Raw genomic sequence first — 144,179 nt, 5'->3', positions numbered from 1 at the left:
AATAACTTGGAAATCTTAGCTCAAACAGCTGCAAAACCTGTTTGCCCAGCACGGAGACCTTGAGTTCTATAAGATAAAGCCATAAACATGTGTATCCGAGTCTTCTATCAAAAGTTACAGCTATTTATATGAAGTTGTACAAAAACGCTTTCTTTCGCCAAGACAGTGCGTTTCTCACTGTTACATGCATTTGAATGGGGAACTCGACCGAAACAAAGTATAGGTTTTCATTATGTGAATAACTTGGAAATCTTAGCTCAAACAGCTGCAAAACCTGTTTTCCCAGCACGGAGACCTTGAGTTCTATAATATAAGGCCATAAACATGTTTGTCTGAGTCTTCTATCAAAAGTTACAGCTATTTCTATGAAGTTGTACAAAAACGTTTTCTTTCGCCAAGACAGTGCGTTTCTCACTGTTACATGCATTTTGAATGGGGAACTCGACCGAAACAAAGTATAGGTTTTCATTATGTGAATAACTTGGAAATCTTAGCTCAAACAGCTGCAAAACCTGTTTTCCCAGCACGGAGACCTTGAGTTCTATAAGATAAAGCCATAAACATGTTTGTCTGAGTCTTCTATCAAAAGTTACAGCTATTTATATGAAGTTGTACAAAAACCCTTTCTTTCGCCAAGACAGTGCGTTTCTCACTGTTACATGCATTTGAATGGGGAACTCCACCGAAACAAAGTATAGGTTTTCATTATGTGAATAACTTGGAAATCTTAGCTCAAACAGCTGCAAAACCTGTTTTCCCAGCACGGGGACCTTGAGTTCTATAAGATAAGGCCATAAACATATTTGTCTGAGTCTTCTATCAAAAGTTACAGCTATTTCTATGAAGTTGTACAAAAACGTTTTCTTTCGCCAAGACAGTGCGTTTCTCACTGTTACATGCATTTTGAATGGGGAACTCGACCGAAACAAAGTATAGGTTTTCATTATGTGAATAACTTGGAAATCTTAGCTCAAACAGCTGCAAAACCTGTTTGCCCAGCACGGAGACCTTGAGTTCTATAAGATAAAGCCATAAACATGTTTGTCTGAGTCTTCTATCAAAAGTTACAGCTATTTATATGAAGTTGTACAAAAACGCTTTCTTTCGCCAAGACAGTGCGTTTCTCACTGTTACATGCATTTGAATGGGGAACTCGACCGAAACAAAGTATAAGTTTTCATTATGTGAATAACTTGGAAATCTTAGCTCAAACAGCTGCAAAACCTGTTTTCCCAGCACGGAGACCTTGAGTTCTATAATATAAGGCCATAAACATGTTTGTCTGAGTCTTCTATCAAAAGTTACAGCTATTTATATGAAGTTGTACAAAAACGCTTTCTTTCGCCAAGACAGTGCGTTTCTCACTGTTACATGCATTTGAATGGGGAACTCGACCGAAACAAAGTATAGGTTTTCATTATGTGAATAACTTGGAAATCTTAGCTCAAACAGCTGCAAAACCTGTTTGCCCAGCACGGAGACCTTGAGTTCTATAAGATAAAGCCATAAACATGTGTATCCGAGTCTTCTATCAAAAGTTACAGCTATTTCTATGAAGTTGTACAAAAACGCTTTCTTTCGCCAAGACAGTGCGTTTCTCACTGTTACATGCATTTGAATGGGGAACTCCACCGAAACAAAGTATAGGTTTTCATTATGTGAATAACTTGGAAATCTTAGCTCAAACAGCTGCAAAACCTGTTTGCCCAGCACGGAGACCTTGAGTTCTATAAGATAAAGCCATAAACATGTGTATCCGAGTCTTCTATCAAAAGTTACAGCTATTTATATGAAGTTGTACAAAAACGCTTTCTTTCGCCAAGACAGTGCGTTTCTCACTGTTACATGCATTTGAATGGGGAACTCGACCGAAACAAAGTATAGGTTTTCATTATGTGAATAACTTGGAAATCTTAGCTCAAACAGCTGCAAAACCTGTTTGCCCAGCACGGAGACCTTGAGTTCTATAAGATAAAGCCATAAACATGTGTATCCAAGTCTTCTATCAAAAGTTACAGCTATTTATATGAAGTTGTACAAAAACGCTTTCTTTCGCCAAGACAGTGCGTTTCTCACTGTTACATGCATTTGAATGGGGAACTCGACCGAAACAAAGTATAGGTTTTCATTATGTGAATAACTTGGAAATCTTAGCTCAAACAGCTGCAAAACCTGTTTTCCCAGCACGGAGACCTTGAGTTCTATAATATAAGGCCATAAACATGTTTGTCTGAGTCTTCTATCAAAAGTTACAGCTATTTCTATGAAGTTGTACAAAAACGTTTTCTTTCGCCAAGACAGTGCGTTTCTCACTGTTACATGCATTTTGAATGGGGAACTCGACCGAAACAAAGTATAGGTTTTCATTATGTGAATAACTTGGAAATCTTAGCTCAAACAGCTGCAAAACCTGTTTTCCCAGCACGGAGACCTTGAGTTCTATAAGATAAAGCCATAAACATGTTTGTCTGAGTCTTCTATCAAAAGTTACAGCTATTTATATGAAGTTGTACAAAAACCCTTTCTTTCGCCAAGACAGTGCGTTTCTCACTGTTACATGCATTTGAATGGGGAACTCCACCGAAACAAAGTATAGGTTTTCATTATGTGAATAACTTGGAAATCTTAGCTCAAACAGCTGCAAAACCTGTTTTCCCAGCACGGGGACCTTGAGTTCTATAAGATAAGGCCATAAACATGTTTGTCTGAGTCTTCTATCAAAAGTTACAGCTATTTCTATGAAGTTGTACAAAAACGTTTTCTTTCGCCAAGACAGTGCGTTTCTCACTGTTACATGCATTTTGAATGGGGAACTCGACCGAAACAAAGTATAGGTTTTCATTATGTGAATAACTTGGAAATCTTAGCTCAAACAGCTGCAAAACCTGTTTGCCCAGCACGGAGACCTTGAGTTCTATAAGATAAAGCCATAAACATGTTTGTCTGAGTCTTCTATCAAAAGTTACAGCTATTTATATGAAGTTGTACAAAAACGCTTTCTTTCGCCAAGACAGTGCGTTTCTCACTGTTACATGCATTTGAATGGGGAACTCGACCGAAACAAAGTATAGGTTTTCATTATGTGAATAACTTGGAAATCTTAGCTCAAACAGCTGCAAAACCTGTTTTCCCAGCACGGGAACCTTGAGCTCTATAAGATAAAGCCATAAACATGTGTATCCGAGTCTTCTATCAAAAGTTACAGCTATTCATATGAAGTTGTACAAAAACGCTTTCTTTCGCCAAGACAGTGCGTTTCTCACTGTTACATGCATTTGAATGGGGAACTCGACCGAAACAAAGTATAAGTTTTCATTATGTGAATAACTTGGAAATCTTAGCTCAAACAGCTGCAAAACCTGTTTTCCCAGCACGGAGACCTTGAGTTCTATAATATAAGGCCATAAACATGTTTGTCTGAGTCTTCTATCAAAAGTTACAGCTATTTATATGAAGTTGTACAAAAACGCTTTCTTTCGCCAAGACAGTGCGTTTCTCACTGTTACATGCATTTGAATGGGGAACTCGACCGAAACAAAGTATAGGTTTTCATTATGTGAATAACTTGGAAATCTTAGCTCAAACAGCTGCAAAACCTGTTTGCCCAGCACGGAGACCTTGAGTTCTATAAGATAAAGCCATAAACATGTGTATCCGAGTCTTCTATCAAAAGTTACAGCTATTTCTATGAAGTTGTACAAAAACGCTTTCTTTCGCCAAGACAGTGCGTTTCTCACTGTTACATGCATTTGAATGGGGAACTCCACCGAAACAAAGTATAGGTTTTCATTATGTGAATAACTTGGAAATCTTAGCTCAAACAGCTGCAAAACCTGTTTGCCCAGCACGGAGACCTTGAGTTCTATAAGATAAAGCCATAAACATGTGTATCCGAGTCTTCTATCAAAAGTTACAGCTATTTATATGAAGTTGTACAAAAACGCTTTCTTTCGCCAAGACAGTGCGTTTCTCACTGTTACATGCATTTGAATGGGGAACTCGACCGAAACAAAGTATAAGTTTTCATTATGTGAATAACTTGGAAATCTTAGCTCAAACAGCTGCAAAACCTGTTTTCCCAGCACGGAGACCTTGAGTTCTATAATATAAGGCCATAAACATGTTTGTCTGAGTCTTCTATCAAAAGTTACAGCTATTTATATGAAGTTGTACAAAAACGCTTTCTTTTGCCAAGACAGTGCGTTTCTCACTGTTACATGCATTTGAATGGGGAACTCGACCGAAACAAAGTATAGGTTTTCATTATGTGAATAACTTGGAAATCTTAGCTCAAACAGCTGCAAAACCTGTTTTCCCAGCACGGAGACCTTGAGTTCTATAATATAAGGCCATAAACATGTTTGTCTGAGTCTTCTATCAAAAGTTACAGCTATTTATATGAAGTTGTACAAAAACGCTTTCTTTCGCCAAGACAGTGCGTTTCTCACTGTTACATGCATTTGAATGGGGAACTCGACCGAAACAAAGTATAGGTTTTCATTATGTGAATAACTTGGAAATCTTAGCTCAAACAGCTGCAAAACCTGTTTGCCCAGCACGGAGACCTTGAGTTCTATAAGATAAAGCCATAAACATGTGTATCCGAGTCTTCTATCAAAAGTTACAGCTATTTATATGAAGTTGTACAAAAACGCTTTCTTTCGCCAAGACAGTGCGTTTCTCACTGTTACATGCATTTGAATGGGGAACTCGACCGAAACAAAGTATAAGTTTTCATTATGTGAATAACTTGGAAATCTTAGCTCAAACAGCTGCAAAACCTGTTTTCCCAGCACGGAGACCTTGAGTTCTATAATATAAGGCCATAAACATGTTTGTCTGAGTCTTCTATCAAAAGTTACAGCTATTTATATGAAGTTGTACAAAAACGCTTTCTTTCGCCAAGACAGTGCGTTTCTCACTGTTACATGCATTTGAATGGGGAACTCGACCGAAACAAAGTATAGGTTTTCATTATGTGAATAACTTGGAAATCTTAGCTCAAACAGCTGCAAAACCTGTTTGCCCAGCACGGAGACCTTGAGTTCTATAAGATAAAGCCATAAACATGTGTATCCGAGTCTTCTATCAAAAGTTACAGCTATTTATATGAAGTTGTACAAAAACGCTTTCTTTCGCCAAGACAGTGCGTTTCTCACTGTTACATGCATTTGAATGGGGAACTCGACCGAAACAAAGTATAGGTTTTCATTATGTGAATAGCTTGGAAATCTTAGCTCAAACAGCTGCAAAACCTGTTTGCCCAGCACGGAGACCTTGAGTTCTATAAGATAAAGCCATAAACATGTGTATCCGAGTCTTCTATCAAAAGTTACAGCTATTTATATGAAGTTGTACAAAAACGCTTTCTTTCGCCAAGACAGTGCGTTTCTCACTGTTACATGCATTTGAATGGGGAACTCGACCGAAACAAAGTATAAGTTTTCATTATGTGAATAACTTGGAAATCTTAGCTCAAACAGCTGCAAAACCTGTTTTCCCAGCACGGAGACCTTGAGTTCTATAATATAAGGCCATAAACATGTTTGTCTGAGTCTTCTATCAAAAGTTACAGCTATTTATATGAAGTTGTACAAAAACGCTTTCTTTCGCCAAGACAGTGCGTTTCTCACTGTTACATGCATTTGAATGGGGAACTCGACCGAAACAAAGTATAGGTTTTCATTATGTGAATAACTTGGAAATCTTAGCTCAAACAGCTGCAAAACCTGTTTGCCCAGCACGGAGACCTTGAGTTCTATAAGATAAAGCCATAAACATGTGTATCCGAGTCTTCTATCAAAAGTTACAGCTATTTATATGAAGTTGTACAAAAACGCTTTCTTTCGCCAAGACAGTGCGTTTCTCACTGTTACATGCATTTGAATGGGGAACTCCACCGAAACAAAGTATAGGTTTTCATTATGTGAATAACTTGGAAATCTTAGCTCAAACAGCTGCAAAACCTGTTTTCCCAGCACGGAGACCTTGAGTTCTATAATATAAGGCCATAAACATGTTTGTCTGAGTCTTCTATCAAAAGTTACAGCTATTTATATGAAGTTGTACAAAAACGCTTTCTTTCGCCAAGACAGTGCGTTTCTCACTGTTACATGCATTTGAATGGGGAACTCGACCGAAACAAAGTATAGGTTTTCATTATGTGAATAACTTGGAAATCTTAGCTCAAACAGCTGCAAAACCTGTTTTCCCAGCACGGAGACCTTGAGTTCTATAATATAAGGCCATAAACATGTTTGTCTGAGTCTTCTATCAAAAGTTACAGCTATTTATATGAAGTTGTACAAAAACGCTTTCTTTCGCCAAGACAGTGCGTTTCTCACTGTTACATGCATTTGAATGGGGAACTCGACCGAAACAAAGTATAAGTTTTCATTATGTGAATAACTTGGAAATCTTAGCTCAAACAGCTGCAAAACCTGTTTGCCCAGCACGGAGACCTTGAGTTCTATAAGATAAAGCCATAAACATGTGTATCCGAGTCTTCTATCAAAAGTTACAGCTATTTATATGAAGTTGTACAAAAACGCTTTCTTTCGCCAAGACAGTGCGTTTCTCACTGTTACATGCATTTGAATGGGGAACTCGACCGAAACAAAGTATAAGTTTTCATTATGTGAATAACTTGGAAATCTTAGCTCAAACAGCTGCAAAACCTGTTTTCCCAGCACGGAGACCTTGAGTTCTATAATATAAGGCCATAAACATGTTTGTCTGAGTCTTCTATCAAAAGTTACAGCTATTTATATGAAGTTGTACAAAAACGCTTTCTTTCGCCAAGACAGTGCGTTTCTCACTGTTACATGCATTTGAATGGGGAACTCGACCGAAACAAAGTATAGGTTTTCATTATGTGAATAACTTGGAAATCTTAGCTCAAACAGCTGCAAAACCTGTTTGCCCAGCACGGAGACCTTGAGTTCTATAAGATAAAGCCATAAACATGTGTATCCGAGTCTTCTATCAAAAGTTACAGCTATTCATATGAAGTTGTACAAAAACGCTTTCTTTCGCCAAGACAGTGCGTTTCTCACTGTTACATGCATTTGAATGGGGAACTCGACCGAAACAAAGTATAGGTTTTCATTATGTGAATAACTTGGAAATCTTAGCTCAAACAGCTGCAAAACCTGTTTTCCCAGCACGGAGACCTTGAGTTCTATAATATAAGGCCATAAACATGTTTGTCTGAGTCTTCTATCAAAAGTTACAGCTATTTCTATGAAGTTGTACAAAAACGTTTTCTTTCGCCAAGACAGTGCGTTTCTCACTGTTACATGCATTTTGAATGGGGAACTCGACCGAAACAAAGTATAGGTTTTCATTATGTGAATAACTTGGAAATCTTAGCTCAAACAGCTGCAAAACCTGTTTTCCCAGCACGGAGACCTTGAGTTCTATAAGATAAAGCCATAAACATGTTTGTCTGAGTCTTCTATCAAAAGTTACAGCTATTTATATGAAGTTGTACAAAAACCCTTTCTTTCGCCAAGACAGTGCGTTTCTCACTGTTACATGCATTTGAATGGGGAACTCCACCGAAACAAAGTATAGGTTTTCATTATGTGAATAACTTGGAAATCTTAGCTCAAACAGCTGCAAAACCTGTTTTCCCAGCACGGGGACCTTGAGTTCTATAAGATAAGGCCATAAACATGTTTGTCTGAGTCTTCTATCAAAAGTTACAGCTATTTCTATGAAGTTGTACAAAAACGTTTTCTTTCGCCAAGACAGTGCGTTTCTCACTGTTACATGCATTTTGAATGGGGAACTCGACCGAAACAAAGTATAGGTTTTCATTATGTGAATAACTTGGAAATCTTAGCTCAAACAGCTGCAAAACCTGTTTTCCCAGCACGGAGACCTTGAGTTCTATAATATAAGGCCATAAACATGTTTGTCTGAGTCTTCTATCAAAAGTTACAGCTATTTATATGAAGTTGTACAAAAACGCTTTCTTTCGCCAAGACAGTGCGTTTCTCACTGTTACATGCATTTGAATGGGGAACTCGACCGAAACAAAGTATAAGTTTTCATTATGTGAATAACTTGGAAATCTTAGCTCAAACAGCTGCAAAACCTGTTTGCCCAGCACGGAGACCTTGAGTTCTATAAGATAAAGCCATAAACATGTGTATCCGAGTCTTCTATCAAAAGTTACAGCTATTTATATGAAGTTGTACAAAAACGCTTTCTTTCGCCAAGACAGTGCGTTTCTCACTGTTACATGCATTTGAATGGGGAACTCGACCGAAACAAAGTATAAGTTTTCATTATGTGAATAACTTGGAAATCTTAGCTCAAACAGCTGCAAAACCTGTTTTCCCAGCACGGAGACCTTGAGTTCTATAATATAAGGCCATAAACATGTTTGTCTGAGTCTTCTATCAAAAGTTACAGCTATTTATATGAAGTTGTACAAAAACGCTTTCTTTCGCCAAGACAGTGCGTTTCTCACTGTTACATGCATTTGAATGGGGAACTCGACCGAAACAAAGTATAGGTTTTCATTATGTGAATAACTTGGAAATCTTAGCTCAAACAGCTGCAAAACCTGTTTGCCCAGCACGGAGACCTTGAGTTCTATAAGATAAAGCCATAAACATGTGTATCCGAGTCTTCTATCAAAAGTTACAGCTATTCATATGAAGTTGTACAAAAACGCTTTCTTTCGCCAAGACAGTGCGTTTCTCACTGTTACATGCATTTGAATGGGGAACTCGACCGAAACAAAGTATAGGTTTTCATTATGTGAATAACTTGGAAATCTTAGCTCAAACAGCTGCAAAACCTGTTTTCCCAGCACGGAGACCTTGAGTTCTATAATATAAGGCCATAAACATGTTTGTCTGAGTCTTCTATCAAAAGTTACAGCTATTTCTATGAAGTTGTACAAAAACGTTTTCTTTCGCCAAGACAGTGCGTTTCTCACTGTTACATGCATTTTGAATGGGGAACTCGACCGAAACAAAGTATAGGTTTTCATTATGTGAATAACTTGGAAATCTTAGCTCAAACAGCTGCAAAACCTGTTTTCCCAGCACGGAGACCTTGAGTTCTATAAGATAAAGCCATAAACATGTTTGTCTGAGTCTTCTATCAAAAGTTACAGCTATTTATATGAAGTTGTACAAAAACCCTTTCTTTCGCCAAGACAGTGCGTTTCTCACTGTTACATGCATTTGAATGGGGAACTCCACCGAAACAAAGTATAGGTTTTCATTATGTGAATAACTTGGAAATCTTAGCTCAAACAGCTGCAAAACCTGTTTTCCCAGCACGGGGACCTTGAGTTCTATAAGATAAGGCCATAAACATGTTTGTCTGAGTCTTCTATCAAAAGTTACAGCTATTTCTATGAAGTTGTACAAAAACCCTTTCTTTCGCCAAGACAGTGCGTTTCTCACTGTTACATGCATTTTGAATGGGGAACTCGACCGAAACAAAGTATAGGTTTTCATTATGTGAATAACTTGGAAATCTTAGCTCAAACAGCTGCAAAACCTGTTTGCCCAGCACGGAGACCTTGAGTTCTATAAGATAAAGCCATAAACATGTTTGTCTGAGTCTTCTATCAAAAGTTACAGCTATTTATATGAAGTTGTACAAAAACGCTTTCTTTCGCCAAGACAGTGCGTTTCTCACTGTTACATGCATTTGAATGGGGAACTCGACCGAAACAAAGTATAGGTTTTCATTATGTGAATAACTTGGAAATCTTAGCTCAAACAGCTGCAAAACCTGTTTTCCCAGCACGGGAACCTTGAGCTCTATAAGATAAAGCCATAAACATGTGTATCCGAGTCTTCTATCAAAAGTTACAGCTATTCATATGAAGTTGTACAAAAACGCTTTCTTTCGCCAAGACAGTGCGTTTCTCACTGTTACATGCATTTGAATGGGGAACTCGACCGAAACAAAGTATAGGTTTTCATTATGTGAATAACTTGGAAATCTTAGCTCAAACAGCTGCAAAACCTGTTTGCCCAGCACGGAGACCTTGAGTTCTATAAGATAAAGCCATAAACATGTGTATCCGAGTCTTCTATCAAAAGTTACAGCTATTTCTATGAAGTTGTACAAAAACGCTTTCTTTCGCCAAGACAGTGCGTTTCTCACTGTTACATGCATTTGAATGGGGAACTCCACCGAAACAAAGTATAGGTTTTCATTATGTGAATAACTTGGAAATCTTAGCTCAAACAGCTGCAAAACCTGTTTGCCCAGCACGGAGACCTTGAGTTCTATAAGATAAAGCCATAAACATGTGTATCCGAGTCTTCTATCAAAAGTTACAGCTATTTATATGAAGTTGTACAAAAACGCTTTCTTTCGCCAAGACAGTGCGTTTCTCACTGTTACATGCATTTGAATGGGGAACTCGACCGAAACAAAGTATAAGTTTTCATTATGTGAATAACTTGGAAATCTTAGCTCAAACAGCTGCAAAACCTGTTTTCCCAGCACGGAGACCTTGAGTTCTATAATATAAGGCCATAAACATGTTTGTCTGAGTCTTGTATCAAAAGTTACAGCTATTTATATGAAGTTGTACAAAAACGCTTTCTTTTGCCAAGACAGTGCGTTTCTCACTGTTACATGCATTTGAATGGGGAACTCGACCGAAACAAAGTATAGGTTTTCATTATGTGAATAACTTGGAAATCTTAGCTCAAACAGCTGCAAAACCTGTTTTCCCAGCACGGAGACCTTGAGTTCTATAATATAAGGCCATAAACATGTTTGTCTGAGTCTTCTATCAAAAGTTACAGCTATTTATATGAAGTTGTACAAAAACGCTTTCTTTCGCCAAGACAGTGCGTTTCTCACTGTTACATGCATTTGAATGGGGAACTCGACCGAAACAAAGTATAGGTTTTCATTATGTGAATAACTTGGAAATCTTAGCTCAAACAGCTGCAAAACCTGTTTGCCCAGCACGGAGACCTTGAGTTCTATAAGATAAAGCCATAAACATGTGTATCCGAGTCTTCTATCAAAAGTTACAGCTATTTATATGAAGTTGTACAAAAACGCTTTCTTTCGCCAAGACAGTGCGTTTCTCACTGTTACATGCATTTGAATGGGGAACTCGACCGAAACAAAGTATAAGTTTTCATTATGTGAATAACTTGGAAATCTTAGCTCAAACAGCTGCAAAACCTGTTTTCCCAGCACGGAGACCTTGAGTTCTATAATATAAGGCCATAAACATGTTTGTCTGAGTCTTCTATCAAAAGTTACAGCTATTTCTATGAAGTTGTACAAAAACGTTTTCTTTCGCCAAGACAGTGCGTTTCTCACTGTTACATGCATTTGAATGGGGAACTCGACCGAAACAAAGTATAAGTTTTCATTATGTGAATAACTTGGAAATCTTAGCTCAAACAGCTGCAAAACCTGTTTTCCCAGCACGGAGACCTTGAGTTCTATAATATAAGGCCATAAACATGTTTGTCTGAGTCTTCTATCAAAAGTTACAGCTATTTATATGAAGTTGTACAAAAACGCTTTCTTTCGCCAAGACAGTGCGTTTCTCACTGTTACATGCATTTGAATGGGGAACTCGACCGAAACAAAGTATAGGTTTTCATTATGTGAATAACTTGGAAATCTTAGCTCAAACAGCTGCAAAACCTGTTTGCCCAGCACGGAGACCTTGAGTTCTATAAGATAAAGCCATAAACATGTGTATCCGAGTCTTCTATCAAAAGTTACAGCTATTTATATGAAGTTGTACAAAAACGCTTTCTTTCGCCAAGACAGTGCGTTTCTCACTGTTACATGCATTTGAATGGGGAACTCCACCGAAACAAAGTATAGGTTTTCATTATGTGAATAACTTGGAAATCTTAGCTCAAACAGCTGCAAAACCTGTTTTCCCAGCACGGAGACCTTGAGTTCTATAATATAAGGCCATAAACATGTTTGTCTGAGTCTTCTATCAAAAGTTACAGCTATTTATATGAAGTTGTACAAAAACGCTTTCTTTCGCCAAGACAGTGCGTTTCTCACTGTTACATGCATTTGAATGGGGAACTCGACCGAAACAAAGTATAGGTTTTCATTATGTGAATAACTTGGAAATCTTAGCTCAAACAGCTGCAAAACCTGTTTTCCCAGCACGGAGACCTTGAGTTCTATAATATAAGGCCATAAACATGTTTGTCTGAGTCTTCTATCAAAAGTTACAGCTATTTATATGAAGTTGTACAAAAACGCTTTCTTTCGCCAAGACAGTGCGTTTCTCACTGTTACATGCATTTGAATGGGGAACTCGACCGAAACAAAGTATAGGTTTTCATTATGTGAATAGCTTGGAAATCTTAGCTCAAACAGCTGCAAAACCTGTTTGCCCAGCACGGAGACCTTGAGTTCTATAAGATAAAGCCATAAACATGTGTATCCGAGTCTTCTATCAAAAGTTACAGCTATTTATATGAAGTTGTACAAAAACGCTTTCTTTCGCCAAGACAGTGCGTTTCTCACTGTTACATGCATTTGAATGGGGAACTCGACCGAAACAAAGTATAAGTTTTCATTATGTGAATAACTTGGAAATCTTAGCTCAAACAGCTGCAAAACCTGTTTTCCCAGCACGGAGACCTTGAGTTCTATAATATAAGGCCATAAACATGTTTGTCTGAGTCTTCTATCAAAAGTTACAGCTATTTATATGAAGTTGTACAAAAACGCTTTCTTTCGCCAAGACAGTGCGTTTCTCACTGTTACATGCATTTGAATGGGGAACTCGACCGAAACAAAGTATAGGTTTTCATTATGTGAATAACTTGGAAATCTTAGCTCAAACAGCTGCAAAACCTGTTTGCCCAGCACGGAGACCTTGAGTTCTATAAGATAAAGCCATAAACATGTGTATCCGAGTCTTCTATCAAAAGTTACAGCTATTTATATGAAGTTGTACAAAAACGCTTTCTTTCGCCAAGACAGTGCGTTTCTCACTGTTACATGCATTTGAATGGGGAACTCCACCGAAACAAAGTATAGGTTTTCATTATGTGAATAACTTGGAAATCTTAGCTCAAACAGCTGCAAAACCTGTTTGCCCAGCACGGAGACCTTGAGTTCTATAAGATAAAGCCATAAACATGTGTATCCGAGTCTTCTATCAAAAGTTACAGCTATTTATATGAAGTTGTACAAAAACGCTTTCTTTCGCCAAGACAGTGCGTTTCTCACTGTTACATGCATTTGAATGGGGAACTCGACCGAAACAAAGTATAAGTTTTCATTATGTGAATAACTTGGAAATCTTAGCTCAAACAGCTGCAAAACCTGTTTTCCCAGTACGGAGACCTTGAGTTCTATAATATAAGGCCATAAACATGTTTGTCTGAGTCTTGTATCAAAAGTTACAGCTATTTATATGAAGTTGTACAAAAACGCTTTCTTTTGCCAAGACAGTGCGTTTCTCACTGTTACATGCATTTGAATGGGGAACTCGACCGAAACAAAGTATAGGTTTTCATTATGTGAATAACTTGGAAATCTTAGCTCAAACAGCTGCAAAACCTGTTTTCCCAGCACGGAGACCTTGAGTTCTATAAGATAAAGCCATAAACATGTGTATCCGAGTCTTCTATCAAAAGTTACAGCTATTTATATGAAGTTGTACAAAAACGCTTTCTTTCGCCAAGACAGTGCGTTTCTCACTGTTACATGCATTTGAATGGGGAACTCGACCGAAACAAAGTATAAGTTTTCATTATGTGAATAACTTGGAAATCTTAGCTCAAACAGCTGCAAAACCTGTTTTCCCAGCACGGAGACCTTGAGTTCTATAATATAAGGCCATAAACATGTTTGTCTGAGTCTTCTATCAAAAGTTACAGCTATTTATATGAAGTTGTACAAAAACGCTTTCTTTCGCCAAGACAGTGCGTTTCTCACTGTTACATGCATTTGAATGGGGAACTCGACCGAAACAAAGTATAGGTTTTCATTATGTGAATAGCTTGGAAATCTTAGCTCAAACAGCTGCAAAACCTGTTTGCCCAGCACGGAGACCTTGAGTTCTATAATATAAGGCCATAAACATGTGTATCCGAGTCTTCTATCAAAAGTTACAGCTATTTATATGAAGTTGTACAAAAACGCTTTCTTTCGCCAAGACAGTGCGTTTCTCACTGTTACATGCATTTGAATGGGGAACTCGACCGAAACAAAGTATAGGTTTTCATTATGTGAATAGCTTGGAAATCTTAGCTCAAACAGCTGCAAAACCTGTTTGCCCAGCACGGAGACCTTGAGTTCTATAAGATAAAGCCATAAACATGTGTATCCGAGTCTTCTATCAAAAGTTACAGCTATTTATATGAAGTTGTACAAAAACGCTTTCTTTCGCCAAGACAGTGCGTTTCTCACTGTTACATGCATTTGAATGGGGAACTCGACCGAAACAAAGTATAAGTTTTCATTATGTGAATAACTTGGAAATCTTAGCTCAAACAGCTGCAAAACCTGTTTGCCCAGCACGGAGACCTTGAGTTCTATAAGATAAAGCCATAAACATGTGTATCCGAGTCTTCTATCAAAAGTTACAGCTATTTATATGAAGTTGTACAAAAACGCTTTCTTTCGCCAAGACAGTGCGTTTCTCACTGTTACATGCATTTGAATGGGGAACTCCACCGAAACAAAGTATAGGTTTTCATTATGTGAATAACTTGGAAATCTTAGCTCAAACAGCTGCAAAACCTGTTTTCCCAGCACGGAGACCTTGAGTTCTATAATATAAGGCCATAAACATGTTTGTCTGAGTCTTCTATCAAAAGTTACAGCTATTTATATGAAGTTGTACAAAAACGCTTTCTTTCGCCAAGACAGTGCGTTTCTCACTGTTACATGCATTTGAATGGGGAACTCGACCGAAACAAAGTATAGGTTTTCATTATGTGAATAACTTGGAAATCTTAGCTCAAACAGCTGCAAAACCTGTTTTCCCAGCACGGGAACCTTGAGCTCTATAAGATAAAGCCATAAACATGTGTATCCGAGTCTTCTATCAAAAGTTACAGCTATTCATATGAAGTTGTACAAAAACGCTTTCTTTCGCCAAGACAGTGCGTTTCTCACTGTTACATGCATTTGAATGGGGAACTCGACCGAAACAAAGTATAAGTTTTCATTATGTGAATAACTTGGAAATCTTAGCTCAAACAGCTGCAAAACCTGTTTTCCCAGCACGGAGACCTTGAGTTCTATAATATAAGGCCATAAACATGTTTGTCTGAGTCTTCTATCAAAAGTTACAGCTATTTATATGAAGTTGTACAAAAACGCTTTCTTTCGCCAAGACAGTGCGTTTCTCACTGTTACATGCATTTGAATGGGGAACTCGACCGAAACAAAGTATAGGTTTTCATTATGTGAATAACTTGGAAATCTTAGCTCAAACAGCTGCAAAACCTGTTTGCCCAGCACGGAGACCTTGAGTTCTATAAGATAAAGCCATAAACATGTGTATCCGAGTCTTCTATCAAAAGTTACAGCTATTTCTATGAAGTTGTACAAAAACGCTTTCTTTCGCCAAGACAGTGCGTTTCTCACTGTTACATGCATTTGAATGGGGAACTCCACCGAAACAAAGTATAGGTTTTCATTATGTGAATAACTTGGAAATCTTAGCTCAAACAGCTGCAAAACCTGTTTGCCCAGCACGGAGACCTTGAGTTCTATAAGATAAAGCCATAAACATGTGTATCCGAGTCTTCTATCAAAAGTTACAGCTATTTATATGAAGTTGTACAAAAACGCTTTCTTTCGCCAAGACAGTGCGTTTCTCACTGTTACATGCATTTGAATGGGGAACTCGACCGAAACAAAGTATAAGTTTTCATTATGTGAATAACTTGGAAATCTTAGCTCAAACAGCTGCAAAACCTGTTTTCCCAGCACGGAGACCTTGAGTTCTATAATATAAGGCCATAAACATGTTTGTCTGAGTCTTCTATCAAAAGTTACAGCTATTTATATGAAGTTGTACAAAAACGCTTTCTTTTGCCAAGACAGTGCGTTTCTCACTGTTACATGCATTTGAATGGGGAACTCGACCGAAACAAAGTATAGGTTTTCATTATGTGAATAACTTGGAAATCTTAGCTCAAACAGCTGCAAAACCTGTTTTCCCAGCACGGAGACCTTGAGTTCTATAATATAAGGCCATAAACATGTTTGTCTGAGTCTTCTATCAAAAGTTACAGCTATTTATATGAAGTTGTACAAAAACGCTTTCTTTCGCCAAGACAGTGCGTTTCTCACTGTTACATGCATTTGAATGGGGAACTCGACCGAAACAAAGTATAGGTTTTCATTATGTGAATAACTTGGAAATCTTAGCTCAAACAGCTGCAAAACCTGTTTGCCCAGCACGGAGACCTTGAGTTCTATAAGATAAAGCCATAAACATGTGTATCCGAGTCTTCTATCAAAAGTTACAGCTATTTATATGAAGTTGTACAAAAACGCTTTCTTTCGCCAAGACAGTGCGTTTCTCACTGTTACATGCATTTGAATGGGGAACTCGACCGAAACAAAGTATAAGTTTTCATTATGTGAATAACTTGGAAATCTTAGCTCAAACAGCTGCAAAACCTGTTTTCCCAGCACGGAGACCTTGAGTTCTATAATATAAGGCCATAAACATGTTTGTCTGAGTCTTCTATCAAAAGTTACAGCTATTTATATGAAGTTGTACAAAAACGCTTTCTTTCGCCAAGACAGTGCGTTTCTCACTGTTACATGCATTTGAATGGGGAACTCGACCGAAACAAAGTATAGGTTTTCATTATGTGAATAACTTGGAAATCTTAGCTCAAACAGCTGCAAAACCTGTTTGCCCAGCACGGAGACCTTGAGTTCTATAAGATAAAGCCATAAACATGTGTATCCGAGTCTTCTATCAAAAGTTACAGCTATTTATATGAAGTTGTACAAAAACGCTTTCTTTCGCCAAGACAGTGCGTTTCTCACTGTTACATGCATTTGAATGGGGAACTCGACCGAAACAAAGTATAGGTTTTCATTATGTGAATAGCTTGGAAATCTTAGCTCAAACAGCTGCAAAACCTGTTTGCCCAGCACGGAGACCTTGAGTTCTATAAGATAAAGCCATAAACATGTGTATCCGAGTCTTCTATCAAAAGTTACAGCTATTTATATGAAGTTGTACAAAAACGCTTTCTTTCGCCAAGACAGTGCGTTTCTCACTGTTACATGCATTTGAATGGGGAACTCGACCGAAACAAAGTATAAGTTTTCATTATGTGAATAACTTGGAAATCTTAGCTCAAACAGCTGCAAAACCTGTTTTCCCAGCACGGAGACCTTGAGTTCTATAATATAAGGCCATAAACATGTTTGTCTGAGTCTTCTATCAAAAGTTACAGCTATTTATATGAAGTTGTACAAAAACGCTTTCTTTCGCCAAGACAGTGCGTTTCTCACTGTTACATGCATTTGAATGGGGAACTCGACCGAAACAAAGTATAGGTTTTCATTATGTGAATAACTTGGAAATCTTAGCTCAAACAGCTGCAAAACCTGTTTTCCCAGCACGGAGACCTTGAGTTCTATAATATAAGGCCATAAACATGTTTGTCTGAGTCTTCTATCAAAAGTTACAGCTATTTATATGAAGTTGTACAAAAACGCTTTCTTTCGCCAAGACAGTGCGTTTCTCACTGTTACATGCATTTGAATGGGGAACTCGACCGAAACAAAGTATAAGTTTTCATTATGTGAATAACTTGGAAATCTTAGCTCAAACAGCTGCAAAACCTGTTTGCCCAGCACGGAGACCTTGAGTTCTATAAGATAAAGCCATAAACATGTGTATCCGAGTCTTCTATCAAAAGTTACAGCTATTTATATGAAGTTGTACAAAAACGCTTTCTTTCGCCAAGACAGTGCGTTTCTCACTGTTACATGCATTTGAATGGGGAACTCGACCGAAACAAAGTATAAGTTTTCATTATGTGAATAACTTGGAAATCTTAGCTCAAACAGCTGCAAAACCTGTTTTCCCAGCACGGAGACCTTGAGTTCTATAATATAAGGCCATAAACATGTTTGTCTGAGTCTTCTATCAAAAGTTACAGCTATTTATATGAAGTTGTACAAAAACGCTTTCTTTCGCCAAGACAGTGCGTTTCTCACTGTTACATGCATTTGAATGGGGAACTCGACCGAAACAAAGTATAGGTTTTCATTATGTGAATAACTTGGAAATCTTAGCTCAAACAGCTGCAAAACCTGTTTGCCCAGCACGGAGACCTTGAGTTCTATAAGATAAAGCCATAAACATGTGTATCCGAGTCTTCTATCAAAAGTTACAGCTATTCATATGAAGTTGTACAAAAACGCTTTCTTTCGCCAAGACAGTGCGTTTCTCACTGTTACATGCATTTGAATGGGGAACTCGACCGAAACAAAGTATAGGTTTTCATTATGTGAATAACTTGGAAATCTTAGCTCAAACAGCTGCAAAACCTGTTTTCCCAGCACGGAGACCTTGAGTTCTATAATATAAGGCCATAAACATGTTTGTCTGAGTCTTCTATCAAAAGTTACAGCTATTTCTATGAAGTTGTACAAAAACGTTTTCTTTCGCCAAGACAGTGCGTTTCTCACTGTTACATGCATTTTGAATGGGGAACTCGACCGAAACAAAGTATAGGTTTTCATTATGTGAATAACTTGGAAATCTTAGCTCAAACAGCTGCAAAACCTGTTTTCCCAGCACGGAGACCTTGAGTTCTATAAGATAAAGCCATAAACATGTTTGTCTGAGTCTTCTATCAAAAGTTACAGCTATTTATATGAAGTTGTACAAAAACCCTTTCTTTCGCCAAGACAGTGCGTTTCTCACTGTTACATGCATTTGAATGGGGAACTCCACCGAAACAAAGTATAGGTTTTCATTATGTGAATAACTTGGAAATCTTAGCTCAAACAGCTGCAAAACCTGTTTTCCCAGCACGGGGACCTTGAGTTCTATAAGATAAGGCCATAAACATGTTTGTCTGAGTCTTCTATCAAAAGTTACAGCTATTTCTATGAAGTTGTACAAAAACGTTTTCTTTCGCCAAGACAGTGCGTTTCTCACTGTTACATGCATTTTGAATGGGGAACTCGACCGAAACAAAGTATAGGTTTTCATTATGTGAATAACTTGGAAATCTTAGCTCAAACAGCTGCAAAACCTGTTTTCCCAGCACGGAGACCTTGAGTTCTATAATATAAGGCCATAAACATGTTTGTCTGAGTCTTCTATCAAAAGTTACAGCTATTTATATGAAGTTGTACAAAAACGCTTTCTTTCGCCAAGACAGTGCGTTTCTCACTGTTACATGCATTTGAATGGGGAACTCGACCGAAACAAAGTATAAGTTTTCATTATGTGAATAACTTGGAAATCTTAGCTCAAACAGCTGCAAAACCTGTTTGCCCAGCACGGAGACCTTGAGTTCTATAAGATAAAGCCATAAACATGTGTATCCGAGTCTTCTATCAAAAGTTACAGCTATTTATATGAAGTTGTACAAAAACGCTTTCTTTCGCCAAGACAGTGCGTTTCTCACTGTTACATGCATTTGAATGGGGAACTCGACCGAAACAAAGTATAAGTTTTCATTATGTGAATAACTTGGAAATCTTAGCTCAAACAGCTGCAAAACCTGTTTTCCCAGCACGGAGACCTTGAGTTCTATAATATAAGGCCATAAACATGTTTGTCTGAGTCTTCTATCAAAAGTTACAGCTATTTATATGAAGTTGTACAAAAACGCTTTCTTTCGCCAAGACAGTGCGTTTCTCACTGTTACATGCATTTGAATGGGGAACTCGACCGAAACAAAGTATAGGTTTTCATTATGTGAATAACTTGGAAATCTTAGCTCAAACAGCTGCAAAACCTGTTTGCCCAGCACGGAGACCTTGAGTTCTATAAGATAAAGCCATAAACATGTGTATCCGAGTCTTCTATCAAAAGTTACAGCTATTCATATGAAGTTGTACAAAAACGCTTTCTTTCGCCAAGACAGTGCGTTTCTCACTGTTACATGCATTTGAATGGGGAACTCGACCGAAACAAAGTATAGGTTTTCATTATGTGAATAACTTGGAAATCTTAGCTCAAACAGCTGCAAAACCTGTTTTCCCAGCACGGAGACCTTGAGTTCTATAATATAAGGCCATAAACATGTTTGTCTGAGTCTTCTATCAAAAGTTACAGCTATTTCTATGAAGTTGTACAAAAACGTTTTCTTTCGCCAAGACAGTGCGTTTCTCACTGTTACATGCATTTTGAATGGGGAACTCGACCGAAACAAAGTATAGGTTTTCATTATGTGAATAACTTGGAAATCTTAGCTCAAACAGCTGCAAAACCTGTTTTCCCAGCACGGAGACCTTGAGTTCTATAAGATAAAGCCATAAACATGTTTGTCTGAGTCTTCTATCAAAAGTTACAGCTATTTATATGAAGTTGTACAAAAACCCTTTCTTTCGCCAAGACAGTGCGTTTCTCACTGTTACATGCATTTGAATGGGGAACTCCACCGAAACAAAGTATAGGTTTTCATTATGTGAATAACTTGGAAATCTTAGCTCAAACAGCTGCAAAACCTGTTTTCCCAGCACGGGGACCTTGAGTTCTATAAGATAAGGCCATAAACATGTTTGTCTGAGTCTTCTATCAAAAGTTACAGCTATTTCTATGAAGTTGTACAAAAACCCTTTCTTTCGCCAAGACAGTGCGTTTCTCACTGTTACATGCATTTTGAATGGGGAACTCGACCGAAACAAAGTATAGGTTTTCATTATGTGAATAACTTGGAAATCTTAGCTCAAACAGCTGCAAAACCTGTTTGCCCAGCACGGAGACCTTGAGTTCTATAAGATAAAGCCATAAACATGTTTGTCTGAGTCTTCTATCAAAAGTTACAGCTATTTATATGAAGTTGTACAAAAACGCTTTCTTTCGCCAAGACAGTGCGTTTCTCACTGTTACATGCATTTGAATGGGGAACTCGACCGAAACAAAGTATAGGTTTTCATTATGTGAATAACTTGGAAATCTTAGCTCAAACAGCTGCAAAACCTGTTTTCCCAGCACGGGAACCTTGAGCTCTATAAGATAAAGCCATAAACATGTGTATCCGAGTCTTCTATCAAAAGTTACAGCTATTCATATGAAGTTGTACAAAAACGCTTTCTTTCGCCAAGACAGTGCGTTTCTCACTGTTACATGCATTTGAATGGGGAACTCGACCGAAACAAAGTATAGGTTTTCATTATGTGAATAACTTGGAAATCTTAGCTCAAACAGCTGCAAAACCTGTTTGCCCAGCACGGAGACCTTGAGTTCTATAAGATAAAGCCATAAACATGTGTATCCGAGTCTTCTATCAAAAGTTACAGCTATTTCTATGAAGTTGTACAAAAACGCTTTCTTTCGCCAAGACAGTGCGTTTCTCACTGTTACATGCATTTGAATGGGGAACTCCACCGAAACAAAGTATAGGTTTTCATTATGTGAATAACTTGGAAATCTTAGCTCAAACAGCTGCAAAACCTGTTTGCCCAGCACGGAGACCTTGAGTTCTATAAGATAAAGCCATAAACATGTGTATCCGAGTCTTCTATCAAAAGTTACAGCTATTTATATGAAGTTGTACAAAAACGCTTTCTTTCGCCAAGACAGTGCGTTTCTCACTGTTACATGCATTTGAATGGGGAACTCGACCGAAACAAAGTATAAGTTTTCATTATGTGAATAACTTGGAAATCTTAGCTCAAACAGCTGCAAAACCTGTTTTCCCAGCACGGAGACCTTGAGTTCTATAATATAAGGCCATAAACATGTTTGTCTGAGTCTTGTATCAAAAGTTACAGCTATTTATATGAAGTTGTACAAAAACGCTTTCTTTTGCCAAGACAGTGCGTTTCTCACTGTTACATGCATTTGAATGGGGAACTCGACCGAAACAAAGTATAGGTTTTCATTATGTGAATAACTTGGAAATCTTAGCTCAAACAGCTGCAAAACCTGTTTTCCCAGCACGGAGACCTTGAGTTCTATAATATAAGGCCATAAACATGTTTGTCTGAGTCTTCTATCAAAAGTTACAGCTATTTATATGAAGTTGTACAAAAACGCTTTCTTTCGCCAAGACAGTGCGTTTCTCACTGTTACATGCATTTGAATGGGGAACTCGACCGAAACAAAGTATAGGTTTTCATTATGTGAATAACTTGGAAATCTTAGCTCAAACAGCTGCAAAACCTGTTTGCCCAGCACGGAGACCTTGAGTTCTATAAGATAAAGCCATAAACATGTGTATCCGAGTCTTCTATCAAAAGTTACAGCTATTTATATGAAGTTGTACAAAAACGCTTTCTTTCGCCAAGACAGTGCGTTTCTCACTGTTACATGCATTTGAATGGGGAACTCGACCGAAACAAAGTATAAGTTTTCATTATGTGAATAACTTGGAAATCTTAGCTCAAACAGCTGCAAAACCTGTTTTCCCAGCACGGAGACCTTGAGTTCTATAATATAAGGCCATAAACATGTTTGTCTGAGTCTTCTATCAAAAGTTACAGCTATTTCTATGAAGTTGTACAAAAACGTTTTCTTTCGCCAAGACAGTGCGTTTCTCACTGTTACATGCATTTGAATGGGGAACTCGACCGAAACAAAGTATAAGTTTTCATTATGTGAATAACTTGGAAATCTTAGCTCAAACAGCTGCAAAACCTGTTTTCCCAGCACGGAGACCTTGAGTTCTATAATATAAGGCCATAAACATGTTTGTCTGAGTCTTCTATCAAAAGTTACAGCTATTTATATGAAGTTGTACAAAAACGCTTTCTTTCGCCAAGACAGTGCGTTTCTCACTGTTACATGCATTTGAATGGGGAACTCGACCGAAACAAAGTATAGGTTTTCATTATGTGAATAACTTGGAAATCTTAGCTCAAACAGCTGCAAAACCTGTTTGCCCAGCACGGAGACCTTGAGTTCTATAAGATAAAGCCATAAACATGTGTATCCGAGTCTTCTATCAAAAGTTACAGCTATTTATATGAAGTTGTACAAAAACGCTTTCTTTCGCCAAGACAGTGCGTTTCTCACTGTTACATGCATTTGAATGGGGAACTCCACCGAAACAAAGTATAGGTTTTCATTATGTGAATAACTTGGAAATCTTAGCTCAAACAGCTGCAAAACCTGTTTTCCCAGCACGGAGACCTTGAGTTCTATAATATAAGGCCATAAACATGTTTGTCTGAGTCTTCTATCAAAAGTTACAGCTATTTATATGAAGTTGTACAAAAACGCTTTCTTTCGCCAAGACAGTGCGTTTCTCACTGTTACATGCATTTGAATGGGGAACTCGACCGAAACAAAGTATAGGTTTTCATTATGTGAATAACTTGGAAATCTTAGCTCAAACAGCTGCAAAACCTGTTTTCCCAGCACGGAGACCTTGAGTTCTATAATATAAGGCCATAAACATGTTTGTCTGAGTCTTCTATCAAAAGTTACAGCTATTTATATGAAGTTGTACAAAAACGCTTTCTTTCGCCAAGACAGTGCGTTTCTCACTGTTACATGCATTTGAATGGGGAACTCGACCGAAACAAAGTATAGGTTTTCATTATGTGAATAGCTTGGAAATCTTAGCTCAAACAGCTGCAAAACCTGTTTGCCCAGCACGGAGACCTTGAGTTCTATAAGATAAAGCCATAAACATGTGTATCCGAGTCTTCTATCAAAAGTTACAGCTATTTATATGAAGTTGTACAAAAACGCTTTCTTTCGCCAAGACAGTGCGTTTCTCACTGTTACATGCATTTGAATGGGGAACTCGACCGAAACAAAGTATAAGTTTTCATTATGTGAATAACTTGGAAATCTTAGCTCAAACAGCTGCAAAACCTGTTTTCCCAGCACGGAGACCTTGAGTTCTATAATATAAGGCCATAAACATGTTTGTCTGAGTCTTCTATCAAAAGTTACAGCTATTTATATGAAGTTGTACAAAAACGCTTTCTTTCGCCAAGACAGTGCGTTTCTCACTGTTACATGCATTTGAATGGGGAACTCGACCGAAACAAAGTATAGGTTTTCATTATGTGAATAACTTGGAAATCTTAGCTCAAACAGCTGCAAAACCTGTTTGCCCAGCACGGAGACCTTGAGTTCTATAAGATAAAGCCATAAACATGTGTATCCGAGTCTTCTATCAAAAGTTACAGCTATTTATATGAAGTTGTACAAAAACGCTTTCTTTCGCCAAGACAGTGCGTTTCTCACTGTTACATGCATTTGAATGGGGAACTCCACCGAAACAAAGTATAGGTTTTCATTATGTGAATAACTTGGAAATCTTAGCTCAAACAGCTGCAAAACCTGTTTGCCCAGCACGGAGACCTTGAGTTCTATAAGATAAAGCCATAAACATGTGTATCCGAGTCTTCTATCAAAAGTTACAGCTATTTATATGAAGTTGTACAAAAACGCTTTCTTTCGCCAAGACAGTGCGTTTCTCACTGTTACATGCATTTGAATGGGGAACTCGACCGAAACAAAGTATAAGTTTTCATTATGTGAATAACTTGGAAATCTTAGCTCAAACAGCTGCAAAACCTGTTTTCCCAGTACGGAGACCTTGAGTTCTATAATATAAGGCCATAAACATGTTTGTCTGAGTCTTGTATCAAAAGTTACAGCTATTTATATGAAGTTGTACAAAAACGCTTTCTTTTGCCAAGACAGTGCGTTTCTCACTGTTACATGCATTTGAATGGGGAACTCGACCGAAACAAAGTATAGGTTTTCATTATGTGAATAACTTGGAAATCTTAGCTCAAACAGCTGCAAAACCTGTTTTCCCAGCACGGAGACCTTGAGTTCTATAAGATAAAGCCATAAACATGTGTATCCGAGTCTTCTATCAAAAGTTACAGCTATTTATATGAAGTTGTACAAAAACGCTTTCTTTCGCCAAGACAGTGCGTTTCTCACTGTTACATGCATTTGAATGGGGAACTCGACCGAAACAAAGTATAAGTTTTCATTATGTGAATAACTTGGAAATCTTAGCTCAAACAGCTGCAAAACCTGTTTTCCCAGCACGGAGACCTTGAGTTCTATAATATAAGGCCATAAACATGTTTGTCTGAGTCTTCTATCAAAAGTTACAGCTATTTATATGAAGTTGTACAAAAACGCTTTCTTTCGCCAAGACAGTGCGTTTCTCACTGTTACATGCATTTGAATGGGGAACTCGACCGAAACAAAGTATAGGTTTTCATTATGTGAATAGCTTGGAAATCTTAGCTCAAACAGCTGCAAAACCTGTTTGCCCAGCACGGAGACCTTGAGTTCTATAATATAAGGCCATAAACATGTGTATCCGAGTCTTCTATCAAAAGTTACAGCTATTTATATGAAGTTGTACAAAAACGCTTTCTTTCGCCAAGACAGTGCGTTTCTCACTGTTACATGCATTTGAATGGGGAACTCGACCGAAACAAAGTATAGGTTTTCATTATGTGAATAGCTTGGAAATCTTAGCTCAAACAGCTGCAAAACCTGTTTGCCCAGCACGGAGACCTTGAGTTCTATAAGATAAAGCCATAAACATGTGTATCCGAGTCTTCTATCAAAAGTTACAGCTATTTATATGAAGTTGTACAAAAACGCTTTCTTTCGCCAAGACAGTGCGTTTCTCACTGTTACATGCATTTGAATGGGGAACTCGACCGAAACAAAGTATAAGTTTTCATTATGTGAATAACTTGGAAATCTTAGCTCAAACAGCTGCAAAACCTGTTTGCCCAGCACGGAGACCTTGAGTTCTATAAGATAAAGCCATAAACATGTGTATCCGAGTCTTCTATCAAAAGTTACAGCTATTTATATGAAGTTGTACAAAAACGCTTTCTTTCGCCAAGACAGTGCGTTTCTCACTGTTACATGCATTTGAATGGGGAACTCCACCGAAACAAAGTATAGGTTTTCATTATGTGAATAACTTGGAAATCTTAGCTCAAACAGCTGCAAAACCTGTTTTCCCAGCACGGAGACCTTGAGTTCTATAATATAAGGCCATAAACATGTTTGTCTGAGTCTTCTATCAAAAGTTACAGCTATTTATATGAAGTTGTACAAAAACGCTTTCTTTCGCCAAGACAGTGCGTTTCTCACTGTTACATGCATTTGAATGGGGAACTCGACCGAAACAAAGTATAGGTTTTCATTATGTGAATAACTTGGAAATCTTAGCTCAAACAGCTGCAAAACCTGTTTGCCCAGCACGGAGACCTTGAGTTCTATAAGATAAAGCCATAAACATGTTTGTCTGAGTCTTCTATCAAAAGTTACAGCTATTTATATGAAGTTGTACAAAAACGCTTTCTTTCGCCAAGACAGTGCGTTTCTCACTGTTACATGCATTTGAATGGGGAACTCGACCGAAACAAAGTATAGGTTTTCATTATGTGAATAGCTTGGAAATCTTAGCTCAAACAGCTGCAAAACCTGTTTGCCCAGCACGGAGACCTTGAGTTCTATAAGATAAAGCCATAAACATGTGTATCCGAGTCTTCTATCAAAAGTTACAGCTATTTATATGAAGTTGTACAAAAACGCTTTCTTTCGCCAAGACAGTGCGTTTCTCACTGTTACATGCATTTGAATGGGGAACTCGACCGAAACAAAGTATAAGTTTTCATTATGTGAATAACTTGGAAATCTTAGCTCAAACAGCTGCAAAACCTGTTTTCCCAGCACGGAGACCTTGAGTTCTATAATATAAGGCCATAAACATGTTTGTCTGAGTCTTCTATCAAAAGTTACAGCTATTTATATGAAGTTGTACAAAAACGCTTTCTTTCGCCAAGACAGTGCGTTTCTCACTGTTACATGCATTTGAATGGGGAACTCGACCGAAACAAAGTATAGGTTTTCATTATGTGAATAACTTGGAAATCTTAGCTCAAACAGCTGCAAAACCTGTTTGCCCAGCACGGAGACCTTGAGTTCTATAAGATAAAGCCATAAACATGTGTATCCGAGTCTTCTATCAAAAGTTACAGCTATTTATATGAAGTTGTACAAAAACGCTTTCTTTCGCCAAGACAGTGCGTTTCTCACTGTTACATGCATTTGAATGGGGAACTCCACCGAAACAAAGTATAGGTTTTCATTATGTGAATAACTTGGAAATCTTAGCTCAAACAGCTGCAAAACCTGTTTGCCCAGCACGGAGACCTTGAGTTCTATAAGATAAAGCCATAAACATGTGTATCCGAGTCTTCTATCAAAAGTTACAGCTATTTATATGAAGTTGTACAAAAACGCTTTCTTTCGCCAAGACAGTGCGTTTCTCACTGTTACATGCATTTGAATGGGGAACTCGACCGAAACAAAGTATAAGTTTTCATTATGTGAATAACTTGGAAATCTTAGCTCAAACAGCTGCAAAACCTGTTTTCCCAGTACGGAGACCTTGAGTTCTATAATATAAGGCCATAAACATGTTTGTCTGAGTCTTGTATCAAAAGTTACAGCTATTTATATGAAGTTGTACAAAAACGCTTTCTTTTGCCAAGACAGTGCGTTTCTCACTGTTACATGCATTTGAATGGGGAACTCGACCGAAACAAAGTATAGGTTTTCATTATGTGAATAACTTGGAAATCTTAGCTCAAACAGCTGCAAAACCTGTTTTCCCAGCACGGAGACCTTGAGTTCTATAAGATAAAGCCATAAACATGTGTATCCGAGTCTTCTATCAAAAGTTACAGCTATTTATATGAAGTTGTACAAAAACGCTTTCTTTCGCCAAGACAGTGCGTTTCTCACTGTTACATGCATTTGAATGGGGAACTCGACCGAAACAAAGTATAAGTTTTCATTATGTGAATAACTTGGAAATCTTAGCTCAAACAGCTGCAAAACCTGTTTTCCCAGCACGGAGACCTTGAGTTCTATAATATAAGGCCATAAACATGTTTGTCTGAGTCTTCTATCAAAAGTTACAGCTATTTATATGAAGTTGTACAAAAACGCTTTCTTTCGCCAAGACAGTGCGTTTCTCACTGTTACATGCATTTGAATGGGGAACTCGACCGAAACAAAGTATAGGTTTTCATTATGTGAATAGCTTGGAAATCTTAGCTCAAACAGCTGCAAAACCTGTTTGCCCAGCACGGAGACCTTGAGTTCTATAATATAAGGCCATAAACATGTGTATCCGAGTCTTCTATCAAAAGTTACAGCTATTTATATGAAGTTGTACAAAAACGCTTTCTTTCGCCAAGACAGTGCGTTTCTCACTGTTACATGCATTTGAATGGGGAACTCGACCGAAACAAAGTATAGGTTTTCATTATGTGAATAGCTTGGAAATCTTAGCTCAAACAGCTGCAAAACCTGTTTGCCCAGCACGGAGACCTTGAGTTCTATAAGATAAAGCCATAAACATGTGTATCCGAGTCTTCTATCAAAAGTTACAGCTATTTATATGAAGTTGTACAAAAACGCTTTCTTTCGCCAAGACAGTGCGTTTCTCACTGTTACATGCATTTGAATGGGGAACTCGACCGAAACAAAGTATAAGTTTTCATTATGTGAATAACTTGGAAATCTTAGCTCAAACAGCTGCAAAACCTGTTTTCCCAGCACGGAGACCTTGAGTTCTATAATATAAGGCCATAAACATGTTTGTCTGAGTCTTCTATCAAAAGTTACAGCTATTTATATGAAGTTGTACAAAAACGCTTTCTTTCGCCAAGACAGTGCGTTTCTCACTGTTACATGCATTTGAATGGGGAACTCGACCGAAACAAAGTATAGGTTTTCATTATGTGAATAACTTGGAAATCTTAGCTCAAACAGCTGCAAAACCTGTTTGCCCAGCACGGAGACCTTGAGTTCTATAAGATAAAGCCATAAACATGTGTATCCGAGTCTTCTATCAAAAGTTACAGCTATTTATATGAAGTTGTACAAAAACGCTTTCTTTCGCCAAGACAGTGCGTTTCTCACTGTTACATGCATTTGAATGGGGAACTCGACCGAAACAAAGTATAGGTTTTCATTATGTGAATAACTTGGAAATCTTAGCTCAAACAGCTGCAAAACCTGTTTTCCCAGCACGGAGACCTTGAGTTCTATAATATAAGGCCATAAACATGTTTGTCTGAGTCTTCTATCAAAAGTTACAGCTATTTATATGAAGTTGTACAAAAACGCTTTCTTTCGCCAAGACAGTGCGTTTCTCACTGTTACATGCATTTGAATGGGGAACTCGACCGAAACAAAGTATAGGTTTTCATTATGTGAATAACTTGGAAATCTTAGCTCAAACAGCTGCAAAACCTGTTTGCCCAGCACGGAGACCTTGAGTTCTATAAGATAAAGCCATAAACATGTTTGTCTGAGTCTTCTATCAAAAGTTACAGCTATTTATATGAAGTTGTACAAAAACGCTTTCTTTCGCCAAGACAGTGCGTTTCTCACTGTTACATGCATTTGAATGGGGAACTCGACCGAAACAAAGTATAGGTTTTCATTATGTGAATAGCTTGGAAATCTTAGCTCAAACAGCTGCAAAACCTGTTTGCCCAGCACGGAGACCTTGAGTTCTATAAGATAAAGCCATAAACATGTGTATCCGAGTCTTCTATCAAAAGTTACAGCTATTTATATGAAGTTGTACAAAAACGCTTTCTTTCGCCAAGACAGTGCGTTTCTCACTGTTACATGCATTTGAATGGGGAACTCGACCGAAACAAAGTATAAGTTTTCATTATGTGAATAACTTGGAAATCTTAGCTCAAACAGCTGCAAAACCTGTTTTCCCAGCACGGAGACCTTGAGTTCTATAATATAAGGCCATAAACATGTTTGTCTGAGTCTTCTATCAAAAGTTACAGCTATTTATATGAAGTTGTACAAAAACGCTTTCTTTCGCCAAGACAGTGCGTTTCTCACTGTTACATGCATTTGAATGGGGAACTCGACCGAAACAAAGTATAGGTTTTCATTATGTGAATAACTTGGAAATCTTAGCTCAAACAGCTGCAAAACCTGTTTGCCCAGCACGGAGACCTTGAGTTCTATAAGATAAAGCCATAAACATGTGTATCCGAGTCTTCTATCAAAAGTTACAGCTATTTATATGAAGTTGTACAAAAACGCTTTCTTTCGCCAAGACAGTGCGTTTCTCACTGTTACATGCATTTGAATGGGGAACTCGACCGAAACAAAGTATAGGTTTTCATTATGTGAATAACTTGGAAATCTTAGCTCAAACAGCTGCAAAACCTGTTTTCCCAGCACGGAGACCTTGAGTTCTATAATATAAGGCCATAAACATGTTTGTCTGAGTCTTCTATCAAAAGTTACAGCTATTTATATGAAGTTGTACAAAAACGCTTTCTTTCGCCAAGACAGTGCGTTTCTCACTGTTACATGCATTTGAATGGGGAACTCAACCGAAACAAAGTATAGGTTTTCATTATGTGAATAACTTGGAAATCTTAGCTCAAACAGCTGCAAAACCTGTTTGCCCAGCACGGAGACCTTGAGTTCTATAAGATAAAGCCATAAACATGTGTATCCGAGTCTTCTATCAAAAGTTACAGCTATTTATATGAAGTTGTACAAAAACGCTTTCTTTCGCCAAGACAGTGCGTTTCTCACTGTTACATGCATTTGAATGGGGAACTCGACCGAAACAAAGTATAGGTTTTCATTATGTGAATAGCTTGGAAATCTTAGCTCAAACAGCTGCAAAACCTGTTTGCCCAGCACGGAGACCTTGAGTTCTATAAGATAAAGCCATAAACATGTGTATCCGAGTCTTCTATCAAAAGTTACAGCTATTTATATGAAGTTGTACAAAAACGCTTTCTTTCGCCAAGACAGTGCGTTTCTCACTGTTACATGCATTTGAATGGGGAACTCGACCGAAACAAAGTATAAGTTTTCATTATGTGAATAACTTGGAAATCTTAGCTCAAACAGCTGCAAAACCTGTTTTCCCAGCACGGAGACCTTGAGTTCTATAATATAAGGCCATAAACATGTTTGTCTGAGTCTTCTATCAAAAGTTACAGCTATTTATATGAAGTTGTACAAAAACGCTTTCTTTCGCCAAGACAGTGCGTTTCTCACTGTTACATGCATTTGAATGGGGAACTCGACCGAAACAAAGTATAGGTTTTCATTATGTGAATAACTTGGAAATCTTAGCTCAAACAGCTGCAAAACCTGTTTGCCCAGCACGGAGACCTTGAGTTCTATAAGATAAAGCCATAAACATGTGTATCCGAGTCTTCTATCAAAAGTTACAGCTATTTATATGAAGTTGTACAAAAACGCTTTCTTTCGCCAAGACAGTGCGTTTCTCACTGTTACATGCATTTGAATGGGGAACTCCACCGAAACAAAGTATAGGTTTTCATTATGTGAATAACTTGGAAATCTTAGCTCAAACAGCTGCAAAACCTGTTTTCCCAGCACGGAGACCTTGAGTTCTATAATATAAGGCCATAAACATGTTTGTCTGAGTCTTCTATCAAAAGTTACAGCTATTTATATGAAGTTGTACAAAAACGCTTTCTTTCGCCAAGACAGTGCGTTTCTCACTGTTACATGCATTTGAATGGGGAACTCGACCGAAACAAAGTATAGGTTTTCATTATGTGAATAACTTGGAAATCTTAGCTCAAACAGCTGCAAAACCTGTTTTCCCAGCACGGAGACCTTGAGTTCTATAATATAAGGCCATAAACATGTTTGTCTGAGTCTTCTATCAAAAGTTACAGCTATTTATATGAAGTTGTACAAAAACGCTTTCTTTCGCCAAGACAGTGCGTTTCTCACTGTTACATGCATTTGAATGGGGAACTCGACCGAAACAAAGTATAAGTTTTCATTATGTGAATAACTTGGAAATCTTAGCTCAAACAGCTGCAAAACCTGTTTGCCCAGCACGGAGACCTTGAGTTCTATAAGATAAAGCCATAAACATGTGTATCCGAGTCTTCTATCAAAAGTTACAGCTATTTATATGAAGTTGTACAAAAACGCTTTCTTTCGCCAAGACAGTGCGTTTCTCACTGTTACATGCATTTGAATGGGGAACTCGACCGAAACAAAGTATAAGTTTTCATTATGTGAATAACTTGGAAATCTTAGCTCAAACAGCTGCAAAACCTGTTTTCCCAGCACGGAGACCTTGAGTTCTATAATATAAGGCCATAAACATGTTTGTCTGAGTCTTCTATCAAAAGTTACAGCTATTTATATGAAGTTGTACAAAAACGCTTTCTTTCGCCAAGACAGTGCGTTTCTCACTGTTACATGCATTTGAATGGGGAACTCGACCGAAACAAAGTATAGGTTTTCATTATGTGAATAACTTGGAAATCTTAGCTCAAACAGCTGCAAAACCTGTTTGCCCAGCACGGAGACCTTGAGTTCTATAAGATAAAGCCATAAACATGTGTATCCGAGTCTTCTATCAAAAGTTACAGCTATTTATATGAAGTTGTACAAAAACGCTTTCTTTCGCCAAGACAGTGCGTTTCTCACTGTTACATGCATTTGAATGGGGAACTCGACCGAAACAAAGTATAGGTTTTCATTATGTGAATAACTTGGAAATCTTAGCTCAAACAGCTGCAAAACCTGTTTTCCCAGCACGGAGACCTTGAGTTCTATAATATAAGGCCATAAACATGTTTGTCTGAGTCTTCTATCAAAAGTTACAGCTATTTATATGAAGTTGTACAAAAACGCTTTCTTTCGCCAAGACAGTGCGTTTCTCACTGTTACATGCATTTGAATGGGGAACTCAACCGAAACAAAGTATAGGTTTTCATTATGTGAATAACTTGGAAATCTTAGCTCAAACAGCTGCAAAACCTGTTTGCCCAGCACGGAGACCTTGAGTTCTATAAGATAAAGCCATAAACATGTGTATCCGAGTCTTCTATCAAAAGTTACAGCTATTTATATGAAGTTGTACAAAAACGCTTTCTTTCGCCAAGACAGTGCGTTTCTCACTGTTACATGCATTTGAATGGGGAACTCGACCGAAACAAAGTATAGGTTTTCATTATGTGAATAGCTTGGAAATCTTAGCTCAAACAGCTGCAAAACCTGTTTGCCCAGCACGGAGACCTTGAGTTCTATAAGATAAAGCCATAAACATGTGTATCCGAGTCTTCTATCAAAAGTTACAGCTATTTATATGAAGTTGTACAAAAACGCTTTCTTTCGCCAAGACAGTGCGTTTCTCACTGTTACATGCATTTGAATGGGGAACTCGACCGAAACAAAGTATAAGTTTTCATTATGTGAATAACTTGGAAATCTTAGCTCAAACAGCTGCAAAACCTGTTTTCCCAGCACGGAGACCTTGAGTTCTATAATATAAGGCCATAAACATGTTTGTCTGAGTCTTCTATCAAAAGTTACAGCTATTTATATGAAGTTGTACAAAAACGCTTTCTTTCGCCAAGACAGTGCGTTTCTCACTGTTACATGCATTTGAATGGGGAACTCGACCGAAACAAAGTATAGGTTTTCATTATGTGAATAACTTGGAAATCTTAGCTCAAACAGCTGCAAAACCTGTTTGCCCAGCACGGAGACCTTGAGTTCTATAAGATAAAGCCATAAACATGTGTATCCGAGTCTTCTATCAAAAGTTACAGCTATTTATATGAAGTTGTACAAAAACGCTTTCTTTCGCCAAGACAGTGCGTTTCTCACTGTTACATGCATTTGAATGGGGAACTCGACCGAAACAAAGTATAAGTTTTCATTATGTGAATAACTTGGAAATCTTAGCTCAAACAGCTGCAAAACCTGTTTTCCCAGCACGGAGACCTTGAGTTCTATAATATAAGGCCATAAACATGTTTGTCTGAGTCTTCTATCAAAAGTTACAGCTATTTATATGAAGTTGTACAAAAACGCTTTCTTTCGCCAAGACAGTGCGTTTCTCACTGTTACATGCATTTGAATGGGGAACTCGACCGAAACAAAGTATAGGTTTTCATTATGTGAATAACTTGGAAATCTTAGCTCAAACAGCTGCAAAACCTGTTTGCCCAGCACGGAGACCTTGAGTTCTATAAGATAAAGCCATAAACATGTGTATCCGAGTCTTCTATCAAAAGTTACAGCTATTTATATGAAGTTGTACAAAAACGCTTTCTTTCGCCAAGACAGTGCGTTTCTCACTGTTACATGCATTTGAATGGGGAACTCGACCGAAACAAAGTATAGGTTTTCATTATGTGAATAACTTGGAAATCTTAGCTCAAACAGCTGCAAAACCTGTTTTCCCAGCACGGAGACCTTGAGTTCTATAATATAAGGCCATAAACATGTTTGTCTGAGTCTTCTATCAAAAGTTACAGCTATTTATATGAAGTTGTACAAAAACGCTTTCTTTCGCCAAGACAGTGCGTTTCTCACTGTTACATGCATTTGAATGGGGAACTCGACCGAAACAAAGTATAGGTTTTCATTATGTGAATAGCTTGGAAATCTTAGCTCAAACAGCTGCAAAACCTGTTTGCCCAGCACGGAGACCTTGAGTTCTATAAGATAAAGCCATAAACATGTGTATCCGAGTCTTCTATCAAAAGTTACAGCTATTTATATGAAGTTGTACAAAAACGCTTTCTTTCGCCAAGACAGTGCGTTTCTCACTGTTACATGCATTTGAATGGGGAACTCGACCGAAACAAAGTATAAGTTTTCATTATGTGAATAACTTGGAAATCTTAGCTCAAACAGCTGCAAAACCTGTTTTCCCAGCACGGAGACCTTGAGTTCTATAATATAAGGCCATAAACATGTTTGTCTGAGTCTTCTATCAAAAGTTACAGCTATTTATATGAAGTTGTACAAAAACGCTTTCTTTCGCCAAGACAGTGCGTTTCTCACTGTTACATGCATTTGAATGGGGAACTCGACCGAAACAAAGTATAGGTTTTCATTATGTGAATAACTTGGAAATCTTAGCTCAAACAGCTGCAAAACCTGTTTGCCCAGCACGGAGACCTTGAGTTCTATAAGATAAAGCCATAAACATGTGTATCCGAGTCTTCTATCAAAAGTTACAGCTATTTATATGAAGTTGTACAAAAACGCTTTCTTTCGCCAAGACAGTGCGTTTCTCACTGTTACATGCATTTGAATGGGGAACTCGACCGAAACAAAGTATAAGTTTTCATTATGTGAATAACTTGGAAATCTTAGCTCAAACAGCTGCAAAACCTGTTTTCCCAGCACGGAGACCTTGAGTTCTATAATATAAGGCCATAAACATGTTTGTCTGAGTCTTCTATCAAAAGTTACAGCTATTTATATGAAGTTGTACAAAAACGCTTTCTTTCGCCAAGACAGTGCGTTTCTCACTGTTACATGCATTTGAATGGGGAACTCGACCGAAACAAAGTATAGGTTTTCATTATGTGAATAACTTGGAAATCTTAGCTCAAACAGCTGCAAAACCTGTTTGCCCAGCACGGAGACCTTGAGTTCTATAAGATAAAGCCATAAACATGTGTATCCGAGTCTTCTATCAAAGGTTACAGCTATTTATATGAAGTTGTACAAAAACGCTTTCTTTCGCCAAGACAGTGCGTTTCTCACTGTTACATGCATTTGAATGGGGAACTCGACCGAAACAAAGTATAAGTTTTCATTATGTGAATAACTTGGAAATCTTAGCTCAAACAGCTGCAAAACATGTTTTCCCAGCACGGAGACCTTGAGTTCTATAATATAAGGCCATAAACATGTTTGTCTGAGTCTTCTATCAAAAGTTACAGCTATTTCTATGAAGTTGTACAAAAACGTTTTCTTTCGCCAAGACAGTGCGTTTCTCACTGTTACATGCATTTTGAATGGGGAACTCGACCGAAACAAAGTATAGGTTTTCATTATGTGAATAACTTGGAAATCTTAGCTCAAACAGCTGCAAAACCTGTTTTCCCAGCACGGAGACCTTGAGTTCTATAATATAAGGCCATAAACATGTTTGTCTGAGTCTTCTATCAAAAGTTACAGCTATTTCTATGAAGTTGTACAAAAACGTTTTCTTTCGCCAAGACAGTGCGTTTCTCACTGTTACATGCATTTGAATGGGGAACTCGACCGAAACAAAGTATAGGTTTTCATTATGTGAATAACTTGGAAATCTTAGCTCAAACAGCTGCAAAACCTGTTTTCCCAGCACGGGAACCTTGAGTTCTATAAGATAAAGCCATAAACATGTTTGTCTAAGTCTTCTATCAAAAGTTACAGCTATTTATATGAAGTTGTACAAAAACGCTTTCTTTCGCCAAGACAGTGCGTTTCTCACTGTTACATGCATTTGAATGGGGAACTCGACCGAAACAAAGTATAGGTTTTCATTATGTGAATAACTTGGAAATCTTAGCTCAAACAGCTGCAAAACCTGTTTGCCCAGCACGGAGACCTTGAGTTCTATAAGATAAAGCCATAAACATGTGTATCCGAGTCTTCTATCAAAAGTTACAGCTATTTATATGAAGTTGTACAAAAACGCTTTCTTTCGCCAAGACAGTGCGTTTCTCACTGTTACATGCATTTGAATGGGGAACTCGACCGAAACAAAGTATAAGTTTTCATTATGTGAATAACTTGGAAATCTTAGCTCAAACAGCTGCAAAACCTGTTTTCCCAGCACGGAGACCTTGAGTTCTATAATATAAGGCCATAAACATGTTTGTCTGAGTCTTCTATCAAAAGTTACAGCTATTTATATGAAGTTGTACAAAAACGCTTTCTTTCGCCAAGACAGTGCGTTTCTCACTGTTACATGCATTTGAATGGGGAACTCGACCGAAACAAAGTATAGGTTTTCATTATGTGAATAGCTTGGAAATCTTAGCTCAAACAGCTGCAAAACCTGTTTGCCCAGCACGGAGACCTTGAGTTCTATAAGATAAAGCCATAAACATGTGTATCCGAGTCTTCTATCAAAAGTTACAGCTATTTATATGAAGTTGTACAAAAACGCTTTCTTTCGCCAAGACAGTGCGTTTCTCACTGTTACATGCATTTGAATGGGGAACTCGACCGAAACAAAGTATAAGTTTTCATTATGTGAATAACTTGGAAATCTTAGCTCAAACAGCTGCAAAACCTGTTTTCCCAGCACGGAGACCTTGAGTTCTATAATATAAGGCCATAAACATGTTTGTCTGAGTCTTCTATCAAAAGTTACAGCTATTTATATGAAGTTGTACAAAAACGCTTTCTTTCGCCAAGACAGTGCGTTTCTCACTGTTACATGCATTTGAATGGGGAACTCGACCGAAACAAAGTATAGGTTTTCATTATGTGAATAACTTGGAAATCTTAGCTCAAACAGCTGCAAAACCTGTTTGCCCAGCACGGAGACCTTGAGTTCTATAAGATAAAGCCATAAACATGTGTATCCGAGTCTTCTATCAAAAGTTACAGCTATTTATATGAAGTTGTACAAAAACGCTTTCTTTCGCCAAGACAGTGCGTTTCTCACTGTTACATGCATTTGAATGGGGAACTCGACCGAAACAAAGTATAAGTTTTCATTATGTGAATAACTTGGAAATCTTAGCTCAAACAGCTGCAAAACCTGTTTTCCCAGCACGGAGACCTTGAGTTCTATAATATAAGGCCATAAACATGTTTGTCTGAGTCTTCTATCAAAAGTTACAGCTATTTATATGAAGTTGTACAAAAACGCTTTCTTTCGCCAAGACAGTGCGTTTCTCACTGTTACATGCATTTGAATGGGGAACTCGACCGAAACAAAGTATAGGTTTTCATTATGTGAATAACTTGGAAATCTTAGCTCAAACAGCTGCAAAACCTGTTTGCCCAGCACGGAGACCTTGAGTTCTATAAGATAAAGCCATAAACATGTGTATCCGAGTCTTCTATCAAAGGTTACAGCTATTTATATGAAGTTGTACAAAAACGCTTTCTTTCGCCAAGACAGTGCGTTTCTCACTGTTACATGCATTTGAATGGGGAACTCGACCGAAACAAAGTATAAGTTTTCATTATGTGAATAACTTGGAAATCTTAGCTCAAACAGCTGCAAAACATGTTTTCCCAGCACGGAGACCTTGAGTTCTATAATATAAGGCCATAAACATGTTTGTCTGAGTCTTCTATCAAAAGTTACAGCTATTTCTATGAAGTTGTACAAAAACGTTTTCTTTCGCCAAGACAGTGCGTTTCTCACTGTTACATGCATTTTGAATGGGGAACTCGACCGAAACAAAGTATAGGTTTTCATTATGTGAATAACTTGGAAATCTTAGCTCAAACAGCTGCAAAACCTGTTTTCCCAGCACGGAGACCTTGAGTTCTATAATATAAGGCCATAAACATGTTTGTCTGAGTCTTCTATCAAAAGTTACAGCTATTTCTATGAAGTTGTACAAAAACGTTTTCTTTCGCCAAGACAGTGCGTTTCTCACTGTTACATGCATTTGAATGGGGAACTCGACCGAAACAAAGTATAGGTTTTCATTATGTGAATAACTTGGAAATCTTAGCTCAAACAGCTGCAAAACCTGTTTTCCCAGCACGGGAACCTTGAGTTCTATAAGATAAAGCCATAAACATGTTTGTCTAAGTCTTCTATCAAAAGTTACAGCTATTTATATGAAGTTGTACAAAAACGCTTTCTTTCGCCAAGACAGTGCGTTTCTCACTGTTACATGCATTTGAATGGGGAACTCGACCGAAACAAAGTATAGGTTTTCATTATGTGAATAACTTGGAAATCTTAGCTCAAACAGCTGCAAAACCTGTTTGCCCAGCACGGAGACCTTGAGTTCTATAAGATAAAGCCATAAACATGTGTATCCGAGTCTTCTATCAAAAGTTACAGCTATTTATATGAAGTTGTACAAAAACGCTTTCTTTCGCCAAGACAGTGCGTTTCTCACTGTTACATGCATTTGAATGGGGAACTCGACCGAAACAAAGTATAAGTTTTCATTATGTGAATAACTTGGAAATCTTAGCTCAAACAGCTGCAAAACCTGTTTTCCCAGCACGGAGACCTTGAGTTCTATAATATAAGGCCATAAACATGTTTGTCTGAGTCTTCTATCAAAAGTTACAGCTATTTATATGAAGTTGTACAAAAACGCTTTCTTTCGCCAAGACAGTGCGTTTCTCACTGTTACATGCATTTGAATGGGGAACTCGACCGAAACAAAGTATAGGTTTTCATTATGTGAATAACTTGGAAATCTTAGCTCAAACAGCTGCAAAACCTGTTTTCCCAGCACGGAGACCTTGAGTTCTATAATATAAGGCCATAAACATGTTTGTCTGAGTCTTCTATCAAAAGTTACAGCTATTTATATGAAGTTGTACAAAAACGCTTTCTTTCGCCAAGACAGTGCGTTTCTCACTGTTACATGCATTTGAATGGGGAACTCGACCGAAACAAAGTATAGGTTTTCATTATGTGAATAACTTGGAAATCTTAGCTCAAACAGCTGCAAAACCTGTTTGCCCAGCACGGAGACCTTGAGTTCTATAAGATAAAGCCATAAACATGTGTATCCGAGTCTTCTATCAAAAGTTACAGCTATTTATATGAAGTTGTACAAAAACGCTTTCTTTCGCCAAGACAGTGCGTTTCTCACTGTTACATGCATTTGAATGGGGAACTCGACCGAAACAAAGTATAAGTTTTCATTATGTGAATAACTTGGAAATCTTAGCTCAAACAGCTGCAAAACCTGTTTTCCCAGCACGGAGACCTTGAGTTCTATAATATAAGGCCATAAACATGTTTGTCTGAGTCTTCTATCAAAAGTTACAGCTATTTATATGAAGTTGTACAAAAACGCTTTCTTTCGCCAAGACAGTGCGTTTCTCACTGTTACATGCATTTGAATGGGGAACTCGACCGAAACAAAGTATAGGTTTTCATTATGTGAATAACTTGGAAATCTTAGCTCAAACAGCTGCAAAACCTGTTTGCCCAGCACGGAGACCTTGAGTTCTATAAGATAAAGCCATAAACATGTGTATCCGAGTCTTCTATCAAAAGTTACAGCTATTTATATGAAGTTGTACAAAAACGCTTTCTTTCGCCAAGACAGTGCGTTTCTCACTGTTACATGCATTTGAATGGGGAACTCGACCGAAACAAAGTATAGGTTTTCATTATGTGAATAGCTTGGAAATCTTAGCTCAAACAGCTGCAAAACCTGTTTGCCCAGCACGGAGACCTTGAGTTCTATAAGATAAAGCCATAAACATGTGTATCCGAGTCTTCTATCAAAAGTTACAGCTATTTATATGAAGTTGTACAAAAACGCTTTCTTTCGCCAAGACAGTGCGTTTCTCACTGTTACATGCATTTGAATGGGGAACTCGACCGAAACAAAGTATAAGTTTTCATTATGTGAATAACTTGGAAATCTTAGCTCAAACAGCTGCAAAACCTGTTTTCCCAGCACGGAGACCTTGAGTTCTATAATATAAGGCCATAAACATGTTTGTCTGAGTCTTCTATCAAAAGTTACAGCTATTTATATGAAGTTGTACAAAAACGCTTTCTTTCGCCAAGACAGTGCGTTTCTCACTGTTACATGCATTTGAATGGGGAACTCCACCGAAACAAAGTATAGGTTTTCATTATGTGAATAACTTGGAAATCTTAGCTCAAACAGCTGCAAAACCTGTTTTCCCAGCACGGAGACCTTGAGTTCTATAATATAAGGCCATAAACATGTTTGTCTGAGTCTTCTATCAAAAGTTACAGCTATTTATATGAAGTTGTACAAAAACGCTTTCTTTCGCCAAGACAGTGCGTTTCTCACTGTTACATGCATTTGAATGGGGAACTCGACCGAAACAAAGTATAGGTTTTCATTATGTGAATAACTTGGAAATCTTAGCTCAAACAGCTGCAAAACCTGTTTGCCCAGCACGGAGACCTTGAGTTCTATAATATAAGGCCATAAACATGTTTGTCTGAGTCTTCTATCAAAAGTTACAGCTATTTATATGAAGTTGTACAAAAACGCTTTCTTTCGCCAAGACAGTGCGTTTCTCACTGTTACATGCATTTGAATGGGGAACTCGACCGAAACAAAGTATAGGTTTTCATTATGTGAATAGCTTGGAAATCTTAGCTCAAACAGCTGCAAAACCTGTTTGCCCAGCACGGAGACCTTGAGTTCTATAAGATAAAGCCATAAACATGTGTATCCGAGTCTTCTATCAAAAGTTACAGCTATTTATATGAAGTTGTACAAAAACGCTTTCTTTCGCCAAGACAGTGCGTTTCTCACTGTTACATGCATTTGAATGGGGAACTCGACCGAAACAAAGTATAGGTTTTCATTATGTGAATAACTTGGAAATCTTAGCTCAAACAGCTGCAAAACCTGTTTGACCAGCACGGAGACCTTGAGTTCTATAAGATAAAGCCATAAACATGTGTATCCGAGTCTTCTATCAAAAGTTACAGCTATTTATATGAAGTTGTACAAAAACGCTTTCTTTCGCCAAGACAGTGCGTTTCTCACTGTTACATGCATTTGAATGGGGAACTCGACCGAAACAAAGTATAGGTTTTCATTATGTGAATAGCTTGGAAATCTTAGCTCAAACAGCTGCAAAACCTGTTTGCCCAGCACGGAGACCTTGAGTTCTATAAGATAAAGCCATAAACATGTGTATCCGAGTCTTCTATCAAAAGTTACAGCTATTTATATGAAGTTGTACAAAAACGCTTTCTTTCGCCAAGACAGTGCGTTTCTCACTGTTACATGCATTTGAATGGGGAACTCGACCGAAACAAAGTATAAGTTTTCATTATGTGAATAACTTGGAAATCTTAGCTCAAACAGCTGCAAAACCTGTTTTCCCAGCACGGAGACCTTGAGTTCTATAATATAAGGCCATAAACATGTTTGTCTGAGTCTTCTATCAAAAGTTACAGCTATTTATATGAAGTTGTACAAAAACGCTTTCTTTCGCCAAGACAGTGCGTTTCTCACTGTTACATGCATTTGAATGGGGAACTCGACCGAAACAAAGTATAGGTTTTCATTATGTAAATAGCTTGGAAATCTTAGCTCAAACAGCTGCAAAACCTGTTTGCCCAGCACGGAGACCTTGAGTTCTATAAGATAAAGCCATAAACATGTGTATCCGAGTCTTCTATCAAAAGTTACAGCTATTTATATGAAGTTGTACAAAAACGCTTTCTTTCGCCAAGACAGTGCGTTTCTCACTGTTACATGCATTTGAATGGGGAACTCGACCGAAACAAAGTATAAGTTTTCATTATGTGAATAACTTGGAAATCTTAGCTCAAACAGCTGCAAAACCTGTTTTCCCAGCACGGAGACCTTGAGTTCTATAATATAAGGCCATAAACATGTTTGTCTGAGTCTTCTATCAAAAGTTACAGCTATTTATATGAAGTTGTACAAAAACGCTTTCTTTCGCCAAGACAGTGCGTTTCTCACTGTTACATGCATTTGAATGGGGAACTCGACCGAAACAAAGTATAGGTTTTCATTATGTGAATAACTTGGAAATCTTAGCTCAAACAGCTGCAAAACCTGTTTGCCCAGCACGGAGACCTTGAGTTCTATAAGATAGATAAAGCCATAAACATGTTTGTCTGAGTCTTCTATCAAAAGTTACGGCTATTTATATGAAGTTGTACAAAAACGCTTTCTTTCGCCAAGACAGTGCGTTTCTCACTGTTACATGCATTTGAATGGGGAACTCGACCGAAACAAAGTATAGGTTTTCATTATGTGAATAACTTGGAAATCTTAGCTCAAACAGCTGCAAAACCTGTTTGCCCAGCACGGAGACCTTGAGTTCTATAAGATAAAGCCATAAACATGTTTGTCTGAGTCTTCTATCAAAAGTTACGGCTATTTATATGAAGTTGTACAAAAACGCTTTCTTTCGCCAAGACAGTGCGTTTCTCACTGTTACATGCATTTGAATGGGGAACTCGACCGAAACAAAGTATAGGTTTTCATTATGTGAATAACTTGGAAATCTTAGCTCAAACAGCTGCAAAACCTGTTTGCCCAGCACGGGAACCTTGAGTTCTATAAGATAAAGCCATAAACATGTGTATCCGAGTCTTCTATCAAAAGTTACGGCTATTTATATGAAGTTGTACAAAAACGCTTTCTTTCGCCAAGACAGTGCGTTTCTCACTGTTACATGCATTTGAATGGGGAACTCGACCGAAACAAAGTATAGGTTTTCATTATGTGAATAACTTGGAAATCTTAGCTCAAACAGCTGCAAAACCTGTTTGCCCAGCACGGAGACCTTGAGTTCTATAAGATAAAGCCATAAACATGTTTGTCTGAGTCTTCTATCAAAAGTTACAGCTATTTATATGAAGTTGTACAAAATAGCTTTCTTTCGCCAAGACAGTGCGTTTCTCACTGTTACATGCATTTGAATGGGGAACTCGACCGAAACAAAGTATAGGTTTTCATTATGTGAATAACTTGGAAATCTTAGCTCAAACAGCTGCAAAACCTGTTTGCCCAGCACGGAGACCTTGAGTTCTATAAGATAAAGCCATAAACATGTGTATCCGAGTCTTCTATCAAAAGTTACAGCTATTTATATGAAGTTGTACAAAAACGCTTTCTTTCGCCAAGACAGTGCGTTTCTCACTGTTACATGCATTTGAATGGGGAACTCGACCGAAACAAAGTATAAGTTTTCATTATGTGAATAACTTGGAAATCTTAGCTCAAACAGCTGCAAAACCTGTTTTCCCAGCACGGAGACCTTGAGTTCTATAATATAAGGCCATAAACATGTTTGTCTGAGTCTTCTATCAAAAGTTACAGCTATTTATATGAAGTTGTACAAAAACGCTTTCTTTCGCCAAGACAGTGCGTTTCTCACTGTTACATGCATTTGAATGGGGAACTCGACCGAAACAAAGTATAGGTTTTCATTATGTGAATAACTTGGAAATCTTAGCTCAAACAGCTGCAAAACCTGTTTGCCCAGCACGGAGACCTTGAGTTCTATAAGATAAAGCCATAAACATGTGTATCCGAGTCTTCTATCAAAAGTTACAGCTATTTATATGAAGTTGTACAAAAACGCTTTCTTTCGCCAAGACAGTGCGTTTCTCACTGTTACATGCATTTGAATGGGGAACTCGACCGAAACAAAGTATAAGTTTTCATTATGTGAATAACTTGGAAATCTTAGCTCAAACAGCTGCAAAACCTGTTTTCCCAGCACGGAGACCTTGAGTTCTATAATATAAGGCCATAAACATGTTTGTCTGAGTCTTCTATCAAAAGTTACAGCTATTTATATGAAGTTGTACAAAAACGCTTTCTTTCGCCAAGACAGTGCGTTTCTCACTGTTACATGCATTTGAATGGGGAACTCGACCGAAACAAAGTATAGGTTTTCATTATGTGAATAACTTGGAAATCTTAGCTCAAACAGCTGCAAAACCTGTTTGCCCAGCACGGAGACCTTGAGTTCTATAAGATAAAGCCATAAACATGTGTATCCGAGTCTTCTATCAAAAGTTACAGCTATTTATATGAAGTTGTACAAAAACGCTTTCTTTCGCCAAGACAGTGCGTTTCTCACTGTTACATGCATTTGAATGGGGAACTCGACCGAAACAAAGTATAAGTTTTCATTATGTGAATAACTTGGAAATCTTAGCTCAAACAGCTGCAAAACCTGTTTTCCCAGCACGGAGACCTTGAGTTCTATAATATAAGGCCATAAACATGTTTGTCTGAGTCTTCTATCAAAAGTTACAGCTATTTATATGAAGTTGTACAAAAACGCTTTCTTTCGCCAAGACAGTGCGTTTCTCACTGTTACATGCATTTGAATGGGGAACTCGACCGAAACAAAGTATAGGTTTTCATTATGTGAATAACTTGGAAATCTTAGCTCAAACAGCTGCAAAACCTGTTTGCCCAGCACGGAGACCTTGAGTTCTATAAGATAAAGCCATAAACATGTTTGTCTGAGTCTTCTATCAAAAGTTACGGCTATTTATATGAAGTTGTACAAAAACGCTTTCTTTCGCCAAGACAGTGCGTTTCTCACTGTTACATGCATTTGAATGGGGAACTCGACCGAAACAAAGTATAGGTTTTCATTATGTGAATAACTTGGAAATCTTAGCTCAAACAGCTGCAAAACCTGTTTGCCCAGCACGGGAACCTTGAGTTCTATAAGATAAAGCCATAAACATGTGTATCCGAGTCTTCTATCAAAAGTTACGGCTATTTATATGAAGTTGTACAAAAACGCTTTCTTTCGCCAAGACAGTGCGTTTCTCACTGTTACATGCATTTGAATGGGGAACTCGACCGAAACAAAGTATAGGTTTTCATTATGTGAATAACTTGGAAATCTTAGCTCAAACAGCTGCAAAACCTGTTTGCCCAGCACGGAGACCTTGAGTTCTATAAGATAAAGCCATAAACATGTTTGTCTGAGTCTTCTATCAAAAGTTACAGCTATTTATATGAAGTTGTACAAAATAGCTTTCTTTCGCCAAGACAGTGCGTTTCTCACTGTTACATGCATTTGAATGGGGAACTCGACCGAAACAAAGTATAGGTTTTCATTATGTGAATAACTTGGAAATCTTAGCTCAAACAGCTGCAAAACCTGTTTGCCCAGCACGGAGACCTTGAGTTCTATAAGATAAAGCCATAAACATGTGTATCCGAGTCTTCTATCAAAGGTTACAGCTATTTATATGAAGTTGTACAAAAACGCTTTCTTTCGCCAAGACAGTGCGTTTCTCACTGTTACATGCATTTGAATGGGGAACTCGACCGAAACAAAGTATAAGTTTTCATTATGTGAATAACTTGGAAATCTTAGCTCAAACAGCTGCAAAACCTGTTTTCCCAGCACGGAGACCTTGAGTTCTATAATATAAGGCCATAAACATGTTTGTCTGAGTCTTCTATCAAAAGTTACAGCTATTTATATGAAGTTGTACAAAAACGCTTTCTTTCGCCAAGACAGTGCGTTTCTCACTGTTACATGCATTTGAATGGGGAACTCGACCGAAACAAAGTATAGGTTTTCATTATGTGAATAACTTGGAAATCTTAGCTCAAACAGCTGCAAAACCTGTTTGCCCAGCACGGAGACCTTGAGTTCTATAAGATAAAGCCATAAACATGTGTATCCGAGTCTTCTATCAAAAGTTACAGCTATTTATATGAAGTTGTACAAAAACGCTTTCTTTCGCCAAGACAGTGCGTTTCTCACTGTTACATGCATTTGAATGGGGAACTCGACCGAAACAAAGTATAAGTTTTCATTATGTGAATAACTTGGAAATCTTAGCTCAAACAGCTGCAAAACCTGTTTTCCCAGCACGGAGACCTTGAGTTCTATAATATAAGGCCATAAACATGTTTGTCTGAGTCTTCTATCAAAAGTTACAGCTATTTATATGAAGTTGTACAAAAACGCTTTCTTTCGCCAAGACAGTGCGTTTCTCACTGTTACATGCATTTGAATGGGGAACTCGACCGAAACAAAGTATAGGTTTTCATTATGTGAATAACTTGGAAATCTTAGCTCAAACAGCTGCAAAACCTGTTTGCCCAGCACGGAGACCTTGAGTTCTATAAGATAAAGCCATAAACATGTGTATCCGAGTCTTCTATCAAAAGTTACAGCTATTTATATGAAGTTGTACAAAAACGCTTTCTTTCGCCAAGACAGTGCGTTTCTCACTGTTACATGCATTTGAATGGGGAACTCGACCGAAACAAAGTATAAGTTTTCATTATGTGAATAACTTGGAAATCTTAGCTCAAACAGCTGCAAAACCTGTTTTCCCAGCACGGAGACCTTGAGTTCTATAATATAAGGCCATAAACATGTTTGTCTGAGTCTTCTATCAAAAGTTACAGCTATTTATATGAAGTTGTACAAAAACGCTTTCTTTCGCCAAGACAGTGCGTTTCTCACTGTTACATGCATTTGAATGGGGAACTCGACCGAAACAAAGTATAGGTTTTCATTATGTGAATAACTTGGAAATCTTAGCTCAAACAGCTGCAAAACCTGTTTGCCCAGCACGGAGACCTTGAGTTCTATAAGATAAAGCCATAAACATGTTTGTCTGAGTCTTCTATCAAAAGTTACGGCTATTTATATGAAGTTGTACAAAAACGCTTTCTTTCGCCAAGACAGTGCGTTTCTCACTGTTACATGCATTTGAATGGGGAACTCGACCGAAACAAAGTATAGGTTTTCATTATGTGAATAACTTGGAAATCTTAGCTCAAACAGCTGCAAAACCTGTTTGCCCAGCACGGGAACCTTGAGTTCTATAAGATAAAGCCATAAACATGTGTATCCGAGTCTTCTATCAAAAGTTACGGCTATTTATATGAAGTTGTACAAAAACGCTTTCTTTCGCCAAGACAGTGCGTTTCTCACTGTTACATGCATTTGAATGGGGAACTCGACCGAAACAAAGTATAGGTTTTCATTATGTGAATAACTTGGAAATCTTAGCTCAAACAGCTGCAAAACCTGTTTGCCCAGCACGGAGACCTTGAGTTCTATAAGATAAAGCCATAAACATGTTTGTCTGAGTCTTCTATCAAAAGTTACAGCTATTTATATGAAGTTGTACAAAATAGCTTTCTTTCGCCAAGACAGTGCGTTTCTCACTGTTACATGCATTTGAATGGGGAACTCGACCGAAACAAAGTATAGGTTTTCATTATGTGAATAACTTGGAAATCTTAGCTCAAACAGCTGCAAAACCTGTTTGCCCAGCACGGAGACCTTGAGTTCTATAAGATAAAGCCATAAACATGTGTATCCGAGTCTTCTATCAAAGGTTACAGCTATTTATATGAAGTTGTACAAAAACGCTTTCTTTCGCCAAGACAGTGCGTTTCTCACTGTTACATGCATTTGAATGGGGAACTCGACCGAAACAAAGTATAAGTTTTCATTATGTGAATAACTTGGAAATCTTAGCTCAAACAGCTGCAAAACCTGTTTTCCCAGCACGGAGACCTTGAGTTCTATAATATAAGGCCATAAACATGTTTGTCTGAGTCTTCTATCAAAAGTTACAGCTATTTCTATGAAGTTGTACAAAAACGTTTTCTTTCGCCAAGACAGTGCGTTTCTCACTGTTACATGCATTTGAATGGGGAACTCGACCGAAACAAAGTATAGGTTTTCATTATGTGAATAACTTGGAAATCTTAGCTCAAACAGCTGCAAAACCTGTTTGCCCAGCACGGAGACCTTGAGTTCTATAAGATAAAGCCATAAACATGTGTATCCGAGTCTTCTATCAAAAGTTACAGCTATTTATATGAAGTTGTACAAAAACGCTTTCTTTCGCCAAGACAGTGCGTTTCTCACTGTTACATGCATTTGAATGGGGAACTCGACCGAAACAAAGTATAAGTTTTCATTATGTGAATAACTTGGAAATCTTAGCTCAAACAGCTGCAAAACCTGTTTTCCCAGCACGGAGACCTTGAGTTCTATAATATAAGGCCATAAACATGTTTGTCTGAGTCTTCTATCAAAAGTTACAGCTATTTATATGAAGTTGTACAAAAACGCTTTCTTTCGCCAAGACAGTGCGTTTCTCACTGTTACATGCATTTGAATGGGGAACTCGACCGAAACAAAGTATAGGTTTTCATTATGTGAATAACTTGGAAATCTTAGCTCAAACAGCTGCAAAACCTGTTTTCCCAGCACGGAGACCTTGAGTTCTATAATATAAGGCCATAAACATGTTTGTCTGAGTCTTCTATCAAAAGTTACAGCTATTTATATGAAGTTGTACAAAAACGCTTTCTTTCGCCAAGACAGTGCGTTTCTCACTGTTACATGCATTTGAATGGGGAACTCGACCGAAACAAAGTATAGGTTTTCATTATGTGAATAACTTGGAAATCTTAGCTCAAACAGCTGCAAAACCTGTTTGCCCAGCACGGAGACCTTGAGTTCTATAAGATAAAGCCATAAACATGTGTATCCGAGTCTTCTATCAAAAGTTACAGCTATTTATATGAAGTTGTACAAAAACGCTTTCTTTCGCCAAGACAGTGCGTTTCTCACTGTTACATGCATTTGAATGGGGAACTCGACCGAAACAAAGTATAAGTTTTCATTATGTGAATAACTTGGAAATCTTAGCTCAAACAGCTGCAAAACCTGTTTTCCCAGCACGGAGACCTTGAGTTCTATAATATAAGGCCATAAACATGTTTGTCTGAGTCTTCTATCAAAAGTTACAGCTATTTATATGAAGTTGTACAAAAACGCTTTCTTTCGCCAAGACAGTGCGTTTCTCACTGTTACATGCATTTGAATGGGGAACTCGACCGAAACAAAGTATAGGTTTTCATTATGTGAATAACTTGGAAATCTTAGCTCAAACAGCTGCAAAACCTGTTTTCCCAGCACGGAGACCTTGAGTTCTATAATATAAGGCCATAAACATGTTTGTCTGAGTCTTCTATCAAAAGTTACAGCTATTTATATGAAGTTGTACAAAAACGCTTTCTTTCGCCAAGACAGTGCGTTTCTCACTGTTACATGCATTTGAATGGGGAACTCGACCGAAACAAAGTATAGGTTTTCATTATGTGAATAACTTGGAAATCTTAGCTCAAACAGCTGCAAAACCTGTTTTCCCAGCACGGGAACCTTGAGTTCTATAAGATAGAGCCATAAACATGTTTGTCTAAGTCTTCTATCAAAAGTTACAGCTATTTATATGAAGTTGTACAAAAACGCTTTCTTTCGCCAAGACAGTGCGTTTCTCACTGTTACATGCATTTGAATGGGGAACTCGACCGAAACAAAGTATAGGTTTTCATTATGTGAATAACTTGGAAATCTTAGCTCAAACAGCTGCAAAACCTGTTTGCCCAGCACGGAGACCTTGAGTTCTATAAGATAAAGCCATAAACATGTGTATCCGAGTCTTCTATCAAAAGTTACAGCTATTTATATGAAGTTGTACAAAAACGCTTTCTTTCGCCAAGACAGTGCGTTTCTCACTGTTACATGCATTTGAATGGGGAACTCGACCGAAACAAAGTATAAGTTTTCATTATGTGAATAACTTGGAAATCTTAGCTCAAACAGCTGCAAAACCTGTTTTCCCAGCACGGAGACCTTGAGTTCTATAATATAAGGCCATAAACATGTTTGTCTGAGTCTTCTATCAAAAGTTACAGCTATTTATATGAAGTTGTACAAAAACGCTTTCTTTCGCCAAGACAGTGCGTTTCTCACTGTTACATGCATTTGAATGGGGAACTCGACCGAAACAAAGTATAGGTTTTCATTATGTGAATAACTTGGAAATCTTAGCTCAAACAGCTGCAAAACCTGTTTTCCCAGCACGGAGACCTTGAGTTCTATAATATAAGGCCATAAACATGTTTGTCTGAGTCTTCTATCAAAAGTTACAGCTATTTATATGAAGTTGTACAAAAACGCTTTCTTTCGCCAAGACAGTGCGTTTCTCACTGTTACATGCATTTGAATGGGGAACTCGACCGAAACAAAGTATAGGTTTTCATTATGTGAATAACTTGGAAATCTTAGCTCAAACAGCTGCAAAACCTGTTTGCCCAGCACGGAGACCTTGAGTTCTATAAGATAAAGCCATAAACATGTGTATCCGAGTCTTCTATCAAAAGTTACAGCTATTTATATGAAGTTGTACAAAAACGCTTTCTTTCGCCAAGACAGTGCGTTTCTCACTGTTACATGCATTTGAATGGGGAACTCGACCGAAACAAAGTATAAGTTTTCATTATGTGAATAACTTGGAAATCTTAGCTCAAACAGCTGCAAAACCTGTTTTCCCAGCACGGAGACCTTGAGTTCTATAATATAAGGCCATAAACATGTTTGTCTGAGTCTTCTATCAAAAGTTACAGCTATTTATATGAAGTTGTACAAAAACGCTTTCTTTCGCCAAGACAGTGCGTTTCTCACTGTTACATGCATTTGAATGGGGAACTCGACCGAAACAAAGTATAGGTTTTCATTATGTGAATAACTTGGAAATCTTAGCTCAAACAGCTGCAAAACCTGTTTGCCCAGCACGGAGACCTTGAGTTCTATAAGATAAAGCCATAAACATGTGTATCCGAGTCTTCTATCAAAAGTTACAGCTATTTATATGAAGTTGTACAAAAACGCTTTCTTTCGCCAAGACAGTGCGTTTCTCACTGTTACATGCATTTGAATGGGGAACTCGACCGAAACAAAGTATAGGTTTTCATTATGTGAATAGCTTGGAAATCTTAGCTCAAACAGCTGCAAAACCTGTTTTCCCAGCACGGAGACCTTGAGTTCTATAATATAAGGCCATAAACATGTTTGTCTGAGTCTTCTATCAAAAGTTACAGCTATTTATATGAAGTTGTACAAAAACGCTTTCTTTCGCCAAGACAGTGCGTTTCTCACTGTTACATGCATTTGAATGGGGAACTCGACCGAAACAAAGTATAGGTTTTCATTATGTGAATAACTTGGAAATCTTAGCTCAAACAGCTGCAAAACCTGTTTTCCCAGCACGGAGACCTTGAGTTCTATAATATAAGGCCATAAACATGTTTGTCTGAGTCTTCTATCAAAAGTTACAGCTATTTATATGAAGTTGTACAAAAACGCTTTCTTTCGCCAAGACAGTGCGTTTCTCACTGTTACATGCATTTGAATGGGGAACTCGACCGAAACAAAGTATAGGTTTTCATTATGTGAATAACTTGGAAATCTTAGCTCAAACAGCTGCAAAACCTGTTTGCCCAGCACGGAGACCTTGAGTTCTATAATATAAGGCCATAAACATGTTTGTCTGAGTCTTCTATCAAAAGTTACAGCTATTTATATGAAGTTGTACAAAAACGCTTTCTTTCGCCAAGACAGTGCGTTTCTCACTGTTACATGCATTTGAATGGGGAACTCGACCGAAACAAAGTATAGGTTTTCATTATGTGAATAGCTTGGAAATCTTAGCTCAAACAGCTGCAAAACCTGTTTGCCCAGCACGGAGACCTTGAGTTCTATAAGATAAAGCCATAAACATGTGTATCCGAGTCTTCTATCAAAAGTTACAGCTATTTATATGAAGTTGTACAAAAACGCTTTCTTTCGCCAAGACAGTGCGTTTCTCACTGTTACATGCATTTGAATGGGGAACTCGACCGAAACAAAGTATAGGTTTTCATTATGTGAATAACTTGGAAATCTTAGCTCAAACAGCTGCAAAACCTGTTTGCCCAGCACGGAGACCTTGAGTTCTATAAGATAAAGCCATAAACATGTGTATCCGAGTCTTCTATCAAAAGTTACAGCTATTTATATGAAGTTGTACAAAAACGCTTTCTTTCGCCAAGACAGTGCGTTTCTCACTGTTACATGCATTTGAATGGGGAACTCGACCGAAACAAAGTATAGGTTTTCATTATGTGAATAGCTTGGAAATCTTAGCTCAAACAGCTGCAAAACCTGTTTGCCCAGCACGGAGACCTTGAGTTCTATAAGATAAAGCCATAAACATGTGTATCCGAGTCTTCTATCAAAAGTTACAGCTATTTATATGAAGTTGTACAAAAACGCTTTCTTTCGCCAAGACAGTGCGTTTCTCACTGTTACATGCATTTGAATGGGGAACTCGACCGAAACAAAGTATAAGTTTTCATTATGTGAATAACTTGGAAATCTTAGCTCAAACAGCTGCAAAACCTGTTTTCCCAGCACGGAGACCTTGAGTTCTATAATATAAGGCCATAAACATGTTTGTCTGAGTCTTCTATCAAAAGTTACAGCTATTTATATGAAGTTGTACAAAAACGCTTTCTTTCGCCAAGACAGTGCGTTTCTCACTGTTACATGCATTTGAATGGGGAACTCGACCGAAACAAAGTATAGGTTTTCATTATGTGAATAACTTGGAAATCTTAGCTCAAACAGCTGCAAAACCTGTTTGCCCAGCACGGAGACCTTGAGTTCTATAAGATAAAGCCATAAACATGTGTATCCGAGTCTTCTATCAAAAGTTACAGCTATTTATATGAAGTTGTACAAAAACGCTTTCTTTCGCCAAGACAGTGCGTTTCTCACTGTTACATGCATTTGAATGGGGAACTCGACCGAAACAAAGTATAGGTTTTCATTATGTGAATAACTTGGAAATCTTAGCTCAAACAGCTGCAAAACCTGTTTGCCCAGCACGGAGACCTTGAGTTCTATAAGATAAAGCCATAAACATGTGTATCCGAGTCTTCTATCAAAAGTTACAGCTATTTATATGAAGTTGTACAAAAACGCTTTCTTTCGCCAAGACAGTGCGTTTCTCACTGTTACATGCATTTGAATGGGGAACTCGACCGAAACAAAGTATAGGTTTTCATTATGTGAATAACTTGGAAATCTTAGCTCAAACAGCTGCAAAACCTGTTTGCCCAGCACGGAGACCTTGAGTTCTATAAGATAAAGCCATAAACATGTGTATCCGAGTCTTCTATCAAAAGTTACAGCTATTTATATGAAGTTGTACAAAAACGCTTTCTTTCGCCAAGACAGTGCGTTTCTCACTGTTACATGCATTTGAATGGGGAACTCGACCGAAACAAAGTATAGGTTTTCATTATGTGAATAGCTTGGAAATCTTAGCTCAAACAGCTGCAAAACCTGTTTGCCCAGCACGGAGACCTTGAGTTCTATAAGATAAAGCCATAAACATGTGTATCCGAGTCTTCTATCAAAAGTTACAGCTATTTATATGAAGTTGTACAAAAACGCTTTCTTTCGCCAAGACAGTGCGTTTCTCACTGTTACATGCATTTGAATGGGGAACTCGACCGAAACAAAGTATAAGTTTTCATTATGTGAATAACTTGGAAATCTTAGCTCAAACAGCTGCAAAACCTGTTTTCCCAGCACGGAGACCTTGAGTTCTATAATATAAGGCCATAAACATGTTTGTCTGAGTCTTCTATCAAAAGTTACAGCTATTTATATGAAGTTGTACAAAAACGCTTTCTTTCGCCAAGACAGTGCGTTTCTCACTGTTACATGCATTTGAATGGGGAACTCGACCGAAACAAAGTATAGGTTTTCATTATGTGAATAACTTGGAAATCTTAGCTCAAACAGCTGCAAAACCTGTTTGCCCAGCACGGAGACCTTGAGTTCTATAAGATAAAGCCATAAACATGTGTATCCGAGTCTTCTATCAAAAGTTACAGCTATTTATATGAAGTTGTACAAAAACGCTTTCTTTCGCCAAGACAGTGCGTTTCTCACTGTTACATGCATTTGAATGGGGAACTCGACCGAAACAAAGTATAGGTTTTCATTATGTGAATAACTTGGAAATCTTAGCTCAAACAGCTGCAAAACCTGTTTGCCCAGCACGGAGACCTTGAGTTCTATAAGATAAAGCCATAAACATGTGTATCCGAGTCTTCTATCAAAAGTTACAGCTATTTATATGAAGTTGTACAAAAACGCTTTCTTTCGCCAAGACAGTGCGTTTCTCACTGTTACATGCATTTGAATGGGGAACTCGACCGAAACAAAGTATAGGTTTTCATTATGTGAATAACTTGGAAATCTTAGCTCAAACAGCTGCAAAACCTGTTTGCCCAGCACGGAGACCTTGAGTTCTATAAGATAAAGCCATAAACATGTGTATCCGAGTCTTCTATCAAAAGTTACAGCTATTTATATGAAGTTGTACAAAAACGCTTTCTTTCGCCAAGACAGTGCGTTTCTCACTGTTACATGCATTTGAATGGGGAACTCGACCGAAACAAAGTATAGGTTTTCATTATGTGAATAGCTTGGAAATCTTAGCTCAAACAGCTGCAAAACCTGTTTGCCCAGCACGGAGACCTTGAGTTCTATAAGATAAAGCCATAAACATGTGTATCCGAGTCTTCTATCAAAAGTTACAGCTATTTATATGAAGTTGTACAAAAACGCTTTCTTTCGCCAAGACAGTGCGTTTCTCACTGTTACATGCATTTGAATGGGGAACTCGACCGAAACAAAGTATAAGTTTTCATTATGTGAATAACTTGGAAATCTTAGCTCAAACAGCTGCAAAACCTGTTTGCCCAGCACGGAGACCTTGAGTTCTATAAGATAAAGCCATAAACATGTTTGTCTGAGTCTTCTATCAAAAGTTACAGCTATTTATATGAAGTTGTACAAAAACGCTTTCTTTCGCCAAGACAGTGCGTTTCTCACTGTTACATGCATTTGAATGGGGAACTCGACCGAAACAAAGTATAGGTTTTCATTATGTGAATAACTTGGAAATCTTAGCTCAAACAGCTGCAAAACCTGTTTTCCCAGCACGGAGACCTTGAGTTCTATAATATAAGGCCATAAACATGTTTGTCTGAGTCTTCTATCAAAAGTTACAGCTATTTCTATGAAGTTGTACAAAAACGCTTTCTTTCGCCAAGACAGTGCGTTTCTCACTGTTACATGCATTTGAATGGGGAACTCGACCGAAACAAAGTATAGGTTTTCATTATGTGAATAACTTGGAAATCTTAGCTCAAACAGCTGCAAAACCTGTTTGCCCAGCACGGAGACCTTGAGTTCTATAAGATAAAGCCATAAACATGTGTATCCGAGTCTTCTATCAAAAGTTACAGCTATTTATATGAAGTTGTACAAAAACGCTTTCTTTCGCCAAGACAGTGCGTTTCTCACTGTTACATGCATTTGAATGGGGAACTCGACCGAAACAAAGTATAGGTTTTCATTATGTGAATAACTTGGAAATCTTAGCTCAAACAGCTGCAAAACCTGTTTTCCCAGCACGGAGACCTTGAGTTCTATAATATAAGGCCATAAACATGTTTGTCTGAGTCTTCTATCAAAAGTTACAGCTATTTATATGAAGTTGTACAAAAACGCTTTCTTTCGCCAAGACAGTGCGTTTCTCACTGTTACATGCATTTGAATGGGGAACTCGACCGAAACAAAGTATAGGTTTTCATTATGTGAATAACTTGGAAATCTTAGCTCAAACAGCTGCAAAACCTGTTTGCCCAGCACGGAGACCTTGAGTTCTATAAGATAAAGCCATAAACATGTGTATCCGAGTCTTCTATCAAAAGTTACAGCTATTTATATGAAGTTGTACAAAAACGCTTTCTTTCGCCAAGACAGTGCGTTTCTCACTGTTACATGCATTTGAATGGGGAACTCGACCGAAACAAAGTATAGGTTTTCATTATGTGAATAGCTTGGAAATCTTAGCTCAAACAGCTGCAAAACCTGTTTGCCCAGCACGGAGACCTTGAGTTCTATAAGATAAAGCCATAAACATGTGTATCCGAGTCTTCTATCAAAAGTTACAGCTATTTATATGAAGTTGTACAAAAACGCTTTCTTTCGCCAAGACAGTGCGTTTCTCACTGTTACATGCATTTGAATGGGGAACTCGACCGAAACAAAGTATAAGTTTTCATTATGTGAATAACTTGGAAATCTTAGCTCAAACAGCTGCAAAACCTGTTTTCCCAGCACGGAGACCTTGAGTTCTATAATATAAGGCCATAAACATGTTTGTCTGAGTCTTCTATCAAAAGTTACAGCTATTTATATGAAGTTGTACAAAAACGCTTTCTTTCGCCAAGACAGTGCGTTTCTCACTGTTACATGCATTTGAATGGGGAACTCGACCGAAACAAAGTATAGGTTTTCATTATGTGAATAACTTGGAAATCTTAGCTCAAACAGCTGCAAAACCTGTTTGCCCAGCACGGAGACCTTGAGTTCTATAAGATAAAGCCATAAACATGTGTATCCGAGTCTTCTATCAAAAGTTACAGCTATTTATATGAAGTTGTACAAAAACGCTTTCTTTCGCCAAGACAGTGCGTTTCTCACTGTTACATGCATTTGAATGGGGAACTCGACCGAAACAAAGTATAGGTTTTCATTATGTGAATAACTTGGAAATCTTAGCTCAAACAGCTGCAAAACCTGTTTTCCCAGCACGGAGACCTTGAGTTCTATAATATAAGGCCATAAACATGTTTGTCTGAGTCTTCTATCAAAAGTTACAGCTATTTATATGAAGTTGTACAAAAACGCTTTCTTTCGCCAAGACAGTGCGTTTCTCACTGTTACATGCATTTGAATGGGGAACTCGACCGAAACAAAGTATAGGTTTTCATTATGTGAATAACTTGGAAATCTTAGCTCAAACAGCTGCAAAACCTGTTTGCCCAGCACGGAGACCTTGAGTTCTATAATATAAGGCCATAAACATGTTTGTCTGAGTCTTCTATCAAAAGTTACAGCTATTTATATGAAGTTGTACAAAAACGCTTTCTTTCGCCAAGACAGTGCGTTTCTCACTGTTACATGCATTTGAATGGGGAACTCGACCGAAACAAAGTATAGGTTTTCATTATGTGAATAACTTGGAAATCTTAGCTCAAACAGCTGCAAAACCTGTTTTCCCAGCACGGAGACCTTGAGTTCTATAATATAAGGCCATAAACATGTTTGTCTGAGTCTTCTATCAAAAGTTACAGCTATTTATATGAAGTTGTACAAAAACGCTTTCTTTCGCCAAGACAGTGCGTTTCTCACTGTTACATGCATTTGAATGGGGAACTCGACCGAAACAAAGTATAGGTTTTCATTATGTGAATAACTTGGAAATCTTAGCTCAAACAGCTGCAAAACCTGTTTGCCCAGCACGGAGACCTTGAGTTCTATAATATAAGGCCATAAACATGTTTGTCTGAGTCTTCTATCAAAAGTTACAGCTATTTATATGAAGTTGTACAAAAACGCTTTCTTTCGCCAAGACAGTGCGTTTCTCACTGTTACATGCATTTGAATGGGGAACTCGACCGAAACAAAGTATAGGTTTTCATTATGTAAATAGCTTGGAAATCTTAGCTCAAACAGCTGCAAAACCTGTTTGCCCAGCACGGAGACCTTGAGTTCTATAAGATAAAGCCATAAACATGTGTATCCGAGTCTTCTATCAAAAGTTACAGCTATTTATATGAAGTTGTACAAAAACGCTTTCTTTCGCCAAGACAGTGCGTTTCTCACTGTTACATGCATTTGAATGGGGAACTCGACCGAAACAAAGTATAGGTTTTCATTATGTGAATAGCTTGGAAATCTTAGCTCAAACAGCTGCAAAACCTGTTTGCCCAGCACGGGGACCTTGAGTTCTATAAGATAAAGCCATAAACATGTGTATCCGAGTCTTCTATCAAAAGTTACAGCTATTTATATGAAGTTGTACAAAAACGCTTTCTTTCGCCAAGACAGTGCGTTTCTCACTGTTACATGCATTTGAATGGGGAACTCGACCGAAACAAAGTATAAGTTTTCATTATGTGAATAACTTGGAAATCTTAGCTCAAACAGCTGCAAAACCTGTTTTCCCAGCACGGAGACCTTGAGTTCTATAATATAAGGCCATAAACATGTTTGTCTGAGTCTTCTATCAAAAGTTACAGCTATTTATATGAAGTTGTACAAAAACGCTTTCTTTCGCCAAGACAGTGCGTTTCTCACTGTTACATGCATTTGAATGGGGAACTCGACCGAAACAAAGTATAGGTTTTCATTATGTGAATAACTTGGAAATCTTAGCTCAAACAGCTGCAAAACCTGTTTGCCCAGCACGGAGACCTTGAGTTCTATAAGATAAAGCCATAAACATGTGTATCCGAGTCTTCTATCAAAAGTTACAGCTATTTATATGAAGTTGTACAAAAACGCTTTCTTTCGCCAAGACAGTGCGTTTCTCACTGTTACATGCATTTGAATGGGGAACTCGACCGGAACAAAGTATAGGTTTTCATTATGTGAATAACTTGGAAATCTTAGCTCAAACAGCTGCAAAACCTGTTTTCCCAGCACGGAGACCTTGAGTTCTATAATATAAGGCCATAAACATGTTTGTCTGAGTCTTCTATCAAAAGTTACAGCTATTTATATGAAGTTGTACAAAAACGCTTTCTTTCGCCAAGACAGTGCGTTTCTCACTGTTACATGCATTTGAATGGGGAACTCGACCGAAACAAAGTATAGGTTTTCATTATGTGAATAACTTGGAAATCTTAGCTCAAACAGCTGCAAAACCTGTTTGCCCAGCACGGAGACCTTGAGTTCTATAATATAAGGCCATAAACATGTTTGTCTGAGTCTTCTATCAAAAGTTACAGCTATTTATATGAAGTTGTACAAAAACGCTTTCTTTCGCCAAGACAGTGCGTTTCTCACTGTTACATGCATTTGAATGGGGAACTCCACCGAAACAAAGTATAGGTTTTCATTATGTGAATAACTTGGAAATCTTAGCTCAAACAGCTGCAAAACCTGTTTGCCCAGCACGGAGACCTTGAGTTCTATAAGATAAAGCCATAAACATGTGTATCCGAGTCTTCTATCAAAAGTTACAGCTATTTATATGAAGTTGTACAAAAACGCTTTCTTTCGCCAAGACAGTGCGTTTCTCACTGTTACATGCATTTGAATGGGGAACTCAACCGAAACAAAGTATAAGTTTTCATTATGTGAATAACTTGGAAATCTTAGCTCAAACAGCTGCAAAACCTGTTTGCCCAGCACGGAGACCTTGAGTTCTATAAGATAAAGCCATAAACATGTTTGTCTGAGTCTTCTATCAAAAGTTACAGCTATTTATATGAAGTTGTACAAAATAGCTTTCTTTCGCCAAGACAGTGCGTTTCTCACTGTTACATGCATTTGAATGGGGAACTCGACCGAAACAAAGTATAGGTTTTCATTATGTGAATAACTTGGAAATCTTAGCTCAAACAGCTGCAAAACCTGTTTGCCCAGCACGGAGACCTTGAGTTCTATAAGATAAAGCCATAAACATGTGTATCCGAGTCTTCTATCAAAAGTTACAGCTATTTATATGAAGTTGTACAAAAACGCTTTCTTTCGCCAAGACAGTGCGTTTCTCACTGTTACATGCATTTGAATGGGGAACTCGACCGAAACAAAGTATAAGTTTTCATTATGTGAATAACTTGGAAATCTTAGCTCAAACAGCTGCAAAACCTGTTTTCCCAGCACGGAGACCTTGAGTTCTATAATATAAGGCCATAAACATGTTTGTCTGAGTCTTCTATCAAAAGTTACAGCTATTTATATGAAGTTGTACAAAAACGCTTTCTTTCGCCAAGACAGTGCGTTTCTCACTGTTACATGCATTTGAATGGGGAACTCGACCGAAACAAAGTATAGGTTTTCATTATGTGAATAACTTGGAAATCTTAGCTCAAACAGCTGCAAAACCTGTTTGCCCAGCACGGAGACCTTGAGTTCTATAAGATAAAGCCATAAACATGTGTATCCGAGTCTTCTATCAAAAGTTACAGCTATTTATATGAAGTTGTACAAAAACGCTTTCTTTCGCCAAGACAGTGCGTTTCTCACTGTTACATGCATTTGAATGGGGAACTCGACCGAAACAAAGTATAAGTTTTCATTATGTGAATAACTTGGAAATCTTAGCTCAAACAGCTGCAAAACCTGTTTTCCCAGCACGGAGACCTTGAGTTCTATAATATAAGGCCATAAACATGTTTGTCTGAGTCTTCTATCAAAAGTTACAGCTATTTATATGAAGTTGTACAAAAACGCTTTCTTTCGCCAAGACAGTGCGTTTCTCACTGTTACATGCATTTGAATGGGGAACTCGACCGAAACAAAGTATAGGTTTTCATTATGTGAATAACTTGGAAATCTTAGCTCAAACAGCTGCAAAACCTGTTTGCCCAGCACGGAGACCTTGAGTTCTATAAGATAAAGCCATAAACATGTGTATCCGAGTCTTCTATCAAAAGTTACAGCTATTTATATGAAGTTGTACAAAAACGCTTTCTTTCGCCAAGACAGTGCGTTTCTCACTGTTACATGCATTTGAATGGGGAACTCGACCGAAACAAAGTATAAGTTTTCATTATGTGAATAACTTGGAAATCTTAGCTCAAACAGCTGCAAAACCTGTTTTCCCAGCACGGAGACCTTGAGTTCTATAATATAAGGCCATAAACATGTTTGTCTGAGTCTTCTATCAAAAGTTACAGCTATTTATATGAAGTTGTACAAAAACGCTTTCTTTCGCCAAGACAGTGCGTTTCTCACTGTTACATGCATTTGAATGGGGAACTCGACCGAAACAAAGTATAGGTTTTCATTATGTGAATAACTTGGAAATCTTAGCTCAAACAGCTGCAAAACCTGTTTGCCCAGCACGGAGACCTTGAGTTCTATAAGATAAAGCCATAAACATGTGTATCCGAGTCTTCTATCAAAAGTTACAGCTATTTATATGAAGTTGTACAAAAACGCTTTCTTTCGCCAAGACAGTGCGTTTCTCACTGTTACATGCATTTGAATGGGGAACTCGACCGAAACAAAGTATAGGTTTTCATTATGTGAATAGCTTGGAAATCTTAGCTCAAACAGCTGCAAAACCTGTTTGCCCAGCACGGAGACCTTGAGTTCTATAAGATAAAGCCATAAACATGTGTATCCGAGTCTTCTATCAAAAGTTACAGCTATTTCTATGAAGTTGTACAAAAACGCTTTCTTTCGCCAAGACAGTGCGTTTCTCACTGTTACATGCATTTTGAATGGGGAACTCGACCGAAACAAAGTATAAGTTTTCATTATGTGAATAACTTGGAAATCTTAGCTCAAACAGCTGCAAAACCTGTTTGCCCAGCACGGAGACCTTGAGTTCTATAAGATAAAGCCATAAACATGTTTGTCTGAGTCTTCTATCAAAAGTTACGGCTATTTATATGAAGTTGTACAAAAACGCTTTCTTTCGCCAAGACAGTGCGTTTCTCACTGTTACATGCATTTGAATGGGGAACTCGACCGAAACAAAGTATAGGTTTTCATTATGTGAATAACTTGGAAATCTTAGCTCAAACAGCTGCAAAACCTGTTTTCCCAGCACGGAGACCTTGAGTTCTATAATATAAGGCCATAAACATGTTTGTCAGAGTCTTCTATCAAAAGTTACAGCTATTTATATGAAGTTGTACAAAAACGCTTTCTTTCGCCAAGACAGTGCGTTTCTCACTGTTACATGCATTTGAATGGGGAACTCGACCGAAACAAAGTATAGGTTTTCATTATGTGAATAACTTGGAAATCTTAGCTCAAACAGCTGCAAAACCTGTTTGCCCAGCACGGAGACCTTGAGTTCTATAAGATAAAGCCATAAACATGTGTATCCGAGTCTTCTATCAAAAGTTACAGCTATTTATATGAAGTTGTACAAAAACGCTTTCTTTCGCCAAGACAGTGCGTTTCTCACTGTTACATGCATTTGAATGGGGAACTCGACCGAAACAAAGTATAAGTTTTCATTATGTGAATAACTTGGAAATCTTAGCTCAAACAGCTGCAAAACCTGTTTTCCCAGCACGGAGACCTTGAGTTCTATAATATAAGGCCATAAACATGTTTGTCTGAGTCTTCTATCAAAAGTTACAGCTATTTATATGAAGTTGTACAAAAACGCTTTCTTTCGCCAAGACAGTGCGTTTCTCACTGTTACATGCATTTGAATGGGGAACTCGACCGAAACAAAGTATAGGTTTTCATTATGTGAATAACTTGGAAATCTTAGCTCAAACAGCTGCAAAACCTGTTTGCCCAGCACGGAGACCTTGAGTTCTATAAGATAAAGCCATAAACATGTGTATCCGAGTCTTCTATCAAAAGTTACAGCTATTTATATGAAGTTGTACAAAAACGCTTTCTTTCGCCAAGACAGTGCGTTTCTCACTGTTACATGCATTTGAATGGGGAACTCGACCGAAACAAAGTATAGGTTTTCATTATGTGAATAGCTTGGAAATCTTAGCTCAAACAGCTGCAAAACCTGTTTGCCCAGCACGGAGACCTTGAGTTCTATAAGATAAAGCCATAAACATGTGTATCCGAGTCTTCTATCAAAAGTTACAGCTATTTCTATGAAGTTGTACAAAAACGCTTTCTTTCGCCAAGACAGTGCGTTTCTCACTGTTACATGCATTTTGAATGGGGAACTCCACCGAAACAAAGTATAAGTTTTCATTATGTGAATAACTTGGAAATCTTAGCTCAAACAGCTGCAAAACCTGTTTTCCCAGCACGGAGACCTTGAGTTCTATAATATAAGGCCATAAACATGTTTGTCTGAGTCTTCTATCAAAAGTTACAGCTATTTATATGAAGTTGTACAAAAACGCTTTCTTTCGCCAAGACAGTGCGTTTCTCACTGTTACATGCATTTGAATGGGGAACTCGACCGAAACAAAGTATAGGTTTTCATTATGTGAATAACTTGGAAATCTTAGCTCAAACAGCTGCAAAACCTGTTTGCCCAGCACGGAGACCTTGAGTTCTATAAGATAAAGCCATAAACATGTGTATCCGAGTCTTCTATCAAAAGTTACAGCTATTTATATGAAGTTGTACAAAAACGCTTTCTTTCGCCAAGACAGTGCGTTTCTCACTGTTACATGCATTTGAATGGGGAACTCGACCGAAACAAAGTATAAGTTTTCATTATGTGAATAACTTGGAAATCTTAGCTCAAACAGCTGCAAAACCTGTTTTCCCAGCACGGAGACCTTGAGTTCTATAATATACGGCCATAAACATGTTTGTCTGAGTCTTCTATCAAAAGTTACAGCTATTTATATGAAGTTGTACAAAAACGCTTTCTTTCGCCAAGACAGTGCGTTTCTCACTGTTACATGCATTTGAATGGGGAACTCGACCGAAACAAAGTATAGGTTTTCATTATGTGAATAGCTTGGAAATCTTAGCTCAAACAGCTGCAAAACCTGTTTGCCCAGCACGGAGACCTTGAGTTCTATAAGATAAAGCCATAAACATGTGTATCCGAGTCTTCTATCAAAAGTTACAGCTATTTATATGAAGTTGTACAAAAACGCTTTCTTTCGCCAAGACAGTGCGTTTCTCACTGTTACATGCATTTTGAATGGGGAACTCGACCGAAACAAAGTATAGGTTTTCATTATGTGAATAACTTGGAAATCTTAGCTCAAACAGCTGCAAAACCTGTTTTCCCAGCACGGAGACCTTGAGTTCTATAAGATAAAGCCATAAACATGTTTGTCTGAGTCTTCTATCAAAAGTTACAGCTATTTATATGAAGTTGTACAAAAACGCTTTCTTTCGCCAAGACAGTGCGTTTCTCACTGTTACATGCATTTGAATGGGGAACTCCACTGAAACAAAGTATAGGTTTTCATTATGTGAATAACTTGGAAATCTTAGCTCAAACAGCTGCAAAACCTGTTTGCCCAGCACGGAGACCTTGAGTTCTATAAGATAAAGCCATAAACATGTTTGTCTGAGTCTTCTATCAAAAGTTACAGCTATTTCTATGAAGTTGTACAAAAACGCTTTCTTTCGCCAAGACAGTGCGTTTCTCACTGTTACATGCATTTGAATGGGGAACTCCACCGAAACAAAATATAGGTTTTCATTATGTGAATAGCTTGGAAATCTTAGCTCAAACAGCTGCAAAACCTGTTTGCCCAGCACGGAGACCTTGAGTTCTATAAGATAAAGCCATAAACATGTTTGTCTGAGTCTTCTATCAAAAGTTACAGCTATTTATATGAAGTTGTACAAAATAGCTTTCTTTCGCCAAGACAGTGCGTTTCTCACTGTTACATGCATTTGAATGGGGAACTCGACCGAAACAAAGTATAGGTTTTCATTATGTGAATAACTTGGAAATCTTAGCTCAAACAGCTGCAAAACCTGTTTTCCCAGCACGGGAACCTTGAGTTCTATAAGATAAAGCCATAAACATGTTTGTCTAAGTCTTCTATCAAAAGTTACAGCTATTTATATGAAGTTGTACAAAAACGCTTTCTTTCGCCAAGACAGTGCGTTTCTCACTGTTACATGCATTTGAATGGGGAACTCCACCGAAACAAAGTATAGGTTTTCATTATGTGAATAACTTGGAAATCTTAGCTCAAACAGCTGCAAAACCTGTTTGCCCAGCACGGAGACCTTGAGTTCTATAAGATAAAGCCATAAACATGTTTGTCTGAGTCTTCTATCAAAAGTTACGGCTATTTATATGAAGTTGTACAAAAACGCTTTCTTTCGCCAAGACAGTGCGTTTCTCACTGTTACATGCATTTGAATGGGGAACTCCACCGAAACAAAGTATAAGTTTTCATTATGTGAATAACTTGGAAATCTTAGCTCAAACAGCTGCAAAACCTGTTTTTCCAGCACGGAGACCTTGAGTTCTATAAGATAAAGCCATAAACATGTTTGTCTGAGTCTTCTATCAAAAGTTACAGCTATTTATATGAAGTTGTACAAAAACGCTTTCTTTCGCCAAGACAGTGCGTTTCTCACTGTTACATGCATTTTGAATGGGGAACTCGACCGAAACAAAGTATAGGTTTTCATTATGTGAATAACTTGGAAATCTTAGCTCAAACAGCTGCAAAACCTGTTTTCCCAGCACGGGAACCTTGAGTTCTATAAGATAAAGCCATAAACATGTGTATCCGAGTCTTCTATCAAAAGTTACAGCTATTCATATGAAGTTGTACAAAAACGCTTTCTTTCGCCAAGACAGTGCGTTTCTCACTGTTACATGCATTTGAATGGGGAACTCCACCGAAACAAAGTATAAGTTTTCACTATGTGAATAACTTGGAAATCTTAGCTCAAACAGCTGCAAAATCTGTTTTTCCAGCACGGAGACCTTGAGTTCTATAAGATAAAGCCATAAACATGTTTGTCTGAGTCTTCTATCAAAAGTTACAGCTATTTATATGAAGTTGTACAAAAACGCTTTCTTTCGCCAAGACAGTGCGTTTCTCACTGTTACATGCATTTGAATGGGGAACTCCACCGAAACAAAGTATAGGTTTTCATTATGTGAATAACTTGGAAATCTTAGCTCAAACAGCTGCAAAACCTGTTTGCCCAGCACGGAGACCTTGAGTTCTATAAGATAAAGCCATAAACATGTGTATCCGAGTCTTCTATCAAAAGTTACGGCTATTTATATGAAGTTGTACAAAAACGCTTTCTTTCGCCAAGACAGTGCGTTTCTCACTGTTACATGCATTTGAATGGGGAACTCCACCGAAACAAAGTATAGGTTTTCATTATGTGAATAACTTGGAAATCTTAGCTCAAACAGCTGCAAAACCTGTTTTCCCAGCACGGAGACCTTGAGTTCTATAAGATAAAGCCATAAACATGTTTGTCTGAGTCTTCTATCAAAAGTTACAGCTATTTATATGAAGTTGTACAAAAACGCTTTCTTTCGCCAAGACAGTGCGTTTCTCACTGTTACATGCATTTGAATGGGGAACTCGACCGAAACAAAGTATAGGTTTTCATTATGTGAATAACTTGGAAATCTTAGCTCAAACAGCTGCAAAACCTGTTTGCCCAGCACGGAGACCTTGAGTTCTATAAGATAAAGCCATAAACATGTTTGTCTGAGTCTTCTATCAAAAGTTACAGCTATTTATATGAAGTTGTACAAAAACGCTTTCTTTCGCCAAGACAGTGCGTTTCTCACTGTTACATGCATTTGAATGGGGAACTCCACCGAAACAAAGTATAGGTTTTCATTATGTGAATAGCTTGGAAATCTTAGCTCAAACAGCTGCAAAACCTGTTTGCCCAGCACGGAGACCTTGAGTTCTATAAGATAAAGCCATAAACATGTTTGTCTGAGTCTTCTATCAAAAGTTACAGCTATTTATATGAAGTTGTACAAAATAGCTTTCTTTCGCCAAGACAGTGCGTTTCTCACTGTTACATGCATTTGAATGGGGAACTCCACCGAAACAAAGTATAGGTTTTCATTATGTGAATAACTTGGAAATCTTAGCTCAAACAGCTGCAAAACCTGTTTTCCCAGCACGGAGACCTTGAGTTCTATAAGATAAAGCCATAAACATGTTTGTCTGAGTCTTCTATCAAAAGTTACAGCTATTTATATGAAGTTGTACAAAAACGCTTTCTTTCGCCAAGACAGTGCGTTTCTCACTGTTACATGCATTTGAATGGGGAACTCGACCGAAACAAAGTATAGGTTTTCATTATGTGAATAGCTTGGAAATCTTAGCTCAAACAGCTGCAAAACCTGTTTGCCCAGCACGGAGACCTTGAGTTCTATAAGATAAAGCCATAAACATGTGTATCCGAGTCTTCTATCAAAAGTTACAGCTATTTATATGAAGTTGTACAAAAACGCTTTCTTTCGCCAAGACAGTGCGTTTCTCACTGTTACATGCATTTGAATGGGGAACTCGACCGAAACAAAGTATAAGTTTTCATTATGTGAATAACTTGGAAATCTTAGCTCAAACAGCTGCAAAACCTGTTTTCCCAGCACGGAGACCTTGAGTTCTATAATATAAGGCCATAAACATGTTTGTCTGAGTCTTCTATCAAAAGTTACAGCTATTTATATGAAGTTGTACAAAAACGCTTTCTTTCGCCAAGACAGTGCGTTTCTCACTGTTACATGCATTTGAATGGGGAACTCGACCGAAACAAAGTATAGGTTTTCATTATGTGAATAACTTGGAAATCTTAGCTCAAACAGCTGCAAAACCTGTTTTCCCAGCACGGAGACCTTGAGTTCTATAATATAAGGCCATAAACATGTTTGTCTGAGTCTTCTATCAAAAGTTACAGCTATTTATATGAAGTTGTACAAAAACGCTTTCTTTCGCCAAGACAGTGCGTTTCTCACTGTTACATGCATTTGAATGGGGAACTCGACCGAAACAAAGTATAGGTTTTCATTATGTGAATAACTTGGAAATCTTAGCTCAAACAGCTGCAAAACCTGTTTGCCCAGCACGGAGACCTTGAGTTCTATAAGATAAAGCCATAAACATGTGTATCCGAGTCTTCTATCAAAAGTTACAGCTATTTATATGAAGTTGTACAAAAACGCTTTCTTTCGCCAAGACAGTGCGTTTCTCACTGTTACATGCATTTGAATGGGGAACTCGACCGAAACAAAGTATAGGTTTTCATTATGTGAATAGCTTGGAAATCTTAGCTCAAACAGCTGCAAAACCTGTTTGCCCAGCACGGAGACCTTGAGTTCTATAAGATAAAGCCATAAACATGTGTATCCGAGTCTTCTATCAAAAGTTACAGCTATTTCTATGAAGTTGTACAAAAACGCTTTCTTTCGCCAAGACAGTGCGTTTCTCACTGTTACATGCATTTTGAATGGGGAACTCGACCGAAACAAAGTATAAGTTTTCATTATGTGAATAACTTGGAAATCTTAGCTCAAACAGCTGCAAAACCTGTTTGCCCAGCACGGAGACCTTGAGTTCTATAAGATAAAGCCATAAACATGTTTGTCTGAGTCTTCTATCAAAAGTTACGGCTATTTATATGAAGTTGTACAAAAACGCTTTCTTTCGCCAAGACAGTGCGTTTCTCACTGTTACATGCATTTGAATGGGGAACTCCACCGAAACAAAGTATAGGTTTTCATTATGTGAATAACTTGGAAATCTTAGCTCAAACAGCTGCAAAACCTGTTTGCCCAGCACGGGAACCTTGAGTTCTATAAGATAAAGCCATAAACATGTGTATCCGAGTCTTCTATCAAAAGTTACGGCTATTTATATGAAGTTGTACAAAAACGCTTTCTTTCGCCAAGACAGTGCGTTTCTCACTGTTACATGCATTTGAATGGGGAACTCGACCGAAACAAAGTATAGGTTTTCATTATGTGAATAACTTGGAAATCTTAGCTCAAACAGCTGCAAAACCTGTTTTCCCAGCACGGAGACCTTGAGTTCTATAATATAAGGCCATAAACATGTTTGTCAGAGTCTTCTATCAAAAGTTACAGCTATTTATATGAAGTTGTACAAAAACGCTTTCTTTCGCCAAGACAGTGCGTTTCTCACTGTTACATGCATTTGAATGGGGAACTCGACCGAAACAAAGTATAGGTTTTCATTATGTGAATAACTTGGAAATCTTAGCTCAAACAGCTGCAAAACCTGTTTGCCCAGCACGGAGACCTTGAGTTCTATAAGATAAAGCCATAAACATGTTTGTCTGAGTCTTCTATCAAAAGTTACGGCTATTTATATGAAGTTGTACAAAAACGCTTTCTTTCGCCAAGACAGTGCGTTTCTCACTGTTACATGCATTTGAATGGGGAACTCCACCGAAACAAAGTATAGGTTTTCATTATGTGAATAACTTGGAAATCTTAGCTCAAACAGCTGCAAAACCTGTTTGCCCAGCACGGGAACCTTGAGTTCTATAAGATAAAGCCATAAACATGTGTATCCGAGTCTTCTATCAAAAGTTACGGCTATTTATATGAAGTTGTACAAAAACGCTTTCTTTCGCCAAGACAGTGCGTTTCTCACTGTTACATGCATTTGAATGGGGAACTCGACCGAAACAAAGTATAGGTTTTCATTATGTGAATAACTTGGAAATCTTAGCTCAAACAGCTGCAAAACCTGTTTTCCCAGCACGGAGACCTTGAGTTCTATAATATAAGGCCATAAACATGTTTGTCAGAGTCTTCTATCAAAAGTTACAGCTATTTATATGAAGTTGTACAAAAACGCTTTCTTTCGCCAAGACAGTGCGTTTCTCACTGTTACATGCATTTGAATGGGGAACTCGACCGAAACAAAGTATAGGTTTTCATTATGTGAATAACTTGGAAATCTTAGCTCAAACAGCTGCAAAACCTGTTTGCCCAGCACGGAGACCTTGAGTTCTATAAGATAAAGCCATAAACATGTTTGTCTGAGTCTTCTATCAAAAGTTACGGCTATTTATATGAAGTTGTACAAAAACGCTTTCTTTCGCCAAGACAGTGCGTTTCTCACTGTTACATGCATTTGAATGGGGAACTCCACCGAAACAAAGTATAGGTTTTCATTATGTGAATAACTTGGAAATCTTAGCTCAAACAGCTGCAAAACCTGTTTGCCCAGCACGGGAACCTTGAGTTCTATAAGATAAAGCCATAAACATGTGTATCCGAGTCTTCTATCAAAAGTTACGGCTATTTATATGAAGTTGTACAAAAACGCTTTCTTTCGCCAAGACAGTGCGTTTCTCACTGTTACATGCATTTGAATGGGGAACTCGACCGAAACAAAGTATAGGTTTTCATTATGTGAATAACTTGGAAATCTTAGCTCAAACAGCTGCAAAACCTGTTTTCCCAGCACGGAGACCTTGAGTTCTATAATATAAGGCCATAAACATGTTTGTCAGAGTCTTCTATCAAAAGTTACAGCTATTTATATGAAGTTGTACAAAAACGCTTTCTTTCGCCAAGACAGTGCGTTTCTCACTGTTACATGCATTTGAATGGGGAACTCGACCGAAACAAAGTATAGGTTTTCATTATGTGAATAACTTGGAAATCTTAGCTCAAACAGCTGCAAAACCTGTTTGCCCAGCACGGAGACCTTGAGTTCTATAAGATAAAGCCATAAACATGTGTATCCGAGTCTTCTATCAAAAGTTACAGCTATTTATATGAAGTTGTACAAAAACGCTTTCTTTCGCCAAGACAGTGCGTTTCTCACTGTTACATGCATTTGAATGGGGAACTCGACCGAAACAAAGTATAGGTTTTCATTATGTGAATAGCTTGGAAATCTTAGCTCAAACAGCTGCAAAACCTGTTTGCCCAGCACGGAGACCTTGAGTTCTATAAGATAAAGCCATAAACATGTGTATCCGAGTCTTCTATCAAAAGTTACAGCTATTTCTATGAAGTTGTACAAAAACGCTTTCTTTCGCCAAGACAGTGCGTTTCTCACTGTTACATGCATTTTGAATGGGGAACTCCACCGAAACAAAGTATAAGTTTTCATTATGTGAATAACTTGGAAATCTTAGCTCAAACAGCTGCAAAACCTGTTTTCCCAGCACGGAGACCTTGAGTTCTATAATATAAGGCCATAAACATGTTTGTCTGAGTCTTCTATCAAAAGTTACAGCTATTTATATGAAGTTGTACAAAAACGCTTTCTTTCGCCAAGACAGTGCGTTTCTCACTGTTACATGCATTTGAATGGGGAACTCGACCGAAACAAAGTATAGGTTTTCATTATGTGAATAACTTGGAAATCTTAGCTCAAACAGCTGCAAAACCTATTTGCCCAGCACGGAGACCTTGAGTTCTATAAGATAAAGCCATAAACATGTGTATCCGAGTCTTCTATCAAAAGTTACAGCTATTTATATGAAGTTGTACAAAAACGCTTTCTTTCGCCAAGACAGTGCGTTTCTCACTGTTACATGCATTTGAATGGGGAACTCGACCGAAACAAAGTATAGGTTTTCATTATGTGAATAGCTTGGAAATCTTAGCTCAAACAGCTGCAAAACCTGTTTGCCCAGCACGGAGACCTTGAGTTCTATAAGATAAAGCCATAAACATGTTTGTCTGAGTCTTCTATCAAAAGTTACAGCTATTTATATGAAGTTGTACAAAAACGCTTTCTTTCGCCAAGACAGTGCGTTTCTCACTGTTACATGCATTTGAATGGGGAACTCGACCGAAACAAAGTATAGGTTTTCATTATGTGAATAACTTGGAAATCTTAGCTCAAACAGCTGCAAAACCTGTTTGCCCAGCACGGAGACCTTGAGTTCTATAAGATAAAGCCATAAACATGTGTATCCGAGTCTTCTATCAAAAGTTACAGCTATTTATATGAAGTTGTACAAAAACGCTTTCTTTCGCCAAGACAGTGCGTTTCTCACTGTTACATGCATTTGAATGGGGAACTCCACCGAAACAAAGTATAAGTTTTCATTATGTGAATAACTTGGAAATCTTAGCTCAAACAGCTGCAAAACCTGTTTTCCCAGCACGGAGACCTTGAGTTCTATAATATACGGCCATAAACATGTTTGTCTGAGTCTTCTATCAAAAGTTACAGCTATTTATATGAAGTTGTACAAAAACGCTTTCTTTCGCCAAGACAGTGCGTTTCTCACTGTTACATGCATTTGAATGGGGAACTCGACCGAAACAAAGTATAGGTTTTCATTATGTGAATAACTTGGAAATCTTAGCTCAAACAGCTGCAAAACCTGTTTGCCCAGCACGGAGACCTTGAGTTCTATAAGATAAAGCCATAAACATGTGTATCCGAGTCTTCTATCAAAAGTTACAGCTATTTATATGAAGTTGTACAAAAACGCTTTCTTTCGCCAAGACAGTGCGTTTCTCACTGTTACATGCATTTGAATGGGGAACTCCACCGAAACAAAGTATAAGTTTTCATTATGTGAATAACTTGGAAATCTTAGCTCAAACAGCTGCAAAACCTGTTTTCCCAGCACGGAGACCTTGAGTTCTATAATATACGGCCATAAACATGTTTGTCTGAGTCTTCTATCAAAAGTTACAGCTATTTATATGAAGTTGTACAAAAACGCTTTCTTTCGCCAAGACAGTGCGTTTCTCACTGTTACATGCATTTGAATGGGGAACTCGACCGAAACAAAGTATAGGTTTTCATTATGTGAATAACTTGGAAATCTTAGCTCAAACAGCTGCAAAACCTGTTTGCCCAGCACGGAGACCTTGAGTTCTATAAGCTAAAGCCATAAACATGTGTATCCGAGTCTTCTATCAAAAGTTACAGCTATTTATATGAAGTTGTACAAAAACGCTTTCTTTCGCCAAGACAGTGCGTTTCTCACTGTTACATGCATTTGAATGGGGAACTCGACCGAAACAAAGTATAGGTTTTCATTATGTGAATAGCTTGGAAATCTTAGCTCAAACAGCTGCAAAACCTGTTTGCCCAGCACGGAGACCTTGAGTTCTATAAGATAAAGCCATAAACATGTGTATCCGAGTCTTCTATCAAAAGTTACAGCTATTTCTATGAAGTTGTACAAAAACGCTTTCTTTCGCCAAGACAGTGCGTTTCTCACTGTTACATGCATTTTGAACGGGGAACTCGACCGAAACAAAGTATAAGTTTTCATTATGTGAATAACTTGGAAATCTTAGCTCAAACAGCTGCAAAACCTGTTTTCCCAGCACGGAGACCTTGAGTTCTATAATATAAGGCCATAAACATGTTTGTCTGAGTCTTCTATCAAAAGTTACAGCTATTTATATGAAGTTGTACAAAAACGCTTTCTTTCGCCAAGACAGTGCGTTTCTCACTGTTACATGCATTTGAATGGGGAACTCCACCGAAACAAAGTATAGGTTTTCATTATGTGAATAACTTGGAAATCTTAGCTCAAACAGCTGCAAAACCTGTTTGCCCAGCACGGAGACCTTGAGTTCTATAAGATAAAGCCATAAACATGTTTGTCTGAGTCTTCTATCAAAAGTTACGGCTATTTATATGAAGTTGTACAAAAACGCTTTCTTTCGCCAAGACAGTGCGTTTCTCACTGTTACATGCATTTGAATGGGGAACTCGACCGAAACAAAGTATAGGTTTTCATTATGTGAATAACTTGGAAATCTTAGCTCAAACAGCTGCAAAACCTGTTTGCCCAGCACGGAGACCTTGAGTTCTATAATATAAGGCCATAAACATGTTTGTCTGAGTCTTCTATCAAAAGTTACAGCTATTTATATGAAGTTGTACAAAAACGCTTTCTTTCGCCAAGACAGTGCGTTTCTCACTGTTACATGCATTTGAATGGGGAACTCGACCGAAACAAAGTATAGGTTTTCATTATGTGAATAGCTTGGAAATCTTAGCTCAAACAGCTGCAAAACCTGTTTTCCCAGCACGGAGACCTTGAGTTCTATAATATAAGGCCATAAACATGTTTGTCTGAGTCTTCTATCAAAAGTTACAGCTATTTATATGAAGTTGTACAAAAACGCTTTCTTTCGCCAAGACAGTGCGTTTCTCACTGTTACATGCATTTGAATGGGGAACTCGACCGAAACAAAGTATAGGTTTTCATTATGTGAATAACTTGGAAATCTTAGCTCAAACAGCTGCAAAACCTGTTTGCCCAGCACGGAGACCTTGAGTTCTATAAGATAAAGCCATAAACATGTGTATCCGAGTCTTCTATCAAAAGTTACAGCTATTTATATGAAGTTGTACAAAAACGCTTTCTTTCGCCAAGACAGTGCGTTTCTCACTGTTACATGCATTTGAATGGGGAACTCGACCGAAACAAAGTATAAGTTTTCATTATGTGAATAACTTGGAAATCTTAGCTCAAACAGCTGCAAAACCTGTTTTCCCAGCACGGAGACCTTGAGTTCTATAATATACGGCCATAAACATGTTTGTCTGAGTCTTCTATCAAAAGTTACAGCTATTTATATGAAGTTGTACAAAAACGCTTTCTTTCGCCAAGACAGTGCGTTTCTCACTGTTACATGCATTTGAATGGGGAACTCGACCGAAACAAAGTATAGGTTTTCATTATGTGAATAACTTGGAAATCTTAGCTCAAACAGCTGCAAAACCTGTTTGCCCAGCACGGAGACCTTGAGTTCTATAAGATAAAGCCATAAACATGTGTATCCGAGTCTTCTATCAAAAGTTACAGCTATTTATATGAAGTTGTACAAAAACGCTTTCTTTCGCCAAGACAGTGCGTTTCTCACTGTTACATGCATTTGAATGGGGAACTCGACCGAAACAAAGTATAGGTTTTCATTATGTGAATAGCTTGGAAATCTTAGCTCAAACAGCTGCAAAACCTGTTTGCCCAGCACGGAGACCTTGAGTTCTATAAGATAAAGCCATAAACATGTGTATCCGAGTCTTCTATCAAAAGTTACAGCTATTTCTATGAAGTTGTACAAAAACGCTTTCTTTCGCCAAGACAGTGCGTTTCTCACTGTTACATGCATTTTGAACGGGGAACTCGACCGAAACAAAGTATAAGTTTTCATTATGTGAATAACTTGGAAATCTTAGCTCAAACAGCTGCAAAACCTGTTTTCCCAGCACGGAGACCTTGAGTTCTATAATATAAGGCCATAAACATGTTTGTCTGAGTCTTCTATCAAAAGTTACAGCTATTTATATGAAGTTGTACAAAAACGCTTTCTTTCGCCAAGACAGTGCGTTTCTCACTGTTACATGCATTTGAATGGGGAACTCCACCGAAACAAAGTATAGGTTTTCATTATGTGAATAACTTGGAAATCTTAGCTCAAACAGCTGCAAAACCTGTTTGCCCAGCACGGAGACCTTGAGTTCTATAAGATAAAGCCATAAACATGTTTGTCTGAGTCTTCTATCAAAAGTTACGGCTATTTATATGAAGTTGTACAAAAACGCTTTCTTTCGCCAAGACAGTGCGTTTCTCACTGTTACATGCATTTGAATGGGGAACTCGACCGAAACAAAGTATAGGTTTTCATTATGTGAATAACTTGGAAATCTTAGCTCAAACAGCTGCAAAACCTGTTTGCCCAGCACGGGAACCTTGAGTTCTATAAGATAAAGCCATAAACATGTGTATCCGAGTCTTCTATCAAAAGTTACGGCTATTTATATGAAGTTGTACAAAAACGCTTTCTTTCGCCAAGACAGTGCGTTTCTCACTGTTACATGCATTTGAATGGGGAACTCGACCGAAACAAAGTATAGGTTTTCATTATGTGAATAACTTGGAAATCTTAGCTCAAACAGCTGCAAAACCTGTTTGCCCAGCACGGAGACCTTGAGTTCTATAATATAAGGCCATAAACATGTTTGTCTGAGTCTTCTATCAAAAGTTACAGCTATTTATATGAAGTTGTACAAAAACGCTTTCTTTCGCCAAGACAGTGCGTTTCTCACTGTTACATGCATTTGAATGGGGAACTCGACCGAAACAAAGTATAGGTTTTCATTATGTGAATAACTTGGAAATCTTAGCTCAAACAGCTGCAAAACCTGTTTGCCCAGCACGGAGACCTTGAGTTCTATAAGATAAAGCCATAAACATGTGTATCCGAGTCTTCTATCAAAGGTTACAGCTATTCATATGAAGTTGTACAAAAACGCTTTCTTTCGCCAAGACAGTGCGTTTCTCACTGTTACATGCATTTGAATGGGGAACTCGACCGAAACAAAGTATAGGTTTTCATTATGTGAATAGCTTGGAAATCTTAGCTCAAACAGCTGCAAAACCTGTTTGCCCAGCACGGAGACCTTGAGTTCTATAAGATAAAGCCATAAACATGTGTATCCGAGTCTTCTATCAAAAGTTACAGCTATTTATATGAAGTTGTACAAAAACGCTTTCTTTCGCCAAGACAGTGCGTTTCTCACTGTTACATGCATTTTGAATGGGGAACTCCACCGAAACAAAGTATAGGTTTTCATTATGTGAATAACTTGGAAATCTTAGCTCAAACAGCTGCAAAACCTGTTTGCCCAGCACGGGAACCTTGAGTTCTATAAGATAAAGCCATAAACATGTGTATCCGAGTCTTCTATCAAAAGTTACGGCTATTTATATGAAGTTGTACAAAAACGCTTTCTTTCGCCAAGACAGTGCGTTTCTCACTGTTACATGCATTTGAATGGGGAACTCGACCGAAACAAAGTATAGGTTTTCATTATGTGAATAACTTGGAAATCTTAGCTCAAACAGCTGCAAAACCTGTTTGCCCAGCACGGAGACCTTGAGTTCTATAATATAAGGCCATAAACATGTTTGTCTGAGTCTTCTATCAAAAGTTACAGCTATTTATATGAAGTTGTACAAAAACGCTTTCTTTCGCCAAGACAGTGCGTTTCTCACTGTTACATGCATTTGAATGGGGAACTCGACCGAAACAAAGTATAGGTTTTCATTATGTGAATAACTTGGAAATCTTAGCTCAAACAGCTGCAAAACCTGTTTGCCCAGCACGGAGACCTTGAGTTCTATAAGATAAAGCCATAAACATGTGTATCCGAGTCTTCTATCAAAGGTTACAGCTATTCATATGAAGTTGTACAAAAACGCTTTCTTTCGCCAAGACAGTGCGTTTCTCACTGTTACATGCATTTGAATGGGGAACTCGACCGAAACAAAGTATAGGTTTTCATTATGTGAATAGCTTGGAAATCTTAGCTCAAACAGCTGCAAAACCTGTTTGCCCAGCACGGAGACCTTGAGTTCTATAAGATAAAGCCATAAACATGTTTGTCTGAGTCTTCTATCAAAAGTTACAGCTATTTATATGAAGTTGTACAAAAACGCTTTCTTTCGCCAAGACAGTGCGTTTCTCACTGTTACATGCATTTGAATGGGGAACTCCACCGAAACAAAGTATAGGTTTTCATTATGTGAATAGCTTGGAAATCTTAGCTCAAACAGCTGCAAAACCTGTTTGCCCAGCACGGAGACCTTGAGTTCTATAAGATAAAGCCATAAACATGTTTGTCTGAGTCTTCTATCAAAAGTTACAGCTATTTATATGAAGTTGTACAAAATAGCTTTCTTTCGCCAAGACAGTGCGTTTCTCACTGTTACATGCATTTGAATGGGGAACTCCACCGAAACAAAGTATAGGTTTTCATTATGTGAATAACTTGGAAATCTTAGCTCAAACAGCTGCAAAACCTGTTTTCCCAGCACGGGAACCTTGAGTTCTATAAGATAAAGCCATAAACATGTTTGTCTAAGTCTTCTATCAAAAGTTACAGCTATTTATATGAAGTTGTACAAAAACGCTTTCTTTCGCCAAGACAGTGCGTTTCTCACTGTTACATGCATTTGAATGGGGAACTCGACCGAAACAAAGTATAGGTTTTCATTATGTGAATAACTTGGAAATCTTAGCTCAAACAGCTGCAAAACCTGTTTGCCCAGCACGGAGACCTTGAGTTCTATAAGATAAAGCCATAAACATGTTTGTCTGAGTCTTCTATCAAAAGTTACGGCTATTTATATGAAGTTGTACAAAAACGCTTTCTTTCGCCAAGACAGTGCGTTTCTCACTGTTACATGCATTTGAATGGGGAACTCCACCGAAACAAAGTATAGGTTTTCATTATGTGAATAACTTGGAAATCTTTGCTCAAACAGCTGCAAAACCTGTTTTCCCAGCACGGGAACCTTGAGTTCTATAAGATAAAGCCATAAACATGTGCATCCGAGTCTTCTATCAAAAGTTACAGCTATTTATATGAAGTTGTACAAAAACGCTTTCTTTCGCCAAGACAGTGCGTTTCTCACTGTTACATGCATTTGAATGGGGAACTCGACCGAAACAAAGTATAGGTTTTCATTATGTGAATAACTTGGAAATCTTAGCTCAAACAGCTGCAAAACCTGTTTGCCCAGCACGGAGACCTTGAGTTCTATAAGATAAAGCCATAAACATGTTTGTCTGAGTCTTCTATCAAAAGTTACGGCTATTTATATGAAGTTGTACAAAAACGCTTTCTTTCGCCAAGACAGTGCGTTTCTCACTGTTACATGCATTTGAATGGGGAACTCCACCGAAACAAAGTATAAGTTTTCATTATGTGAATAACTTGGAAATCTTAGCTCAAACAGCTGCAAAACCTGTTTTTCCAGCACGGAGACCTTGAGTTCTATAAGATAAAGCCATAAACATGTTTGTCTGAGTCTTCTATCAAAAGTTACAGCTATTTATATGAAGTTGTACAAAAACGCTTTCTTTCGCCAAGACAGTGCGTTTCTCACTGTTACATGCATTTGAATGGGGAACTCGACCGAAACAAAGTATAGGTTTTCATTATGTGAATAACTTGGAAATCTTAGCTCAAACAGCTGCAAAACCTGTTTGCCCAGCACGGAGACCTTGAGTTCTATAAGATAAAGCCATAAACATGTGCATCCGAGTCTTCTATCAAAAGTTACAGCTATTTATATGAAGTTGTACAAAAACGCTTTCTTTCGCCAAGACAGTGCGTTTCTCACTGTTACATGCATTTGAATGGGGAACTCCACCGAAACAAAGTATAGGTTTTCATTATGTGAATAACTTGGAAATCTTAGCTCAAACAGCTGCAAAACCTGTTTTCCCAGCACGGAGACCTTGAGTTCTATAAGATAAAGCCATAAACATGTTTGTCTGAGTCTTCTATCAAAAGTTACGGCTATTTATATGAAGTTGTACAAAAACGCTTTCTTTCGCCAAGACAGTGCGTTTCTCACTGTTACATGCATTTGAATGGGGAACTCCACCGAAACAAAGTATAAGTTTTCATTATGTGAATAACTTGGAAATCTTAGCTCAAACAGCTGCAAAACCTGTTTTTCCAGCACGGAGACCTTGAGTTCTATAAGATAAAGCCATAAACATGTTTGTCTGAGTCTTCTATCAAAAGTTACAGCTATTTATATGAAGTTGTACAAAAACGCTTTCTTTCGCCAAGACAGTGCGTTTCTCACTGTTACATGCATTTGAATGGGGAACTCGACCGAAACAAAGTATAGGTTTTCATTATGTGAATAGCTTGGAAATCTTAGCTCAAACAGCTGCAAAACCTGTTTGCCCAGCACGGAGACCTTGAGTTCTATAAGATAAAGCCATAAACATGTGTATCCGAGTCTTCTATCAAAAGTTACAGCTATTTCTATGAAGTTGTACAAAAACGCTTTCTTTCGCCAAGACAGTGCGTTTCTCACTGTTACATGCATTTGAATGGGGAACTCGACCGAAACAAAGTATAGGTTTTCATTATGTGAATAACTTGGAAATCTTAGCTCAAACAGCTGCAAAACCTGTTTTCCCAGCACGGGAACCTTGAGTTCTATAAGATAAAGCCATAAACATGTGCATCCGAGTCTTCTATCAAAAGTTACAGCTATTTATATGAAGTTGTACAAAAACGCTTTCTTTCGCCAAGACAGTGCGTTTCTCACTGTTACATGCATTTGAATGGGGAACTCCACCGAAACAAAGTATAGGTTTTCATTATGTGAATAACTTGGAAATCTTAGCTCAAACAGCTGCAAAACCTGTTTGCCCAGCACGGAGACCTTGAGTTCTATAAGATAAAGCCATAAACATGTTTGTCTGAGTCTTCTATCAAAAGTTACGGCTATTTATATGAAGTTGTACAAAAACGCTTTCTTTCGCCAAGACAGTGCGTTTCTCACTGTTACATGCATTTGAATGGGGAACTCCACCGAAACAAAGTATAAGTTTTCATTATGTGAATAACTTGGAAATCTTAGCTCAAACAGCTGCAAAACCTGTTTTTCCAGCACGGAGACCTTGAGTTCTATAAGATAAAGCCATAAACATGTTTGTCTGAGTCTTCTATCAAAAGTTACAGCTATTTATATGAAGTTGTACAAAAACGCTTTCTTTCGCCAAGACAGTGCGTTTCTCACTGTTACATGCATTTGAATGGGGAACTCAACCGAAACAAAGTATAGGTTTTCATTATGTGAATAGCTTGGAAATCTTAGCTCAAACAGCTGCAAAACCTGTTTGCCCAGCACGGAGACCTTGAGTTCTATAAGATAAAGCCATAAACATGTGTATCCGAGTCTTCTATCAAAAGTTACAGCTATTTCTATGAAGTTGTACAAAAACGCTTTCTTTCGCCAAGACAGTGCGTTTCTCACTGTTACATGCATTTGAATGGGGAACTCCACCGAAACAAAGTATAGGTTTTCATTATGTGAATAACTTGGAAATCTTAGCTCAAACAGCTGCAAAACCTGTTTTCCCAGCACGGGAACCTTGAGTTCTATAAGATAAAGCCATAAACATGTTTGTCTAAGTCTTCTATCAAAAGTTACAGCTATTTATATGAAGTTGTACAAAAACGCTTTCTTTCGCCAAGACAGTGCGTTTCTCACTGTTACATGCATTTGAATGGGGAACTCGACCGAAACAAAGTATAGGTTTTCATTATGTGAATAACTTGGAAATCTTAGCTCAAACAGCTGCAAAACCTGTTTGCCCAGCACGGAGACCTTGAGTTCTATAAGATAAAGCCATAAACATGTGTATCCGAGTCTTCTATCAAAAGTTACAGCTATTTATATGAAGTTGTACAAAAACGCTTTCTTTCGCCAAGACAGTGCGTTTCTCACTGTTACATGCATTTGAATGGGGAACTCGACCGAAACAAAGTATAAGTTTTCATTATGTGAATAACTTGGAAATCTTAGCTCAAACAGCTGCAAAACCAGTTTTCCCAGCACGGAGACCTTGAGTTCTATAATATAAGGCCATAAACATGTTTGTCTGAGTCTTCTATCAAAAGTTACAGCTATTTATATGAAGTTGTACAAAAACGCTTTCTTTCGCCAAGACAGTGCGTTTCTCACTGTTACATGCATTTGAATGGGGAACTCGACCGAAACAAAGTATAGGTTTTCATTATGTGAATAACTTGGAAATCTTAGCTCAAACAGCTGCAAAACCTGTTTTCCCAGCACGGAGACCTTGAGTTCTATAAGATAAAGCCATAAACATGTGTATCCGAGTCTTCTATCAAAAGTTACAGCTATTTATATGAAGTTGTACAAAAACGCTTTCTTTCGCCAAGACAGTGCGTTTCTCACTGTTACATGCATTTGAATGGGGAACTCGACCGAAACAAAGTATAAGTTTTCATTATGTGAATAACTTGGAAATCTTAGCTCAAACAGCTGCAAAACCTGTTTTCCCAGCACGGAGACCTTGAGTTCTATAATATAAGGCCATAAACATGTTTGTCTGAGTCTTGTATCAAAAGTTACAGCTATTTATATGAAGTTGTACAAAAACGCTTTCTTTCGCCAAGACAGTGCGTTTCTCACTGTTACATGCATTTGAATGGGGAACTCGACCGAAACAAAGTATAGGTTTTCATTATGTGAATAGCTTGGAAATCTTAGCTCAAACAGCTGCAAAACCTGTTTGCCCAGCACGGAGACCTTGAGTTCTATAAGATAAAGCCATAAACATGTGTATCCGAGTCTTCTATCAAAAGTTACAGCTATTTCTATGAAGTTGTACAAAAACGCTTTCTTTCGCCAAGACAGTGCGTTTCTCACTGTTACATGCATTTTGAATGGGGAACTCGACCGAAACAAAGTATAAGTTTTCATTATGTGAATAACTTGGAAATCTTAGCTCAAACAGCTGCAAAACCTGTTTGCCCAGCACGGGAACCTTGAGTTCTATAAGATAAAGCCATAAACATGTTTGTCTAAGTCTTCTATCAAAAGTTACAGCTATTTATATGAAGTTGTACAAAAACGCTTTCTTTCGCCAAGACAGTGCGTTTCTCACTGTTACATGCATTTGAATGGGGAACTCGACCGAAACAAAGTATAGGTTTTCATTATGTGAATAACTTGGAAATCTTAGCTCAAACAGCTGCAAAACCTGTTTGCCCAGCACGGAGACCTTGAGTTCTATAATATAAGGCCATAAACATGTTTGTCTGAGTCTTCTATCAAAAGTTACAGCTATTTCTATGAAGTTGTACAAAATAGCTTTCTTTCGCCAAGACAGTGCGTTTCTCACTGTTACATGCATTTGAATGGGGAACTCGACCGAAACAAAGTATAGGTTTTCATTATGTGAATAACTTGGAAATCTTAGCTCAAACAGCTGCAAAACCTGTTTTCCCAGCACGGGAACCTTGAGTTCTATAAGATAAAGCCATAAACATGTGTATCCGAGTCTTCTATCAAAAGTTACAGCTATTCATATGAAGTTGTACAAAAACGCTTTCTTTCGCCAAGACAGTGCGTTTCTCACTGTTACATGCATTTGAATGGGGAACTCCACCGAAACAAAGTATAGGTTTTCATTATGTGAATAGCTTGGAAATCTTAGCTCAAACAGCTGCAAAACCTGTTTGCCCAGCACGGAGACCTTGAGTTCTATAAGATAAAGCCATAAACATGTTTGTCTGAGTCTTCTATCAAAAGTTACAGCTATTTATATGAAGTTGTACAAAATAGCTTTCTTTCGCCAAGACAGTGCGTTTCTCACTGTTACATGCATTTGAATGGGGAACTCGACCGAAACAAAGTATAGGTTTTCATTATGTGAATAACTTGGAAATCTTAGCTCAAACAGCTGCAAAACCTGTTTTCCCAGCACGGGAACCTTGAGTTCTATAAGATAAAGCCATAAACATGTTTGTCTAAGTCTTCTATCAAAAGTTACAGCTATTTATATGAAGTTGTACAAAAACGCTTTCTTTCGCCAAGACAGTGCGTTTCTCACTGTTACATGCATTTGAATGGGGAACTCCACCGAAACAAAGTATAAGTTTTCATTATGTGAATAACTTGGAAATCTTAGCTCAAACAGCTGCAAAACCTGTTTGCCCAGCACGGAGACCTTGAGTTCTATAAGATAAAGCCATAAACATGTTTGTCTGAGTCTTCTATCAAAAGTTACGGCTATTTATATGAAGTTGTACAAAAACGCTTTCTTTCGCCAAGACAGTGCGTTTCTCACTGTTACATGCATTTGAATGGGGAACTCCACCGAAACAAAGTATAGGTTTTCATTATGTGAATAACTTGGAAATCTTAGCTCAAACAGCTGCAAAACCTGTTTTCCCAGCACGGGAACCTTGAGTTCTATAAGATAAAGCCATAAACATGTGTATCCGAGTCTTCTATCAAAAGTTACAGCTATTCATATGAAGTTGTACAAAAACGCTTTCTTTCGCCAAGACAGTGCGTTTCTCACTGTTACATGCATTTGAATGGGGAACTCCACCGAAACAAAGTATAGGTTTTCATTATGTGAATAGCTTGGAAATCTTAGCTCAAACAGCTGCAAAACCTGTTTGCCCAGCACGGAGACCTTGAGTTCTATAAGATAAAGCCATAAACATGTTTGTCTGAGTCTTCTATCAAAAGTTACAGCTATTTATATGAAGTTGTACAAAATAGCTTTCTTTCGCCAAGACAGTGCGTTTCTCACTGTTACATGCATTTGAATGGGGAACTCGACCGAAACAAAGTATAGGTTTTCATTATGTGAATAACTTGGAAATCTTAGCTCAAACAGCTGCAAAACCTGTTTTCCCAGCACGGGAACCTTGAGTTCTATAAGATAAAGCCATAAACATGTTTGTCTAAGTCTTCTATCAAAAGTTACAGCTATTTATATGAAGTTGTACAAAAACGCTTTCTTTCGCCAAGACAGTGCGTTTCTCACTGTTACATGCATTTGAATGGGGAACTCCACCGAAACAAAGTATAAGTTTTCATTATGTGAATAACTTGGAAATCTTAGCTCAAACAGCTGCAAAACCTGTTTGCCCAGCACGGAGACCTTGAGTTCTATAAGATAAAGCCATAAACATGTTTGTCTGAGTCTTCTATCAAAAGTTACGGCTATTTATATGAAGTTGTACAAAAACGCTTTCTTTCGCCAAGACAGTGCGTTTCTCACTGTTACATGCATTTGAATGGGGAACTCCACCGAAACAAAGTATAAGTTTTCATTATGTGAATAACTTGGAAATCTTAGCTCAAACAGCTGCAAAACCTGTTTGCCCAGCACGGAGACCTTGAGTTCTATAAGATAAAGCCATAAACATGTGTATCCGAGTCTTCTATCAAAAGTTACAGCTATTTCTATGAAGTTGTACAAAAACGCTTTCTTTCGCCAAGACAGTGCGTTTCTCACTGTTACATGCATTTGAATGGGGAACTCGACCGAAACAAAGTATAGGTTTTCATTATGTGAATAGCTTGGAAATCTTAGCTCAAACAGCTGCAAAACCTGTTTGCCCAGCACGGAGACCTTGAGTTCTATAAGATAAAGCCATAAACATGTGTATCCGAGTCTTCTATCAAAAGTTACAGCTATTTCTATGAAGTTGTACAAAAACGCTTTCTTTCGCCAAGACAGTGCGTTTCTCACTGTTACATGCATTTTGAATGGGGAACTCGACCGAAACAAAGTATAAGTTTTCATTATGTGAATAACTTGGAAATCTTAGCTCAAACAGCTGCAAAACCTGTTTTTCCAGCACGGAGACCTTGAGTTCTATAAGATAAAGCCATAAACATGTTTGTCTGAGTCTTCTATCAAAAGTTACAGCTATTTATATGAAGTTGTACAAAATAGCTTTCTTTCGCCAAGACAGTGCGTTTCTCACTGTTACATGCATTTGAATGGGGAACTCCACCGAAACAAAGTATAGGTTTTCATTATGTGAATAACTTGGAAATCTTAGCTCAAACAGCTGCAAAACCTGTTTTCCCAGCACGGGAACCTTGAGTTCTATAAGATAAAGCCATAAACATGTTTGTCTAAGTCTTCTATCAAAAGTTACAGCTATTTATATGAAGTTGTACAAAAACGCTTTCTTTCGCCAAGACAGTGCGTTTCTCACTGTTACATGCATTTGAATGGGGAACTCGACCGAAACAAAGTATAGGTTTTCATTATGTGAATAACTTGGAAATCTTAGCTCAAACAGCTGCAAAACCTGTTTGCCCAGCACGGAGACCTTGAGTTCTATAAGATAAAGCCATAAACATGTGTATCCGAGTCTTCTATCAAAAGTTACAGCTATTTATATGAAGTTGTACAAAAACGCTTTCTTTCGCCAAGACAGTGCGTTTCTCACTGTTACATGCATTTTGAATGGGGAACTCGACCGAAACAAAGTATAAGTTTTCATTATGTGAATAACTTGGAAATCTTAGCTCAAACAGCTGCAAAACCTGTTTGCCCAGCACGGAGACCTTGAGTTCTATAAGATAAAGCCATAAACATGTGTATCCGAGTCTTCTATCAAAAGTTACAGCTATTTCTATGAAGTTGTACAAAAACGCTTTCTTTCGCCAAGACAGTGCGTTTCTCACTGTTACATGCATTTTGAATGGGGAACTCGACCGAAACAAAGTATAAGTTTTCATTATGTGAATAACTTGGAAATCTTAGCTCAAACAGCTGCAAAACCTGTTTTCCCAGCACGGAGACCTTGAGTTCTATAAGATAAAGCCATAAACATGTTTGTCTGAGTCTTCTATCAAAAGTTACAGCTATTTATATGAAGTTGTACAAAATAGCTTTCTTTCGCCAAGACAGTGCGTTTCTCACTGTTACATGCATTTGAATGGGGAACTCCACCGAAACAAAGTATAGGTTTTCATTATGTGAATAACTTGGAAATCTTAGCTCAAACAGCTGCAAAACCTGTTTTCCCAGCACGGGAACCTTGAGTTCTATAAGATAAAGCCATAAACATGTTTGTCTAAGTCTTCTATCAAAAGTTACAGCTATTTATATGAAGTTGTACAAAAACGCTTTCTTTCGCCAAGACAGTGCGTTTCTCACTGTTACATGCATTTGAATGGGGAACTCGACCGAAACAAAGTATAGGTTTTCATTATGTGAATAACTTGGAAATCTTAGCTCAAACAGCTGCAAAACCTGTTTGCCCAGCACGGAGACCTTGAGTTCTATAAGATAAAGCCATAAACATGTTTGTCTGAGTCTTCTATCAAAAGTTACAGCTATTTATATGAAGTTGTACAAAAACGCTTTCTTTCGCCAAGACAGTGCGTTTCTCACTGTTACATGCATTTGAATGGGGAACTCGACCGAAACAAAGTATAGGTTTTCATTATGTGAATAGCTTGGAAATCTTAGCTCAAACAGCTGCAAAACCTGTTTGCCCAGCACGGAGACCTTGAGTTCTATAAGATAAAGCCATAAACATGTGTATCCGAGTCTTCTATCAAAAGTTACAGCTATTTCTATGAAGTTGTACAAAAACGCTTTCTTTCGCCAAGACAGTGCGTTTCTCACTGTTACATGCATTTTGAATGGGGAACTCGACCGAAACAAAGTATAAGTTTTCATTATGTGAATAACTTGGAAATCTTAGCTCAAACAGCTGCAAAACCTGTTTTCCCAGCACGGAGACCTTGAGTTCTATAAGATAAAGCCATAAACATGTTTGTCTGAGTCTTCTATCAAAAGTTACAGCTATTTATATGAAGTTGTACAAAATAGCTTTCTTTCGCCAAGACAGTGCGTTTCTCACTGTTACATGCATTTGAATGGGGAACTCCACCGAAACAAAGTATAGGTTTTCATTATGTGAATAACTTGGAAATCTTAGCTCAAACAGCTGCAAAACCTGTTTTCCCAGCACGGGAACCTTGAGTTCTATAAGATAAAGCCATAAACATGTTTGTCTAAGTCTTCTATCAAAAGTTACAGCTATTTATATGAAGTTGTACAAAAACGCTTTCTTTCGCCAAGACAGTGCGTTTCTCACTGTTACATGCATTTGAATGGGGAACTCGACCGAAACAAAGTATAGGTTTTCATTATGTGAATAGCTTGGAAATCTTAGCTCAAACAGCTGCAAAACCTGTTTGCCCAGCACGGAGACCTTGAGTTCTATAAGATAAAGCCATAAACATGTGTATCCGAGTCTTCTATCAAAAGTTACAGCTATTTATATGAAGTTGTACAAAAACGCTTTCTTTCGCCAAGACAGTGCGTTTCTCACTGTTACATGCATTTTGAATGGGGAACTCGACCGAAACAAAGTATAAGTTTTCATTATGTGAATAACTTGGAAATCTTAGCTCAAACAGCTGCAAAACCTGTTTGCCCAGCACGGAGACCTTGAGTTCTATAAGATAAAGCCATAAACATGTGTATCCGAGTCTTCTATCAAAAGTTACAGCTATTTCTATGAAGTTGTACAAAAACGCTTTCTTTCGCCAAGACAGTGCGTTTCTCACTGTTACATGCATTTGAATGGGGAACTCCACCGAAACAAAGTATAGGTTTTCATTATGTGAATAACTTGGAAATCTTAGCTCAAACAGCTGCAAAACCTGTTTTCCCAGCACGGAGACCTTGAGTTCTATAAGATAAAGCCATAAACATGTTTGTCTGAGTCTTCTATCAAAAGTTACAGCTATTTATATGAAGTTGTACAAAATAGCTTTCTTTCGCCAAGACAGTGCGTTTCTCACTGTTACATGCATTTGAATGGGGAACTCCACCGAAACAAAGTATAGGTTTTCATTATGTGAATAACTTGGAAATCTTAGCTCAAACAGCTGCAAAACCTGTTTTCCCAGCACGGGAACCTTGAGTTCTATAAGATAAAGCCATAAACATGTTTGTCTAAGTCTTCTATCAAAAGTTACAGCTATTTATATGAAGTTGTACAAAAACGCTTTCTTTCGCCAAGACAGTGCGTTTCTCACTGTTACATGCATTTGAATGGGGAACTCGACCGAAACAAAGTATAGGTTTTCATTATGTGAATAACTTGGAAATCTTAGCTCAAACAGCTGCAAAACCTGTTTGCCCAGCACGGAGACCTTGAGTTCTATAAGATAAAGCCATAAACATGTGTATCCGAGTCTTCTATCAAAAGTTACAGCTATTTATATGAAGTTGTACAAAAACGCTTTCTTTCGCCAAGACAGTGCGTTTCTCACTGTTACATGCATTTGAATGGGGAACTCGACCGAAACAAAGTATAGGTTTTCATTATGTGAATAGCTTGGAAATCTTAGCTCAAACAGCTGCAAAACCTGTTTGCCCAGCACGGAGACCTTGAGTTCTATAAGATAAAGCCATAAACATGTGTATCCGAGTCTTCTATCAAAAGTTACAGCTATTTCTATGAAGTTGTACAAAAACGCTTTCTTTCGCCAAGACAGTGCGTTTCTCACTGTTACATGCATTTTGAATGGGGAACTCGACCGAAACAAAGTATAGGTTTTCATTATGTGAATAGCTTGGAAATCTTAGCTCAAACAGCTGCAAAACCTGTTTGCCCAGCACGGAGACCTTGAGTTCTATAAGATAAAGCCATAAACATGTGTATCCGAGTCTTCTATCAAAAGTTACAGCTATTTCTATGAAGTTGTACAAAAACGCTTTCTTTCGCCAAGACAGTGCGTTTCTCACTGTTACATGCATTTTGAATGGGGAACTCGACCGAAACAAAGTATAAGTTTTCATTATGTGAATAACTTGGAAATCTTAGCTCAAACAGCTGCAAAACCTGTTTTCCCAGCACGGAGACCTTGAGTTCTATAAGATAAAGCCATAAACATGTTTGTCTGAGTCTTCTATCAAAAGTTACAGCTATTTATATGAAGTTGTACAAAATAGCTTTCTTTCGCCAAGACAGTGCGTTTCTCACTGTTACATGCATTTGAATGGGGAACTCCACCGAAACAAAGTATAGGTTTTCATTATGTGAATAACTTGGAAATCTTAGCTCAAACAGCTGCAAAACCTGTTTTCCCAGCACGGGAACCTTGAGTTCTATAAGATAAAGCCATAAACATGTTTGTCTAAGTCTTCTATCAAAAGTTACAGCTATTTATATGAAGTTGTACAAAAACGCTTTCTTTCGCCAAGACAGTGCGTTTCTCACTGTTACATGCATTTGAATGGGGAACTCGACCGAAACAAAGTATAGGTTTTCATTATGTGAATAGCTTGGAAATCTTAGCTCAAACAGCTGCAAAACCTGTTTGCCCAGCACGGAGACCTTGAGTTCTATAAGATAAAGCCATAAACATGTGTATCCGAGTCTTCTATCAAAAGTTACAGCTATTTCTATGAAGTTGTACAAAAACGCTTTCTTTCGCCAAGACAGTGCGTTTCTCACTGTTACATGCATTTTGAATGGGGAACTCGACCGAAACAAAGTATAAGTTTTCATTATGTGAATAACTTGGAAATCTTAGCTCAAACAGCTGCAAAACCTGTTTTCCCAGCACGGAGACCTTGAGTTCTATAATATAAGGCCATAAACATGTTTGTCTGAGTCTTCTATCAAAAGTTACAGCTATTTATATGAAGTTGTACAAAAACGTTTTCTTTCGCCAAGACAGTGCGTTTCTCACTGTTACATGCATTTGAATGGGGAACTCCACCGAAACAAAGTATAGGTTTTCATTATGTGAATAACTTGGAAATCTTAGCTCAAACAGCTGCAAAACCTGTTTGCCCAGCACGGAGACCTTGAGTTCTATAAGATAAAGCCATAAACATGTGTATCCGAGTCTTCTATCAAAGGTTACAGCTATTCATATGAAGTTGTACAAAAACGCTTTCTTTCGCCAAGACAGTGCGTTTCTCACTGTTACATGCATTTGAATGGGGAACTCGACCGAAACAAAGTATAGGTTTTCATTATGTGAATAGCTTGGAAATCTTAGCTCAAACAGCTGCAAAACCTGTTTGCCCAGCACGGAGACCTTGAGTTCTATAAGATAAAGCCATAAACATGTGTATCCGAGTCTTCTATCAAAAGTTACAGCTATTTATATGAAGTTGTACAAAAACGCTTTCTTTCGCCAAGACAGTGCGTTTCTCACTGTTACATGCATTTTGAATGGGGAACTCCACCGAAACAAAGTATAGGTTTTCATTATGTGAATAACTTGGAAATCTTAGCTCAAACAGCTGCAAAACCTGTTTGCCCAGCACGGGAACCTTGAGTTCTATAAGATAAAGCCATAAACATGTGTATCCGAGTCTTCTATCAAAAGTTACGGCTATTTATATGAAGTTGTACAAAAACGCTTTCTTTCGCCAAGACAGTGCGTTTCTCACTGTTACATGCATTTGAATGGGGAACTCGACCGAAACAAAGTATAGGTTTTCATTATGTGAATAACTTGGAAATCTTAGCTCAAACAGCTGCAAAACCTGTTTGCCCAGCACGGAGACCTTGAGTTCTATAATATAAGGCCATAAACATGTTTGTCTGAGTCTTCTATCAAAAGTTACAGCTATTTATATGAAGTTGTACAAAAACGCTTTCTTTCGCCAAGACAGTGCGTTTCTCACTGTTACATGCATTTGAATGGGGAACTCGACCGAAACAAAGTATAGGTTTTCATTATGTGAATAACTTGGAAATCTTAGCTCAAACAGCTGCAAAACCTGTTTGCCCAGCACGGAGACCTTGAGTTCTATAAGATAAAGCCATAAACATGTGTATCCGAGTCTTCTATCAAAGGTTACAGCTATTCATATGAAGTTGTACAAAAACGCTTTCTTTCGCCAAGACAGTGCGTTTCTCACTGTTACATGCATTTGAATGGGGAACTCGACCGAAACAAAGTATAGGTTTTCATTATGTGAATAGCTTGGAAATCTTAGCTCAAACAGCTGCAAAACCTGTTTGCCCAGCACGGAGACCTTGAGTTCTATAAGATAAAGCCATAAACATGTTTGTCTGAGTCTTCTATCAAAAGTTACAGCTATTTATATGAAGTTGTACAAAAACGCTTTCTTTCGCCAAGACAGTGCGTTTCTCACTGTTACATGCATTTGAATGGGGAACTCCACCGAAACAAAGTATAGGTTTTCATTATGTGAATAGCTTGGAAATCTTAGCTCAAACAGCTGCAAAACCTGTTTGCCCAGCACGGAGACCTTGAGTTCTATAAGATAAAGCCATAAACATGTTTGTCTGAGTCTTCTATCAAAAGTTACAGCTATTTATATGAAGTTGTACAAAATAGCTTTCTTTCGCCAAGACAGTGCGTTTCTCACTGTTACATGCATTTGAATGGGGAACTCCACCGAAACAAAGTATAGGTTTTCATTATGTGAATAACTTGGAAATCTTAGCTCAAACAGCTGCAAAACCTGTTTTCCCAGCACGGGAACCTTGAGTTCTATAAGATAAAGCCATAAACATGTTTGTCTAAGTCTTCTATCAAAAGTTACAGCTATTTATATGAAGTTGTACAAAAACGCTTTCTTTCGCCAAGACAGTGCGTTTCTCACTGTTACATGCATTTGAATGGGGAACTCGACCGAAACAAAGTATAGGTTTTCATTATGTGAATAACTTGGAAATCTTAGCTCAAACAGCTGCAAAACCTGTTTGCCCAGCACGGAGACCTTGAGTTCTATAAGATAAAGCCATAAACATGTTTGTCTGAGTCTTCTATCAAAAGTTACGGCTATTTATATGAAGTTGTACAAAAACGCTTTCTTTCGCCAAGACAGTGCGTTTCTCACTGTTACATGCATTTGAATGGGGAACTCCACCGAAACAAAGTATAGGTTTTCATTATGTGAATAACTTGGAAATCTTTGCTCAAACAGCTGCAAAACCTGTTTTCCCAGCACGGGAACCTTGAGTTCTATAAGATAAAGCCATAAACATGTGCATCCGAGTCTTCTATCAAAAGTTACAGCTATTTATATGAAGTTGTACAAAAACGCTTTCTTTCGCCAAGACAGTGCGTTTCTCACTGTTACATGCATTTGAATGGGGAACTCGACCGAAACAAAGTATAGGTTTTCATTATGTGAATAACTTGGAAATCTTAGCTCAAACAGCTGCAAAACCTGTTTGCCCAGCACGGAGACCTTGAGTTCTATAAGATAAAGCCATAAACATGTTTGTCTGAGTCTTCTATCAAAAGTTACGGCTATTTATATGAAGTTGTACAAAAACGCTTTCTTTCGCCAAGACAGTGCGTTTCTCACTGTTACATGCATTTGAATGGGGAACTCCACCGAAACAAAGTATAAGTTTTCATTATGTGAATAACTTGGAAATCTTAGCTCAAACAGCTGCAAAACCTGTTTTTCCAGCACGGAGACCTTGAGTTCTATAAGATAAAGCCATAAACATGTTTGTCTGAGTCTTCTATCAAAAGTTACAGCTATTTATATGAAGTTGTACAAAAACGCTTTCTTTCGCCAAGACAGTGCGTTTCTCACTGTTACATGCATTTGAATGGGGAACTCGACCGAAACAAAGTATAGGTTTTCATTATGTGAATAACTTGGAAATCTTAGCTCAAACAGCTGCAAAACCTGTTTGCCCAGCACGGAGACCTTGAGTTCTATAAGATAAAGCCATAAACATGTGCATCCGAGTCTTCTATCAAAAGTTACAGCTATTTATATGAAGTTGTACAAAAACGCTTTCTTTCGCCAAGACAGTGCGTTTCTCACTGTTACATGCATTTGAATGGGGAACTCCACCGAAACAAAGTATAGGTTTTCATTATGTGAATAACTTGGAAATCTTAGCTCAAACAGCTGCAAAACCTGTTTTCCCAGCACGGAGACCTTGAGTTCTATAAGATAAAGCCATAAACATGTGTATCCGAGTCTTCTATCAAAAGTTACGGCTATTTATATGAAGTTGTACAAAAACGCTTTCTTTCGCCAAGACAGTGCGTTTCTCACTGTTACATGCATTTGAATGGGGAACTCCACCGAAACAAAGTATAAGTTTTCATTATGTGAATAACTTGGAAATCTTAGCTCAAACAGCTGCAAAACCTGTTTTTCCAGCACGGAGACCTTGAGTTCTATAAGATAAAGCCATAAACATGTTTGTCTGAGTCTTCTATCAAAAGTTACAGCTATTTATATGAAGTTGTACAAAAACGCTTTCTTTCGCCAAGACAGTGCGTTTCTCACTGTTACATGCATTTGAATGGGGAACTCGACCGAAACAAAGTATAGGTTTTCATTATGTGAATAGCTTGGAAATCTTAGCTCAAACAGCTGCAAAACCTGTTTGCCCAGCACGGAGACCTTGAGTTCTATAAGATAAAGCCATAAACATGTGTATCCGAGTCTTCTATCAAAAGTTACAGCTATTTCTATGAAGTTGTACAAAAACGCTTTCTTTCGCCAAGACAGTGCGTTTCTCACTGTTACATGCATTTGAATGGGGAACTCGACCGAAACAAAGTATAGGTTTTCATTATGTGAATAACTTGGAAATCTTAGCTCAAACAGCTGCAAAACCTGTTTTCCCAGCACGGGAACCTTGAGTTCTATAAGATAAAGCCATAAACATGTGCATCCGAGTCTTCTATCAAAAGTTACAGCTATTTATATGAAGTTGTACAAAAACGCTTTCTTTCGCCAAGACAGTGCGTTTCTCACTGTTACATGCATTTGAATGGGGAACTCCACCGAAACAAAGTATAGGTTTTCATTATGTGAATAACTTGGAAATCTTAGCTCAAACAGCTGCAAAACCTGTTTGCCCAGCACGGAGACCTTGAGTTCTATAAGATAAAGCCATAAACATGTTTGTCTGAGTCTTCTATCAAAAGTTACGGCTATTTATATGAAGTTGTACAAAAACGCTTTCTTTCGCCAAGACAGTGCGTTTCTCACTGTTACATGCATTTGAATGGGGAACTCCACCGAAACAAAGTATAAGTTTTCATTATGTGAATAACTTGGAAATCTTAGCTCAAACAGCTGCAAAACCTGTTTTTCCAGCACGGAGACCTTGAGTTCTATAAGATAAAGCCATAAACATGTTTGTCTGAGTCTTCTATCAAAAGTTACAGCTATTTATATGAAGTTGTACAAAAACGCTTTCTTTCGCCAAGACAGTGCGTTTCTCACTGTTACATGCATTTGAATGGGGAACTCAACCGAAACAAAGTATAGGTTTTCATTATGTGAATAGCTTGGAAATCTTAGCTCAAACAGCTGCAAAACCTGTTTGCCCAGCACGGAGACCTTGAGTTCTATAAGATAAAGCCATAAACATGTGTATCCGAGTCTTCTATCAAAAGTTACAGCTATTTCTATGAAGTTGTACAAAAACGCTTTCTTTCGCCAAGACAGTGCGTTTCTCACTGTTACATGCATTTGAATGGGGAACTCCACCGAAACAAAGTATAGGTTTTCATTATGTGAATAACTTGGAAATCTTAGCTCAAACAGCTGCAAAACCTGTTTTCCCAGCACGGGAACCTTGAGTTCTATAAGATAAAGCCATAAACATGTTTGTCTAAGTCTTCTATCAAAAGTTACAGCTATTTATATGAAGTTGTACAAAAACGCTTTCTTTCGCCAAGACAGTGCGTTTCTCACTGTTACATGCATTTGAATGGGGAACTCGACCGAAACAAAGTATAGGTTTTCATTATGTGAATAACTTGGAAATCTTAGCTCAAACAGCTGCAAAACCTGTTTGCCCAGCACGGAGACCTTGAGTTCTATAAGATAAAGCCATAAACATGTGTATCCGAGTCTTCTATCAAAAGTTACAGCTATTTATATGAAGTTGTACAAAAACGCTTTCTTTCGCCAAGACAGTGCGTTTCTCACTGTTACATGCATTTGAATGGGGAACTCGACCGAAACAAAGTATAAGTTTTCATTATGTGAATAACTTGGAAATCTTAGCTCAAACAGCTGCAAAACCAGTTTTCCCAGCACGGAGACCTTGAGTTCTATAATATAAGGCCATAAACATGTTTGTCTGAGTCTTCTATCAAAAGTTACAGCTATTTATATGAAGTTGTACAAAAACGCTTTCTTTCGCCAAGACAGTGCGTTTCTCACTGTTACATGCATTTGAATGGGGAACTCGACCGAAACAAAGTATAGGTTTTCATTATGTGAATAACTTGGAAATCTTAGCTCAAACAGCTGCAAAACCTGTTTTCCCAGCACGGAGACCTTGAGTTCTATAAGATAAAGCCATAAACATGTGTATCCGAGTCTTCTATCAAAAGTTACAGCTATTTATATGAAGTTGTACAAAAACGCTTTCTTTCGCCAAGACAGTGCGTTTCTCACTGTTACATGCATTTGAATGGGGAACTCGACCGAAACAAAGTATAAGTTTTCATTATGTGAATAACTTGGAAATCTTAGCTCAAACAGCTGCAAAACCTGTTTTCCCAGCACGGAGACCTTGAGTTCTATAATATAAGGCCATAAACATGTTTGTCTGAGTCTTGTATCAAAAGTTACAGCTATTTATATGAAGTTGTACAAAAACGCTTTCTTTCGCCAAGACAGTGCGTTTCTCACTGTTACATGCATTTGAATGGGGAACTCGACCGAAACAAAGTATAGGTTTTCATTATGTGAATAGCTTGGAAATCTTAGCTCAAACAGCTGCAAAACCTGTTTGCCCAGCACGGAGACCTTGAGTTCTATAAGATAAAGCCATAAACATGTGTATCCGAGTCTTCTATCAAAAGTTACAGCTATTTCTATGAAGTTGTACAAAAACGCTTTCTTTCGCCAAGACAGTGCGTTTCTCACTGTTACATGCATTTTGAATGGGGAACTCGACCGAAACAAAGTATAAGTTTTCATTATGTGAATAACTTGGAAATCTTAGCTCAAACAGCTGCAAAACCTGTTTGCCCAGCACGGGAACCTTGAGTTCTATAAGATAAAGCCATAAACATGTTTGTCTAAGTCTTCTATCAAAAGTTACAGCTATTTATATGAAGTTGTACAAAAACGCTTTCTTTCGCCAAGACAGTGCGTTTCTCACTGTTACATGCATTTGAATGGGGAACTCGACCGAAACAAAGTATAGGTTTTCATTATGTGAATAACTTGGAAATCTTAGCTCAAACAGCTGCAAAACCTGTTTGCCCAGCACGGAGACCTTGAGTTCTATAATATAAGGCCATAAACATGTTTGTCTGAGTCTTCTATCAAAAGTTACAGCTATTTCTATGAAGTTGTACAAAATAGCTTTCTTTCGCCAAGACAGTGCGTTTCTCACTGTTACATGCATTTGAATGGGGAACTCGACCGAAACAAAGTATAGGTTTTCATTATGTGAATAACTTGGAAATCTTAGCTCAAACAGCTGCAAAACCTGTTTTCCCAGCACGGGAACCTTGAGTTCTATAAGATAAAGCCATAAACATGTGTATCCGAGTCTTCTATCAAAAGTTACAGCTATTCATATGAAGTTGTACAAAAACGCTTTCTAATGGGGAACTCCACCGAAACAAAGTATAGGTTTTCATTATGTGAATAGCTTGGAAATCTTAGCTCAAACAGCTGCAAAACCTGTTTGCCCAGCACGGAGACCTTGAGTTCTATAAGATAAAGCCATAAACATGTTTGTCTGAGTCTTCTATCAAAAGTTACAGCTATTTATATGAAGTTGTACAAAAATAGCTTTCTTTCGCCAAGACAGTGCGTTTCTCACTGTTACATGCATTTGAATGGGGAACTCGACCGAAACAAAGTATAGGTTTTCATTATGTGAATAACTTGGAAATCTTAGCTCAAACAGCTGCAAACCTGTTTTCCCAGCACGGGAACCTTGCAAACAGCTGCAAAACCTGTTTTCCCAGCACGGGAACCTTGAGTTCTATAAGATAAAGCCATAAACATGTTTGTCTAAGTCTTCTATCAAAAGTTACAGCTATTTATATGAAGTTGTACAAAAACGCTTTCTTTCGCCAAGACAGTGCGTTTCTCACTGTTACATGCATTTGAATGGGGAACTCCACCGAAACAAAGTATAAGTTTTCATTATGTGAATAACTTGGAAATCTTAGCTCAAACAGCTGCAAAACCTGTTTGCCCAGCACGGAGACCTTGAGTTCTATAAGATAAAGCCATAAACATGTTTGTCTGAGTCTTCTATCAAAAGTTACGGCTATTTATATGAAGTTGTACAAAAACGCTTTCTTTCGCCAAGACAGTGCGTTTCTCACTGTTACATGCATTTGAATGGGGAACTCCACCGAAACAAAGTATAGGTTTTCATTATGTGAATAACTTGGAAATCTTAGCTCAAACAGCTGCAAAACCTGTTTTCCCAGCACGGGAACCTTGAGTTCTATAAGATAAAGCCATAAACATGTGTATCCGAGTCTTCTATCAAAAGTTACAGCTATTCATATGAAGTTGTACAAAAACGCTTTCTTTCGCCAAGACAGTGCGTTTCTCACTGTTACATGCATTTGAATGGGGAACTCCACCGAAACAAAGTATAGGTTTTCATTATGTGAATAGCTTGGAAATCTTAGCTCAAACAGCTGCAAAACCTGTTTGCCCAGCACGGAGACCTTGAGTTCTATAAGATAAAGCCATAAACATGTTTGTCTGAGTCTTCTATCAAAAGTTACAGCTATTTATATGAAGTTGTACAAAATAGCTTTCTTTCGCCAAGACAGTGCGTTTCTCACTGTTACATGCATTTGAATGGGGAACTCGACCGAAACAAAGTATAGGTTTTCATTATGTGAATAACTTGGAAATCTTAGCTCAAACAGCTGCAAAACCTGTTTTCCCAGCACGGGAACCTTGAGTTCTATAAGATAAAGCCATAAACATGTTTGTCTAAGTCTTCTATCAAAAGTTACAGCTATTTATATGAAGTTGTACAAAAACGCTTTCTTTCGCCAAGACAGTGCGTTTCTCACTGTTACATGCATTTGAATGGGGAACTCCACCGAAACAAAGTATAAGTTTTCATTATGTGAATAACTTGGAAATCTTAGCTCAAACAGCTGCAAAACCTGTTTGCCCAGCACGGAGACCTTGAGTTCTATAAGATAAAGCCATAAACATGTTTGTCTGAGTCTTCTATCAAAAGTTACGGCTATTTATATGAAGTTGTACAAAAACGCTTTCTTTCGCCAAGACAGTGCGTTTCTCACTGTTACATGCATTTGAATGGGGAACTCCACCGAAACAAAGTATAAGTTTTCATTATGTGAATAACTTGGAAATCTTAGCTCAAACAGCTGCAAAACCTGTTTGCCCAGCACGGAGACCTTGAGTTCTATAAGATAAAGCCATAAACATGTGTATCCGAGTCTTCTATCAAAAGTTACAGCTATTTCTATGAAGTTGTACAAAAACGCTTTCTTTCGCCAAGACAGTGCGTTTCTCACTGTTACATGCATTTGAATGGGGAACTCGACCGAAACAAAGTATAGGTTTTCATTATGTGAATAGCTTGGAAATCTTAGCTCAAACAGCTGCAAAACCTGTTTGCCCAGCACGGAGACCTTGAGTTCTATAAGATAAAGCCATAAACATGTGTATCCGAGTCTTCTATCAAAAGTTACAGCTATTTCTATGAAGTTGTACAAAAACGCTTTCTTTCGCCAAGACAGTGCGTTTCTCACTGTTACATGCATTTTGAATGGGGAACTCGACCGAAACAAAGTATAAGTTTTCATTATGTGAATAACTTGGAAATCTTAGCTCAAACAGCTGCAAAACCTGTTTTTCCAGCACGGAGACCTTGAGTTCTATAAGATAAAGCCATAAACATGTTTGTCTGAGTCTTCTATCAAAAGTTACAGCTATTTATATGAAGTTGTACAAAATAGCTTTCTTTCGCCAAGACAGTGCGTTTCTCACTGTTACATGCATTTGAATGGGGAACTCCACCGAAACAAAGTATAGGTTTTCATTATGTGAATAACTTGGAAATCTTAGCTCAAACAGCTGCAAAACCTGTTTTCCCAGCACGGGAACCTTGAGTTCTATAAGATAAAGCCATAAACATGTTTGTCTAAGTCTTCTATCAAAAGTTACAGCTATTTATATGAAGTTGTACAAAAACGCTTTCTTTCGCCAAGACAGTGCGTTTCTCACTGTTACATGCATTTGAATGGGGAACTCGACCGAAACAAAGTATAGGTTTTCATTATGTGAATAACTTGGAAATCTTAGCTCAAACAGCTGCAAAACCTGTTTGCCCAGCACGGAGACCTTGAGTTCTATAAGATAAAGCCATAAACATGTGTATCCGAGTCTTCTATCAAAAGTTACAGCTATTTATATGAAGTTGTACAAAAACGCTTTCTTTCGCCAAGACAGTGCGTTTCTCACTGTTACATGCATTTTGAATGGGGAACTCGACCGAAACAAAGTATAAGTTTTCATTATGTGAATAACTTGGAAATCTTAGCTCAAACAGCTGCAAAACCTGTTTGCCCAGCACGGAGACCTTGAGTTCTATAAGATAAAGCCATAAACATGTGTATCCGAGTCTTCTATCAAAAGTTACAGCTATTTCTATGAAGTTGTACAAAAACGCTTTCTTTCGCCAAGACAGTGCGTTTCTCACTGTTACATGCATTTTGAATGGGGAACTCGACCGAAACAAAGTATAAGTTTTCATTATGTGAATAACTTGGAAATCTTAGCTCAAACAGCTGCAAAACCTGTTTTCCCAGCACGGAGACCTTGAGTTCTATAAGATAAAGCCATAAACATGTTTGTCTGAGTCTTCTATCAAAAGTTACAGCTATTTATATGAAGTTGTACAAAATAGCTTTCTTTCGCCAAGACAGTGCGTTTCTCACTGTTACATGCATTTGAATGGGGAACTCCACCGAAACAAAGTATAGGTTTTCATTATGTGAATAACTTGGAAATCTTAGCTCAAACAGCTGCAAAACCTGTTTTCCCAGCACGGGAACCTTGAGTTCTATAAGATAAAGCCATAAACATGTTTGTCTAAGTCTTCTATCAAAAGTTACAGCTATTTATATGAAGTTGTACAAAAACGCTTTCTTTCGCCAAGACAGTGCGTTTCTCACTGTTACATGCATTTGAATGGGGAACTCGACCGAAACAAAGTATAGGTTTTCATTATGTGAATAACTTGGAAATCTTAGCTCAAACAGCTGCAAAACCTGTTTGCCCAGCACGGAGACCTTGAGTTCTATAAGATAAAGCCATAAACATGTTTGTCTGAGTCTTCTATCAAAAGTTACAGCTATTTATATGAAGTTGTACAAAAACGCTTTCTTTCGCCAAGACAGTGCGTTTCTCACTGTTACATGCATTTGAATGGGGAACTCGACCGAAACAAAGTATAGGTTTTCATTATGTGAATAGCTTGGAAATCTTAGCTCAAACAGCTGCAAAACCTGTTTGCCCAGCACGGAGACCTTGAGTTCTATAAGATAAAGCCATAAACATGTGTATCCGAGTCTTCTATCAAAAGTTACAGCTATTTCTATGAAGTTGTACAAAAACGCTTTCTTTCGCCAAGACAGTGCGTTTCTCACTGTTACATGCATTTTGAATGGGGAACTCGACCGAAACAAAGTATAAGTTTTCATTATGTGAATAACTTGGAAATCTTAGCTCAAACAGCTGCAAAACCTGTTTTCCCAGCACGGAGACCTTGAGTTCTATAAGATAAAGCCATAAACATGTTTGTCTGAGTCTTCTATCAAAAGTTACAGCTATTTATATGAAGTTGTACAAAATAGCTTTCTTTCGCCAAGACAGTGCGTTTCTCACTGTTACATGCATTTGAATGGGGAACTCCACCGAAACAAAGTATAGGTTTTCATTATGTGAATAACTTGGAAATCTTAGCTCAAACAGCTGCAAAACCTGTTTTCCCAGCACGGGAACCTTGAGTTCTATAAGATAAAGCCATAAACATGTTTGTCTAAGTCTTCTATCAAAAGTTACAGCTATTTATATGAAGTTGTACAAAAACGCTTTCTTTCGCCAAGACAGTGCGTTTCTCACTGTTACATGCATTTGAATGGGGAACTCGACCGAAACAAAGTATAGGTTTTCATTATGTGAATAGCTTGGAAATCTTAGCTCAAACAGCTGCAAAACCTGTTTGCCCAGCACGGAGACCTTGAGTTCTATAAGATAAAGCCATAAACATGTGTATCCGAGTCTTCTATCAAAAGTTACAGCTATTTATATGAAGTTGTACAAAAACGCTTTCTTTCGCCAAGACAGTGCGTTTCTCACTGTTACATGCATTTTGAATGGGGAACTCGACCGAAACAAAGTATAAGTTTTCATTATGTGAATAACTTGGAAATCTTAGCTCAAACAGCTGCAAAACCTGTTTGCCCAGCACGGAGACCTTGAGTTCTATAAGATAAAGCCATAAACATGTGTATCCGAGTCTTCTATCAAAAGTTACAGCTATTTCTATGAAGTTGTACAAAAACGCTTTCTTTCGCCAAGACAGTGCGTTTCTCACTGTTACATGCATTTGAATGGGGAACTCCACCGAAACAAAGTATAGGTTTTCATTATGTGAATAACTTGGAAATCTTAGCTCAAACAGCTGCAAAACCTGTTTTCCCAGCACGGAGACCTTGAGTTCTATAAGATAAAGCCATAAACATGTTTGTCTGAGTCTTCTATCAAAAGTTACAGCTATTTATATGAAGTTGTACAAAATAGCTTTCTTTCGCCAAGACAGTGCGTTTCTCACTGTTACATGCATTTGAATGGGGAACTCCACCGAAACAAAGTATAGGTTTTCATTATGTGAATAACTTGGAAATCTTAGCTCAAACAGCTGCAAAACCTGTTTTCCCAGCACGGGAACCTTGAGTTCTATAAGATAAAGCCATAAACATGTTTGTCTAAGTCTTCTATCAAAAGTTACAGCTATTTATATGAAGTTGTACAAAAACGCTTTCTTTCGCCAAGACAGTGCGTTTCTCACTGTTACATGCATTTGAATGGGGAACTCGACCGAAACAAAGTATAGGTTTTCATTATGTGAATAACTTGGAAATCTTAGCTCAAACAGCTGCAAAACCTGTTTGCCCAGCACGGAGACCTTGAGTTCTATAAGATAAAGCCATAAACATGTGTATCCGAGTCTTCTATCAAAAGTTACAGCTATTTATATGAAGTTGTACAAAAACGCTTTCTTTCGCCAAGACAGTGCGTTTCTCACTGTTACATGCATTTGAATGGGGAACTCGACCGAAACAAAGTATAGGTTTTCATTATGTGAATAGCTTGGAAATCTTAGCTCAAACAGCTGCAAAACCTGTTTGCCCAGCACGGAGACCTTGAGTTCTATAAGATAAAGCCATAAACATGTGTATCCGAGTCTTCTATCAAAAGTTACAGCTATTTCTATGAAGTTGTACAAAAACGCTTTCTTTCGCCAAGACAGTGCGTTTCTCACTGTTACATGCATTTTGAATGGGGAACTCGACCGAAACAAAGTATAGGTTTTCATTATGTGAATAGCTTGGAAATCTTAGCTCAAACAGCTGCAAAACCTGTTTGCCCAGCACGGAGACCTTGAGTTCTATAAGATAAAGCCATAAACATGTGTATCCGAGTCTTCTATCAAAAGTTACAGCTATTTCTATGAAGTTGTACAAAAACGCTTTCTTTCGCCAAGACAGTGCGTTTCTCACTGTTACATGCATTTTGAATGGGGAACTCGACCGAAACAAAGTATAAGTTTTCATTATGTGAATAACTTGGAAATCTTAGCTCAAACAGCTGCAAAACCTGTTTTCCCAGCACGGAGACCTTGAGTTCTATAAGATAAAGCCATAAACATGTTTGTCTGAGTCTTCTATCAAAAGTTACAGCTATTTATATGAAGTTGTACAAAATAGCTTTCTTTCGCCAAGACAGTGCGTTTCTCACTGTTACATGCATTTGAATGGGGAACTCCACCGAAACAAAGTATAGGTTTTCATTATGTGAATAACTTGGAAATCTTAGCTCAAACAGCTGCAAAACCTGTTTTCCCAGCACGGGAACCTTGAGTTCTATAAGATAAAGCCATAAACATGTTTGTCTAAGTCTTCTATCAAAAGTTACAGCTATTTATATGAAGTTGTACAAAAACGCTTTCTTTCGCCAAGACAGTGCGTTTCTCACTGTTACATGCATTTGAATGGGGAACTCGACCGAAACAAAGTATAGGTTTTCATTATGTGAATAGCTTGGAAATCTTAGCTCAAACAGCTGCAAAACCTGTTTGCCCAGCACGGAGACCTTGAGTTCTATAAGATAAAGCCATAAACATGTGTATCCGAGTCTTCTATCAAAAGTTACAGCTATTTCTATGAAGTTGTACAAAAACGCTTTCTTTCGCCAAGACAGTGCGTTTCTCACTGTTACATGCATTTTGAATGGGGAACTCGACCGAAACAAAGTATAAGTTTTCATTATGTGAATAACTTGGAAATCTTAGCTCAAACAGCTGCAAAACCTGTTTTCCCAGCACGGAGACCTTGAGTTCTATAATATAAGGCCATAAACATGTTTGTCTGAGTCTTCTATCAAAAGTTACAGCTATTTATATGAAGTTGTACAAAAACGTTTTCTTTCGCCAAGACAGTGCGTTTCTCACTGTTACATGCATTTGAATGGGGAACTCCACCGAAACAAAGTATAGGTTTTCATTATGTGAATAACTTGGAAATCTTAGCTCAAACAGCTGCAAAACCTGTTTTCCCAGCACGGAGACCTTGAGTTCTATAAGATAAAGCCATAAACATGTGTATCCGAGTCTTCTATCAAAAGTTACAGCTATTCATATGAAGTTGTACAAAAACGCTTTCTTTCGCCAAGACAGTGCGTTTCTCACTGTTACATGCATTTGAATGGGGAACTCCACCGAAACAAAGTATAAGTTTTCACTATGTGAATAACTTGGAAATCTTAGCTCAAACAGCTGCAAAATCTGTTTTTCCAGCACGGAGACCTTGAGTTCTATAAGATAAAGCCATAAACATGTTTGTCTGAGTCTTCTATCAAAAGTTACAGCTATTTATATGAAGTTGTACAAAAACGCTTTCTTTCGCCAAGACAGTGCGTTTCTCACTGTTACATGCATTTGAATGGGGAACTCGACCGAAACAAAGTATAGGTTTTCATTATGTGAATAACTTGGAAATCTTAGCTCAAACAGCTGCAAAACCTGTTTGCCCAGCACGGAGACCTTGAGTTCTATAAGATAAAGCCATAAACATGTGTATCCGAGTCTTCTATCAAAAGTTACGGCTTTTTATATGAAGTTGTACAAAATAGCTTTCTTTCGCCAAGACAGTGCGTTTCTCACTGTTACATGCATTTGAATGGGGAACTCGACCGAAACAAAGTATAGGTTTTCATTATGTGAATAACTTGGAAATCTTAGCTCAAACAGCTGCAAAACCTGTTTTCCCAGCACGGAGACCTTGAGTTCTATAAGATAAAGCCATAAACATGTTTGTCTGAGTCTTCTATCAAAAGTTACAGCTATTTATATGAAGTTGTACAAAAACGCTTTCTTTCGCCAAGACAGTGCGTTTCTCACTGTTACATGCATTTGAATGGGGAACTCGACCGAAACAAAGTATAGGTTTTCATTATGTGAATAACTTGGAAATCTTAGCTCAAACAGCTGCAAAACCTGTTTGCCCAGCACGGAGACCTTGAGTTCTATAAGATAAAGCCATAAACATGTTTGTCTGAGTCTTCTATCAAAAGTTACAGCTATTTATATGAAGTTGTACAAAAACGCTTTCTTTCGCCAAGACAGTGCGTTTCTCACTGTTACATGCATTTGAATGGGGAACTCCACCGAAACAAAGTATAGGTTTTCATTATGTGAATAGCTTGGAAATCTTAGCTCAAACAGCTGCAAAACCTGTTTGCCCAGCACGGAGACCTTGAGTTCTATAAGATAAAGCCATAAACATGTTTGTCTGAGTCTTCTATCAAAAGTTACAGCTATTTATATGAAGTTGTACAAAATAGCTTTCTTTCGCCAAGACAGTGCGTTTCTCACTGTTACATGCATTTGAATGGGGAACTCGACCGAAACAAAGTATAGGTTTTCATTATGTGAATAACTTGGAAATCTTAGCTCAAACAGCTGCAAAACCTGTTTTCCCAGCACGGGAACCTTGAGTTCTATAAGATAAAGCCATAAACATGTTTGTCTAAGTCTTCTATCAAAAGTTACAGGTATTTCTATGAAGTTGTACAAAAACGCTTTCTTTCGCCAAGACAGTGCGTTTCTCACTGTTACATGCATTTGAATGGGGAACTCGACCGAAACAAAGTATAGGTTTTCATTATGTGAATAACTTGGAAATCTTAGCTCAAACAGCTGCAAAACCTGTTTTCCCAGCACGGAGACCTTGAGTTCTATAAGATAAAGCCATAAACATGTTTGTCTGAGTCTTCTATCAAAAGTTACAGCTATTTATATGAAGTTGTACAAAAACGTTGTCTTTCGCCAAGACAGTGCGTTTCTCACTGTTACATGCATTTTGAATGGGGAACTCGACCGAAACAAAGTATAGGTTTTCATTATGTGAATAACTTGGAAATCTTAGCTCAAACAGCTGCAAAACCTGTTTTCCCAGAACGGAGACCTTGAGTTCTATAAGATAAAGCCATAAACATGTTTGTCTGAGTCTTCTATCAAAAGTTACAGCTATTTATATGAAGTTATACAAAAACGCTTTCTTTCGCCAAGACAGTGCGTTTCTCACTGTTACATGCATTTGAATGGGGAACTCCACCGAAACAAAGTATAGGTTTTCATTATGTGAATAACTTGGAAATCTTAGCTCAAACAGCTGCAAAACCTGTTTTCCCAGCACGGAGACCTTGAGTTCTATAAGATAAAGCCATAAACATGTTTGTCTGAGTCTTCTATCAAAAGTTACAGCTATTTATATGAAGTTGTACAAAAACATTTTCTTTCGCCAAGACAGTGCGTTTCTCACTGTTACATGCATTTTGAATGGGGAACTCGACCGAAACAAAGTATAGGTTTTCATTATGTGAATAACTTGGAAATCTTAGCTCAAACAGCTGCAAAACCTGTTTGCCCAGCACGGAGACCTTGAGTTCTATAAGATAAAGCCATAAACATGTGTATCCGAGTCTTCTATCAAAAGTTACAGCTATTTATATGAAGTTGTACAAAAACGCTTTCTTTCGCCAAGACAGTGCGTTTCTCACTGTTACATGCATTTGAATGGGGAACTCGACCGAAACAAAGTATAGGTTTTCATTATGTGAATAGCTTGGAAATCTTAGCTCAAACAGCTGCAAAACCTGTTTGCCCAGCACGGAGACCTTGAGTTCTATAAGATAAAGCCATAAACATGTTTGTCTGAGTCTTCTATCAAAAGTTACAGCTATTTATATGAAGTTGTACAAAATAGCTTTCTTTCGCCAAGACAGTGCGTTTCTCACTGTTACATGCATTTGAATGGGGAACTCGACCGAAACAAAGTATAGGTTTTCATTATGTGAATAACTTGGAAATCTTAGCTCAAACAGCTGCAAAACCTGTTTTCCCAGCACGGGAACCTTGAGTTCTATAAGATAAAGCCATAAACATGTTTGTCTAAGTCTTCTATCAAAAGTTACAGCTATTTATATGAAGTTGTACAAAAACGCTTTCTTTCGCCAAGACAGTGCGTTTCTCACTGTTACATGCATTTGAATGGGGAACTCCACCGAAACAAAGTATAGGTTTTCATTATGTGAATAACTTGGAAATCTTAGCTCAAACAGCTGCAAAACCTGTTTGCCCAGCACGGAGACCTTGAGTTCTATAAGATAAAGCCATAAACATGTTTGTCTGAGTCTTCTATCAAAAGTTACAGCTATTTATATGAAGTTATACAAAAACGCTTTCTTTCGCCAAGACAGTGCGTTTCTCACTGTTACATGCATTTGAATGGGGAACTCGACCGAAACAAAGTATAGGTTTTCATTATGTGAATAACTTGGAAATCTTAGCTCAAACAGCTGCAAAACCTGTTTTCCCAGCACGGGAACCTTGAGTTCTATAAGATAAAGCCATAAACATGTTTGTCTGAGTCTTCTATCAAAAGTTACGGCTATTTATATGAAGTTGTACAAAAACGCTTTCTTTCGCCAAGACAGTGCGTTTCTCACTGTTACATGCATTTTGAATGGGGAACTCGACCGAAACAAAGTATAGGTTTTCATTATGTGAATAACTTGGAAATCTTAGCTCAAACAGCTGCAAAACCTGTTTGCCCAGCACGGAGACCTTGAGTTCTATAAGATAAAGCCATAAACATGTGTATCCGAGTCTTCTATCAAAAGTTACAGCTATTTATATGAAGTTGTACAAAAACGCTTTCTTTCGCCAAGACAGTGCGTTTCTCACTGTTACATGCATTTGAATGGGGAACTCGACCGAAACAAAGTATAGGTTTTCATTATGTGAATAGCTTGGAAATCTTAGCTCAAACAGCTGCAAAACCTGTTTGCCCAGCACGGAGACCTTGAGTTCTATAAGATAAAGCCATAAACATGTTTGTCTGAGTCTTCTATCAAAAGTTACAGGTATTTATATGAAGTTGTACAAAATAGCTTTCTTTCGCCAAGACAGTGCGTTTCTCACTGTTACATGCATTTGAATGGGGAACTCGACCGAAACAAAGTATAGGTTTTCATTATGTGAATAACTTGGAAATCTTAGCTCAAACAGCTGCAAAACCTGTTTTCCCAGCACGGGAACCTTGAGTTCTATAAGATAAAGCCATAAACATGTTTGTCTAAGTCTTCTATCAAAAGTTACAGCTATTTATATGAAGTTGTACAAAAACGCTCTCTTTCGCCAAGACAGTGCGTTTCTCACTGTTACATGCATTTGAATGGGGAACTCCACCGAAACAAAGTATAGGTTTTCATTATGTGAATAACTTGGAAATCTTAGCTCAAACAGCTGCAAAACCTGTTTGCCCAGCACGGAGACCTTGAGTTCTATAAGATAAAGCCATAAACATGTTTGTCTGAGTCTTCTATCAAAAGTTACAGCTATTTATATGAAGTTATACAAAAACGCTTTCTTTCGCCAAGACAGTGCGTTTCTCACTGTTACATGCATTTGAATGGGGAACTCGACCGAAACAAAGTATAGGTTTTCATTATGTGAATAACTTGGAAATCTTAGCTCAAACAGCTGCAAAACCTGTTTTCCCAGCACGGGAACCTTGAGTTCTATAAGATAAAGCCATAAACATGTTTGTCTGAGTCTTCTATCAAAAGTTACAGCTATTTATATGAAGTTATACAAAAACGCTTTCTTTCGCCAAGACAGTGCGTTTCTCACTGTTACATGCATTTGAATGTGGAACTCGACCGAAACAAAGTATAGGTTTTCATTATGTGAATAACTTGGAAATCTTAGCTCAAACAGCTGCAAAACCTGTTTTCCCAGCACGGAGACCTTGAGTTCTATAAGATAAAGCCATAAACATGTTTGTCTGAGTCTTCTATCAAAAGTTACAGCTATTTATATGAAGTTGTACAAAAACATTTTCTTTCGCCAAGACAGTGCGTTTCTCACTGTTACATGCATTTTGAATGGGGAACTCGACCGAAACAAAGTATAGGTTTTCATTATGTGAATAACTTGGAAATCTTAGCTCAAACAGCTGCAAAACCTGTTTGCCCAGCACGGAGACCTTGAGTTCTATAAGATAAAGCCATAAACATGTGTATCCGAGTCTTCTATCAAAAGTTACAGCTATTTATATGAAGTTGTACAAAAACGCTTTCTTTCGCCAAGACAGTGCGTTTCTCACTGTTACATGCATTTGAATGGGGAACTCGACCGAAACAAAGTATAGGTTTTCATTATGTGAATAGCTTGGAAATCTTAGCTCAAACAGCTGCAAAACCTGTTTGCCCAGCACGGAGACCTTGAGTTCTATAAGATAAAGCCATAAACATGTTTGTCTGAGTCTTCTATCAAAAGTTACAGGTATTTATATGAAGTTGTACAAAATAGCTTTCTTTCGCCAAGACAGTGCGTTTCTCACTGTTACATGCATTTGAATGGGGAACTCGACCGAAACAAAGTATAGGTTTTCATTATGTGAATAACTTGGAAATCTTAGCTCAAACAGCTGCAAAACCTGTTTTCCCAGCACGGGAACCTTGAGTTCTATAAGATAAAGCCATAAACATGTTTGTCTAAGTCTTCTATCAAAAGTTACAGCTATTTATATGAAGTTGTACAAAAACGCTCTCTTTCGCCAAGACAGTGCGTTTCTCACTGTTACATGCATTTGAATGGGGAACTCCACCGAAACAAAGTATAGGTTTTCATTATGTGAATAACTTGGAAATCTTAGCTCAAACAGCTGCAAAACCTGTTTGCCCAGCACGGAGACCTTGAGTTCTATAAGATAAAGCCATAAACATGTTTGTCTGAGTCTTCTATCAAAAGTTACAGCTATTTATATGAAGTTATACAAAAACGCTTTCTTTCGCCAAGACAGTGCGTTTCTCACTGTTACATGCATTTGAATGGGGAACTCGACCGAAACAAAGTATAGGTTTTCATTATGTGAATAACTTGGAAATCTTAGCTCAAACAGCTGCAAAACCTGTTTTCCCAGCACGGGAACCTTGAGTTCTATAAGATAAAGCCATAAACATGTTTGTCTGAGTCTTCTATCAAAAGTTACGGCTATTTATATGAAGTTGTACAAAAACGCTTTCTTTCGCCAAGACAGTGCGTTTCTCACTGTTACATGCATTTGAATGGGGAACTCCACCGAAACAAAGTATAGGTTTTCATTATGTGAATAACTTGGAAATCTTAGCTCAAACAGCTGCAAAACCTGTTTGCCCAGCACGGAGACCTTGAGTTCTATAAGATAAAGCCATAAACATGTGTATCCGAGTCTTCTATCAAAAGTTACAGCTATTTATATGAAGTTGTACAAAAACGCTTTCTTTCGCCAAGACAGTGCGTTTCTCACTGTTACATGCATTTGAATGGGGAACTCCACCGAAACAAAGTATAGGTTTTCATTATGTGAATAACTTGGAAATCTTAGCTCAAACAGCTGCAAAACCTGTTTTCCCAGCACGGAGACCTTGAGTTCTATAAGATAAAGCCATAAACATGTTTGTCTGAGTCTTCTATCAAAAGTTACAGCTATTTATATGAAGTTATACAAAAACGCTTTCTTTCGCCAAGACAGTGCGTTTCTCACTGTTACATGCATTTGAATGGGGAACTCGACCGAAACAAAGTATAGGTTTTCATTATGTGAATAACTTGGAAATCTTAGCTCAAACAGCTGCAAAACCTGTTTTCCCAGCACGGAGACCTTGAGTTCTATAAGATAAAGCCATAAACATGTTTGTCTGAGTCTTCTATCAAAAGTTACAGCTATTTATATGAAGTTGTACAAAAACGTTTTCTTTCGCCAAGACAGTGCGTTTCTCACTGTTACATGCATTTTGAATGGGGAACTCGACCGAAACAAAGTATAGGTTTTCATTATGTGAATAACTTGGAAATCTTAGCTCAAACAGCTGCAAAACCTGTTTGCCCAGCACGGAGACCTTGAGTTCTATAAGATAAAGCCATAAACATGTGTATCCGAGTCTTCTATCAAAAGTTACAGCTATTTATATGAAGTTGTACAAAAACGCTTTCTTTCGCCAAGACAGTGCGTTTCTCACTGTTACATGCATTTGAATGGGGAACTCCACCGAAACAAAGTATAAGTTTTCATTATGTGAATAACTTGGAAATCTTAGCTCAAACAGCTGCAAAACCTGTTTTTCCAGCACGGAGACCTTGAGTTCTATAAGATAAAGCCATAAACATGTTTGTCTGAGTCTTCTATCAAAAGTTACAGCTATTTATATGAAGTTGTACAAAAACGCTTTCTTTCGCCAAGACAGTGCGTTTCTCACTGTTACATGCATTTGAATGGGGAACTCGACCGAAACAAAGTATAAGTTTTCATTATGTGAATAACTTGGAAATCTTAGCTCAAACAGCTGCAAAACCTGTTTGCCCAGCACGGAGACCTTGAGTTCTATAAGATAAAGCCATAAACATGTGTATCCGAGTCTTCTATCAAAAGTTACAGCTATTTCTATGAAGTTGTACAAAAACGCTTTCTTTCGCCAAGACAGTGCGTTTCTCACTGTTACATGCATTTTGAATGGGGAACTCCACCGAAACAAAGTATAGGTTTTCATTATGTGAATAACTTGGAAATCTTAGCTCAAACAGCTGCAAAACCTGTTTGCCCAGCACGGGAACCTTGAGTTCTATAAGATAAAGCCATAAACATGTGTATCCGAGTCTTCTATCAAAAGTTACAGCTATTCATATGAAGTTGTACAAAAACGCTTTCTTTCGCCAAGACAGTGCGTTTCTCACTGTTACATGCATTTGAATGGGGAACTCCACCGAAACAAAGTATAAGTTTTCATTATGTGAATAACTTGGAAATCTTAGCTCAAACAGCTGCAAAACCTGTTTGCCCAGCACGGGAACCTTGAGTTCTATAAGATAAAGCCATAAACATGTTTGTCTGAGTCTTCTATCAAAAGTTACAGCTATTTCTATGAAGTTGTACAAAAACGTTTTCTTTCGCCAAGACAGTGCGTTTCTCACTGTTACATGCATTTTGAATGTGGAACTCGACCGAAACAAAGTATAGGTTTTCATTATGTGAATAACTTGGAAATCTTAGCTCAAACAGCTGCAAAACCTATTTGCCCAGCACGGAGACCTTGAGTTCTATAAGATAAAGCCATAAACATGTTTGTCTGAGTCTTCTATCAAAAGTTACAGCTATTTATATGAAGTTGTACAAAAACGTTTTCTTTCGCCAAGACAGTGCGTTTCTCACTGTTACATGCATTTTGAATGGGGAACTCGACCGAAACAAAGTATAGGTTTTCATTATGTGAATAACTTGGAAATCTTAGCTCAAACAGCTGCAAAACCTGTTTGCCCAGCACGGAGACCTTGAGTTCTATAAGATAAAGCCATAAACATGTGTATCCGAGTCTTCTATCAAAAGTTACAGCTATTTATATGAAGTTGTACAAAAACGCTTTCTTTCGCCAAGACAGTGCGTTTCTCACTGTTACATGCATTTGAATGGGGAACTCCACCGAAACAAAGTATAAGTTTTCATTATGTGAATAACTTGGAAATCTTAGCTCAAACAGCTGCAAAACCTGTTTTTCCAGCACGGAGACCTTGAGTTCTATAAGATAAAGCCATAAACATGTTTGTCTGAGTCTTCTATCAAAAGTTACAGCTATTTATATGAAGTTGTACAAAAACGCTTTCTTTCGCCAAGACAGTGCGTTTCTCACTGTTACATGCATTTGAATGGGGAACTCGACCGAAACAAAGTATAAGTTTTCATTATGTGAATAACTTGGAAATCTTAGCTCAAACAGCTGCAAAACCTGTTTGCCCAGCACGGAGACCTTGAGTTCTATAAGATAAAGCCATAAACATGTGTATCCGAGTCTTCTATCAAAAGTTACAGCTATTTCTATGAAGTTGTACAAAAACGCTTTCTTTCGCCAAGACAGTGCGTTTCTCACTGTTACATGCATTTTGAATGGGGAACTCCACCGAAACAAAGTATAGGTTTTCATTATGTGAATAACTTGGAAATCTTAGCTCAAACAGCTGCAAAACCTGTTTGCCCAGCACGGGAACCTTGAGTTCTATAAGATAAAGCCATAAACATGTGTATCCGAGTCTTCTATCAAAAGTTACAGCTATTCATATGAAGTTGTACAAAAACGCTTTCTTTCGCCAAGACAGTGCGTTTCTCACTGTTACATGCATTTGAATGGGGAACTCCACCGAAACAAAGTATAAGTTTTCATTATGTGAATAACTTGGAAATCTTAGCTCAAACAGCTGCAAAACCTGTTTGCCCAGCACGGGAACCTTGAGTTCTATAAGATAAAGCCATAAACATGTTTGTCTGAGTCTTCTATCAAAAGTTACAGCTATTTCTATGAAGTTGTACAAAAACGTTTTCTTTCGCCAAGACAGTGCGTTTCTCACTGTTACATGCATTTTGAATGTGGAACTCGACCGAAACAAAGTATAGGTTTTCATTATGTGAATAACTTGGAAATCTTAGCTCAAACAGCTGCAAAACCTGTTTGCCCAGCACGGAGACCTTGAGTTCTATAAGATAAAGCCATAAACATGTTTGTCTGAGTCTTCTATCAAAAGTTACAGCTATTTATATGAAGTTATACAAAAACGCTTTCTTTCGCCAAGACAGTGAGTTTCTCACTGTTACATGCATTTGAATGGGGAACTCGACCGAAACAAAGTATAAGTTTTCATTATGTGAATAACTTGGAAATCTTAGCTCAAACAGCTGCAAAACCTGTTTTCCCAGCACGGAGACCTTGAGTTCTATAATATAAGGCCATAAACATGTTTGTCTGAGTCTTCTATCAAAAGTTACAGCTATTTCTATGAAGTTGTACAAAAACGTTTTCTTTCGCCAAGACAGTGCGTTTCTCACTGTTACATGCATTTGAATGGGGAACTCCACCGAAACAAAGTATAAGTTTTCATTATGTGAATAACTTGGAAATCTTAGCTCAAACAGCTGCAAAACCTGTTTGCCCAGCACGGGAACCTTGAGTTCTATAAGATAAAGCCATAAACATGTTTGTCTGAGTCTTCTATCAAAAGTTACAGCTATTTCTATGAAGTTGTACAAAAACGTTTTCTTTCGCCAAGACAGTGCGTTTCTCACTGTTACATGCATTTTGAATGTGGAACTCGACCGAAACAAAGTATAGGTTTTCATTATGTGAATAACTTGGAAATCTTAGCTCAAACAGCTGCAAAACCTGTTTGCCCAGCACGGAGACCTTGAGTTCTATAAGATAAAGCCATAAACATGTTTGTCTGAGTCTTCTATCAAAAGTTACAGCTATTTATATGAAGTTATACAAAAACGCTTTCTTTCGCCAAGACAGTGCGTTTCTCACTGTTACATGCATTTGAATGGGGAACTCGACCGAAACAAAGTATAAGTTTTCATTATGTGAATAACTTGGAAATCTTAGCTCAAACAGCTGCAAAACCTGTTTTCCCAGCACGGGAACCTTGAGTTCTATAAGATAAAGCCATAAACATGTTTGTCTGAGTCTTCTATCAAAAGTTACAGCTATTTCTATGAAGTTATACAAAAACGCTTTCTTTCGCCAAGACAGTGCGTTTCTCACTGTTACATGCATTTGAATGGGGAACTCCACCGAAACAAAGTATAAGTTTTCATTATGTGAATAACTTGGAAATCTTAGCTCAAACAGCTGCAAAACCTGTTTGCCCAGCACGGGAACCTTGAGTTCTATAAGATAAAGCCATAAACATGTGTATCCGAGTCTTCTATCAAAAGTTACAGCTATTCATATGAAGTTGTACAAAAACGCTTTCTTTCGCCAAGACAGTGCGTTTTTCACTGTTACATGCATTTGAATGGGGAACTCCACCGAAACAAAGTATAAGTTTTCATTATGTGAATAACTTGGAAATCTTAGCTCAAACAGCTGCAAAACCTGTTTGCCCAGCACGGGAACCTTGAGTTCTATAAGATAAAGCCATAAACATGTTTGTCTGAGTCTTCTATCAAAAGTTACAGCTATTTCTATGAAGTTGTACAAAAACGTTTTCTTTCGCCAAGACAGTGCGTTTCTCACTGTTACATGCATTTTGAATGTGGAACTCGACCGAAACAAAGTATAGGTTTTCATTATGTGAATAACTTGGAAATCTTAGCTCAAACAGCTGCAAAACCTGTTTGCCCAGCACGGAGACCTTGAGTTCTATAAGATAAAGCCATAAACATGTTTGTCTGAGTCTTCTATCAAAAGTTACAGCTATTTATATGAAGTTATACAAAAACGCTTTCTTTCGCCAAGACAGTGCGTTTCTCACTGTTACATGCATTTGAATGGGGAACTCGACCGAAACAAAGTATAGGTTTTCATTATGTGAATAACTTGGAAATCTTAGCTCAAACAGCTGCAAAACCCGTTTTCCCAGCACGGAGACCTTGAGTTCTATAAGATAAAGCCATAAACATGTTTGTCTGAGTCTTCTATCAAAAGTTACAGCTATTTATATGAAGTTATACAAAAACGCTTTCTTTCGCCAAGACAGTGCGTTTCTCACTGTTACATGCATTTGAATGGGGAACTCGACCGAAACAAAGTATAGGTTTTCATTATGTGAATAACTTGGAAATCTTAGCTCAAACAGCTGCAAAACCTGTTTTCCCAGCACGGAGACCTTGAGTTCTATAAGATAAAGCCATAAACATGTTTGTCTGAGTCTTCTATCAAAAGTTACAGCTATTTATATGAAGTTGTACAAAAACGCTTTCTTTCGCCAAGACAGTGCGTTTCTCACTGTTACATGCATTTGAATGGGGAACTCGACCGAAACAAAGTATAGGTTTTCATTATGTGAATAACTTGGAAATCTTAGCTCAAACAGCTGCAAAACCTGTTTGCCCAGCACGGAGACCTTGAGTTCTATAAGATAGAGCCATAAACATGTGTATCCGAGTCTTCTATCAAAAGTTACAGCTATTTATATGAAGTTGTACAAAAACGCTTTCTTTCGCCAAGACAGTGCGTTTTTCACTGTTACATGCATTTGAATGGGGAACTCCACCGAAACAAAGTATAAGTTTTCATTATGTGAATAACTTGGAAATCTTAGCTCAAACAGCTGCAAAACCTGTTTGCCCAGCACGGGAACCTTGAGTTCTATAAGATAAAGCCATAAACATGTTTGTCTGAGTCTTCTATCAAAAGTTACAGCTATTTCTATGAAGTTGTACAAAAACGTTTTCTTTCGCCAAGACAGTGCGTTTCTCACTGTTACATGCATTTTGAATGTGGAACTCGACCGAAACAAAGTATAGGTTTTCATTATGTGAATAACTTGGAAATCTTAGCTCAAACAGCTGCAAAACCTGTTTGCCCAGCACGGAGACCTTGAGTTCTATAAGATAAAGCCATAAACATGTTTGTCTGAGTCTTCTATCAAAGGTTACAGCTATTTATATGAAGTTATACAAAAACGCTTTCTTTCACCAAGACAGTGCGTTTCTCACTGTTACATGCATTTGAATGGGGAACTCAACCGAAACAAAGTATAGGTTTTCATTATGTGAATAACTTGGAAATCTTAGCTCAAACAGCTGCAAAACCCGTTTTCCCAGCACGGAGACCTTGAGTTCTATAAGATAAAGCCATAAACATGTTTGTCTGAGTCTTCTATCAAAAGTTACAGCTATTTATATGAAGTTATACAAAAACGCTTTCTTTCGCCAAGACAGTGCGTTTCTCACTGTTACATGCATTTGAATGGGGAACTCGACCGAAACAAAGTATAGGTTTTCATTATGTGAATAACTTGGAAATCTTAGCTCAAACAGCTGCAAAACCTGTTTTCCCAGCACGGAGACCTTGAGTTCTATAAGATAAAGCCATAAACATGTTTGTCTGAGTCTTCTATCAAAAGTTACAGCTATTTATATGAAGTTGTACAAAAACGCTTTCTTTCGCCAAGACAGTGCGTTTCTCACTGTTACATGCATTTGAATGGGGAACTCGACCGAAACAAAGTATAGGTTTTCATTATGTGAATAACTTGGAAATCTTAGCTCAAACAGCTGCAAAACCTGTTTGCCCAGCACGGAGACCTTGAGTTCTATAAGATAGAGCCATAAACATGTGTATCCGAGTCTTCTATCAAAAGTTACAGCTATTTATATGAAGTTGTACAAAAACGCTTTCTTTCGCCAAGACAGTGCGTTTCTCACTGTTACATGCATTTGAATGGGGAACTCGACCGAAACAAAGTATAGGTTTTCATTATGTGAATAGCTTGGAAATCTTAGCTCAAACAGCTGCAAAACCTGTTTGCCCAGCACGGAGACCTTGAGTTCTATAAGATAAAGCCATAAACATGTGTATCCGAGTCTTCTATCAAAAGTTACAGCTATTTCTATGAAGTTGTACAAAAACGCTTTCTTTCGCCAAGACAGTGCGTTTCTCACTGTTACATGCATTTTGAATGGGGAACTCCACCGAAACAAAGTATAGGTTTTCATTATGTGAATAACTTGGAAATCTTAGCTCAAACAGCTGCAAAACCTGTTTTCCCAGCACGGGAACCTTGAGTTCTATAAGATAAAGCCATAAACATGTTTGTCTGAGTCTTCTATCAAAAGTTACAGCTATTTCTATGAAGTTGTACAAAAACGCTTTCTTTCGCCAAGACAGTGCGTTTCTCACTGTTACATGCATTTTGAATGTGGAACTCGACCGAAACAAAGTATAGGTTTTCATTATGTGAATAACTTGGAAATCTTAGCTCAAACAGCTGCAAAACCTGTTTTCCCAGCACGGGAACCTTGAGTTCTATAAGATAAAGCCATAAACATGTTTGTCTGAGTCTTCTATCAAAAGTTACAGCTATTTATATGAAGTTGTACAAAAACGCTTTCTTTCGCCAAGACAGTGCGTTTCTCACTGTTACATGCATTTGAATGGGGAACTCGACCGAAACAAAGTATAGGTTTTCATTATGTGAATAACTTGGAAATCTTAGCTCAAACAGCTGCAAAACCTGTTTGCCCAGCACGGAGACCTTGAGTTCTATAAGATAGAGCCATAAACATGTGTATCCGAGTCTTCTATCAAAAGTTACAGCTATTTATATGAAGTTGTACAAAAACGCTTTCTTTCGCCAAGACAGTGCGTTTCTCACTGTTACATGCATTTGAATGGGGAACTCGACCGAAACAAAGTATAGGTTTTCATTATGTGAATAGCTTGGAAATCTTAGCTCAAACAGCTGCAAAACCTGTTTGCCCAGCACGGAGACCTTGAGTTCTATAAGATAAAGCCATAAACATGTGTATCCGAGTCTTCTATCAAAAGTTACAGCTATTTCTATGAAGTTGTACAAAAACGCTTTCTTTCGCCAAGACAGTGCGTTTCTCACTGTTACATGCATTTTGAATGGGGAACTCCACCGAAACAAAGTATAGGTTTTCATTATGTGAATAACTTGGAAATCTTAGCTCAAACAGCTGCAAAACCTGTTTGCCCAGCACGGGAACCTTGAGCTCTATAAGATAAAGCCATAAACATGTGTATCCGAGTCTTCTATCAAAAGTTACAGCTATTCATATGAAGTTGTACAAAAACGCTTTCTTTCGCCAAGACAGTGCGTTTCTCACTGTTACATGCATTTGAATGGGGAACTCCACCGAAACAAAGTATAGGTTTTCATTATGTGAATAACTTGGAAATCTTAGCTCAAACAGCTGCAAAACCTGTTTTCCCAGCACGGAGACCTTGAGTTCTATAATATATAAGCCATAAACATGTTTGTCTGAGTCTTCTATCAAAAGTTACAGCTATTTCTATGAAGTTGTACAAAAACGTTTTCTTTCGCCAAGACAGTGCGTTTCTCACTGTTACATGCATTTGAATGGGGAACTCGACCGAAACAAAGTATAAGTTTTCATTATGTGAATAACTTGGAAATCTTAGCTCAAACAGCTGCAAAACCTGTTTTCCCAGCACGGAAACCTTGAGTTCTATAATATAAGGCCATAAACATGTTTGTCTGAGTCTTCTATCAAAAGTTACAGCTATTTCTATGAAGTTGTACAAAATAGCTTTCTTTCGCCAAGACAGTGCGTTTCTCACTGTTACATGCATTTTGAATGGGGAACTCGACCGAAACAAAGTATAGGTTTTCATTATGTGAATAACTTGGAAATCTTAGCTCAAACAGCTGCAAAACCTGTTTTCCCAGCACGGAGACCTTGAGTTCTATAAGATAAAGCCATAAACATGTTTGTCTGAGTCTTCTATCAAAAGTTACAGCTATTTATATGAAGTTGTACAAAAACGCTTTCTTTCGCCAAGACAGTGCGTTTCTCACTGTTACATGCATTTGAATGGGGAACTCCACCGAAACAAAGTATAGGTTTTCATTATGTGAATAACTTGGAAATCTTAGCTCAAACAGCTGCAAAACCTGTTTTCCCAGCACGGGAACCTTGAGTTCTATAAGATAAAGCCATAAACATGTGTATCCGAGTCTTCTATCAAAAGTTACAGCTATTCATATGAAGTTGTACAAAAACGCTTTCTTTCGCCAAGACAGTGCGTTTCTCACTGTTACATGCATTTTGAATGGGGAACTCCACCGAAACAAAGTATAGGTTTTCATTATGTGAATAACTTGGAAATCTTAGCTCAAACAGCTGCAAAACCTGTTTGCCCAGCACGGAGACCTTGAGTTCTATAAGATAAAGCCATAAACATGTGTATCCGAGTCTTCTATCAAAAGTTACAGCTATTTATATGAAGTTGTACAAAATAGCTTTCTTTCGCCAAGACAGTGCGTTTCTCACTGTTACATGCATTTGAATGGGGAACTCCACCGAAACAAAGTATAGGTTTTCATTATGTGAATAACTTGGAAATCTTAGCTCAAACAGCTGCAAAACCTGTTTTCCCAGCACGGGAACCTTGAGCTCTATAAGATAAAGCCATAAACATGTGTATCTGAGTCTTCTATCAAAAGTTACAGCTATTCATATGAAGTTGTACAAAAACGCTTTCTTTCGCCAAGACAGTGCGTTTCTCACTGTTACATGCATTTGAATGGGGAACTCCACCGAAACAAAGTATAGGTTTTCATTATGTGAATAACTTGGAAATCTTAGCTCAAACAGCTGCAAAACCTGTTTGCCCAGCACGGGAACCTTGAGTTCTATAAGATAAAGCCATAAACATGTGTATCCGAGTCTTCTATCAAAAGTTACAGCTATTTATATGAAGTTGTACAAAAACGCTTTCTTTCGCCAAGACAGTGCGTTTCTCACTGTTACATGCATTTGAATGGGGAACTCCACCGAAACAAAGTATAGGTTTTCATTATGTGAATAACTTGGAAATCTTAGCTCAAACAGCTGCAAAACCTGTTTGCCCAGCACGGGAACCTTGAGTTCTATAAGATAAAGCCATAAACATGTGTATCCGAGTCTTCTATCAAAAGTTACAGCTATTTATATGAAGTTGTACAAAATAGCTTTCTTTCGCCAAGACAGTGCGTTTCTCACTGTTACATGCATTTGAATGGGGAACTCCACCGAAACAAAGTATAGGTTTTCATTATGTGAATAACTTGGAAATCTTAGCTCAAACAGCTGCAAAACCTGTTTGCCCAGCACGGGAACCTTGAGTTCTATAAGATAAAGCCATAAACATGTGTATCCGAGTCTTCTATCAAAAGTTACAGCTATTTATATGAAGTTGTACAAAATAGCTTTCTTTCGCCAAGACAGTGCGTTTCTCACTGTTACATGCATTTGAATGGGGAACTCGACCGAAACAAAGTATAGGTTTTCATTATGTGAATAACTTGGAAATCTTAGTTCAAACAGCTGCAAAACCTGTTTTCCCAGCACGGGAACCTTGAGTTCTATAAGATAAAGCCATAAACATGTTTGTCTGAGTCTTCTATCAAAAGTTACAGCTATTTATATGAAGTTGTACAAAATAGCTTTCTTTCGCCAAGACAGTGCGTTTCTCACTGTTACATGCATTTGAATGGGGAACTCCACCGAAACAAAGTATAGGTTTTCATTATGTGAATAACTTGGAAATCTTAGCTCAAACAGCTGCAAAACCTGTTTTCCCAGCACGGGAACCTTGAGTTCTATAAGATAAAGCCATAAACATGTTTGTCTGAGTCTTCTATCAAAAGTTACAGCTATTTATATGAAGTTGTACAAAAACGCTTTCTTTCGCCAAGACAGTGCGTTTCTCACTGTTACATGCATTTGAATGGGGAACTCCACCGAAACAAAGTATAGGTTTTCATTATGTGAATAACTTGGAAATCTTAGCTCAAACAGCTGCAAAACCTGTTTTCCCAGCACGGGAACCTTGAGCTCTATAAGATAAAGCCATAAACATGTGTATCCGAGTCTTCTATCAAAAGTTACAGCTATTCATATGAAGTTGTACAAAAACGCTTTCTTTCGCCAAGACAGTGCGTTTCTCACTGTTACATGCATTTGAATGGGGAACTCGACCGAAACAAAGTACAAGTTTTCATTATGTGAATAACTTGGAAATCTTAGCTCAAACAGCTGCAAAACCTGTTTTCCCAGCACGGGAACCTTGAGTTCTATAAGATAAAGCCATAAACATGTTTGTCTGAGTCTTCTATCAAAAGTTACAGCTATTTATATGAAGTTGTACAAAATAGCTTTCTTTCGCCAAGACAGTGCGTTTCTCACTGTTACATGCATTTGAATGGGGAACTCCACCGAAACAAAGTATAGGTTTTCATTATGTGAATAACTTGGAAATCTTAGCTCAAACAGCTGCAAAACCTGTTTTCCCAGCACGGGAACCTTGAGTTCTATAAGATAAAGCCATAAACATGTTTGTCTGAGTCTTCTATCAAAAGTTACAGCTATTTATATGAAGTTGTACAAAAACGCTTTCTTTCGCCAAGACAGTGCGTTTCTCACTGTTACATGCATTTGAATGGGGAACTCCACCGAAACAAAGTATAGGTTTTCATTATGTGAATAACTTGGAAATCTTAGCTCAAACAGCTGCAAAACCTGTTTGCCCAGCACGGGAACCTTGAGTTCTATAAGATAAAGCCATAAACATGTGTATCCGAGTCTTCTATCAAAAGTTACAGCTATTTATATGAAGTTGTACAAAATAGCTTTCTTTCGCCAAGACAGTGCGTTTCTCACTGTTACATGCATTTGAATGGGGAACTCGACCGAAACAAAGTATAGGTTTTCATTATGTGAATAACTTGGAAATCTTAGCTCAAACAGCTGCAAAACCTGTTTTCCCAGCACGGGAACCTTGAGTTCTATAAGATAAAGCCATAAACATGTTTGTCTGAGTCTTCTATCAAAAGTTACAGCTATTTATATGAAGTTGTACAAAATAGCTTTCTTTCGCCAAGACAGTGCGTTTCTCACTGTTACATGCATTTGAATGGGGAACTCGACCGAAACAAAGTATAGGTTTTCATTATGTGAATAACTTGGAAATCTTAGCTCAAACAGCTGCAAAACCTGTTTGCCCAGCACGGAGACCTTGAGTTCTATAAGATAAAGCCATAAACATGTGTATCCGAGTCTTCTATCAAAAGTTACAGCTATTTATATGAAGTTGTACAAAAACGCTTTCTTTCGCCAAGACAGTGCGTTTCTCACTGTTACATGCATTTGAATGGGGAACTCGACCGAAACAAAGTATAAGTTTTCATTATGTGAATAACTTGGAAATCTTAGCTCAAACAGCTGCAAAACCTGTTTTCCCAGCACGGGAACCTTGAGTTCTATAAGATAAAGCCATAAACATGTTTGTCTGAGTCTTCTATCAAAAGTTACAGCTATTTATATGAAGTTGTACAAAATAGCTTTCTTTCGCCAAGACAGTGCGTTTCTCACTGTTACATGCATTTGAATGGGGAACTCCACCGAAACAAAGTATAGGTTTTCATTATGTGAATAACTTGGAAATCTTAGCTCAAACAGCTGCAAAACCTGTTTGCCCAGCACGGAGACCTTGAGTTCTATAAGATAAAGCCATAAACATGTGTATCCGAGTCTTCTATCAAAAGTTACAGCTATTTAAATGAAGTTGTACAAAAACGCTTTCTTTCGCCAAGACAGTGCGTTTCTCACTGTTACATGCATTTGAATGGGGAACTCCACCGAAACAAAGTATAGGTTTTCATTATGTGAATAACTTGGAAATCTTAGCTCAAACAGCTGCAAAACCTGTTTTCCCAGCACGGGAACCTTGAGTTCTATAAGATAAAGCCATAAACATGTGTATCCGAGTCTTCTATCAAAAGTTACAGCTATTCATATGAAGTTGTACAAAAACGCTTTCTTTCGCCAAGACAGTGCGTTTCTCACTGTTACATGCATTTGAATGGGGAACTCAACCGAAACAAAGTATAGGTTTTCATTATGTGAATAACTTGGAAATCTTAGCTCAAACAGCTGCAAAACCTGTTTTCCCAGCACGGGAACCTTGAGCTCTATAAGATAAAGCCATAAACATGTGTATCCGAGTCTTCTATCAAAAGTTACAGCTATTCATATGAAGTTGTACAAAAACGCTTTCTTTCGCCAAGACAGTGCGTTTCTCACTGTTACATGCATTTGAATGGGGAACTCGACCGAAACAAAGTACAAGTTTTCATTATGTGAATAACTTGGAAATCTTAGCTCAAACAGCTGCAAAACCTGTTTTCCCAGCACGGAGACCTTGAGTTCTATAATATAAGGCCATAAACATGTTTGTCTGAGTCTTCTATCAAAAGTTACAGCTATTTCTATGAAGTTGTACAAAAACGCTTTCTTTCGCCAAGACAGTGCGTTTCTCACTGTTACATGCATTTGAATGGGGAACTCGACCGAAACAAAGTATAGGTTTTCATTATGTGAATAACTTGGAAATCTTAGCTCAAACAGCTGCAAAACCTGTTTTCCCAGCACGGGAACATTGAGTTCTATAAGATAAAGCCATAAACATGTTTGTCTGAGTCTTCTATCAAAAGTTACAGCTATTTATATGAAGTTGTACAAAATAGCTTTCTTTCGCCAAGACAGTGCGTTTCTCACTGTTACATGCATTTGAATGGGGAACTCCACCGAAACAAAGTATAGGTTTTCATTATGTGAATAACTTGGAAATCTTAGCTCAAACAGCTGCAAAACCTGTTTTCCCAGCACGGGAACCTTGAGTTCTATAAGATAAAGCCATAAACATGTTTGTCTGAGTCTTCTATCAAAAGTTACAGCTATTTATATGAAGTTGTACAAAAACGCTTTCTTTCGCCAAGACAGTGCGTTTCTCACTGTTACATGCATTTGAATGGGGAACTCCACCGAAACAAAGTATAGGTTTTCATTATGTGAATAACTTGGAAATCTTAGCTCAAACAGCTGCAAAACCTGTTTTCCCAGCACGGGAACCTTGAGCTCTATAAGATAAAGCCATAAACATGTGTATCCGAGTCTTCTATCAAAAGTTACAGCTATTCATATGAAGTTGTACAAAAACGCTTTCTTTCGCCAAGACAGTGCGTTTCTCACTGTTACATGCATTTGAATGGGGAACTCGACCGAAACAAAGTACAAGTTTTCATTATGTGAATAACTTGGAAATCTTAGCTCAAACAGCTGCAAAACCTGTTTTCCCAGCACGGGAACCTTGAGTTCTATAAGATAAAGCCATAAACATGTTTGTCTGAGTCTTCTATCAAAAGTTACAGCTATTTATATGAAGTTGTACAAAATAGCTTTCTTTCGCCAAGACAGTGCGTTTCTCACTGTTACATGCATTTGAATGGGGAACTCCACCGAAACAAAGTATAGGTTTTCATTATGTGAATAACTTGGAAATCTTAGCTCAAACAGCTGCAAAACCTGTTTTCCCAGCACGGGAACCTTGAGTTCTATAAGATAAAGCCATAAACATGTTTGTCTGAGTCTTCTATCAAAAGTTACAGCTATTTATATGAAGTTGTACAAAAACGCTTTCTTTCGCCAAGACAGTGCGTTTCTCACTGTTACATGCATTTGAATGGGGAACTCCACCGAAACAAAGTATAGGTTTTCATTATGTGAATAACTTGGAAATCTTAGCTCAAACAGCTGCAAAACCTGTTTGCCCAGCACGGGAACCTTGAGTTCTATAAGATAAAGCCATAAACATGTGTATCCGAGTCTTCTATCAAAAGTTACAGCTATTTATATGAAGTTGTACAAAATAGCTTTCTTTCGCCAAGACAGTGCGTTTCTCACTGTTACATGCATTTGAATGGGGAACTCGACCGAAACAAAGTATAGGTTTTCATTATGTGAATAACTTGGAAATCTTAGCTCAAACAGCTGCAAAACCTGTTTTCCCAGCACGGGAACCTTGAGTTCTATAAGATAAAGCCATAAACATGTTTGTCTGAGTCTTCTATCAAAAGTTACAGCTATTTATATGAAGTTGTACAAAATAGCTTTCTTTCGCCAAGACAGTGCGTTTCTCACTGTTACATGCATTTGAATGGGGAACTCGACCGAAACAAAGTATAGGTTTTCATTATGTGAATAACTTGGAAATCTTAGCTCAAACAGCTGCAAAACCTGTTTGCCCAGCACGGAGACCTTGAGTTCTATAAGATAAAGCCATAAACATGTGTATCCGAGTCTTCTATCAAAAGTTACAGCTATTTATATGAAGTTGTACAAAAACGCTTTCTTTCGCCAAGACAGTGCGTTTCTCACTGTTACATGCATTTGAATGGGGAACTCGACCGAAACAAAGTATAAGTTTTCATTATGTGAATAACTTGGAAATCTTAGCTCAAACAGCTGCAAAACCTGTTTTCCCAGCACGGGAACCTTGAGTTCTATAAGATAAAGCCATAAACATGTTTGTCTGAGTCTTCTATCAAAAGTTACAGCTATTTATATGAAGTTGTACAAAATAGCTTTCTTTCGCCAAGACAGTGCGTTTCTCACTGTTACATGCATTTGAATGGGGAACTCCACCGAAACAAAGTATAGGTTTTCATTATGTGAATAACTTGGAAATCTTAGCTCAAACAGCTGCAAAACCTGTTTGCCCAGCACGGAGACCTTGAGTTCTATAAGATAAAGCCATAAACATGTGTATCCGAGTCTTCTATCAAAAGTTACAGCTATTTAAATGAAGTTGTACAAAAACGCTTTCTTTCGCCAAGACAGTGCGTTTCTCACTGTTACATGCATTTGAATGGGGAACTCCACCGAAACAAAGTATAGGTTTTCATTATGTGAATAACTTGGAAATCTTAGCTCAAACAGCTGCAAAACCTGTTTTCCCAGCACGGGAACCTTGAGTTCTATAAGATAAAGCCATAAACATGTGTATCCGAGTCTTCTATCAAAAGTTACAGCTATTCATATGAAGTTGTACAAAAACGCTTTCTTTCGCCAAGACAGTGCGTTTCTCACTGTTACATGCATTTGAATGGGGAACTCAACCGAAACAAAGTATAGGTTTTCATTATGTGAATAACTTGGAAATCTTAGCTCAAACAGCTGCAAAACCTGTTTTCCCAGCACGGGAACCTTGAGCTCTATAAGATAAAGCCATAAACATGTGTATCCGAGTCTTCTATCAAAAGTTACAGCTATTCATATGAAGTTGTACAAAAACGCTTTCTTTCGCCAAGACAGTGCGTTTCTCACTGTTACATGCATTTGAATGGGGAACTCGACCGAAACAAAGTACAAGTTTTCATTATGTGAATAACTTGGAAATCTTAGCTCAAACAGCTGCAAAACCTGTTTTCCCAGCACGGAGACCTTGAGTTCTATAATATAAGGCCATAAACATGTTTGTCTGAGTCTTCTATCAAAAGTTACAGCTATTTCTATGAAGTTGTACAAAAACGCTTTCTTTCGCCAAGACAGTGCGTTTCTCACTGTTACATGCATTTGAATGGGGAACTCGACCGAAACAAAGTATAGGTTTTCATTATGTGAATAACTTGGAAATCTTAGCTCAAACAGCTGCAAAACCTGTTTTCCCAGCACGGGAACATTGAGTTCTATAAGATAAAGCCATAAACATGTTTGTCTGAGTCTTCTATCAAAAGTTACAGCTATTTATATGAAGTTGTACAAAAACGCTTTCTTTCGCCAAGACAGTGCGTTTCTCACTGTTACATGCATTTGAATGGGGAACTCGACCGAAACAAAGTATAGGTTTTCATTATGTGAATAACTTGGAAATCTTAGCTCAAACAGCTGCAAAACCTGTTTGCCCAGCACGGGAACCTTGAGTTCTATAAGATAAAGCCATAAACATGTGTATCCGAGTCTTCTGTCAAAAGTTACAGCTATTTAAATGAAGTTGTACAAAAACGCTTTCTTTCGCCAAGACAGTGCGTTTCTCACTGTTACATGCATTTGAATGGGGAACTCCACCGAAACAAAGTATAGGTTTTCATTATGTGAATAACTTGGAAATCTTAGCTCAAACAGCTGCAAAACCTGTTTGCCCAGCACGGGAACCTTGAGTTCTATAAGATAAAGCCATAAACATGTGTATCCGAGTCTTCTATCAAAAGTTACAGCTATTTATATGAAGTTGTACAAAATAGCTTTCTTTCGCCAAGACAGTGCGTTTCTCACTGTTACATGCATTTGAATGGGGAACTCGACCGAAACAAAGTATAGGTTTTCATTATGTGAATAACTTGGAAATCTTAGTTCAAACAGCTGCAAAACCTGTTTTCCCAGCACGGGAACCTTGAGTTCTATAAGATAAAGCCATAAACATGTTTGTCTGAGTCTTCTATCAAAAGTTACAGCTATTTATATGAAGTTGTACAAAATAGCTTTCTTTCGCCAAGACAGTGCGTTTCTCACTGTTACATGCATTTGAATGGGGAACTCCACCGAAACAAAGTATAGGTTTTCATTATGTGAATAACTTGGAAATCTTAGCTCAAACAGCTGCAAAACCTGTTTTCCCAGCACGGGAACCTTGAGTTCTATAAGATAAAGCCATAAACATGTTTGTCTGAGTCTTCTATCAAAAGTTACAGCTATTTATATGAAGTTGTACAAAAACGCTTTCTTTCGCCAAGACAGTGCGTTTCTCACTGTTACATGCATTTGAATGGGGAACTCCACCGAAACAAAGTATAGGTTTTCATTATGTGAATAACTTGGAAATCTTAGCTCAAACAGCTGCAAAACCTGTTTGCCCAGCACGGGAACCTTGAGTTCTATAAGATAAAGCCATAAACATGTGTATCCGAGTCTTCTATCAAAAGTTACAGCTATTTATATGAAGTTGTACAAAAACGCTTTCTTTCGCCAAGACAGTGCGTTTCTCACTGTTACATGCATTTGAATGGGGAACTCCACCGAAACAAAGTATAGGTTTTCATTATGTGAATAACTTGGAAATCTTAGCTCAAACAGCTGCAAAACCTGTTTGCCCAGCACGGGAACCTTGAGTTCTATAAGATAAAGCCATAAACATGTGTATCCGAGTCTTCTATCAAAAGTTACAGCTATTTATATGAAGTTGTACAAAAACGCTTTCTTTCGCCAAGACAGTGCGTTTCTCACTGTTACATGCATTTGAATGGGGAACTCCACCGAAACAAAGTATAGGTTTTCATTATGTGAATAACTTGGAAATCTTAGCTCAAACAGCTGCAAAACCTGTTTGCCCAGCACGGGAACCTTGAGTTCTATAAGATAAAGCCATAAACATGTGTATCCGAGTCTTCTATCAAAAGTTACAGCTATTTATATGAAGTTGTACAAAATAGCTTTCTTTCGCCAAGACAGTGCGTTTCTCACTGTTACATGCATTTGAATGGGGAACTCCACCGAAACAAAGTATAGGTTTTCATTATGTGAATAACTTGGAAATCTTAGCTCAAACAGCTGCAAAACCTGTTTGCCCAGCACGGGAACCTTGAGTTCTATAAGATAAAGCCATAAACATGTGTATCCGAGTCTTCTATCAAAAGTTACAGCTATTTATATGAAGTTGTACAAAATAGCTTTCTTTCGCCAAGACAGTGCGTTTCTCACTGTTACATGCATTTGAATGGGGAACTCCACCGAAACAAAGTATAGGTTTTCATTATGTGAATAACTTGGAAATCTTAGCTCAAACAGCTGCAAAACCTGTTTGCCCAGCACGGGAACCTTGAGTTCTATAAGATAAAGCCATAAACATGTGTATCCGAGTCTTCTATCAAAAGTTACAGCTATTTATATGAAGTTGTACAAAATAGCTTTCTTTCGCCAAGACAGTGCGTTTCTCACTGTTACATGCATTTGAATGGGGAACTCGACCGAAACAAAGTATAGGTTTTCATTATGTGAATAACTTGGAAATCTTAGTTCAAACAGCTGCAAAACCTGTTTTCCCAGCACGGGAACCTTGAGTTCTATAAGATAAAGCCATAAACATGTTTGTCTGAGTCTTCTATCAAAAGTTACAGCTATTTATATGAAGTTGTACAAAAACGCTTTCTTTCGCCAAGACAGTGCGTTTCTCACTGTTACATGCATTTGAATGGGGAACTCCACCGAAACAAAGTATAGGTTTTCATTATGTGAATAACTTGGAAATCTTAGCTCAAACAGCTGCAAAACCTGTTTTCCCAGCACGGGAACCTTGAGCTCTATAAGATAAAGCCATAAACATGTGTATCCGAGTCTTCTATCAAAAGTTACAGCTATTCATATGAAGTTGTACAAAAACGCTTTCTTTCGCCAAGACAGTGCGTTTCTCACTGTTACATGCATTTGAATGGGGAACTCGACCGAAACAAAGTACAAGTTTTCATTATGTGAATAACTTGGAAATCTTAGCTCAAACAGCTGCAAAACCTGTTTTCCCAGCACGGAGACCTTGAGTTCTATAATATAAGGCCATAAACATGTTTGTCTGAGTCTTCTATCAAAAGTTACAGCTATTTCTATGAAGTTGTACAAAAACACTTTCTTTCGCCAAGACAGTGCGTTTCTCACTGTTACATGCATTTGAATGGGGAACTCGACCGAAACAAAGTATAGGTTTTCATTATGTGAATAACTTGGAAATCTTAGCTCAAACAGCTGCAAAACCTGTTTTCCCAGCACGGGAACCTTGAGTTCTATAAGATAAAGCCATAAACATGTTTGTCTGAGTCTTCTATCAAAAGTTACAGCTATTTATATGAAGTTGTACAAAATAGCTTTCTTTCGCCAAGACAGTGCGTTTCTCACTGTTACATGCATTTGAATGGGGAACTCCACCGAAACAAAGTATAGGTTTTCATTATGTGAATAACTTGGAAATCTTAGCTCAAACAGCTGCAAAACCTGTTTGCCCAGCACGGGAACCTTGAGTTCTATAAGATAAAGCCATAAACATGTGTATCCGAGTCTTCTATCAAAAGTTACAGCTATTTATATGAAGTTGTACAAAAACGTTTTCTTTCGCCAAGACAGTGCGTTTCTCACTGTTACATGCATTTTGAATGGGGAACTCGACCGAAACAAAGTATAGGTTTTCATTATGTGAATAACTTGGAAATCTTAGCTCAAACAGCTGCAAAACCTGTTTTCCCAGCACGGGAACATTGAGTTCTATAAGATAAAGCCATAAACATGTTTGTCTGAGTCTTCTATCAAAAGTTACAGCTATTTATATGAAGTTGTACAAAAACGCTTTCTTTCGCCAAGACAGTGCGTTTCTCACTGTTACATGCATTTGAATGGGGAACTCCACCGAAACAAAGTATAGGTTTTCATTATGTGAATAACTTGGAAATCTTAGCTCAAACAGCTGCAAAACCTGTTTGCCCAGCACGGGAACCTTGAGTTCTATAAGATAAAGCCATAAACATGTGTATCCGAGTCTTCTATCAAAAGTTACAGCTATTTAAATGAAGTTGTACAAAAACGCTTTCTTTCGCCAAGACAGTGCGTTTCTCACTGTTACATGCATTTGAATGGGGAACTCCACCGAAACAAAGTATAGGTTTTCATTATGTGAATAACTTGGAAATCTTACCTCAAACAGCTGCAAAACCTGTTTGCCCAGCACGGGAACCTTGAGTTCTATAAGATAAAGCCATAAACATGTGTATCCGAGTCCTCTATCAAAAGTTACAGCTATTTATATGAAGTTGTACAAAATAGCTTTCTTTCGCCAAGACAGTGCGTTTCTCACTGTTACATGCATTTGAATGGGGAACTCCACCGAAACAAAGTATAGGTTTTCATTATGTGAATAACTTGGAAATCTTAGCTCAAACAGCTGCAAAACCTGTTTGCCCAGCACGGGAAACTTGAGTTCTATAAGATAAAGCCATAAACATGTGTATCCGAGTCTTCTATCAAAAGTTACAGCTATTTATATGAAGTTGTACAAAAACGCTTTCTTTCGCCAAGACAGTGCGTTTCTCACTGTTACATGCATTTGAATGGGGAACTCCACCGAAACAAAGTATAGGTTTTCATTATGTGAATAACTTGGAAATCTTAGCTCAAACAGCTGCAAAACCTGTTTGCCCAGCACGGGAACCTTGAGTTCTATAAGATAAAGCCATAAACATGTGTATCCGAGTCTTCTATCAAAAGTTACAGCTATTTATATGAAGTTGTACAAAAACGCTTTCTTTCGCCAAGACAGTGCGTTTCTCACTGTTACATGCATTTGAATGGGGAACTCCACCGAAACAAAGTATAGGTTTTCATTATGTGAATAACTTGGAAATCTTAGCTCAAACAGCTGCAAAACCTGTTTGCCCAGCACGGGAACCTTGAGTTCTATAAGATAAAGCCATAAACATGTGTATCCGAGTCTTCTATCAAAAGTTACAGCTATTTATATGAAGTTGTACAAAATAGCTTTCTTTCGCCAAGACAGTGCGTTTCTCACTGTTACATGCATTTGAATGGGGAACTCCACCGAAACAAAGTATAGGTTTTCATTATGTGAATAACTTGGAAATCTTAGCTCAAACAGCTGCAAAACCTGTTTGCCCAGCACGGGAACCTTGAGTTCTATAAGATAAAGCCATAAACATGTGTATCCGAGTCTTCTATCAAAAGTTACAGCTATTTATATGAAGTTGTACAAAATAGCTTTCTTTCGCCAAGACAGTGCGTTTCTCACTGTTACATGCATTTGAATGGGGAACTCCACCGAAACAAAGTATAGGTTTTCATTATGTGAATAACTTGGAAATCTTAGCTCAAACAGCTGCAAAACCTGTTTGCCCAGCACGGGAACCTTGAGTTCTATAAGATAAAGCCATAAACATGTGTATCCGAGTCTTCTATCAAAAGTTACAGCTATTTATATGAAGTTGTACAAAATAGCTTTCTTTCGCCAAGACAGTGCGTTTCTCACTGTTACATGCATTTGAATGGGGAACTCCACCGAAACAAAGTATAGGTTTTCATTATGTGAATAACTTGGAAATCTTAGCTCAAACAGCTGCAAAACCTGTTTTCCCAGCACGGGAACCTTGAGTTCTATAAGATAAAGCCATAAACATGTGTATCCGAGTCTTCTATCAAAAGTTACAGCTATTTATATGAAGTTGTACAAAATAGCTTTCTTTCGCCAAGACAGTGCGTTTCTCACTGTTACATGCATTTGAATGGGGAACTCGACCGAAACAAAGTATAGGTTTTCATTATGTGAATAACTTGGAAATCTTAGTTCAAACAGCTGCAAAACCTGTTTTCCCAGCACGGGAACCTTGAGTTCTATAAGATAAAGCCATAAACATGTTTGTCTGAGTCTTCTATCAAAAGTTACAGCTATTTATATGAAGTTGTACAAAAACGCTTTCTTTCGCCAAGACAGTGCGTTTCTCACTGTTACATGCATTTGAATGGGGAACTCCACCGAAACAAAGTATAGGTTTTCATTATGTGAATAACTTGGAAATCTTAGCTCAAACAGCTGCAAAACCTGTTTTCCCAGCACGGGAACCTTGAGCTCTATAAGATAAAGCCATAAACATGTGTATCCGAGTCTTCTATCAAAAGTTACAGCTATTCATATGAAGTTGTACAAAAACGCTTTCTTTCGCCAAGACAGTGCGTTTCTCACTGTTACATGCATTTGAATGGGGAACTCGACCGAAACAAAGTACAAGTTTTCATTATGTGAATAACTTGGAAATCTTAGCTCAAACAGCTGCAAAACCTGTTTTCCCAGCACGGAGACCTTGAGTTCTATAATATAAGGCCATAAACATGTTTGTCTGAGTCTTCTATCAAAAGTTACAGCTATTTCTATGAAGTTGTACAAAAACACTTTCTTTCGCCAAGACAGTGCGTTTCTCACTGTTACATGCATTTGAATGGGGAACTCGACCGAAACAAAGTATAGGTTTTCATTATGTGAATAACTTGGAAATCTTAGCTCAAACAGCTGCAAAACCTGTTTTCCCAGCACGGGAACCTTGAGTTCTATAAGATAAAGCCATAAACATGTTTGTCTGAGTCTTCTATCAAAAGTTACAGCTATTTATATGAAGTTGTACAAAATAGCTTTCTTTCGCCAAGACAGTGCGTTTCTCACTGTTACATGCATTTGAATGGGGAACTCCACCGAAACAAAGTATAGGTTTTCATTATGTGAATAACTTGGAAATCTTAGCTCAAACAGCTGCAAAACCTGTTTGCCCAGCACGGGAACCTTGAGTTCTATAAGATAAAGCCATAAACATGTGTATCCGAGTCTTCTATCAAAAGTTACAGCTATTTATATGAAGTTGTACAAAAACGTTTTCTTTCGCCAAGACAGTGCGTTTCTCACTGTTACATGCATTTTGAATGGGGAACTCGACCGAAACAAAGTATAGGTTTTCATTATGTGAATAACTTGGAAATCTTAGCTCAAACAGCTGCAAAACCTGTTTTCCCAGCACGGGAACATTGAGTTCTATAAGATAAAGCCATAAACATGTTTGTCTGAGTCTTCTATCAAAAGTTACAGCTATTTATATGAAGTTGTACAAAAACGCTTTCTTTCGCCAAGACAGTGCGTTTCTCACTGTTACATGCATTTGAATGGGGAACTCCACCGAAACAAAGTATAGGTTTTCATTATGTGAATAACTTGGAAATCTTAGCTCAAACAGCTGCAAAACCTGTTTGCCCAGCACGGGAACCTTGAGTTCTATAAGATAAAGCCATAAACATGTGTATCCGAGTCTTCTATCAAAAGTTACAGCTATTTAAATGAAGTTGTACAAAAACGCTTTCTTTCGCCAAGACAGTGCGTTTCTCACTGTTACATGCATTTGAATGGGGAACTCGACCGAAACAAAGTACAAGTTTTCATTATGTGAATAACTTGGAAATCTTAGCTCAAACAGCTGCAAAACCTGTTTTCCCAGCACGGAGACCTTGAGTTCTATAAGATAAAGCCATAAACATGTTTGTCTGAGTCTTCTATCAAAAGTTACAGCTATTTATATGAAGTTGTACAAAATAGCTTTCTTTCGCCAAGACAGTGCGTTTCTCACTGTTACATGCATTTGAATGGGGAACTCCACCGAAACAAAGTATAGGTTTTCATTATGTGAATAACTTGGAAATCTTAGCTCAAACAGCTGCAAAACCTGTTTTCCCAGCACGGGAACCTTGAGTTCTATAAGATAAAGCCATAAACATGTTTGTCTGAGTCTTCTATCAAAAGTTACAGCTATTTATATGAAGTTGTACAAAAACGCTTTCTTTCGCCAAGACAGTGCGTTTCTCACTGTTACATGCATTTGAATGGGGAACTCCACCGAAACAAAGTATAGGTTTTCATTATGTGAATAACTTGGAAATCTTAGCTCAAACAGCTGCAAAACCTGTTTTCCCAGCACGGGAACCTTGAGCTCTATAAGATAAAGCCATAAACATGTGTATCCGAGTCTTCTATCAAAAGTTACAGCTATTCATATGAAGTTGTACAAAAACGCTTTCTTTCGCCAAGACAGTGCGTTTCTCACTGTTACATGCATTTGAATGGGGAACTCGACCGAAACAAAGTACAAGTTTTCATTATGTGAATAACTTGGAAATCTTAGCTCAAACAGCTGCAAAACCTGTTTTCCCAGCACGGAGACCTTGAGTTCTATAATATAAGGCCATAAACATGTTTGTCTGAGTCTTCTATCAAAAGTTACAGCTATTTCTATGAAGTTGTACAAAAACACTTTCTTTCGCCAAGACAGTGCGTTTCTCACTGTTACATGCATTTGAATGGGGAACTCGACCGAAACAAAGTATAGGTTTTCATTATGTGAATAACTTGGAAATCTTAGCTCAAACAGCTGCAAAACCTGTTTTCCCAGCACGGAGACCTTGAGTTCTATAATATAAGGCCATAAACATGTTTGTCTGAGTCTTCTATCAAAAGTTACAGCTATTTATATGAAGTTGTACAAAAACGCTTTCTTTCGCCAAGACAGTGCGTTTCTCACTGTTACATGCATTTGAATGGGGAACTCGACCGAAACAAAGTATAGGTTTTCATTATGTGAATAACTTGGAAATCTTAGCTCAAACAGCTGCAAAACCTGTTTGCCCAGCACGGGAACCTTGAGTTCTATAAGATAAAGCCATAAACATGTGTATCCGAGTCTTCTATCAAAAGTTACAGCTATTTAAATGAAGTTGTACAAAAACGCTTTCTTTCGCCAAGACAGTGCGTTTCTCACTGTTACATGCATTTGAATGGGGAACTCCACCGAAACAAAGTATAGGTTTTCATTATGTGAATAACTTGGAAATCTTAGCTCAAACAGCTGCAAAACCTGTTTGCCCAGCACGGGAACCTTGAGTTCTATAAGATAAAGCCATAAACATGTGTATCCGAGTCTTCTATCAAAAGTTACAGCTATTTATATGAAGTTGTACAAAATAGCTTTCTTTCGCCAAGACAGTGCGTTTCTCACTGTTACATGCATTTGAATGGGGAACTCCACCGAAACAAAGTATAGGTTTTCATTATGTGAATAACTTGGAAATCTTAGTTCAAACAGCTGCAAAACCTGTTTTCCCAGCACGGGAACCTTGAGTTCTATAAGATAAAGCCATAAACATGTTTGTCTGAGTCTTCTATCAAAAGTTACAGCTATTTATATGAAGTTGTACAAAATAGCTTTCTTTCGCCAAGACAGTGCGTTTCTCACTGTTACATGCATTTGAATGGGGAACTCCACCGAAACAAAGTATAGGTTTTCATTATGTGAATAACTTGGAAATCTTAGCTCAAACAGCTGCAAAACCTGTTTTCCCAGCACGGGAACCTTGAGTTCTATAAGATAAAGCCATAAACATGTTTGTCTGAGTCTTCTATCAAAAGTTACAGCTATTTATATGAAGTTGTACAAAAACGCTTTCTTTCGCCAAGACAGTGCGTTTCTCACTGTTACATGCATTTGAATGGGGAACTCCACCGAAACAAAGTATAGGTTTTCATTATGTGAATAACTTGGAAATCTTAGCTCAAACAGCTGCAAAACCTGTTTTCCCAGCACGGGAACCTTGAGCTCTATAAGATAAAGCCATAAACATGTGTATCCGAGTCTTCTATCAAAAGTTACAGCTATTCATATGAAGTTGTACAAAAACGCTTTCTTTCGCCAAGACAGTGCGTTTCTCACTGTTACATGCATTTGAATGGGGAACTCCACCGAAACAAAGTATAGGTTTTCATTATGTGAATAACTTGGAAATCTTAGCTCAAACAGCTGCAAAACCTGTTTGCCCAGCACGGGAACCTTGAGTTCTATAAGATAAAGCCATAAACATGTGTATCCGAGTCTTCTATCAAAAGTTACAGCTATTTATATGAAGTTGTACAAAAACGCTTTCTTTCGCCAAGACAGTGCGTTTCTCACTGTTACATGCGTTTGAATGGGGAACTCCACCGAAACAAAGTATAGGTTTTCATTATGTGAATAACTTGGAAATCTTAGCTCAAACAGCTGCAAAACCTGTTTGCCCAGCACGGGAACCTTGAGTTCTATAAGATAAAGCCATAAACATGTGTATCCGAGTCTTCTATCAAAAGTTACAGCTATTTATATGAAGTTGTACAAAATAGCTTTCTTTCGCCAAGACAGTGCGTTTCTCACTGTTACATGCATTTGAATGGGGAACTCGACCGAAACAAAGTATAGGTTTTCATTATGTGAATAACTTGGAAATCTTAGCTCAAACAGCTGCAAAACCTGTTTTCCCAGCACGGGAACCTTGAGTTCTATAAGATAAAGCCATAAACATGTTTGTCTGAGTCTTCTATCAAAAGTTACAGCTATTTATATGAAGTTGTACAAAAACGCTTTCTTTCGCCAAGACAGTGCGTTTCTCACTGTTACATGCATTTGAATGGGGAACTCCACCGAAACAAAGTATAGGTTTTCATTATGTGAATAACTTGGAAATCTTAGCTCAAACAGCTGCAAAACCTGTTTTCCCAGCACGGGAACCTTGAGCTCTATAAGATAAAGCCATAAACATGTGTATCCGAGTCTTCTATCAAAAGTTACAGCTATTCATATGAAGTTGTACAAAAACGCTTTCTTTCGCCAAGACAGTGCGTTTCTCACTGTTACATGCATTTGAATGGGGAACTCGACCGAAACAAAGTACAAGTTTTCATTATGTGAATAACTTGGAAATCTTAGCTCAAACAGCTGCAAAACCTGTTTTCCCAGCACGGAGACCTTGAGTTCTATAATATAAGGCCATAAACATGTTTGTCTGAGTCTTCTATCAAAAGTTACAGCTATTTCTATGAAGTTGTACAAAAACACTTTCTTTCGCCAAGACAGTGCGTTTCTCACTGTTACATGCATTTGAATGGGGAACTCGACCGAAACAAAGTATAGGTTTTCATTATGTGAATAACTTGGAAATCTTAGCTCAAACAGCTGCAAAACCTGTTTTCCCAGCACGGGAACCTTGAGTTCTATAAGATAAAGCCATAAACATGTTTGTCTGAGTCTTCTATCAAAAGTTACAGCTATTTATATGAAGTTGTACAAAATAGCTTTCTTTCGCCAAGACAGTGCGTTTCTCACTGTTACATGCATTTGAATGGGGAACTCGACCGAAACAAAGTATAGGTTTTCATTATGTGAATAACTTGGAAATCTTAGCTCAAACAGCTGCAAAACCTGTTTGCCCAGCACGGGAACCTTGAGTTCTATAAGATAAAGCCATAAACATGTTTGTCTGAGTCTTCTATCAAAAGTTACAGCTATTTATATGAAGTTGTACAAAATAGCTTTCTTTCGCCAAGACAGTGCGTTTCTCACTGTTACATGCATTTGAATGGGGAACTCCACCGAAACAAAGTATAGGTTTTCATTATGTGAATAACTTGGAAATCTTAGCTCAAACAGCTGCAAAACCTGTTTTCCCAGCACGGGAACCTTGAGTTCTATAAGATAAAGCCATAAACATGTTTGTCTGAGTCTTCTATCAAAAGTTACAGCTATTTATATGAAGTTGTACAAAAACGCTTTCTTTCGCCAAGACAGTGCGTTTCTCACTGTTACATGCATTTGAATGGGGAACTCCACCGAAACAAAGTATAGGTTTTCATTATGTGAATAACTTGGAAATCTTAGCTCAAACAGCTGCAAAACCTGTTTTCCCAGCACGGGAACCTTGAGCTCTATAAGATAAAGCCATAAACATGTGTATCCGAGTCTTCTATCAAAAGTTACAGCTATTCATATGAAGTTGTACAAAAACGCTTTCTTTCGCCAAGACAGTGCGTTTCTCACTGTTACATGCATTTGAATGGGGAACTCGACCGAAACAAAGTACAAGTTTTCATTATGTGAATAACTTGGAAATCTTAGCTCAAACAGCTGCAAAACCTGTTTTCCCAGCACGGAGACCTTGAGTTCTATAATATAAGGCCATAAACATGTTTGTCTGAGTCTTCTATCAAAAGTTACAGCTATTTCTATGAAGTTGTACAAAAACGTTTTCTTTCGCCAAGACAGTGCGTTTCTCACTGTTACATGCATTTTGAATGGGGAACTCGACCGAAACAAAGTATAGGTTTTCATTATGTGAATAACTTGGAAATCTTAGCTCAAACAGCTGCAAAACCTGTTTTCCCAGCACGGGAACATTGAGTTCTATAAGATAAAGCCATAAACATGTTTGTCTGAGTCTTCTATCAAAAGTTACAGCTATTTATATGAAGTTGTACAAAATAGCTTTCTTTCGCCAAGACAGTGCGTTTCTCACTGTTACATGCATTTGAATGGGGAACTCGACCGAAACAAAGTATAGGTTTTCATTATGTGAATAACTTGGAAATCTTAGCTCAAACAGCTGCAAAACCTGTTTGCCCAGCACGGGAACCTTGAGTTCTATAAGATAAAGCCATAAACATGTGTATCCGAGTCTTCTATCAAAAGTTACAGCTATTTATATGAAGTTGTACAAAAACGTTTTCTTTCGCCAAGACAGTGCGTTTCTCACTGTTACATGCATTTTGAATGGGGAACTCGACCGAAACAAAGTATAGGTTTTCATTATGTGAATAACTTGGAAATCTTAGCTCAAACAGCTGCAAAACCTGTTTTCCCAGCACGGGAACATTGAGTTCTATAAGATAAAGCCATAAACATGTTTGTCTGAGTCTTCTATCAAAAGTTACAGCTATTTATATGAAGTTGTACAAAAACGCTTTCTTTCGCCAAGACAGTGCGTTTCTCACTGTTACATGCATTTGAATGGGGAACTCCACCGAAACAAAGTATAGGTTTTCATTATGTGAATAACTTGGAAATCTTAGCTCAAACAGCTGCAAAACCTGTTTGCCCAGCACGGGAACCTTGAGTTCTATAAGATAAAGCCATAAACATGTGTATCCGAGTCTTCTATCAAAAGTTACAGCTATTTAAATGAAGTTGTACAAAAACGCTTTCTTTCGCCAAGACAGTGCGTTTCTCACTGTTACATGCATTTGAATGGGGAACTCGACCGAAACAAAGTACAAGTTTTCATTATGTGAATAACTTGGAAATCTTAGCTCAAACAGCTGCAAAACCTGTTTTCCCAGCACGGAGACCTTGAGTTCTATAAGATAAAGCCATAAACATGTTTGTCTGAGTCTTCTATCAAAAGTTACAGCTATTTATATGAAGTTGTACAAAATAGCTTTCTTTCGCCAAGACAGTGCGTTTCTCACTGTTACATGCATTTGAATGGGGAACTCCACCGAAACAAAGTATAGGTTTTCATTATGTGAATAACTTGGAAATCTTAGCTCAAACAGCTGCAAAACCTGTTTTCCCAGCACGGGAACCTTGAGTTCTATAAGATAAAGCCATAAACATGTTTGTCTGAGTCTTCTATCAAAAGTTACAGCTATTTATATGAAGTTGTACAAAAACGCTTTCTTTCGCCAATACAGTGCGTTTCTCACTGTTACATGCATTTGAATGGGGAACTCCACCGAAACAAAGTATAGGTTTTCATTATGTGAATAACTTGGAAATCTTAGCTCAAACAGCTGCAAAACCTGTTTTCCCAGCACGGGAACCTTGAGCTCTATAAGATAAAGCCATAAACATGTGTATCCGAGTCTTCTATCAAAAGTTACAGCTATTCATATGAAGTTGTACAAAAACGCTTTCTTTCGCCAAGACAGTGCGTTTCTCACTGTTACATGCATTTGAATGGGGAACTCGACCGAAACAAAGTACAAGTTTTCATTATGTGAATAACTTGGAAATCTTAGCTCAAACAGCTGCAAAACCTGTTTTCCCAGCACGGAGACCTTGAGTTCTATAATATAAGGCCATAAACATGTTTGTCTGAGTCTTCTATCAAAAGTTACAGCTATTTCTATGAAGTTGTACAAAAACACTTTCTTTCGCCAAGACAGTGCGTTTCTCACTGTTACATGCATTTGAATGGGGAACTCGACCGAAACAAAGTATAGGTTTTCATTATGTGAATAACTTGGAAATCTTAGCTCAAACAGCTGCAAAACCTGTTTTCCCAGCACGGGAACCTTGAGTTCTATAAGATAAAGCCATAAACATGTTTGTCTGAGTCTTCTATCAAAAGTTACAGCTATTTATATGAAGTTGTACAAAATAGCTTTCTTTCGCCAAGACAGTGCGTTTCTCACTGTTACATGCATTTGAATGGGGAACTCCACCGAAACAAAGTATAGGTTTTCATTATGTGAATAACTTGGAAATCTTAGCTCAAACAGCTGCAAAACCTGTTTGCCCAGCACGGGAACCTTGAGTTCTATAAGATAAAGCCATAAACATGTGTATCCGAGTCTTCTATCAAAAGTTACAGCTATTTAAATGAAGTTGTACAAAAACGCTTTCTTTCGCCAAGACAGTGCGTTTCTCACTGTTACATGCATTTGAATGGGGAACTCCACCGAAACAAAGTATAGGTTTTCATTATGTGAATAACTTGGAAATCTTAGCTCAAACAGCTGCAAAACCTGTTTGCCCAGCACGGGAACCTTGAGTTCTATAAGATAAAGCCATAAACATGTGTATCCGAGTCTTCTATCAAAAGTTACAGCTATTTATATGAAGTTGTACAAAATAGCTTTCTTTCGCCAAGACAGTGCGTTTCTCACTGTTACATGCATTTGAATGGGGAACTCCAACGAAACAAAGTATAGGTTTTCATTATGTGAATAACTTGGAAATCTTAGCTCAAACAGCTGCAAAACCTGTTTTCCCAGCACGGGAACCTTGAGTTCTATAAGATAAAGCCATAAACATGTTTGTCTGAGTCTTCTATCAAAAGTTACAGCTATTTATATGAAGTTGTACAAAAACGCTTTCTTTCGCCAAGACAGTGCGTTTCTCACTGTTACATGCATTTGAATGGGGAACTCCACCGAAACAAAGTATAGGTTTTCATTATGTGAATAACTTGGAAATCTTAGCTCAAACAGCTGCAAAACCTGTTTTCCCAGCACGGGAACCTTGAGCTCTATAAGATAAAGCCATAAACATGTGTATCTGAGTCTTCTATCAAAAGTTACAGCTATTCATATGAAGTTGTACAAAAACGCTTTCTTTCGCCAAGACAGTGCGTTTCTCACTGTTACATGCATTTGAATGGGGAACTCCACCGAAACAAAGTATAGGTTTTCATTATGTGAATAACTTGGAAATCTTAGTTCAAACAGCTGCAAAACCTGTTTTCCCAGCACGGGAACCTTGAGTTCTATAAGATAAAGCCATAAACATGTTTGTCTGAGTCTTCTATCAAAAGTTACAGCTATTTATATGAAGTTGTACAAAATAGCTTTCTTTCGCCAAGACAGTGCGTTTCTCACTGTTACATGCATTTGAATGGGGAACTCCACCGAAACAAAGTATAGGTTTTCATTATGTGAATAACTTGGAAATCTTAGCTCAAACAGCTGCAAAACCTGTTTTCCCAGCACGGGAACCTTGAGTTCTATAAGATAAAGCCATAAACATGTTTGTCTGAGTCTTCTATCAAAAGTTACAGCTATTTATATGAAGTTGTACAAAAACGCTTTCTTTCGCCAAGACAGTGCGTTTCTCACTGTTACATGCATTTGAATGGGGAACTCCACCGAAACAAAGTATAGGTTTTCATTATGTGAATAACTTGGAAATCTTAGCTCAAACAGCTGCAAAACCTGTTTTCCCAGCACGGGAACCTTGAGCTCTATAAGATAAAGCCATAAACATGTGTATCCGAGTCTTCTATCAAAAGTTACAGCTATTCATATGAAGTTGTACAAAAACGCTTTCTTTCGCCAAGACAGTGCGTTTCTCACTGTTACATGCATTTGAATGGGGAACTCGACCAAAACAAAGTATAAGTTTTCATTATGTGAATAACTTGGAAATCTTAGCTCAAACAGCTGCAAAACCTGTTTGCCCAGCACGGAAACCTTGAGTTCTATAATATAAGGCCATAAACATGTGTATCCGAGTCTTCTATCAAAAGTTACAGCTATTTATATGAAGTTGTACAAAAACGCTTTCTTTCGCCAAGACAGTGCGTTTCTCACTGTTACATGCATTTGAATGGGGAACTCGACCGAAACAAAGTATAGGTTTTCATTATGTGAATAACTTGGAAATCTTAGCTCAAACAGCTGCAAAACCTGTTTTCCCAGCACGGGAACCTTGAGCTCTATAAGATAAAGCCATAAACATGTGTATCCGAGTCTTCTATCAAAAGTTACAGCTATTCATATGAAGTTGTACAAAATAGCTTTCTTTCGCCAAGACAGTGCGTTTCTCACTGTTACATTCATTTGAATGGGGAACTCGACCGAAACAAAGTATAGGTTTTCATTATGTGAATAACTTGAAAATCTTAGCTCAAACAGCTGCAAAACCTGTTTTCCCAGCACGGAGACCTTGAGTTCTATAAGATAAAGCCATAAACATGTTTGTCTGAGTCTTCTATCAAAAGTTACAGCTATTTATATGAAGTTGTACAAAAACGCTTTCTTTCACCAAGACAGTGCGTTTCTCACTGTTACATGCATTTGAATGGGGAACTCGACCGAAACAAAGTATAAGTTTTCATTATGTGAATAACTTGGAAATCTTAGCTCAAACAGCTGCAAAACCTGTTTTCCCAGCACGGAAACCTTGAGTTCTATAATATAAGGCCATAAACATGTTTGTCTGAGTCTTCTATCAAAAGTTACAGCTATTTCTATGAAGTTGTACAAAATAGCTTTCTTTCGCCAAGACAGTGCGTTTCTCACTGTTACATGCATTTGAATGGGGAACTCGACCGAAACAAAGTATAGGTTTTCATTATGTGAATAACTTGGAAATCTTAGCTCAAACAGCTGCAAAACCTGTTTTCCCAGCACGGAGACCTTGAGTTCTATAAGATAAAGCCATAAACATGTTTGTCTGAGTCTTCTATCAAAAGTTACAGCTATTTATATGAAGTTGTACAAAAACGCTTTCTTTCGCCAAGACAGTGCGTTTCTCACTGTTACATGCATTTGAATGGGGAACTCGACCGAAACAAAGTATAAGTTTTCATTATGTGAATAACTTGGAAA

This window comes from Copadichromis virginalis, linkage group LG5 (assembly GCF_057382275.1).
Source record: "Copadichromis virginalis isolate Kocher_CV1m ecotype Utaka linkage group LG5, C_Virginalis_male_GT1.1, whole genome shotgun sequence".
Lineage (NCBI taxonomy): Eukaryota > Metazoa > Chordata > Actinopteri > Cichliformes > Cichlidae > Copadichromis > Copadichromis virginalis.
The sequence above is the reverse complement of the archived record's forward strand: the minus strand, read 5'-3'. Positions refer to the sequence as shown.